This window comes from Phyllobates terribilis, unplaced genomic scaffold, assembly GCF_046119375.1.
Source record: "Phyllobates terribilis strain yellow unplaced genomic scaffold, ASM4611937v1 Scaffold_4__5_contigs__length_816908805, whole genome shotgun sequence".
NCBI classification, from domain to species: domain Eukaryota; kingdom Metazoa; phylum Chordata; class Amphibia; order Anura; family Dendrobatidae; genus Phyllobates; species Phyllobates terribilis.
The window spans coordinates 26,431,053-26,575,231 of NW_027362764.1; the positions used below are offsets into that span (position 1 = coordinate 26,431,053).

Sequence of the window (144,179 nt, forward strand, 5' to 3'; positions counted from 1 at the left end):
CACCTGGTTCATTTTCTCGCACAACCCGTTGGTCCGGGAATGATACGGCGTCGTCCTTATTTTCTTGCAGCCATAAAAGTTACAGAATTCTTGAAACACTTCTGCTTCAAAGGCTGGGCCTTGGTCGGTCAGCACTCGTTCAGGGTAACCGTGCGGGTGACAAAAGTGCTGTTGAAACCCTTTGGCTACCATCTGGTCTTTCACTGGCACTACTGCAAGGAATCGGGAGTAGTGGTCTACTATGGTGAGAGTGTAGACATAGCCTGACCGGCTTAGGGCTAGCTTCACGTGGTCCAAGGCTACCTGTTAGAACCCTCCTGTTAGTTTTTTTTCCTATTTTGTTGGTCACGTGACTATATAATCCAGCTCCGCCTTCCTGGCCTTGCTGGACTTCAGTGTTGTAATTACTCTTAAGCTAGCCAGGTGCCTTGTACCTAACTCTGCAGTTTGCTTGGTCCTTGGACCACTAAGTACTATTTGTTTGTTTGTCTTTCTCTGCTACAACTTCTGCTAGGAGGTGTCCAACTTTATCCCAGTCCTTAGTTCTTGTAGGGACTCCTCCCTTATATCTATAGGTCTGCATTCAGACTAGCCGAGAACTTAGGCGGGTCTGTTCACAAGGAACAGGTCCCCTGCTGCATCGTAGGGAATCTGCTTAGTCCTATTGTAGGGACAGTTATCCTATCTTTCCTTAGTGCTTGTAGCAGTTCACAACAGTAATTCCAGCCCAAAACAAAAAAACCCTCTAAGGAAAGAAATCCAGATTTCAGCATGGTGTCGGTTCAGGAGTTGGCTCACCGCCTGCAGGGACTCTCTTTGGAGGTGGCCGAGCTCCAGCAACTCGTGAGTAGCTGTCCAGGAGCGCATTTTGTGGAACCGAAGGTAGGACTGCCGGATTTTTTTTTTGGTAAACAGCAAGATTTTTTTTCCTTTAAAAACGCCTGTTTATTATATTTTTGTTTAAGACCCAGATCCTCTGGGAATGAATCACAGCGCATTGGGTTTATAACGTCACTTTTGCGCAAAGAACCACAGGGATGGGCTTTTTCTCTCCAACCTAATGATCCGTGCTTTAGATCAGTGGAAGATTTTTTTTCTGCTATGGGGTTGTTGTATGACGATCCTGATCGAGTCTCATCAGCTGAAACTGAATTGAGACATTTGAAGCAGGGATCAGGTGATGCGGAAAATTATTGTACATACCTCCGTAGGTGGTCTGCTGAAGTAGAATGGAATGATTCGGCATTGAAATGTCTATTTCTTGCTGGTCTAGGTGAAAGGGTTAAGGATCTGCTGATTGCCTTCCCAACACCTGGAACCTTGCAGGAGGCAATGCAATTAGCTATACGTGTGGACAGGAGACTGCGTGCTAGGGTTAATGAAGAGAAATCTACTGCTATTGCAGCTCCTAGTTTTCAGAGGGTCTGTTCGGACGGTGGAGAACCGATGGAGATTGGGGCGATGTCACGCCGCTCTCAGGAAAAAGACCGCAGGTTTTCTAAGGGATTGTGTTTTTATTGCGGTAAATCTGACCATTTTATTAAGAACTGTGTGTTTCGTTTGAACAAAGAAAAAAAAAAGGTCAGTTACGCCCGTATAGCTTGTTTAAACTCCAAAGGGGTATATCTTTCAGGGAGCACTTCATTCCAGGAGGAGTTGATTGAATTTCGGGTATTTGTGGATTGTGGTTCAACACTTAATGTGATTGATAAGGGATTTTTGGAAAAACTTAAATTAGAATCCAAACTTTTGTCATCTCCTATTTCTGTGGTTGCTGTTTATGGCTCTCCCTTGAAATGTATTACTCACAAGGTTTTTGAATTTCCCCTCACTATTAATGGTATTCACCAAGAGAATTTGGATTTGGCGGTATTAAATAATTTGCCTTCTCCACTGGTTTTGGGGTTACCTTGGTTAAAATTGCACAATCCTGTACTGGACTGGTCTACCAATGAAATTAAGTCTTGGAGTCCTAAGTGTTATGATAAATGTTGTAACGGTCGCATTTCTGCTGTGGAAAAAGGGGAATTACCTGTACCTATTCAGGATTTTTGGAAGGTTTTTTCTGAGGAGGAGTCGCAAATTTTGCCTCCTCATAGGGACTATGATTGCACCATTGAGTTTGTCCCTGGAGCTACTCTTCCCAAGAGTCGTTTATTTAATCTGACTATCCCTGAGAGAAAGGCTTTGGAGGAATACATACAGACAAGTTTGGCTGCCGGTCACATTAGACCTTCTAAGTCACCTGTGGCCGTTGGATTTTTTTTTGTAAAAAAAAAGGACGGCGGTTTACGTCCATGTCTGGACTTTCGCGAAATTAATAAAATTATCGTACGCAATTCCTACCCACTGCCGTTAATTCCTGACTTGTTTAACCAGTTAGTGGGGGCCAAGTGGTTCTCTAAAATTGATCTCCGGGGGGCATACAATTTGTTGCGAATGAAGGAAGGTGATGAATGGAAAACTGCTTTTAACACTCCGGTGGGTCATTTTGAGAATCTGGTTATGCCTTTTGGTCTTACCAATGCTCCAGCATTTTTTCAGAACCTTATTAATGACATCCTAAGGCCGTTGATCGGTAAGAATGTGGTTGTGTATTTGGATGACATTTTGATTTATTCGCCTGATCTGGAGTCTCATTGGCGGAGCGTACGTGAGGTGTTGCAGTTGTTAAGTGATAATTCACTTTTTGCTAAGCTAGAGAAATATGAGTTCGCTGTACAGAGAATTAGTTTTTTGGGCCACATTATCTCCAGCGAGGGCTTTGAGATGGACCCGGTGAAGGTTCAGGCAGTGCAGGAATGGCCTAGGCCTATTGGGTTGAAATCGATACAGAGATTTTTGGGTTTCGCCAATTATTACAGAAAATTCATTAAGAATTTTTCTATAATTGTTAAGCCGCTGACCGATCTCACCAGGAAAGGTGCGAATACGGTTCAGTGGACTTCTGAGGCCATTGAAGCTTTTGTGTATCTCAAGGAGAGGTTCACCTCTGCTCCCATCCTTATGCAGCCTGATGAGACCAAGCCTTTTTTGGTCGAGGTCGATGCTTCTTCGGTGGGGGTCGGTGCGGTTTTGTTTCAGGAGAACAAGGATGGAGTACATCCCTGTGCTTTTTTTCAAAAAAAATTTCTGAAACCGAAATTAATTACGATGTTGGTTAATCGAGAATTGCTGGCGATTAAACTCGCATTTGAACACTGGCGTCATCTCTTGGAAGGTGCTAAATTTCCCATTCAGGTTTTCACTGATCATACAAATCTGATCTATCTTGATGCTGCCAAGCGCTTGAATGCCCGTCAGGCTAGGTGGGCACTTTTTTTTTCGCGGTTTAATTTTTCCGTTACTTACATCCTGGGTACCAAGAATGTTAAAGCGGATGCTTTATCTCGCAGCTTTTCTCCCATGGTCAGTGCTGAGGAGGAGGAGAACATTTTACAAGAAGGTGTTGTGATTGCAGCATTGGACTCTGTTTTGGAAGATGAGATTCTTAAAGCTCAGGAGAATGCCCCATCTAACACTTCCCATGGGAGGTTGTTTGTGCCTGGGACCTTTAGGAGAGATTTGTTTGTTGAGTGTCATGAGTCTCGGTTGGCAGGTCATCCAGGAATTTCTGAGACTAAGAGACTTGTGGGTCGCAGTTTTTGGTGGCCTGGATGGCAGAAGGAAGTCATTAAGTGGGTGCGTCAATGTACTATATGTGCTAGATCTAAGTCCTCACATACTCCTGCTGCGGGGTTGCTTTGCCCTCTGGAGGTTCCTAGTGCACCTTGGACACATCTTGCTATGGATTTTATTACTGGCCTTCCCCCCTCTGAGGGTTTCAATGTCATCTGGGTGGTCGTGGACCGTTTTAGCAAGATGTGTCACTTGGTTCCTTTCATCAAACTGCCCTGCGCTAAGACACTCGCTAAGGTTTTTGTTAAGGAAATTGTCAGACTACATGGTGTTCCTACCGACATTGTTTCTGATAGGGGACCTCAGTTCGTGGCTCGTTTTTGGCGTGCCTTTTGTGACAGGTTGGGAGTTCATTTGTCATTTTCGTCTGGTTATCATCCTGAGTCTAATGGACAGACAGAAAGAAAGAACCAGGATGTTGAACAGTTTTTGCGTTGTTTTGTGGCAGACAATCAAGAGGGGTGGTCTGAGTTTCTGCCACTTGCTGAATCTGCTCTTAACAACCATACATCTTCTTCTGCTGGGTGTTCTCCTTTTTTTTGTTGTACTGGGAGACATCCGTCGTTTGGGTCATTCTCCAAATTGGTATCAGCTGTGCCAGAGGAGGAGAATTTTTCCGGTGATTTGGAGAGAGTTTGAACTGATGTACGTTGTAACCTTCAAGAGGCTAACAAAAAATCCAAGCGGTACTTTGACAGGAAACGTCAAGAGGTTTTGTTTACGATTGGTGACATGGTTTGGTTGTCCTCTAAGAATCTGCGGTTGAGGATTCCTTCTAAGAAATTGGGCCCGAAGTTTGTAGGGCCGTTTAAGGTGCTTCAGGTAGTTAACCAATCCGCTGTTAGGTTGGAGGTTCCCACCTCCTGGAAGATTAATCCGGTGTTTCATGTTTCCTTAATGAAAAAAGCTGATGTTCCGGATAGGGACGCCACTGTCTCTGTTCCTCCGGTGGTGGAAGACGATGAATATGAAATTTCTCGCATTCTTAATTCTAGACGGTATAGAGGGAGATTGCAGTATCTCGTCGCTTGGAAAGGTTTCGGTCCCGAGGATAACTCCTGGGTAAGGGCGGATGATGTTTCTGCTCCTAGACTTGTCGGAGCGTATCACAGGAGGTTTCCTGATAGACCTGGGCCTGGAGGATCCGGAGGATCCTCATAGAAGAGGGGGTACTGTTAGAACCCTCTTGTTAGTTTTTTTTCCCATTTTGTTGGTCACGTGACTTTCTGCCTATATAATCCAGCTCCGCCTTCCTGGCCTTGCTGGACTTCAGTGTTGTAATTACTCTTAAGCTAGCCAGGTGCCTTGTACCTAACTCTGCAGTTTGCTTGGTCCTTGGACCACTAAGTACGATTTGTTTGTTTGTCTTTCTCTGCTACAACTTCTGCTAGGAGGTGTCCAACTTTATCCCAGTCCTTAGTTCTTGTAGGGACTCCTCCCTTATATCTATAGGTCTGCGTTCAGACTAGCCGAGAACTTAGGAGGGTCTGTTCACAAGGAACAGGTCCCCTGCTGCATCGTAGGGAATCTGCTTAGTCCTATTGTAGGGACAGTTATCCTATCTTTCCTTAGTGCTTGTAGCAGTTCACAACACTACCAGTTCAAGCGGTTGTTTGGTGATTATGGGCTGCAGAGGAGCCCTCTGGCTATCACGGTCTTTCCGTCTCAGGTTGCATGGACCACATTCTCGACACCATCTCTCGATTGCTTTCCTCATGCCAACCCAGTAGAATCGCTCATGTAGCAGGACTTCCAACTTCTTCCACCCGAAGTGTCCTGCTCCATCGTGGTATGCTTCTAAGACCATTGGCACATCCCGCCTGGGGACTACCACCTGCCAGACCAGTTCGTGTGTCCGGGAGTTGATACTTCTTCGACACAGCTTTCCCTCGTAGATGAATAGTTTGCCCTTCTCCTTCCACAACTGTTGGGTCTCCTGTGGAGCATCTGGATCAGGGTGTGAGTCAGCTTGTGTCAGCAACTCCTTTACCAGGTGGACAGCCGGGTCGCTATCCTGCGTCTCTACCCATCCATGGTGGGGCAATGGGTTGAACGTGGCCTCTCTGTTGGCGGAGCACTTGTCCCTCACACAGTGGGAGCACTGGGTCACCCCGTGGTGATGGAAAGCGGGTAACTCTATCTCCTCCAGATCTTCCGGGTCTTCTCCCCCATCTGGCAAGTTGGGCATCCTGGACAGCGCATCAGCATTGGTGTTCTTATGCCCCACCCGATACTTGATGGTAAACTCATAGTTAGATAGTCGGGCCATCCATCGTTGCTCTAGGGCACCAAGCTTCGCAGTCTCCAGGTGCGTCAGCGGGTTGTTGTCCGTGAAGACTGTAAATCTGGAGGAGGCGAGATAGTGCTTGAAGCGCTCTGTTACAGCCCAGACTATGGCTAACAACTCCAACTTGAAGGAACTGTAGTTGTTGGGGTTCCTTTCTGTAGGACGGAGCTTCCTGCTGGTGTAGGCAATTACTCTCTCTCTGCCCTGCTGTACCTGGGACAGCACCGCTCCCAATCCCATGTTGCTGGCATCCGTATGGAGTACAAATGGTTGGCCATAGTCAGGGTAAGCCAGGACTTCGTCTCCAGTAAGAGCCATTTTCAGTCGCGTGAAAGATTCATCTTCCGGTTTACCCCATTTGAATGGAGGTTTCGGGTTCTTGGCCTTCTTGGACTGGCCCACTAAGAGGTCCTGCATGGGTGCCGCTATCTTGGTGAAACCCTTGATGAATCTCCTGTAGTAGTCCACCAGCCCGAGGAACTGCAGCACTTCCTTGATAGTGGAGGGTCTTGGCCAGTCCTTGATCATGGTGACTTTTTCAGGGTCTGGTTCTACACCTTCGGCGCTTACCACATGACCTAGGTACCGCACCTTGGGCTTCAACAGGTGGCACTTGGACGGCTTTACTTTCAGGCCATAACCAGATCGGGCTTTGAACACCTCGGCCAGGTGCTCCAGGTGGTCTTCATAAGTCTTTGAGTAGACGATTACGTCGTCTACGTACAGCAGGACTGTTTTCGAAGTTTTTGTGTCCTAGGCAACACTCCATTAACCGCTGGAAGGTTCCTGGGGCGTTGCAGAGCCCAAATGGCATGCAGTTGAAATCGCTGAGGCCCATTCGTGTTGTAAACGCGGTCTTTTCTTTGTCCGCCTCTGCCACAGGAACCTGCCAGTACCCACTGGTGAGATCCAAAGTGGAGAAATAGTTAGCTGATCTCAATGCTGCTAATGATTCCTCAATTTTGGGTAATGGGTAGGCGTCCTTATGTGTAATGCAGTTAATCTGCCTGTAATCAACACACATTCTCATTGTACCATCCTTCTTTTTAACGAGAACTAATGGAACTGCCCAGGGGCTACAACTATCTCTGATCACCCCAGCCTTCTTCATCTCCCGTAACATTCCTTTGGCACATTGATAGTGAGCTGGGGGTACAGGCCGGTACCTCTCTTTAATGGGCGGATGATCTCCTATGGGGATATGATGTTGGACCCCTTTTACCTGCCCAAAGTCTAGTGGGTGTTTGCTGAAGTCTCGCTCATATTCTTGGACCCCCAGTATACTTCATGCTTTTGGTGCAAAGGGGTGGAGTCAGTGACCACTTGTAGCTTCTGACACCAATCCTCCATCTGCCTCTTGGAGCCATTATCCTCCGCCGGTTTGGATGGAGGCAAGGGTTCCACTGTCTTTATTGCATTGTTACTGACAGTGAACAGCTTAGCAAGGGTGGCATACCGGGGTAAATGGACCTCTTTCTCCCCACAATTCAGGATGCGTATCGGTACTCTCCCCTTGCGGACATCGACTACCCCCCCGGCTGTCAAGATAGTGGGCCTACTATCAGAGTACACGGGTTCTGATAATCTTGACCCCTGAGACCGATTGCTGTCCGACACCATATTAACATTTCACTCCTAGGGGGCATTGCAATGGGGAACAGATCGCTCATCCTGACACTGCCGACTTCTCCACCAGACAGCTCTACCTGTTGTCTTTTCATCAGGGCTCTGATCGCCTTCTGCAGAACTCGCTGCTGACTGGAACTGGCAGTCTCTGCGACCTGCTGTAACAAAAGAATTATTTCCCCAAGACAATTTACTATCACATTAGTGCCTAAGGTTATCATAGGATGACTTTCTCTGCGATCAATATCAACAATAATCATTCCTTGTGATGGCAATCCTACTCGGCCAACTTTTATGGTCACCTCTTTATACCCCACCTGAGGCAAGGGCTGACCATTGCTGGCATAGATACTAAGATGTTCATCTGGACGGCGGGTAATGTCTGAATCAGTCCAGTATTGTTTATAAAGGATATATGGCATCGTGGTCACCTGGGAACCAGTGTCCAGCAGTGCGTTCATCGGGATGCCATCAAGCACAACAGGCAAGACGCTTGAATGGCCTGCACGGTTTTGGTTAACGCAGCCACACTTTTGGTCAGCTCCTGGACCTGAAGGCGCAGGTCTGCAGACGGGTCATTGTCCAGAGTCTGCGCATCAGCCTCCACAGGTTCTGGGGAAAAGGATGCCACCTCCTGGAGGTAGGTGATAGCTGGGCGCCGGTGGGATGCAACACCTCCTGGTGTTGATTCTCGCAGCACCCGGATGGCTCTGTCTTTAAATTGCGCAAAGTCCAGATCAGGGTTTTGCAGAGCCATAATGCGCAGCTGTGTCCTGTGAGCGCTGGACAGGAGCCCATCAACAAACTGCTCAGTTAGCAATCTGTCCTCATTCCGCACACTGTCGGGGTCTACCTGTTTGATGGCCCGCAGCGCCTCCTGCAGGTTTAGAGCATAGTCCCGTACACTGTCCTGCATCCTTTGTTTGCACCCATAAAATTTCATTTTAATTTCTACTGCGGTGCGGGTGTCAAAGGTATCCTTCAACTGGGCCAGTATCTCTTTTACAGTGCCTTTGTCTCTGCCCGGCCAGGACTTCACCTCTCTCTGGGCTGCACCGATTAGCTGGCCTATGAGGATACTGACTTTTTGCTCCTCAGACAGGGGGTACACTTTAAACAAACTGCGCAGTCTCTCCTCAAAGTCGTTCAGGGATTGCGACTCCCCTGAGTACTGGGGCAACCACGCCGCCCCCGGTATATATGGCATTGATAACGGCATTACAGTGGCAGCGGCCACACCTGCGGCTGAACCCTCCTCCATGTTGGGCATCTTCCTCCCCACCTAGTGAACCTCAGCCAGGTCCTGGGTGTCTGCTGACGTACCAGTATGCTGCTCTGCAGGCGGAGGGATCTCTTACCCGGCGGTTCCAGATCGGGGCTTCTTTCTTCCCCCTCGGCGGGCGGCAAACCACGTGATAACACAGTTCAATAAAGTCTATGGCACACAGGACCCGGTTATACCGGGCTTCGTGAATCCTGTTTGTGACGCCAAGTATGACGCGCCCCCCTGGGCCGTGGGTTACCCGGTGCCGGGCCGGTAGATGCTGGGGGATGTCACAGTGGCGGTGACCCAGTCTGTGACCCAGGGCGGTCAATAAAAAAGGGGTCATTGATAGGGGATTTATAGTGATTGTATAAAGTTCGTGACGCCACCTGTGGTATGCGGCTAAGGGAGCCGCTGCTGCGGAGCAGGTCCTCTGGAGCCAGTGTTAGTGCAGCAGGGATGGTGTGGCTCTCCACAGGTAGAGCTTAGCTCCAGGGCAGTGTAGATGTTATGGGTTATGCTGGGCGTTGTAGTGCAGGGGTTGATGGCGCAGCAATAATCAGTCCACAACTTAATGGCGGTTTCCTCTTATCTTTACTGGTGGTGATTAGACAAGCTGGGACTAGGGTACTGGCTAGAAGTGGAAGTCCGGGCAGCCTGGAAGCAAGTAAAGAATCCTGCTTGCCAGGTGAAGTTGGAGGCCTTCCCTTTCCACTAAACTCTTTGGACCTGCTGCTTGTAGCTATGCTGTGGCCATCGTCCCTGAGTGCAACGTTTCTGTGCTCACCAGTATGGCAGGCAGCTCAGGCCTTGCTGGTGCGTCGCTCCCACGTGGCGGTGCTGGACCCTGCTGTGCTGCTGAGCCTCCGGGCGTCTGATGGGGCCAGGAGACATGCAGTCTCCTGCCCTTCCGTTTCTACTGCTGGGCCTTCGGTGCCCCACAGCCTCGGACTCCCGTGTCCGATTCTTCTGTGCAGGTTCTGCTGGGGTGAGCTGCCGCGCAGCTCCAGTCCTCAGCTCCTCTCTCCTCGACGTCCTGACTTCAACTCCTCACACTAAGTCTCACTAACCCCGCCCCCAGATCCCAGTTGCTAAGGGGAGGTGACCCTTGCTGGTCTGGAGCCAGGAAAGTGTTGCATGTGTAGCGCCCCGAGGGTTCGGCCGCTACAGGGGTATTGCACCTCAGTCCAGAGGTGTGATATTCCACTCCCGGGTAAGGATGGAGTGTGGACCAGGGCTCAGTTAGCTGCATACAGCATACACACCCCATTTCCGAGGGACAGCTCAACGGTGCTCCCACTAGACAGAAGTGCAGGCACCACCGACTATGTCCCTGCCTGGAGTGGGGAGGGGGGTGGAACACCCAGTGCTGTAGGGGCAGATAGGGGTTGGTTCCTGAGCGTAGATAGGAGCCCATTGGTTGCTGGTCACCTGGGCTCATGGTCAGAGGGAGGTATAAAAGGTGGGCACCATCTTAGATCTAGGGTCTGTCCAGAGAGGAGAAGACAGGGAGTAGAGGCTCTGTAGGAGCTCTACTCCAGAAGGGCCTAGTGAGAGGCCAAGGAGGAGGTGAAGGGGAGCTGAGATTTTGGCTCATCTCAGCTCCAAGAGAAAGGAACAGAAAGGAACAGGAAGGAACGGAAAGGGAGAAGAAGAAACAGAGAAACAGAAGGGCTCAGGAACAAGAAGGTGGAAGGGACCTTAAGAACCCACGAGAATCCAGGGTGAAGGGTCAGGCAGATTAAGGGTACCGGATCCCAAATTGGTGGAGGAGAAACTACCCTCAGCCAAAGACCGGTCGTCGTGATCATCTATTGGTGCGACACCTCATCAAACCTGCTAGGAAGGCACCATATAGGACAGCGGAGGACGGGGCCCACGTTTAACCGCACAGGTCTGCGGCAGCTGGACAAAAGTGGGTCACTGGTGAGGCAGGCCAGAGAAAGGACAAAAGGGGGTCCTGAGCCATACTCCTGAACTGCCTGGGAGTTGACCGAGCCCCACACCTGGTGGACGCAGCACGGCTCGGGCAGTCATTCCCTGCAGAAGTGACTTGGATATTAACCGTGAGTAAAGACCCTGGACTGCAGTACGTTGTCTGTGTGCTTTTTCGCTCCTCCGGCACTACCGGTACTGGGACTCTCACCACCATCACTCCCACCATTCACTACACTGCCCTGGGGACGCACTCTTCCCGTGGGGAGTCACACCATCCCAGCTGCATGCATCATCGGCCCCAGCGGTCTGCCCTGCAGCGGCGGTTCCTAATAACCGCAATCCACGGGTGGCGTAGTCGGACATCTCTTAAAACATCTAAAAGACTGCCACTGGTCTGTCCACCCTGAGCCGTGGGACCGGGCTGCCACTACTACTCCCAGCGTCTCACTATTGCCCGGTTCCGTGTGCCCCACGGCCCAGGGGGCGAGTCAGCTTTGGCGTAGTCGGCAGGATTTCGTGCCCGCTAACCACGGGTACTGCGCGCCTGAAAAGAGACTGTTTCACTGTACTAAAGATGGCGCCCGCCCCAGAAGAACGAGCGCCATAATGTGCGCGCCAAAAGACCACAGGAGGCCGGGTCCCAGAATGGCGCCAAAGAGGAAGCCCGCCCCCAACAACCATGAGCACGGCTGTAGAAATGTCCGTCAACGTGGGGGGGCTGCCCCTGAGAGCGATTGTCAGCAGAATGCCCCATGGGGGCGGAAAGAGAAGAAAACTGTGGGGTAGGGGGTGGTCTGGATCAGTTTGGCCAGGCTGCACCCGGAGATGGAGAAAGGAACCAGCTCCAGCACTTTGGCAAGGGGCCTGCTGCAAGCTACACCACCATGCAGCCTCACCGAGCTGCTATCCCATCTCCCCAAGGAGGACCCCGAGTATACGCGGGCGGCGCTGGAGGAGCTGGACCGGACGATGGTCCGGGCGCAGCAGGACGTGATCGCCGGGTGGAAAGAGGAAGTGGCCCGGCGGGCTGTGACCCTGCAGCAGGAGGCGCCAGCGACATCCAGCGGCACACCAGCCACCGAGGGCAGTGAAGACAGAGCGGAGGCTGAAGACGACGCCGCGGAGGAGGCTGCGACAGCAGAGGCAGGTAACGGAGACGCCCCTACCCCGAACCCTGGGGCCGCCGACCTGCCCCTGCACCCCGTTGCGGAGCCCAACACACCTGGACCCGCCGTCGACACTGTGCCTCCACCGCCATCAACCGGCCCCCAGGCCGTCGACGCTGCCAGTGAGCCCCGCCCCACGTTTTGCCCTCTGACACCGGGCGTGCTCAGCCAACCGCCATCGCAGGCCCGGCCGCAAGGCCCAGCGCCCCCGAGCGCCGCTGCCCCGACGGAACCCCCTGCATCCGCTGTACCACCCCTGGGAGCAACAAGGAAACGACCAGCACGGGCCTGGTCGCAAGGCCACGTGCCCCCGGGCGCCGCCAACCCGCTTGCGCCCCCTGCTGCTGCAGTACTACCACTGGGCGCAGATCTCTTCGCCCAACACACCAGTCCGGATGGGCTGCCTTTCATCTGGCCCCCCGAGTTTGTCAACCCCCGCTTTCGGAGGAGCCCGCCCGCGGAGGTTGAAGTACCATCTGAGCCCCTCATACCTGCTCCGGCGCCTCAGGAAATCCCCCAGCTGCCATTGGAGGACGCCCAGTTTGAATGGGACCCCACCGGGGAGGACCTAATGGGGTTCACAAGGGAAACATGAGCGGGCGCAGCCGAACGGCGGGAGGCCTGCCGCCAACAGCTAGAAATGTTTGAGAGGGAGCTGTGAGAGCGGCGGGTGAAACAGGAGAAGCTGCAGGTCCAGAGCGCGGAGCAGAAAATGAAGGCCCGGCGAGATCCCCAAACTGCCCGCAGTCCCCGAGTCACCGGGACTGTTATGAAGTTCCAGATGGAGCGCGGCTGAGGTTTCATCCGAGACCCTGAGACCATCAGCGATGTGTTCGTGACGAGGAGAGATGTGGAGAGCCACCTGCCGGAGGGTCATCGTGGGCGGGATCTGTTTCCAGGGGATGTGGTGTCTTACACCCGACACCAAGGCGTGAAGGGATGGTACGCCCTCCACGTCCACAGAGTAGTAGAGGAGGAGGAACAGCACTACTTGGACGCTGAGTACCAAGAGGACCCGGATGGGCCTGAAGATGACGAGGAGGAGCAAGGCGCATATGGAGGACGACGATAGAGAGTAAGAAGAAGCGCCAATGTAAATAGTTACCCGTCAAGGTACAGAGAACTGTGTGGGACTGTTTCAAATTGAGTGTGGTCCCCGTTGGGACTGATATAGGACTGTTTGATTGTTGCCCTATCCCCTAAGTAATCTGGCTGAGGACTGAGAGCAGCCATCCCTCTTCCCTTTAACAGGCTGAGGACTGTGAGCAGCCATCCCCCCTTTTCAACCGGCCGAGGACTGGGAACGGCCAATCCCTTGTATATAGTTGCGCTTCTTAAAGCGCCCCCTACTGGTTTTATACAAAAACTGCAACGTCTACCTCAAGACAAGTTTACTGGCCTGTTGCACCTTTAAGAGGAAAGAACACCTGGTCGCAAGTTGCACCGCCGCCAGGATCCAAGAATGTCTTGTAAAAATGTTTTCCTGAAAATGTTTTACATGAGAAAGTTTTATATGCTCCTAGGTGATAATGCAAGAGTTTTATAAGATGTTTTATACAAAAGAGTTCCAGTAGTGTTAAAAATATTTATAGTGCCTAGTGAAAGAAAAGTATGTCCCATAAAGGGAACTGAACCGTATTGTCTGTTTCTAAATGTGAAAAGTTTTAAAAAGTTTTGCATGTCCTGTAATCAACTGTTTTTTCTCTTTTCCAGCCCGAGGACGTGCTGTGCTTTACCAGGGGGGAATGTAGCGCCCGAGGGTTCGGACGCTACAGGGGTATTGCACCTCAGACCAGAGGTGTGATATTTCACTCCCGGGTAAGGATGGAGTATGGACCAGGGCTCAGTTAGCTGCATACAGCACACACACCCCATTTCCGAGGGACAGCTTAACGGTGCTCCCACTAGACAGAAGTGCAGGCACGACCGACTATGTCCCTGCTGGAGTGGGGAGGGGGGTGGAACACCCAGTGCTGTAGGGGCAGATAGGGGTTGGTTCCTGAGCGTAGATAGGAGCCCATTGGTTGCTGGTCACCTGGGCTCATGGTCAGAGGGAGGTATAAAAGGTGGGCACCATCTTAGATCTAGGGTCTGTCCAGAGAGGAGAAGACAGGGAGTAGAGGCTCTGTAGGAGCTCTACTCCATAAGGGCCTAGTGAGAGGCCGAGGAGGAGGTGAAGGGGAGCTGAGATTTTGGCTCATCTCAGCTCCAAGAGAAAGGAACAGGAAGGAACGGAAAGGGAGAAGAAGAAACAGAGAAACAGAAGGGCTCAGGAACAAGAAGGTGGAAGGGACCCTAAGAACCCACGAGAATCCAGGGTGAAGGGTCAGGCAGATTAAGGGTACCGGATCCCAAGTTGGTGGAGGAGAAACTACCCTCAGCCAAAGACCGGTCGTCGTGATCATCTATTGGTGCGACACCTCATCAAACCTGCTAGGAAGGCACCATATAGGACAGCGGAGGACGGGGCCCACATTTAACCGCACAGGTCCGCGGCAGCTGGACAAAAGTGGGTCACTGGTGAGGCAGGCCAGAGAAAGGACAAAAGGGGGTCCTGAGCCATACTCCTGAACTGCCTGGGAGTTGACCGAGCCCCACACCTGGTGGACGCAGCACGGCTCGGGCAGTCATTCCCTGCAGAAGTGACTTGGATATTAACCGTGAGTAAAGACCCTGGACTGCAGTACGTTGTCTGTGTGCTTTTTCGCTCCTCCTGCACTACCGGTACTGGGACTCTCACCACCATCACTCCCACCATTCACTACACTGCCCTGGGGCCGCACTCTTCCCGTGGGGAGTCACACCATCCCAGCTGCATACATCATCGGCCCCAGCGGTCTGTCCTGCAGCGGCGGTTCCTAATAACCGCAATCCACGGGTGGCGTAGTCGGACATATCTTAAAACATCTAAAAGACTGCCACTGGTCTGACCACCCTGAGACGCGGGACCGGGCTGCCACTACTACTCCCAGCGTCTCACTATTGCCCGGTTCCGTGTGCCCCACGGCCCAGGGGGCGAGTCACATGCTTAGTAAAACCTGATTAGGGCACCCCTGGTTGCTTCCAGGCATGGCATCACCTCTTGTGAGGGAGGCAATGCCACTGTGGCAACCGGACCCCTGGGGTGCCACACATGCACCTCCTCCTCCATCTCCGAAATGACCACATCAGTCACAAGCTGACAGCACTGCAGCACTGCCTTGGCCAAGCGGCAACAGGCTGTGGGGAAGATAACATGCTTAATTGACAAACCGCCCAGCGCTGCAGAGTTGTTGAAAGCTGTAACACAGCAGCCTGAACTGTGGCTCTCACTGCTGAACATACAGCCAGGCATGGTCATGTGTGACAATGTCCAGAACCTGGTGACGGACAAATGACAGCCGGAGTAGATACGGTTTCCTTCTATGCCAGTCCTTTCACCGAGCTAAAGAATATGGCTGTGGTGAAATACAACTCCCACTGAGAAGCTGTTTCAGATTGAAAAAATTGTGCCCACCAGAGGATTTGATTCTGAGGGCTCACCTTTCTCCCCCGCTCAAGAGCCCTCAGAATCAAATCCTCTGGTGGGCACAATGTTTTTCATGATAGCAGCTGCAAAGTTAGCACTGTCATGAACTCTCCTCTGGTAGAAGCCAAGGCACACTAGAGGATTCACTGGTGGGCCCATCCAACCCTGCCGAGAAGCAGTCCTGGTTAAGTAAAGTGTGGGGGAAGGTTCCCGGACACTCTATGGCTGCTTTTTTAATGCGGATCAGACATGCTTATGCATGTTATTTCCCAAACCGCATTGGAGATCAGGCCATTGCCCAACTCTGTAGTCATGAAATTAAATGCGCAATGAAAGATGTTTGTGTGTCAAAGCAACACCGACAAGTGCGAGTTGATGTTGGATGGGCTCCCATTGCTCCTGCAACAAGCTGCATTAGAGGAATTCCTGGGAGAAATGACACCCAGAGTAAACACGGTTTCCCTCTATGCCAGTGCTTTCACCAAGCTAAATACAACTTTCAGCAAAAAATTCTGTGTGTAACATCCCTGGTGGCATGCTGGCATGGCTTACCATCTCCCACCATGCAAGACCGCCAACTTACCTATCAGTCCAGGCTGCACACTTTGCTCCAGTACTTGCTTTGTGCAAGTCTCTTGTTTGATTGTTTAGGGCGGTGGCGCAGTTAGTGCCTGATTCTTAAAGTTACAGTGTGTGCACTCCTAATGCATCCCCAGTCTATTGCTGTCTCTGGATACTTAAACCCCCTCCACCCAGTAGGAGGTGCCTGAGCAACATTTTCTTTCAGTGTGTTCTGTGCAACTGAGTTGCCAGGTCCTGTCCTTTATCTTGTCTGTTTCCCGTTACCTGTATCTGTGACTTCTAGTCTGTCTCCGCCACCGTGGGGGCTGAGTTCCCAGGCTCGTTCCTGTATCTTGTTCCTGGTTCAGTTCCTGTCTGAGCTGTATCCTAGCCCGTTACCTGTTTGTCTCTATGTCCGTACCTTCCCTTTTCCTGCAGTGTCTGAACCTGCACCTAACTCCAACTTGTTGTCTCTGTACTTCTGTTTGTGAGTTTTGTGTCCACTTGCTACTTCATTGCAAGTACCTTGTGTGTATCTGGTTCTGCTTGTCCCGTTTCCCTGCCTCCGTTTCTACCTCCTGTGTTCTAGCTATCTTCCTGTGTTTCCCAGTCTGTTCCATGTGAACAGAGCCCTGTCCTGTCTGCCTGCTCCTTCTGCTCTGCGGTTACGCTCTGCTTCACTCTGCTCTGCTTGTCCACCGCACCTGCGGTTTCGCTCTGCTCTGCTTGTCCACTGCACCTGCGGTTTCGCTCTGCTCTGCTTGTCCACCGCACCTGTGGTTTCGCTCTGCTCTGCTTGTCCACCGCACCTGCAGTTTCGCTCTGCTCTGCTTGTCCACCACACCTGTGGTTTCGCTCTGCTCTGCTTGTCCACCGCAACCTGCGGTTTCGCTCTGCTCTGCTTGTCCACTGCACCTGCGGTTTCGCTCTGCTCTGCTTGTCCACTGCACCTGCAATTTTGCTCTGCCCTGCTTGTCCACCGCAACTGCGGTTTAGCTCTGCTCTGCTTGTCCACCGCATCCGCGGTTTCGCTCTGCTCTGCTTGTCCACCGCACCTGTGGTTTCTCTCGGCTCTGCTTGTCCACCACACCTGCGGTTTCGCTCTGTTCTGCTTGTCCACCGCACCAGCAGTTTTGCTCTGCTCTGCTTGTCCACCGCACCTGCGGTTTCACTCTGCTCTGTATGTCCACCGCACCTGCGGTTTCGCTCTGCTCTGCTTGTCCACTGCACCTGTGGCTCTGTTCAAGGATCCCAGTCTGTACTGGTCCCTATCCAGCCTGCGTTCCTACCTGCCAGTACCCACCTGTCTGCATACCAGCCGTGCCTGCCAGTACCCCCCTGTCTGCATACCAGCCGTGCCTGCCAGTACCCACCTGTCTGCATACCAGCCATGCCTGCCCGTTCCTGCATTCCCCGGTGTGGGTCAACAGCTGAGACTGGGGTCTGACCTGGAGTAGCACCTGGGCCACCTCCCACGTCCCTCCTCAGACCACGGAGTCGATTAAGCTGCCGTGTGTTCGTGGTCCAGTGGGAACACTAACCACGCTCACGCCAGTCAGTCCAGGCGTGAGCGTAACAGTTTGCTCAGGCCATGCTCCCCGTTGAGCCCCACGGCCCTTCGTTCTCGGAGACATTTGAATCCTTGTCTGGCGAATACGTGCACCAAGGAAAAAATTTTTCTCAAGCTGAGGTCCAGGCGATTTCCGCACCAGCCAAAATGGAGCTATCAGCACTCGTTCCTGTGGATCCACCACGGTACTATGGGGATCCAAAACAAAGCCGTGCGTTTGTGGAGCAATGCATGCTGCATTTCAAATTCTATGCTCACTATTTTCCCACTGATCGGGTTAAAGTAGCATTTCTGATGTCCTACCTAGCGGGTGATGCCTTGAATTGGATCACCCCCCTATGGGAAGCATGGGATTCTATCATCTCTGACCTGCAGGCCTTCCTGGTGGCCTTTCTAATGGTCTTCGATGACCCTAACCCTGAAGCTTCTGCTAAAGCTTCCCTTCCCAATATCCTGAAGCAGTCCCGATGGGTGATGAGTGTAGGTAGCCCAACAGTTCCCCAGCCTGAAGAGGCTGCTGCACACACAGAATCCACACAGGATGACAATGCTCCGCAGAATACTTCTCTTCCCAACCTCAAGATGCAGTCCAGACGTGCAAGGCATAGAGGTAAACCGTCACGCCAGGTTCTGTCCTCCCAAAGACTTCCTGTTCCCCAGCCTGTAGAGACAGCTATCCGCTCAGACTCCATGAAGGTTGACCATGTTCGTCAGGCAAAGCAAAGGCCGGAACTCAGTCACAAAATCAGATTGCGGTCCCGCTGCAGTTGTTTGGGACACCTTGACAGTCTTTGTCCAGAGAAGGTTGGAGAATCCCAAGACATTAGGCCTGTAGGAGAGGCTGCCCTTGTCGTTAGTGTTTCCTCTCCACAGATGACCATGACTGTCTCTGTGGCAAGTGGATTAACCGGAAGTTTCGGGCACCTGCGGTTTCGCTCTGCTCTGCTTGTCCACAGCACCTGCGGTTTCGCTCTGCTCTGCTTGTCCACCGCACCTGCGGTTTCGCTCTGCTCTGCTTGTCCACCGCACCTGCGGCTCTGTTCCTGTATTCCAGTCTGTACTGGTCCCTATCCAGCCTGCGTTCCTACCTGCCAGTACCCGCCTGTCTGCATACTAGCCGTGCCTGCCAGCACCCGTCTGTCTGCATACCAGCCGTGCCTGCCAGTACCCGCCTGTCTGCATACCAGCCGTGCCTGTTAGTATCCACTTGTCTGCATGCCAGCCATGCCTGCCCGTTCCTGCATTCCCCGGTATGGGTCAACAGCTGTGACCAGGGTCTGACCTGGAGTAGCACCTGGGCCACCTCCCACGTACCTCCTCAGACCACCGCATTGCAGATCAGGCCATTGTCCAACTCTGTATTCATGAAATGAAATGCGCAAAGAAAGATGTTTGTGTGTCAAAGCACCACCGACAAGTGCGAGTTGATGTTGGACGGGCTGCCATTGCTTCTGCAACAAGCTGCATTAGAGGACTTCCTAGGAGAAATGACACCCAGGGTAGATACGGTTTCCCTCTATGCCAGTCCTTTCACCGAGCAAATACAACTCTCAGCAAAAAAAGCTGTGGACTGACTCCGCACCATCCCTGGCCACATTCACCTGTCCACGTGTTTGTGGTTAGGCGGTCCTTCCCAGTAAGTGCACTGGGGAGGGCACGGGTAATGTTGTGGGACCCGTGCTTGTGGAAGGCAGAGACGATACCGGGAGAAATAGTGGCGCCTGGGGACCGAGTATGGACACCCTTCCGCCGCCGGCATGAGGTTATGAAAAGCTTCCGCCTCCATGAGCCTAAAAGGACACATTTCAAGTGAAAGCAGCTTTAAAGGACTTCCTGGGAGAAATGACAGCGGGGTAGATATGGTTTCCCAAGTCCTTTCACCAACTAAAGAATATTGCTGGGGTGAAATACAACTCAGCAAAAAAAGCTGTGGACTGTCTCCGTACCGTCCCTGGCCACATTCACCTGACCAAGTGTTTGTGGTTAGGCAGTCCTTCCCAGTAAGTGCACTGGGGAGGGCTGCAAGTCTGCAATGACAGGTGCATGGCGGGAGGCATCTTTGCATACGCCAAGGATCACTTATGATGGGCCCACTTTTAAGCAGTGACCTGGAAGTCAGAAATGCTTCCAGAGGTCTTCCCCATGCTGTTCCCATGTCTTTTCAGCACTGTATGCATGTGTCTGATGATGTGTCACACAGCACATGGCCAGATAAGGTTGTAAAATGTTAAAATGACATTTCCCAGTGAATGCATTTGTCTTGGTTGAAAGCAATGCAAAAGTGCAAAAGCGCATCAAAAACGCTACGTGTGAACATAGCCCAAGGTGTGGAGAAGTATTTTTGGCTTTGGTTATTTATTTTGCCTTATATACAAGTCATTGCCCTGGAAAGGATGTTCCTTAATATATTTCCCAGGAAAATCCATTTTGGTTTTGTTTTTGTATGTTTTATTGTGAGTTCGTAAAAGTGGTGTAATACTCTGACAACGTTGTTGACAGCAGTGACCTGGGAGTCAGTGATGCTTCCAGGGGTCTTCCCCATGCTGTTCCCATGTTATTTGAGCACTGTTCCCATTGATTTGAGCAATTTTTAGGCCTCTGCAGACCGCTGGGGGGAGCCGCCTGAAAAATGCTCGGGTTTCCCATAGACTTACATTGGGCTCGTTGCTCGGATCAAGCACCCGAGTATTCCAATTTGCTCGACCCGAGCAACGAGTACCCGAGCATTTTAGTACTCGCTCATCACTAGCAATGAGCAGAAATGTCTTCCTCTGGCCAGCATGACCAGCTAGCTTGGACGAATGACCCCAAAGTAAAACCTTCTTCCGATCCTGAAGCTCTACAAAGGTCTTACCGGGTGGTAAATGTGACAAAGGGAGCAACAGTCATTATTTTGGAGGGATCAATGATATGTAGAGGCTCCTCCTCTTGGTCGATAGACAGGAATGAACAGGATAAAGCGTCGGCTTTAATGTTCTGTAGAGTAGAGTGAAGCAGAATCGGGCAAAGAATAGAGACCACCTGGCCTGACGTGGTTTTAGTCTTTGGGCGTTCTGCAAATAAGCGAGGTTTTTGTGTTCAGTGTAAATGAGCCCCCTCAAACAAATAGCGCCACTCCTCCAGAGCTAATTTGATGGCCAGCAGTTCTCGATATCCTATGGAATAGTTGCGTTCGGATGAGGAGAAGAGCTTGTAGAAGAAGCCGCAGGTCACCATTCGCCCGGACAAAGATTTCTGGGTGAGCACTGCTCCGGCTCCGGAGGAGGAGGCATCAACCTCCAGGAAGAACTGCTTGTTGCAATCCGAATGGTGTAGCACTGGAGCGAAGGAGCGAAGGAGAAGGCTTGTTTAAGGGAGACGAAGGCCTTCTCCGCCTCGGAAGTCCATTCCCTGGGATTTGCTCCTTTACAGGTGAGCACAGAGATGGGAGCAGTCCGGGAGGAGAAATGAGGAATGAAGAGGTGGTAATAGTTTGCGAAACCCAGGAACCGTTGAATCGCCTTTAGCCCCTCTGGTCGGGGCCACTTTAAGACGGCAGACACCTTCTCGGGATCCATCCGCAGTCCAGTCTCGGAAATGATATAGCCCAGATACAGCAAAGAGGTCTGCTCAAAGAGGAACCTGACAAACATCCCTCCGGTGTGAGGGCAGATCCGGGGAGAACACCAAGATGTCATCCAGGTACACCACCACGCAGGAATACAGGAGATCTCGGAAGATGTCGTTGACTAGATCCTGGAAGACGGCAGGAGCATTACAGAGACCAAAGGGCATCACGCGGTATTCGTAGTGACCGTCCCGGGTCTTGAATGCCGTCTTCCACTCGTCTCCCTGGCGAATCCGGACCAGATTGTATGCCCCCGAAGATCAAGCTTGGTGAAGATCTTTGCGCCTTTTAGGCAGAGATGAGAGGCAGGGGGTACTTATTTTTGATGGTAATCTGGTTTAGACCCCTGTAGTCGATACAAGGCCGCAGAGAGCCATCTTTCTTCTTGACGAAGAAGAATCCAGCTCCAGTCGGAGAGGTGGATTTCTGGATAAATCCCCTAGCAAGATTCTCTTCTATGTACTCAGACATAGCATGGGTTTCGGCCAGTGACAAGGGGTAGATTTGCCCATGGGGAGGTGAAGCACCAGGTACTAGGTCGATGGGGCAATCATATGGCCTATGAGGTGGTAGTGTCTCTGCTTCTTTCTTATCGAAGACATCCGCATAGGACCAGTAGGGTGCAGGCAAGCCCGGTAGATTAGCGGGAGTAGACTGGGGTCGAGCGGAACGAACTGGAGCCAGACAGGTCTTTTGGCAGCCCTGACCTAAACGGAGCACCTCCCCCAAGCTCCAATTCAGGACGGGCTCATGTCTCTGTAACCAAGGCAGGCCAAGCAAGAGTGGATGAGAGAGACCAGACAGTACGTAAAAGGAGATCTTCTCTGAGTTCAGCATTCCCACCTGAAGAGTTGCTGGCTCAGTAACCAACAAGATGGTTTTGGGAAGTAGCTGTCCATCCACAGAGGTAACCGCTAAAGGATCGGCCAGACGTATAGTAGGAATCTGATAACGCTCCACAACGGCCTGTTGGATGAGATTTCCAGCGGCTCCGAAATCCAGATGGGCAGTCTCGAAGAAGCGGATGACACCACTGGTAACGGAAACGGACAGAGTCAAGGGTGGAGAGGAAGAACTCTTGCCTAGGACGACCTCTCCGAGCGGTCCTAGACTCTGGAGTTTCCCGGTCTCACCGGGCAAGAGCGGATCTGATGCTCTATCTTGCCACAAGAGAAGCAACTCCCCTCGGCACGACTGGTCTCCTGGCGAGACTTGACCATCTGAACTTGATCAACTTGCATTGGCTCTGGAGAAGACACCCGGGGGAGTGCAGGTTGCGAGACTGGACTTTGGAAGATGGGAGCGAGGCTCAGATTTTTTTTTATCACGGGTCATTTTCTTAGCGCGTTCCAGAAAATGGATGTCAATCCAGGTAGTTAATGACACCAGGTCGTCCAGGGAGGGAGGTATGTCATGACCGGGTAGCTCATCCTTGATCCGTCCGGAAAGGCCCTCCCAAAAGGTGGACACCAGGACCTCATTGTTCCAGGCAAGTTCAAATGCGAGGGTTCGGAAACTCACGGTATACTGGCCCACAGAGAGACTCCCTTGGCGGAGTCGGAGTAGCAAGGAGGCAGTACAAGATTTTCGTCCAGGCTCGTCGAACACCTTTCGGAAAGCCGCGAGGAAAGCCTGGAAATCGGACACTAGGGGATCCCCTCTCTCCCACAGGGGGTTAAGCCACGCCAAAGCCTCTCCGGTGAGGTGGGACATGATGAATGCCACCTTGGACTGGTCAGAGATGAACAGGTGTGCCAGAAGTTCAAAGTGCAGCGTGCACTGATTTATAAAGCCCCGACATAGGACAGGATCACCATCGAAACGTGGAGGTACAGAAAGCCGGGGTCTAAAGCCGGGTGCTACAGCGCCACTGGGTTGAGGTGTAGCCAGAGCGGGTGTCGCTCGGTTAGAGACGGAGACAGTCGAGTTGGACAGCATGTCCAGGCAGGAGTTGACTGTCTGTAGATAGGACAGGATAGTCTCCTGTTGGGATCTCTGACGAGAGACCTCCTGCTACAGGTCAGAGAGCGAAGGAGCATGGGAGCCACCGGATTCCATGGCCTGTGCGGCTTAGTCGACTCCGTGAACCAAGGAGGGTCCGGGCATGTGGACCAGATGCCACTCTGGGACCGAACTTGTGTGAGAGCAGGCGACTCCCACGGGTCAGATGACGGAGGCTGATAGGTACAGCGGATGAGCATGGCAGGTTAGGCAGGCAGGTGGGTGATCCGGGTAGACAAGCAGGCGGGTATGGCAGATAGCCAGACAGGTGCTCCGGGTTGGCAAGCAGGCGGGTATGGCAGATGGCCAGACGGGGGCGCCGGGTTGGCAAGCAGGAGGGTATGGCAGATAGCCAGGTGGGTGCTCTGGGTTGGCAATCAGGCGGGTATGGCAGATGGCCAGACGGGTGCTCTGGGTAGGCATGTCGGCGGGCACGACTGACAGGCAGTCTGGCGGTCACGGCTGACAGGCAGGCTGGCGGTCACGGCTGACAGGCAGGCTGGCAGGCAAAGGGACCTGAGGGCTGAGGAGAGTGTTAGCACAGAAAATACAACCTTGCACCGGCACCTCCATATTGGAGGAGGTGCTTTAAATAGGGGAGGTCCTCCGGCCATTGGTCGGGGACTCTTTAGGACGGCATGCGCGGCCCCTTTAAGAAGGAGGGAGCGCGTGCGTGCCATAAGCACAGTGTCCAGGAAGCTGTGCGCGGTGCACGCCACAGCAGGAGGATGCCAGACCGGGACCGCGGCGGTGAGGGGAACGGCGTCTCTGCCCAGCAGGAGGCAGAGATGCCGATGCTACACACTGCAGGTTCTTCTGCTTCAGCAATGCAATTCTCCACTGCAAGTACTTCAGCAATTAGCTGCAATACTGGTTTTCCATACAGGTGCCGGCTGAATGTTAACGAGACTGATACTCTGATATGGATATAATTTGGCCTTGCTGCGGTGGACTCTAAAGAGATTGGCAAGATACTTAATCCTAGCAGCCCTTGTACCCTACGCCTCACCTCTAGACAGGCTGGACACTCTCTATCCCCCAACCGCCAACTCCCCCTGATCACCCTAGTGACCAGACTATAGAGCAGGGGTCTCAAACTCGGCTGGGTATATGGGCTGCACACGGAAAAAATTTTTAATTTGGGTGTCCGCATTCTTTGCAGGACAAAATGACATTTTTAGTGGTACCATTTTTTTTTTTCTATACACCTTTTGAACATTTTTGTTGTTTTATTTTATTTTTTATAGTTTGGGTCGTTACGGATGTGGCGATAATAAACCTGCACTTTTTTTGTTTACTTTAGTTTACACTGTGTTCCAAATTATTATGCAAATAATATTTTCTCAGATTTCCCCAAATTACCTATATGAATTGCAGTCATTGCAATTTTCAAGTCCAATAACTATTCGAGGACAATTGAAAGGTTTTTGTATAATCTGCTGATGATAACAGGATATTTTTAAAAAAATAAAAACTCAAACTGCACTCAAAATGCATGTTCCAAATTATTCTGCACAGCAGAGTTTTCAACCTTTTCATTTTAATAAAGAACAAAAAAATGGTCATTTTTGCAATTCTAAGCATTAGCAGGTTATTACACACTGAAATCAAACAGTTTTCAACTCAAAACTTTATTCTAGGTGATGTTACATTTGCACATAGGACCGCTTGTTGGAAAGGAGCTTCTGAACTCTCTCGTCCATTGAATTTGTCAGGTTTTGGATGGTTTCTGCTTCAATTGTTTTGCATGAGGCCAGAATACCCTCCCAGAGCTGTTGCTTAGATGTGAACTGCCTCCCGCCATCATAGACACTCCTTTTGATGATGCTCCAGAGGTTCTCAATGGGGTTGAGGTCAGGGGAGCATGGGGGCCACACCATAAGTTTCCCATATTGTATGTTATCATAGTGACCACAGGTGGTGTAACTATGATGGTCAGCTTGTAGCCAAAGGGTTTAAGAGCATAGAAATCTAAGCTCTCAAGACGACATGTACTTTTGTTAGAATGTGACTATAAAATGATTACTTCTCTGTATGAACTTTCTTATGCTTGTTAAGAGATGATTTACAAGTAAAACCTTTCCCACATTCTGAACATGAATATGGCTTCTCTCCTGTGTGAATTCTCTCGTGTGTAACAAGAACTGATTTATATGTAAAACATTTCCCACATTCTGAACATGAATATGGCTTCTCTCCTGTGTGACTTCTCTCATGTGTAACAAGATCTGATTTATGTCTAAAACATTTCCCACATTCTGAACATGAAAATGGCTTTTCACCAGTGTGGATTTTCTCATGAATACTAAGGTGTGATTTATCAGCAAAACATTTCCCACATTCTGAGCATGAAAATGGCTTTTCACCTGTGTGAATTTTCTCATGAATACTAAGGTGTGATTTATCAACAAAACCTTTCCCACATTCTGAACATGAATATGGCTTCTCTCCTGTGTGAATTCTCTCGTGTGTAACAAGATCTGATTTATATGTAAAACATTTCCCACATTCTGAACATGAAAATGGCTTTTCTCCTGTGTGACTTCTCTCATGTGTAACAAGATCTGATTTCTGAATAAAACATTTCCCACATTCTAAACATGAAAATGGCTTCTCTCCTGTGTGACTTCTCGCATGACTTATAAGATATGATTTCTGAATAAAACATTTCCCACATTCTGAACATGAATATGGCTTCTGTCCTGTGTGAATTCTCTCATGAATGCTAAGGTATGATTTCTGAGCAAAACATTTCCCACATTCTGAACATGAATATGGCTTCTCTCCTGAGTGAATTCTCTCGTGTGTAACAAGAACTGATTTATATGTAAAACATTTCCCACATTCTGAACATGAAAATGGCTTTTCTCCTGTGTGACTTCTCTCATGTGTAACAAGATCTGATTTCTGAATAAAACATTTCCCACATTCTAAACATGAAAATGGCTTCTCTCCTGTGTGAATTCTCGCATGACTTATAAGATATGATTTCTGAATAAAACATTTCCCACATTCTAAACATGAAAATGGCTTCTCTCCTGTGTGAATTCTCGCATGACTTATAAGATATGATTTCTGAATAAAACATTTCCCACATTCTGAACATGAATATGGCTTCTGTCCTGTGTGAATTTTCTCATGAATACTAAGGTATGATTTCTGAGCAAAACATTTCCCACATTCTGAACATGAAAATGGCTTTTCTCCTGTGTGAATTCTCTCATGACTTATAAGATATGATTTCTGAATAAAACATTTCCCACATTCTGAACATGAATATGGCTTCTCTCCTGTGTGAATTCTCTCATGTGAAACAAGATTTGACTTACATGTAAAACAGTTCCCACATTCTGAACATGAAAATGGCTTTTCTCCTGTGTGAATTCTCTCATGAATACTAAGTTGTGATTTCTGAATAAAACATTTCCCACATTCTGAACATGAATATGGCTTCTGTCCTGTGTGAATTCTCTCATGTGAAAAAAGATTTGATTTATATGTAAAACATTTCCCACATTTTGAACATGAATATGGCTTCTCTCCTGTGTGAATTCTCTCATGTGTAACAAGATCTGATTTCTGAATAAAACATTTCCCACATTCTGAACATGAAAATGGCTTCTCTCCTGTGTGAATTCTCTCATGATTACTAAGGTGTGATTTCTGTTTAAAACATTTCCCACATTCTGAACATGAATATGGCTTCTCCGTTGTGGTAGCTGTTTGATCTTCAGCATTTCTTCTGCGACTTTTATTTTGCTTAACAGTCTGTGATGAATTAGGAGGTAATAATACATTAAAATCATCAGATGATCGGTCTCTGCTGTTGACGGATGGGGGTATAGCTGACATGTCGGCATGCTGAGTACATGTATCTTGTGTGATACTATAATCTTCTGCATTCAATTCTAGAGATATCAGATGTCTCTCAGAGCTCCTGGTACAGTCATCTGTCAAGAATAAAACTGATATTATATATAAATCATAAAACCTTAAATATTACATTTATCTGAACAGCAAAAAAAAAAAATTCCCATACAAATTGTAAGGTATAAGAAACTAACCATCTCCCCTGTAGAAAGTAAATAAGTAACAGCAGCAGTGCATAGAAATAACACACTGAATAAACTCTGTTTTTGATTGTTTTTGATTTTAAAAAGTGTAAAATTCATCCAACCAGCGTCAAGGTGAACCCAAATCGGGATTGTCCGAAAATTTTGTATTAAAACCTTATCATCTGTCAAAGTGATGTCAATGTGAATAAGGGCCGAGCAATATGAGTACCCAGCAAAATGGGAAGCTATATAAACGTAATGTCCAGGTCACAGAAAGGGCGGCCGCACCCCTTACCGGCACTAAGTGCAGAAGCCTGAGACTTAACCCCAAAAAAAATGAACTGGAGGTAAAGTTCCGTTTTATGCATGCAAAATAGGAGCATGTTCACATGTTGTTGTTTCTTAATCAAAATCTGCATTTACTAAGTACCCAGGTTAGTATATGCACTATTGCTTTTACTTACAGCAGAAGGTATGTGCATTTTGTTTATGCCTTAGGTTTAATAGGTCTGTTTAACCCCTTTAAAGCTCATGACGTACTAATACGTATCTGCGCCCTGGGCTTTAAGTGCCTGATACATATTAATACATCATGGCGATCGCGCGAGCACACAAGCTATGCGGGTGATCGCCGCCGGGTGTCAACTGATTGTCACAGTTGACACCCGGTACTATGTACAGGGAGCGGTCCCGCGCGGCTCCCGGCACATTAACCCCCGCAATGCTGCAATCGAAGTCTATCGCAGCATTACGGGGCAAGGGGAGTTGATCGCAATACTCACCTCCTCTCCCGGCTTCCAGCTGCCGCGGCTTCCCGGATGTCGTCATGACAACCCGATGTCGTCATGACAACATCCGGGTCACCAGACAGCAGGAAGATATTTTGGTCATGTGCAGTGCATGACCAAAGTATTTTCTGTATCTGCAGCGCTTACAGCCTGCATAGCACAGGGATGGTGCTCCATCCCTGTGCTATACAGGCGATCAGAATAAAAAAAGTGAAAGTCCCATAGTGGGACAAAGTATAAAAGTAAAAAAAAGTATCAGAAAGTGAAAAAAAAAAGAAAAAAAGTAAAGATATTTAAAAAAAAACAATCCACCAAAAATAAAAATATAATGTACCCATCAATAAATATTATTATGAAAATAAATAAATAAAAGTACACATATTTGGTATCGCCGCGTCCGGAACGAACTGACCTATAATATTGTCTCACTAGTTAACCCCTTCAGTGAACACGGTAAAAAAAAGAAAAAAAAATTAAGCAAAAAACAATGCTTTATCACCATCCCGCCAAACAAAAAATGGAATAACACACGATAGCTCTCAAAATATGGCGATGCAAAAACTAGATTTTACAAAAAAATGAGTCTTTTAGTGTGTGACAGCTGTCAATCATAAAAACCTGATGTGATTCTGGTATCACTGTAATCGCACCGACCCGAAGAATAAAGTTGTCTAATCACTTATACCGCACGAGGAACGGCGTAAAAAATAAACTCTCGGGTTAGGATTGTGCTAGGGTTGGGGTTAGGGTTGTGCTAGGGTTCGGGTTAGGGTTGGGGTAGGGGTTAGGGTTGGGGTTGGGCTTGGAGTTGGGCTAGGGTTAGGGTTGGGATAGGGTTAGGGTTGGGGAGAGGGTTGGGCTAGGGTTAGGGTTGGGGTTGGGATAGGGTTGTGCTCGGGTTAGGGTTGGGGTTGGGTTAGGGTTGTGCTCGGGTTAGAGTTGGGGTTGGGATTTTTTTCAAAAGTAAAAAAAAAAAAAAAAAATGACGATATGGCGACTAGTGTTGAGCGCAAGTACTCGCTACTTGAGTTTGCATCGGGTGCTCGGGTATGCACTGAATATCGCGGGTGCTCAAGTGACATGCTCGAGTCTCCGCCCCATATGCTTCGCGGCCAAAAAAACCTTGCGGGGATTGCCATCCATGCACAAGCGATACCCGCATGTTTTTTTTTGGGTGTCTAATAACCGTGAAACATGCGGGAGGGGATTCGAACAGATCACTCGAGCACCCGTGATACTTGGTGCATACCTGAGTACCCGATGCAAACTCAAGTAGCGAGCACTTGCGCTCAAGACTAATGACGACAACTTGTTCAATATGATGACCTAATGTTATCAAATTCTGTGTCGTACTTCTGGGTTCAAAATGTTCACTATACCCCTTGATAAAATCCTTGAGGGGTGTAGTTTCCAAAATGAGGTCACTTGTGGGGGGTTTCCACTATTTAGGCACATCAGGGTCTCTCCAAACGCGACATGGCTTCCGCTCTTTATTCCAGCCAATTTTGCGTTCAAAAAGTCACACAGTTCTTCTTCCCTTCTGAACTCTGCCGTGCGCCCAAACACTGTATTTTCCCCACATATGGGGTATTGGCGTACTCAGGAGAAATTGCACAACAGTTTTTGGGGTCCATCCAAGAAATCCTCTTACCCTTGTGAAAATAAAAAAATTGGGGCTAAAACATCTTTTTTGTGGAAAAAGTTAGATTTTTTTTATTTTCATGGCTCCATGTTATAAACTTCTGTAAAGGACTTGGGGGTTCAGGGTGCTCACCATACATCTAGATAAGTTCCCTGAGGGGTCTAGTTTCCAAAATGGTGTCACTTGTGGGGGGTTTCCACTGTTTAGGCACATCAGGGGCTCTCCAAACGCAACATGGCATCCCCTAATTATTCAAGCAAATTTTACATTCAAAAAGTCAAATGGCGCTCCTTCCCTTCCGAACCCTGCCGTATTCTCATTTGCACAAGGAAAGACTAGAAGCAATGGGATGAAACTGAATGGGAGGAGACACAGATTAGATAAAAGAAAAAACTTTTTGACAGTTAGGAGATCAATGAGTGGAACAGGCGGCCACGAGAGGTGGTGAGTTCTCCTTCAATGGAAGTCTTCAAACAAAGGCTGGACAGACATCTGTCTGAGATGGTTTAGTGAATCCTGCTTTGAGCCGGGGGTTGGACCAGATGACCCAGGAGGTCCCCTCCAACTCTACCATTCTATGATTCTATTCTATCAGTCTAATGTGTACAGAGGTGTAAACTGTGATCTCACAGCAGGGACCAGGAGACCAGGTACAGCCCCATGCACATTAGTCAGAAGAATCAGATGTCCATGTGCATGTGGCCCTCCCAATGCTCCGCAGACAGTGACAATTGTAACACTGGACCCATTGGTTCTCTGGGATATTACGGCACTGCCAGAGGAGTCTGGGGATGGAGTTCTTGTTACGCTCCTGTCTCGTTTCAGGGCTCTGCTCACTACACCCCTATAAATTTTCTTGTGCTTCATGTTAGGCTTTGCAGGTAGCCTGGCGGGCTCCCAAGTGCTGACCTTCCTAGGCCTATGTAAGGCCTCCCAATACACACACTTGTATCTAGGTGTAAAGGCTTTCTAGTAACACTTTTATTTTGTCTGTGCACAGTTCCTATCCACAGTCTTCAGGACGTCTCCTATCTGTCTGCTGCTTCCATGATTTTCAGACTTTCTAGTTACTCCAGAGTTCTGTCTGCTACCTGTTTCCGGTCTTCTAGGACCTTTACTGTGTGTCCGCCGGCGGTTTCCAGAATATCTCATAGCCGTCACCGGCTTCTATGGAATTTACACTTTCTTGTTACTCCGGAGTTTAGTCTGCTACCTCTGTGTAGACTCCATGACACCTTCTGTCTGTCTGCAGCTTCCAGTCCTTGAGTCACCAGTCAGCCTGCGGTCTTCAGTAACTCTGCTATCTGTGTGTAGACTCCATGATGCCTCATGTCTGTACGCGGCTTCCAGTCTTTAAGTCACCAGTCAGCCTGCGGTCTTCAGTAACTCTGCTACCTGTCTGTGGTCTCCATGACACCTCATGTCTGCCTGCGGCTTCTAGTCATTAAGTCACCAGTCAGCCTGCGGTCTTCAGTAACTCTGCTACCTGTGTGTAGACTCCATGATGCCTCATGTCTGTCTGCGGCTTCTAGTCATTAAGTCACCAGTCTGCCTGCGTTCTTCAGTAACTCTGCTACCTGTCTGTGGTCTCCATGACGCCTCATGTCTGCCTGCGGCTCCCAGTCTTTAAGTCAACAGTCAGCCTGTGGTCTCCAGTAACTCTGCTACCTGTCTGAGGTCTCCATGACGCCTCATGTCTGTGTGGCACCGCAGGTCTGGTCGCCACAGTGGAGGCAATGTCATGTCTGAGAGCAGGAGGGAGGTTCCCTGGTTGGGGACAATTGGCATGCAGCACCTCCTGCCTCAGTCCAGGGAGGGGAGAAACCTGCCCTTTATAAACTGGATCTGGGGCGGGGTTAGGGAGACAAGTTCCAGACAAGGTTCCAGTGAAGTTGCAGATAGGGACAGGTCAGCAGCAGGCTGAGGAGTCCCTGCAGGCAGAGGAGGAACACGAGGTCAGGAGGGGAGCTAGCAGAGCTCATCCTGACTGGAGACTTACAAAGCCGGACACTGGAGTCCGAGGCTGTGAGGGTTATAAGCCCAGCAGCAGAAAACCACCACGCAGGGGACTTCAAGTTCTCTGGCCCAAGGAAGCCCAGAGGCTCAGCCACACGAGAGGGACCACTACTGCCCCGGAGGGGTGAAAAGTACGGAAGGCCCGAGTCGCCAGTCATACGGGTGAGAACAACACGGTACACTCAGAGACGTGGGCTACCACCACACTACAGCGGGATAGCCAAGAAAGAGTGAAGTCAGCACGGTAGGCCTACAAACTCCCCCTGACCAGCGGGATTTCCGAGTTGCTCTCAGACTGACCAGGCTTCCATTGTTAACCTGTATTCCGGACGGGTCCCTTAATACCACCAACAGTAAAGACCCTGAATTGCATGGCAGACTCTGTGTGGTTACTGCTGCTCCCGCGCACCATCACCACCAACATCCCTATTTACTGCCCTGAGGCTATACTCCTCCCGTGGGGAGTTATACTACCCTCTGCTGCACCCACAACACCAGCCTCAGCGGTCTGCCCTGCTGCGGCGGTTCACTCAGACCACAATCCACGGGTGGCGTAGTCGGACATTCAGCATATAGACTGCCATTTGGTTTGACCGCCCTGGGCACGGACCGGGTCGCCGCCACGGAGACTACAACCCCCAGCATCTACAAGGCCCGGCTCCGGGTTTCCCCCCACACACACAGCCCAGGGGGCGCGTCATCTGCCTGCGGCTTCCAGTCTTTAAGTCACCAGTCAGCCTGTGGCCTTCAGTAACTCTGCTACCTGTCTGTGGTCTCCATGACGACTCATGTCTGTGTGGCCCCCCTAGGAGTCCGGTTGCCACAGTGGCATTGACTCCTTCACAAGGGGTGATGCCATGCCTGGAAGCAAGCAGGGGTCTCCTAGTCAGGTATACTAACATGCAACACTTTCCTGGCTCCAGACCAGCAACGGGAGGCCCCTCCCCTTGGCAACTGGGATCTGGAGGCGGGGTTAGTTAGACTTAGTGTGAGGAGTTGAATACAGGACAGCGACGAGGAAGGACCTGGGGAGTGGAGCAGCACGGCAGTTCACCCCAGAGGAAAGAAGCGCAGAAGAACCGGACACCGGAGTCCGAGGCTGTGGGGCACCGAAGGCCCAGCAGCAGAAACCGGAGGGCAGGAGACTGCAGGTCTCCTGGCCCCATCAGACGCCCGGAGGCTCAGCAGCACAGAGGGCCCAGCACCGCCACGTGGGAGCGACGCATCAGCAAGGCCCGAGCTGCCTGCCATACGGGTGAGCACAGAAACGTTGTACTCAGGGATGAGGGCCACCGCACCGCTACATGGGAGCGACGCATCAGCAAGGCCTGAGCTGCCTGCCATACGGGTGAGCACAGAAACGTTGTACTCAGGGACGAGGGCCACCGCATAGCTACAAGCAGCAGGTCCAAAGAGGTCAGCGCAAAGGGAAGGCCTCCAACTCCACCTGGCGAGGGGGATTCCTTACTTGCTTCCAGGCTGCCCGGACTTCCACTTCAAGCCAGTACCCGTGTCTCAGTTTGCCTAATCACCGCAAGTAAACATAAGAGGAAACCGCCATTGAGTTGTGGACTGATTATTAACTGCGCCATTACCCCTGCACTACACTGCCCAGCATCATCTACTTCCTTACAACATCTACACTGCCCTGGAGCTAAGCTCTACCTGTGGAGTACCACAGGTGGTGTCACGAACTTCATACATAAAAACTATAAAATCCCCTTTTTACTGACCGCCCTGGGTCACGGACCGGGCCACCGGCACTGTGACAGCTCCCTTAGCAACGACGGGCAAGGCTACCGAGCACCCTACGGCCCAGGGGGTGCGTCAACTGCCTGCGGCTTCCAGTCTTTAAGTCACAAGTCAGCCTGCGGTCTTCAGTAACTCTGCTACCAATCTGTGGTCTCCATGATGCCTCATGTCTGTCTGCAGCTTCCAGTCTTTAAGCCACCAGTCAGCCTGCGGTCTTCAGTAACTCTGCTACTTGTCTGTGGTCTCCATGATGCCTCATGTCTGCCTGCGGCTTCCAGTCTTTAAGTCACCAGTCAGCCTGCGGTTTTCAGTAACTCTGCTACCTGTCTGTGGTCTCCATGATGCCTCATGTATGCCTGCGCCTTCCAGTCCTTGAGTCACCAGTCAGCCTGTGGTCTTCAGTAATTCTGCTACATGTCTGTGGTCTCCATGACGCCTCATGTCTGCCTGCGGCTTCTAGAAACTCTGCTACCTGTCTGTCTGCAGCTTTCAGTACCACTGCTAACTGTCTACAGTCTTCTGGACATCTCATGGATGTCTGAGGCTTCCAGTCCCTGATTTGCAGGTGGCGGCTTTTAGTACCTCTGCTAACAGTCTCCTGTCTGCTATCCATGTCCTGTGCACCTCCCCCGTTAGCTGCACCGACGCCTGTGGCCCGTGAGCCCACCTGGATCCACCGCATCTATTGAGCCCCTTTCCAACACATTTCTCCTCTCTCCCCACAGAGAACAGGTGACCGCTTGTCTATAGGGAAGTTGGGAGAGACAGCGTTCCACAGACTGGTGTATAATTGTGTCCTTACTACCATCACTGCTGCAGATGAGCCGATAGATTCTAGCCAACCTGAATTCTAATCAAATATTACAAAAATCAGCATTTGGCAAAATGTGGATTTTTTGGTAATTTACTTCTGCGCAGATTCAGCAGTATGACAGCTGCTGGTCGTCATTTTGCTGCTCTGTAACCGTCCATCAAAAGGTTAAAAATAAGATCACTATGTATAATCACTTTTCACCTCTCCGGCCCCTCCGCTCCTCACCCTCACCGTCTGGTCCTCTGCGAGTCTTATTATCGCCGTTGAGGACTGAAACCTCGGCTTCTTCACGCTAAGTCAGAAATTAGGCTTTGGTGAAAGCAGTTTCCAGGCATGACATTGTGACCGTATTCACACTTGACCAGAAACATCCCGACCTCATCAGAACCAGAAGTCCCGGCCCAAGGATCCAGAGCTCACCGGCGATAAGAAGATGCGCAGAGAACCGGACGGTGACGGTGAGGAGCGGAGGGGCCGGAGAGCTGAGCAGTGGGGTAAATATAAGTTTATTAAGCTGTAGGGTCCGGAGAGACCCCAGAACATAATAAGGGACTTTCAGTTTGCAGACAATAACTTCTCAGTGAATGGAATTTCCCAGGAAATCTGTGGAGTTTGGTAAATTCAGACGTGTCCGGTCCGGTGAATGAGAATGTGGCTCGGCTTTATTTCGTGGTGACTCCTCACCGGGGCGGTTACCTGTAGGATCGTCCTCTCTGCATCGCACATCACTTTCTTCATTCTTCATTATGGCTTTCGGCATTAAGATTCTTCAAATCTTTACCCGGATTTCAGAGCTGTAAAAGAAATAATGGAAAACTTACAGCTGGAAGAAAACATCAGAGAAAGGAAGAAAAGTCACAAAAGGAAAAGTCACAGAATGAAGGAAAAGTCAGATGGAAAGTTCTAGATGAGCAGAGAAGATCAGTAAAGAGGAGCCATCAGCTCTTCTGACACGACGGCTTTCCTACATTTCCCATAATATTATTCTGGAGCGTCTCTCCTTATATCTCTACATTGCTCCGCTCCTCCATTATTCTTACCGATAATGTATGTGTTCTTCATCATACTTCCTTACTAGTTACTTTCCAATATCTCATACATGAACTCTGAAGCCTTTATTCTGAAGGATTCGAAGGTGGAACTATTACCACAAAACCAGAGAAATCCCCCCTTAGTTGGTGGCCCTGATGGTGTGAAGGGTGGGCTCTCCTTCATACTATAGCCTGCTGGTGATCGCCGGATCTTTCTTATACAGGTCAGTTTATATTTTATTATCAATCCCCTTTAATGACTCTATCCAGACAAGGCGGGGGGTCTTATAAATTCCTGCAAATCCAACTGTGTCCATCCACTGATCAATATGTTATCAGTATAACATCCCCCGATGCGGATCTTCTCAATGACCCTGGACATCTGGCCAACAAAGACAATCTCCTCTTCCAGCAACGCACATAGATGTCAGTGATAGTTGGAGCGACGTTTGTTCCCATTGCAGCCCCTCGTACCTGCAGATAGAAGCAACTGCCACACAGGAAACGATCAAGTCTCAAGAAGAACTTCAGTAAATTCAGCACAAACTGTTTGCGGTAGGATTATATTCATTGTCACAAGATACCAAATTACTGGCAGTACCTCCTTCTCATGGTATCCGCCTAAGTACAAGGTGCCAAGTAATTCATGCTGCTCCAATGTGTCTCCAGTTCTTGAAGAACTTCGCTCTTCTGGTATATGACAGACACTCGTAGTCGAATCCTCTTTATTCCCGGTCCTGCCAGTGATTGGCTTTTCCCATTAGATTCCCTGCACCAGAGACAGTAGGCCTCTGGGGGATTTACAGGTGTTTGTGGAATTTAAGGGAACAAATAAAAAGTCGCCACCCCTGGATCTTTTACCGATGTCAGGGCTTGACTCCAGGGCTCGATCCAGTGACTTCTGGCTGTGGGTCGGTTTCCCTCTCTGGTGGATCACAGCCTTTGTTTTCTCTGTCCAATTGCTGATAACGCTCTTGTCTTTGCTGTGTTGCTTCTGTGCAGATGTTTTCACTTCCTTATTTGGTTTCTTCTATCACATCTTGGGAAGGGCTATTTATATTCTCCTGGTACATGCAGTCTTTATATTCCAAATTAGATAGATGTCTGCATGCAGTCCCAGCTCCCCAGTCAAGGATTATCTTGCTGAGGTTTTCCCTATTGCTTCTCCTGCGGTTTGTTTGCATGTTCCCCATCCCAGCACTCTTCCCATTTTGTTACATTTAGAGTTTGAGGGTCTGCACGTATATCAAAGGTCTTTTTTGGTTTCTCTCTTTTTCTTCAGTCTTTCATGTAGGACTGTGTGATCACGTCCTTTGTCCTATGTCTCACCCTCTGTGTGCACTACGTTAGGTTGTGGTTTACACTCTATGTATAGTTGAGAGTGTAGTTAAGGACACTCAGGGTCCCATTGAGTGGGGCCCCATTGTGTAATTTTAGGGTGCTAACCTCCGCAGTCAGGCAGGGACAAATCAGGGGCAAGTTAGGGATTTTCCTAGTCTGTATATGAACCTGTGGTGTGTAGGTTTAACTTCTTGGGGGGAGTCTCACTGGACACGGGGGGTTGGGGGGTTGTTGCCTGTCCTTAGCAGTGGTTTCCTAGCAGCTATTTTACCATGAAGGCCTGCTGCACAAAGTCTTCTCTTAACAGTTGTTGTAGAGATGTGTCTGCTGCTAGAACTCTGTGTGGCATTGACCTGGTCTCTAATCTGAGCTGCTGTTAACCTGCGATTTCTGAGGCTGGTGACTCGGATAAACTTATCCTCAGAAGCAGAGGTGACTCTTGGTCTTCCTTTCCTGGGGCGGTCCTCATGTGAGCCAGTTTCTTTGTAGCGCTTGATGGTTTTTGCAACTGCACTTGGGGACACTTTCAAAGTCTGCCCAATTTTTCGGACTGACTTACCTTCATTTCTTAAAGTAATGATGGCCACTCGTTTTTCTTTACTTAGCTGCTTTTTTCTTGCCATAATACAAATTCTAACAGTCTATTCAGTAGGACTATCAGCTGTGTATCCACCAGACTTCTGCACAACACAACTGATGGTCCCAACTCTATCTATAAGGCAAGAAATCCCACTTATTAAACCTGACAGGGCACACCTGTGAAGTGAAAACCATTTCCGGTGACTACCTGTTGAAGCTCATCAAGAGAATGGCAAGAGTGTGCAAAGCAGTCATCAAAGCAAAAGGTGGCTACTTTGAAGACCCTAGAATATAAGACATATTTTCAGCTGTTTCACACTTTTTTGTTAAGTATATAATTCCACATGTGGTAATTCATAGTTTTGATGCCTTCAGTGTGAATGTACAATTTTCATAGTCATGAAAATACAGAAAAATCTTTAAATGAGAAGGCATGTCCAAACTTTTGGTCTGTACTGTAGGTGATATGAGCGAATGATTAGATATCAGTAGTAAAGGAAAGTTCTGTGTCAAATAAAACCCCAAGACAGGGGGAAAGCTGTGGGGAGTAATGGTAGAATCACAGTAATGGCAATATCGGGGTTAGGTAGGTTGGCGGAGGGAAGAAACACAAAGTGTTCACAATTTGACAGATTCAGTGTCAGAGAGAGGACACGATGTTAGAGACAGCGGACAATCACTGGTATGTGTAGTAATGTGGGGGAGCAGAGGTGTATAATTGGTGTCATCAGCTTAGAGATGGTACTGGAAACCGAATCTGCTGACGGTTTGTCCAATAAGGGCGGTGTAGAGAGAAGAGGAGGGGACCTAACACTGAGCCCTGAGGAACCCCGATAGTAAGAAGAGTGAGGGAGAGGACAACCAGCTGACCAATGTCACGACGGACTGTGACATGGCCGGTGGTAGTTTCCCCATGATTAGCACTGCTCCTGAGGTAACAGCGGCGGCAGTTAAGGCTTTATCCCCAGCCTGAGAGGATGGTGGGAAGTAATATCCCCAGCCTGTCAGGGTGAGGATAGAGAGGTACCCACAGCCTGACAGGATGGTGGGAAGTAGTATCCCCAGCCTGCCAGGGTGAGGGTAGAGCGGTACCCACAGCCTGACAGGATGGTGGGAAGTAATATCCCCAGCCTGTCAGGGTGAGGGTAGAGCGGAACCCACAGCCTGTCAGGATGGTGGGAAGTAATATCCCCAGCCTGTCAGGGTGAGGGTAGAGCGATACCCACAGCCTGTCAGGATGGTGGGAAGTAATATCCCCAGCCTGTCAGGGTGAGGGTAGAGCGGAACCCACAGCCTGACAGGATGGTGGGAAGTAGTATCCCCAGCCTGCCAGGGTGAGGGTAGAGCGATACCCACAGCCTGTGAGGATGGTGGGAAGTAATATCCCCAGCCTGTCAGGGTGAGGGTAGAGCGGAACCCACAGCCTGACAGGATGGTGGGAAGTAATATGCCCAGCCTGTCAGGGTGAGGATAGAGAGGTACATATAGCCTGATAGGATGGTGGGAAGTAGTATCCTCAGCCTGCCAGGGTGAGAGTAGAGCGGTACCCACAGCCTGACAGGATGGTGGGAAGTAATATCCCCAGCCTGTCAGGGTGAGGGTAGAGTGGTACCCACAGCCTGACCGGATGGTGGGAAGTAATATCCCCAGCCTGTCAGGGTGAGGGTAGAGTGGTACCCACAGCCTGACAGGATGGTGGGAAGTAGTATCCCCAGCCTGTCAGGGTGAGGATAGAGAGGTACCCACAGCCTGACAGGATGGTGGGAAGTAATATCCCCAGCCTGTCAGGGTGAGGATAGAGAGGTACCCACAGCCTGACAGGATGGTGGGAAGTAGTATCCCCAGCCTGTCAGGGTGAGGGAAGAGTGGTACCCACAGCCTGACAGGATGGTGGGAAGTAATATCCCCAGCCTGTCAGGGTGAGGATAGAGAGGTACCCACAGCCTGACAGGATGGTGAGAAGTAGTATCCCCAGCCTGCCAGGGTGAGGGTAGAGTGGTACCCACAGCCTGTCAGGATGGTGGGAAGTAGTATCCCCAGCCTGCTAGGGTGAGGGTAGAGCGGTACCCACAGCCTGTCAGAATGGTGGGAAAGTGTTGTTATCCCCTGGGGAGACAGGCGCCACAGTTGCTGTCACCTGCTGTCAGAGTGCCCAGAACACAGGTTACTCGCTGCCTTCTGGACCCTTATCATCATCCAGTGGGATAACAGACCAGTTACTCAACCAGAGCAGATTAAAGATGGTTCCTGTGAGGTTGGGGCCTTAGAGTCGCTTCTGGCTACCGGCTACCTATAGTCAGGCGTTTCAGACTGCACTAGCCTTTGATGCCAGTCTTGAGGTGTTGAGTGACCTCCTTCAAGTCTTAGAAGGAAAGGGTACTGTGGGATCCAGGGTGGTTGTACTGTAAGGTGGACTTGGGAGATGATCAGTAAATCAGCCACCACTAAAAGTAGGAGGTGTCGTAGAGAAAAATTAACATCCATAAAGACATCTCCGGAGAGGGGACATATCACACGCACATTGAACATATGGGATTAATTGTAGCTGGGGCAGAGAGAAATTAATTATAACTGGGAAAGTGAGAGAGAGCTGATGCTTCCATTTCCATTCAAGTAGGGGCCTCCTGCAGTGAGCAGGTAATTAAAAGAGGAGATTTGTTCTGGGAAAAAGACAGTAAGACTGAGATTACACAGAGGAGGAGACGTACGCTTCCCAGGCATAAGCTTCCTCTGACCAAAGCCTCATGGAGCCAGTGGTCAGTGATGAATATTGGGGTTTGCATTGATCCGATATTTATGGGAGATATAGTTTCAGCGTCATAGCGAAGGGACGAACGGGTTATTCCATTTCAAGTGAACCAATGTAATTTTCCTTTATGTTTTTAATTCTTTTGCGATTTTGCTCTTTGATAAGTGTTAGAGAATGCAAAATGTGAAGAAAAGTAAATTTCTATATACTTTAGTTTTCTTAAAATTCATTTTCAAAGTTTTGACAAAATGCCAATGTCTCTGTTGTATGTCTTTATGTTTCTCCTCATAACTCAGGCCTGAACCGAGAAACCAGAAGAACACCATATTCCACTGAGAACAGTGCAGGCGTCCACCTCATAGGTCACAAGAAGATCTGTGGTAAGATTTTACCCATGAGGAATCAAACGCAACGAAAATCATTTCCAAAAAAACTATAGAATGTAAAGTTTTCAAAAACTTCTCACGAGCCTCCAATGTTCCTGGCCACATCTGTACCAAAATTCATGTTGGGCTCTCTAAGGGATCATACTTCAAAAAATAACTATATGAACAGAGTCAATCTGAAAATCTAGAATTCAGATCTGGTCAGTCTGTGGTCTAACAGTGCAAGAATTGTGTCCTGGCTGGTGGTAGTGGTGCGACCTGAGAATTGTGACCTGGCTGGTGGTAGTGGTGCAACCTAAGACTTGTGTCCTAGCTGGTGGTCGGGGTGCGACCCAAGAATTGTGTTGTTGCTGGTGGTAGTGGTGCGACCTGAGACTTGTGTTCTGGCTGGTGGTAGTGGTGCGACTTGAGACTTGTGTTCTGGCTGGTGGTAGTGGTGCAACCTAAGAGTTGTGTCCTAGCTGGTGGTCGGGGTGCGACCCAAGAATTGTGTTGTTGCTGGTGGTAGTGGTGCGACCTGAGACTTGTGTTCTGGCTGGTGGTAGTGGTGCGACTTGAGACTTGTGTTCTGGCTGGTGGTAGTGGTGCAACCTAAGAGTTGTGTCCTAGCTGGTGGTCGGGGTGCGACCCAAGAATTGTGTCTGGCTGGTGGTAGTGGTGCGACCTAAGAATTGTGTCCTGGCTGGTGGTAATGGTGCGACCTGAGAATTGTGACCTGGCTGGTGGTAGTGGTGCGACCTGAGAATTGTGACCTGGCTGGTGGTCGGGTGCGACCTAAGAATTGTGTCCTGTCTGGTGGTAGTGCTGCGACCTAAGAATTGTGTCCTGGATTTTGGTAGTGGTGCGACCTAAGAATTGTGTCCTGGCTGTTGGTAGTGGTGCGACCTAAGGATTGGGTCCTGGAGATGGTAGTGGTGCGACCTAAGAATTGTGTCCTGGCTAGTGGTAGTGGTGCGACCTAAGAATTGTGACCTGGCTGGTGGTAGTGCTGCGACCTAAGAATTGTGTCCTTGCTGTTGGTAGTGGTGCGGCCTAAGGATTGTGTCCTGGAGATGGTATTGGTGCAACCTAAGAATTGTGTTCTGGCTGGTGGTAGTGGTGCGACTTAAGAATTGTGTCCTGGCTGGTGGTAATGCTGCGACCTAAGAATTGTTTCCTGGCTGTTGGTAGTGGTGCGACCTAAGGATTGTGTCCTGGAGATGGTAGTGGTGCGACCTAAGAATTGTGTCCTGGCTGGTGGTAGTGGTGCGACCTAAGAATTGTGTCCGGGCTGGTGGTAGTGGTGCGACCTAAGAATTGTGTCCTGGCTGGTGGTAGTGGTGCGACCTAAGAATTGTGTCCTGGCTGGTGGTAGTGGTGTGACCTAAGGATTGTGTCCTGGAGATGGTAGTGGTACAACCTAAGAATTGTGTCCTGGCTGGTGGTAGTGGTGCGACCTGAGAATTGTGTCCTGGCTGGTGGTAGTGGTGCGACCTAAGAATTGTGTCCTTGCTGGTGGTAGTGGTGTGACCTAAGAATTGTGTCCTGGCTGGTGGTAGTGGTGTGACCTGAGAATTGTTTCCTTGCTGGTGGTCGTGGTGCGACCTAAGAATTGTGTCCTGGCTGGTGGTCATGGTGCGACCTAAGAATTGTGTCCTGGCTGGTGGTCGTGGTGCGACCTAAGAATTGTGTCCTGGCTGGTGGTCGTGGTGCGACCTAAGAATTGTGTCCTGGCTGGTGGTAGTGGTGCGACCTAAGAATTGTGTCCTGGCTGGTGGTAGTGGTGCGATCTAAGAATTGTGTCCCGGCTGGTGGTAGTGGTGCGACCTAAGAATTGTGTCCTGGCTGGTGATAGTGGAGCGACCTAAGAATTGTGTCCTGACTGGTGGTCGTGGTGCGACCTAAGAATTGTGTCCTGGCTGGTGGTAGTGGTGCGACCTAAGAATTGTGTCCTGGCTAGTGGTAGTGGTGCGACCTAAGAATTGTGTCCTGGCTGGTGATAGTGGTGAGACCTGAGAATTGTTTCCTAGCTGGTGGTAGTGGTGAGACCTGAGAATTGTGTCCTGGCTGGTGATAGTGGTGAGACGTGAGAATTGTTTCCTGGCTGGTGGTAGTGGTGAGACCTGAGAATTGTGTCCTGGCTGGTGATAGTGGTGAGACCTGAGAATTGTTTCCTGGCTGGTGGTAGTGGTGAGACCTGAGAATTGTGCCCTTGCTGGTGATAGTGGTGAGACCTGAGAATTGTGTCCTGGCTGGTGGTAGTGGTGAGACCTGAGAATTGTGCCCTTGCTGGTGATAGTGGTGAAACCTGAGAATTGTTTCCTGGCTGGTGGTAGTGGTGAGACCTGAGAATTGTTTCCTGGCTGGTGATAGTGGTGAGACCTGAGAATTGTTTCCTGGCTGGTGATAGTGGTGAGACCTGAGAATTGTGTCCTGGCTGGTGATAGTGGTGAGGCCTGAGAATTGTTTCCTGGCTGGTGGTAGTGGTGCGACCTAAGAATTGTGTCCTGCCTGGTGGTAGTGGTGTGACCTAAGAATTGTGTCCTGGCCGGTGGTTATGGTGCGACCTAAGAATTGTGTCCTGGCTGGTGGTCGTGGTGCGACCTAAGAATTGTGTCCTGGCTGGGGGTCGTGGTGCGACCTAAGAATTGTGTCCTGGCTGGTGGTCGTGGTGCACACTCAGTGTGCGTATGTACCACACACCAGAACACTAAGATTAGGATTGCAGAAGGTAAGCTGAAAGATATTCAGATTGGAGAGTCGAATCTTGGTGATTACAAAATATGTGTCTCACATAATGTGTCCAGAAAGGAGTTCACACTGTTACCTAAATATCTGCAAAACATGTCCTCCAGCAGTAACGGCTCTCCAAGAAAAACACTAAATTATTTAGAGGGGGCTATGGTAGATAGTATAACTTATAGACAGTGGATATCTGGTGACAGACTGTTTTGACACTGTTTCTAATAGTGCAGACGACTTTGTAGAACGCTCTTGTGACCAGCTGAGCGGAGTGTAGGGATGTCCCGGCCCCCCCAATGACACTTCGCTTCAGGGCAAAAAGGGGAGTGTCAGCAGTTTCTGAAAGCAGATGTCGATTTGTCTGAGGATCCCATAATGCATTGGGATTCTCAAAGGAATCGTCATAGGAAGGGGGTAATATACACATAACCCTAAGCTGCAGTACAGAGTGAATGATGGGAATTTTACAGTGACTTCACTTACAAAAGTTACTAGTTTCTAGAGATTTATTAATTGAAATTTACTTTTGGGTTTTGGACTCACCCTTTAAGAACCTCTGTGACAGGGTCACTGGTGATGTATGTGAGGGGAGATAGGTTTCACTCTGGCTTTTAGCTTCAGTGAACTGAACCTAGAAGTTTTCTTTGTTAGGCTGCGTGCCCACGATGCGTTTTTCAAGCGTTTTTGCTGCGGAATTTGCGCAGCGTAAACGCTTGTAAAACACTTGGTAATACGTACCCCATGGTCCACAATGACAGCATTTCCATTATTTGTGCATTTACGCAAGCGGAATCGGCTTCTCAATGCATTAAAAAACGCAAGGCAATTGCGCATGTCAAAAACACGCGAAAAACGCATGTCAATTCCGCACGCGTTTTTTCGGGCAAGGACATGCAGAAATGCATCGTGGGCACATAGCCTCAGGCGTTGAAGAGGTTTATCAGCCATTTTGGGTTTGGTTCTTTGAGAGTAGGTCTGAGATGGGCGGGACGCCTACTCACCATATCTCCACCTCAAGGGTGTGGAAACAGTAAATCTCCAGCGGTGAGTTTCTTTTCTCTGTTGTGTGTTTGGAGAAGGAAGTCTCCAGACTGTGTGGAAGTTCAGCTCAGGAGGAGCTGACGTGTGCTGCAACCTTAGCGGGTGAATCCCGCATGCTATGGACTGTGCTATCGTTTATCTTTAGTTTTGCCGTTATGCCAGCAAGGCCATGTTTATTTTGTTGAACCTGCAGTGCTTTATGCAGTTTTAAGTAAACCTGCAGATGAAAACGCTCCTGTGTCTACTTCTGGAAGCAGCCAAGTGATTCAATCTACCACAACTGGTGTGTCGAATGCAGGCAAGATTCCAGGAACACGTGTAGCTGTCACAGAAAACGTTGTATGTCCCGGGTAAAGACCGTTAGCCAGCAAGAGACGTCCAGCAGCATGGAGGAGCTCGTCAAGCACCTGGTCCAAAGCCAGCAGCAACAGCATCAACAGCACCTGCAGCAGTTACAGCATGACCGACAGCAGCAGCAGCTCCAACAGCAACGAGAGCAACAGCAGCAGGACCAGCAGCACCTGCAGCAGGACCAGCAGCACCTGCACCAGCAGCACTGAGAGCAACACTTCCCTGTACTGGAATACACAAAGGAGGACATGTTCACCACGGAGGGGGTCTAGAGCCACAAATTGGGAGCGTCCCATTCCCGCTGAGAGTCCGCCAAAGGCTGTTTTTAAGGACGTGATCTGTTGGCAATGTCACAACCGTGTACACGTAGCCGCCCGGTGTCACATGTCCCCTGAACCAATAGACTGCAGCCTAGGCCGACATTGTTCCTATGACGCCTATCCGGCCCGGCGAGGGGTTGCAGGCGTGTGCCAATTAATGGGGTAATGGTACTTGGACTGTTGGACTAGGGAAGCCTGGTGACCCTGATCAGGGCTACAATTTCACCACCAGTAAATCCCTGTCAAATCCGTGGGCGATCGCTGTATACACGTAGACGCCAAGGCCTACCCTGTGGCCAGAGTTACTTTGGGGAAAGACTGCGGTGCCCAGTCCCATGAGGTCGGGGTAGTCAAAGACTTGATACATCCGGTCATATTGGGGCGAGACTTTTCCTTCTTTTGGGATTTGTGGCAAAAGGGGCCCGTACCGAGTGTCTTGGACAAAAGCCAGATCCCTCGGGAAGAAACTCCATAGGAAATAAAGATGGAGGAGATTCCCCTGTGTGTCCTAGTCGGTGAGGAGGACAGGACTGTGACCGGGGAGACCAACCCCCCTGTGTTAGAGGTGTCCAGAGAGAACTTTGGGACGGCACAAATTTGTGAGATAGTGAAGCAGCTGTTAGTTCCAGGACCGTACCGGAGGAAGGTGTTAGACATGGCCCATTCGCATGTTCTGGGGGGACATCTGGGGGTCGAGAAAACTCAGGAGAGGATAATGCGGAGATTCTATTGGCCCGGATGTTACCGGGAGATTCTACATTATTGTAGGTCCGGCCCCACCTGCCTGATAACTGCTCCCTCTTCTCACTTTCGCAGTCCCCTAGTCTCGTTATCTGTGATAGAGGTCCCATTTGAGAGGATTGCCATGGACCTAGTGGGTCCCTTAGTTAAATCAGCACAAGGGCACCAATACATCCTGGTGGTGATGGACTATGGTACCCAGAAGCGGTGTCACTAAGGAACCCGTTGAGCAAGAGTACAGCCCAGGAACTTGTCCATATTTTTGCCAGAACCGGCTCCCAAAGAAAATATTGACAGACCAGGGACAGGGTCACTGGTGATGTATGTGAGGGGAGATATGTTTCACTCTGGCTGTTAGCTTCAGTGAAGTGAACCTAGAAGTTTTCTTCAGCATGTTAGGTGCTGAAGAGGTTAATCAGCCATTTTGGGTTAGATTATTTGTGAGTAGGTCTGAGATGGGCGGGACGCCTACTCACCATATCTCCACCTCAAGGGTGTGGAAAAGGTAAATCTCCAGCAGTGAGTTTCTTTTCTCTGTTGTGTGTTTGGAGAAGGAAGTCTTAAGACTGTGTGGAACTTCAGCTCAGGAAGAACTGACGTGTGCTGCAACCTTAGCGGGTGAATCCCGCGTGCTATCGTTTATCTTTTGTTTCGCCGTTATGCCTTGCCCTCGAGCCTCCAGAGGCCGTATTAACACCAGATCGTAACACCCGAGCAACTTACCAACTGGAGAGAGAGAAATATTCCTAACATCCAGTTCATGTACAAAGCAGGACTACGACCAGGAGGAGAGTTTGTTAAAACATCGGGTTCTGGAAGCAGAAGCCATCACAGGGACTCGGTGACACCGCACGGTCACTCCATGGAGCGAGCAGAAATAAGAACAAGGACAGTGAAGTCCATGAAGTGGTTGAAGGCGGCACAAGATCAGCGATGGATGACAGAACTGATGATGTGACCAGCGAGTGTGATCGGCACTGCCGGCTAATGGACTCTCCAGAGATTAGGACAATGAAGAACTAGTGACTTTTCTGCACCTTCTGGTCCATCACCGTCCTTTGTGTATACAAGAAAACCAGAAATTATAAAAGTAACCAAAAATCAGATATTAACCCCATCACAGCTGGAGATACTGACACAAGGACACGGCCATCGTTAGTAAGAGATTGTGGGTAAGATGAAATCTCGCCCAGTAGAAGGGACAGATGGATGATAAAAGCTCCGGGTAAAGACTATTAACCGCTTAAGACTAGTAAATGTTGGTTTATTTTATAGCTTGATGATTTTACTGTAGTATTCTCTAGTCTAGTGACGTAATAATAAAAAGCTGTTACATGTAAGCTTAAAAAGGGGTTAAATATCGATTCTTTTAATTTAGCATTAAACGTATATGATTAGGATGAGACTCGATTTAGAAAATGACACTTCGAGATTTGATCCTACGGAGATCCCAACTAGTGATGAGCGAGCAGTAAAATGCTCGGGTGCTCGATGCTCGGGTCCAGCACATTGGAATACTCGGGAGCTCGACCCGAGCAACGAGCCCAATGTAAGTCCATGGGAAACTCCAGCATTTTTCAGGCGGCTCCCCCCGGCGGTCTGCAGAGGGCCTAAAAATTGCCCAAGTCGATGGGAACAGTGCTCAAATGACATGGAAACAGCATGGGGAAGACCCCTGGAAGCATTTCTGACTCCCAGGTCACTGCTGTCAACAACGTGGTCAGAGTATTACGCCACTTTTACGGACTCACAATAAAACATACAAAAACAAATCCAAAATGGATTTTCCTTGGAAATATGTTAAGGAACATCCTTTCCAGGGTAATGACTTGTATATAAGGCAAAATAAATAACCAAAAATGCTCCTCCACACCTTGGGCTATGTTCACACGTAGCGTTTTTGATGCGTTATTGCACTTTTGCATTGCTTTCAACCAAGACAAATGCATTCACCGGGAAATGTCATTTTAACATTTTACAACCTTATCTGGCCATGTGGTGTGTGACACATCATCAGACACATCCTATTTCATTTATGATGGAGGGATTGTGAAAATCACAAAGCCTATTTTTATAGGGCCAGCAGGCGGCCCTTACTATTCTGAGAGAGCTATCAGCCGGCTATGCTTTGTTGCTCCCATTACTAAAGAGTGGGTCTCCTATACTGTTATTGCGTATGCAGTGAGTGGCAGGTCTGCCCAAAATATGGACGCACCTCAATATCCCTTTGAAAATTTGGACGCACTCCAATACCCCTTTGAAGAGACTTAGAGGAAGGACTCCTGAAAACAAAGTTCCCATTAGTAGGAAGTAGGTCTCCCATAGTGTTGGCCTATGCAGTGAATGCAAGGGCTGCCAAAAATTTGGGGGCACTCCAATACCCCTTGGAAGAGACGTAGGCGGTCAGAGGGCCTCCTGAAAACAATGTTCCCATTATTAGGAAGTGAGTCTGGGCTGACAAACATTTACCCCTGGGGGGTATACATGAACATACTGTATCATTTTTTTTTTACTGGCATCATAAACACCCTTTAAAAAAATTAGGTGGGTGTTGCATCACGGATCACGGTCACCCTGGTGATATGGTGGTGGAGGATGAGGAGAAGGAGGAAGACAAGAGCAAATAGCCAAAATCAGGAAGCGTATACCCATGTGTGGGTGTGAAGAGGTGCATGGGAATACACCTCCCAAGAAAAGACACTGGATTGGAGTTTATGTTATGCTGCTATCATTTGGTGGTGTTGAGAAGTCTGGCCCAATCCAGCCCTTGTTCATTTTTATAAGAGTCAGCCTGTCAGCATTTTCAGTTGACAGGCGGATGGATCAGTTATAATTCCACCAGCGGCACTAAAAACCCGCTCTGATAAAAAACTGGCGGCAGGGCAGGACCTCCAAGGTGTAGAGAGCCAGTTCATTCCACGTGTCCAGCTTGGATACCCAATAATTATAAGGCTATGTGCCCACGATGCAGAAATGCTCCGGATTTTTTCCTGAGCGTTTCTGCATCTCCCTGGCAGAAAAAAAAGCATGCGGATTGTACATGCGGATTGTACATGCGGATTGTACATGCGTTTTCCTGGACATGGGGATGTGAAGCGTTCTTCACTTTTTCCGCATGCGGGTTGACAAGCGATTTTAGCATCACTTGGAAAGTGCTTGACAACTTGGTCACACTATATAAATCCATGCAATCGGTAACCGGCATATATAGTGTGACCCAAGAGAATGTCAAAAAATAAATCTATACTTACCCTCTGATGGCCCGCGCTGTCTTGCTTCACCATCCCGGCTGTCGGCAGCGGTACACTGAAGGACCTGCCGACATCAGCGTCGCGTGACCCGTCACATGACTATGACGTCAGCGCAGGTCCTTCATTCCATCGCGAATTGCCGGGAGGCGAGGAGGAGTGCAGCGCGGGCCGTCAGAAGGTAAGTATATATTTATTTTTTATTTTATTCTTTTTTTTACAGTTTTCTATGGTACCCGGGTTCAGAGGAGAGTCTCCTGTCCTCTAGACCCGGGTACCATCCGCACATTAGAACGCATGGAATGCGCATCTACATATACAGTGATGAATAATCCATGCGGTCTAATGCAAGTAAATGGCGGCGAAAATGCAGCACTTCCGCAAAATAATTGGTAGTGCTGCGTTTTTTTCCGCAATGATAATCCGCAGCGGAAATTTCCGCAGCATTATTATTATTATTATTTATTGTTATAGCGCCATTTATTCCATGGCGCTTTACATGTGAAAAGGGGTATTCATAGCAAAAACAAGTACAATAATCTTGAACACAATGTGACAGCGACTGGTTCAGGAGGAGCGAGGACCCTGCCCGCGAGGGCACAATCTATTAGGGATGGGTGAGGATACATTAGGTGAGGGTAGAGCTGGTCATGCAGCGGTGGTTACTGCAGGTTGTAGGCTTGTCAGAAGAGGCGGGTCTTCAGGCTCCTTTTGAAGGTTTCCACGGTCGACGACAGTCTGATGTGTTGGGGTAGAGAGTTCCAGAGTAGGGGGGAAGCACGGGAGAAATCTTGTATGCGATTGTGGGAGGAGGAGATAAGAGGGGAGTAGAGAAGGAGATCTTGTGAGGATCGGAGGTTGCGTGCGGGTATGTAACGGGAGACTAGGTCAGAGATATATGGAGGAGACAGGTTGTGAATGGCTTTGTATGCCATGGTTAGGGTTTTAAACTGGAGTCTCTGAGCAATGGGGAGCCAGTGAAGAGATTGACAGAGAGGAGAGGCCGGGGAATAGCGGGGTGACAGGTGGATTAGTCGGGCAGCAGAGTTTAGGATAGATTGGAGGGGTACAAGAGTGGTAGAAGGGAGGCCACAGAGCAGGAGGTTGCAGTAGTCGAGGCGGGATATGATGAGGGCGTGCACTAGTGTTTTTGCAGATTCATGGTTGAGGAATGTGCGGATCCGGGAGATATTTTTGAGTTGGAGTCGGCAGGAAGTGGAAAGGGCTTGGATATGTGGTTTGAAGGAGAGTTCAGAGTCCAGGGTTACTCCAAGGCAGCGAGCTGGGGGGACTGGGGAGAGTGGAAAGCCATCGACATTGATAGATAAGTCAGTTGGGGGGGTGAATGGGATGGCGGAAAGATGATGAATTCTGTTTTGTCCATGTTAAGTTTTAGAAATCTATCAGAGAAGAAGGATAAAATGGCGGACAGACATTGTGGGATTTTGGTTAATAGGGAGGAGATATCGGGTCCAGAGAGGAAGATCTGTGTGTCATCAGCATAGAGGTGATAATGAAAGCCATGGGACTCTATGAGCTGCCCCAGGCCTAAGGTGTAGATGGAGAAGAGCAGAGGTCCTAGGACTGAACCTTGGGGGACACCGACAGATAGGGGGCGAGATGAGGAGGTGGTGTGTGAGTGGGAGACACTGAATGTCCTGTTAGGTATGAGGAGATCCAGGATAGGGCCAAGTCTGTGATGCCGAGAGATGAGAGAGTTTGTAGTAAGAGGGAATGGTCCACTGTGTCGAAGGCAGATGACAGGTCTAGGAGGAGGAGGACAGAGTAGTGTCGCTTGGATTTGGCGGTTAGTAGGTCGTTGGTGACTTTAGTCAGGGCAGTTTCAGTAGAATGGTGCGGTCGGAAACCAGATTGTAGGTGGTCGAAGAGGGAGCAGGAGGAGAGGTGGGAGGACAACTCAGAATGGACATGTTGTTCCAGTAGTTTTGAGGCATAGGGGAGAAGTGATATGGGGCGATAGCTAGTCGGAGAGGATGGGTCAAGCGAGGGCTTTTTGAGGATGGGTGTGATTGAGGCATGTTTGAAGCATGAGGGGAAGACATCAGTTGTTTGTGACAGGTTGAAGAGGTGGGCTAGGGCTGGGATGAAGATAGTGGTAAGGTTTGGGATGAGGTGGGACAGGATTGGGTCAAGTTTACGGGTCGTGAGGTGTGATTTGGAGAGTAAAGAGGAAAGTTGATCTTCAGAAATGGTGGAGAAAGTGGTTTTGGAGGAAGAGGGTTGAGTAGGTGTGGGGAGGGGCTGTGGGGGCTTTAGGCAAAAGCTTTGTCTGATGGTGTCAATCTTCTGCTTGAAGAATGAAGCAAAGTCTTTGGCTGAAATAAGAGGAGAGGGAGGAGGCACTGCGGGACAGAGGAGAGAATTGAAGGTGTTGAATAGTTGTTTGGGGTTGTGAGACAGGGAGGATATGAGGGATGCGAAGTATGTTTGTTTGTTTTGCTGCAGTGAGTGTGGACTTGAAGGTAGTGAGGGATTGTTTGAATGCAATGAAGTGCTCATTGGAGTGGGACTTTTTCCATCTATGCTCGGCAACCCTGGAGGCCCGTCGCAGTTCTTTAGTTAGGCTGGTGTGCCAGGGTTGTCTGTTGATTGTGCGAGCTTTGGTATGTGTGAGGGGGGCGACCGAATCGAGAGCTGCAGCTGTTGTGGTGTTGTATAAAGTGGCAGCAACATCTGAATCATGTAAGGAACTAATGTCTGTAAGAGGGAGAAGGGATTCAGAGAGTGAGTGTAGGTCAAGGTGTCTGAGATTTCTACGAGGGTGTACAAGTTTGTGGAGTGGGGATTGTTGACCTGGAGAGGAGAGGGTAGAGAATGTAAGTAGGTTGTGGTCAGAGAGAGGGAGAGGTGAGTTAGAGAGGTTACATAGGGAACAGAGGTGGGTGAAGATGAGGTCCAGCGTGTGGCCATCTTTGTGGGTGGGTGTGGAAGACCACTGGGTTAGATCGAAGGAGGAAGTGAGGGATAGAAGCTTAGAGGCAACTGAGAGGGAAGTGTCAATGGGGATGTTAAAGTCGCCCATGAGGATAGTGGGGATGTCAACGGAGAGGAAATTAAGTAGCCAAGTGGTGAAGTGGTCAAAGAAAGTGGTGGTTGATCCTGGCGGGCGGTAAATGACAGCCGGTTGGAGGGGGAGGAGATGCGCACACAGTGCACTTCAAAAGAGGGGAGAGTAATTGAGGGTGGCAGTGGGATATGGGTGAAGGAGCAGTTATCTGAGAGGAGGAAACCTATTCCTCCACCGTGCTTGCAGCATGCTGATTATCATTGGGGAACATGGCAGGCCTTCTACCATGCGTTTTTTAAGCATTTCTGCAGCGTTTTTACCGCTGCGAAAACGCTTAAAAAACGCATTGTGGGCACACAGCCTAAGGCACAGAGGAATCACAGAGTACGTTGGTACGGTCGGCAAGGTACTCCCTCAGCATATTCCCAAACATTGCTCTCCTTGTGAGAGTACCCCGCGCCTCAGGACATGTGCGATGGGAGGGTCTGAGAAAACTCTCCCAGAACTTTGACAGTGTTCCCCTGCCTCTGCTGGATTAGAGTTGTGTCTCTCTCGCCTGTACTCCTTGGTTGTCCAACGAAGTGTGCCCTCTGCCGCCAGCGTTTTCAGATGGGAATTTTTTAATAGTTCCGCAACAAGGGCCTTCTGGTACATGCCCCATTTTTGTAGACCTGTCCGCCTCATGAATAAGAGATATAAAGTTCTCCTTGTAGTGTGGGTCTAGAAGTGTCATCAACTAGTAATGACTGTCACCCAAAATTTTGAGAACGCGAGGGTCATGGGAAAGGCAGCGTAACATAAACTCAGCCATGCGTGCCAGACTGCTAACAGACAAGACTTCCGTGTCCTCACCAAGAGGATGACTGACCATGCTCTCCTCCTCCTCTCTGTCCTCTGGCCATCCATGCTGAACAGATGGCATGACAGTTGTGCAGGTAGTACCGTTTATAGCTCATGAAACTAGCTCCTGTCCTTTCTCCTCCTCCTCCTCATTGTCACCCAATCCACTTTGGGATGAGATGAGGCTGGGCTGTGTGTAATCACCCTGTATGGTTCCTTGCTCCATCTCATCGTGCTCCACCTGCAATGCATCCTCTTTGATTGTGAGCCGAGAGCATTTCAGAAGACAGAGAAGCGGGATGGTGATGCTAATTATGGGTCATCGCCGCTCACCATCTTGGTGGAGTCCTCAAAGTTTTGGAGGATGGTACATATGTCTGACATCCATGTCCACTCCTGAGGTCTTATGTGAAGAGTCTGAACTGAATACCGACGGCCTTGTTGATGCTGGTACTCAACAACTGCCATCTTCTGCTCACAAATCCTTCCCAACATCTGCAGTGTAGAGTTCCAACGCGTGAGCTGGAAGCTGCAAATGCTGCTGAAACACTGCAAGGGTGGCGGAAGCTGTAGCTGACTTTCTAAAATGGGCACACAGGCGGCGTACTTTGACAGGTAGATCCCGCAGCTCCGGGAAGGTTTTGAGAAACCGCTGAACCACGAGGTTAAGCACATGGGCCAGGCATGGTACATGTGTGAGCTTGCCTCGCCTCAGAGCCGCCACCAGGTTCCGGCCATTGTCACACACGACCATGCCTGGCTGTAGGTTCAGCGGTACCAGCCACAGATCTGCCTGCACTTTCAGAGCTGTCCACAACTCTTCAGCATTGTGCAGTTTGTCACTTAAGCATATTAGCTTCAGCACAGCCTGTTGCCGCTTGGCCGAGGCAGTGCTGCAGTGCTTCCAGCTTGTGACTGATGTGGTCATTTCGGAAATGGAGGCTGAAGAGGAGGAGGAGGCTGAGATGCAGGAGCTGTAGACTGTGGGGGCAACCCTCATTGACCTAGGGCCCGCAATCATCGGTGTTGGGAGGATGTGTTCCATCCCCAGGTCCGACTGGGTCCCGGCTTCCACTATGTTAACCCAGTGTGCCGTCAGCGAGATGTACCGTCCCTGCCCACAAGCACTTGTCCACGTGTCCGTGGTTAGGTGGACTTTCCCGGTAACTGCGTTGTTGAGGGCACGGCTAATGTTGTGGGACACGTGCTTGTGTAATGCAGGGACGGCACAATGGGAGAAATAGTGGTGGCTGGGGACCGAGTACCAAGGGACGGCCGCCGCCATCAGGTTGCGGAAAGCTCCACAAGCCTAAAAAGCAACATTTCGAGCGCAAGCAGTCGCGAAATGTGAGAGTTTAGCAGTGTGGCCTGTGGGGCGTTGGCTGCATATTTGCACTTGCGTTCCAAGGACTGGGGAATGGACAACTGAACGCCACGCTGGGACAAGGACATGGACGTGCTTGGAGAGTGTGCAATGACAGGTGCAGGGCAGGAGGCATCTTCACATGCACAGGGGATTGGCCTGCAAGCACAATAGTGGAAAAAGCAGTGGTGTCACCCGCAGACACTGTTTCAGGACCCTGGGGTTGGCCCACAAAGTCAGGTGCTTTGCTGCCATGTGCCTGATTATGCTGGTGGTGGTCAGGCTTCTAGTTTTGCCACCCCCGCTGATGCTGGCCTGGCAGGTGGTGCAAACGGCCTCTTTGGGGTTATCGGCAGAGTCTTATAAAAAAAAAAAAACAGACTCGGGAAGACCTAACAGTTGTACTGGCAACTTCCTTCGTGTTGGTGTTACGGGGAACGGTTGCCTGCCTTCTGTCTGCGGCCACCACACTGCTTCTTCCTGTCTGTTGGGGTGCTCTGCCTCCCTCCCCCTGTGTGCTGCTCTACTCGCTCTGCATGTCCTCCTGCCAGGTTGGGTCAGTCACTATATCATCCACCACCTCGTCTTCCACTTCCGCACCCAGGTCCTCCTCCTGACTTTCTGGCAATTGTGTCTCATCGTCGTCCAGCTCTTATGACACTTTCCCACCGTCGCCTTCGTGTGACTGTCGCTGCTCAAATATTTGGGCATCACTACACGCGATCTCCTCTTTCCCTGCTTCAAGTGGACCGGGTGAGAGGCCTGAATCTATAAATGGAAAAGTGAACAGCTCTTCAGAGTGTCCAAGTGTGGGATCATTTGTCTCTGGGTACTCGGCATGGTGGGAGGAAGGAGGATCAGGGTGAGGAATATGCAGTCTAGACTCACGGCTACTAAGACTTGACCGTGTGGAAGACAAGGTGGTGGTGGTGGCTAAGTGACTGGAAGCATTATCCGCTATCCAACCAACAACCTTTTCACACTGGTTTGTGTTCAATAGTGGTGTGATACGGTCCCCTATTAATTGGGACAGGAAGGTCAGGCGAGATGATGTGGGTGTTTGTTCTGGCACAATTTCAGCTTGCCCACGGCCTCGGCCTCTGCATGCACCATTACCATCACGTCCAGTTCCCAGTAGCGTTGAGCCACCCCCGTAGTGTTCGAGTTCGGTTCGTCGAACACCCTTGTGTTCGCCGAACTGTTCGTCGAACACCCTTGTGTTCGCCGAACTGTTCGTCGAACACCTTCGAACACCGTTAAAACCAATGGCAGGCAAACAAAAACACATAGAAACACATAGAAAACACCTTCAAAGGTGTCCAAAAGCTGACAAACTGCTCGGAAGACATAACTAACACATGGAAAAGTGACAAGGACATATAGTCATGCGAAAAGAAAAGAGGTGGAGGAGTAAAAGGAGGGGGAGACACAGATATAGGCATGTCATGCCCTTCTAAAATCCAAAAAGTGAGAAGCCGACACGGCCTGTCCGTTCCTGCCCGTGCCACCTCTGTGTCGCCGGGTTTGTGCCAGAGCCGCGGTGGACCCTGACGGCCAGCCCCCCTCTCCCAATACTGGTGCCTGTCCGCTGGTGGGTCGAGCCAACCTGCAGAAGAAAGACCATCTTCCAGCCAAACTAACATGTCGACTTCTTTTCGTGGACAATGTGATACGATCCCTTTCTTACGGACACGCCCATCGCTACAAATTCCAGATGAGGCACAAAAACAGCAGGTGCTTCAGCGGATATCAAGTGCTCCTTCAAGTGGGCTCTCCTCCACCTCAATTTCAACATCACAAATACTCCAGTCCTCAGAGGTGTCACCCCAATCGCACTTGCTTCCTCACAGCTCCCAAGTCTCCAGCTGCCCGTCTGAGTATGGGGTAACACAGATGGTTGAGTCTGCAGAGCTGTTTACTCATACTATAGCCTGGGAAACGGAGGTCTGCTCCAGAGCTTCTGTTAATCCAGACGAGGAAATGATCTGCACTGATCCAGGACCAGATGAAGAAGGTTCTGAGCATAATGTAGACCCTCGTTCCCAAATTGTAACTCCTGTTGGTGGAGACAATGATGAAGACGATGATGAGACTCAAATACCTGATTGGAGCGACAACTTGACTTTTCGGTCAGGGCAGGAAGAGGTTGGCTTTGAGGACGACGGGTGTGATAACACACAGGGTGATGATGACGAGGTTGGAGATCCCACTTACTGTCAACCCACAGTCAGCCAGTTGATGAGGTCACCCAGGCCTTTGCCTGGCCTTGGGGATGTCGCGGTGGTCGGCTCCCTGGGGTCACTCTTTAAAAGGGTGGATAATTGTTAATTTTATAAGAGTTCGTGACGCCACCTGTGGTATCTGGTGAGAAGCGCCAGCGCTGCAGCAGTCCACTGAGACCCGTGATAAGGCAGCTCGATGGTATAGCTCCCCACAGGTGGAGCTAGGTCTCAGGGCAGCGTATGCAGGGGGAATGCAGGACAGGCGAGACCCAGCTGGGTCAGAGCAAGAACGGGAACGGACACGGTAGTCACTTCAGTACCTTTTACTGGAGGAAATTCAGGCACATCCCGGAGCACTGTAGGGTGAAGGGTGCATATCAGGATCCTCCCCAATGAGCGGGTGTAGGGCCTCCTGTTTCTTGCCTCTGCGTAGTAAGTTTCTGACCTGCCTGGAGCTAGGCCTAACTTTGTCTCTGTCCTGCGCTGGCTGACCTTGTGGTAGGGCCTTCTCTTGGAGTTGACATTCCCAGTATGCGGGGCCTAAGCGTCTCCTGGCTCTGTTATGTATCAGCACCTTAGCGATCCTGGGACTTGTAGTTCTCCAGGGATTCCGGTTATGCCTTACTGGGTCATAAAGATCCCGGCAAGCTCGGATCCGGTGTCCGGTAAATGCTTCGGGGTGAGCTGGTTAAGCTCCTCTGCCCCTTATGTACTAACTCGCCACTCGCCTTCGGCCTACTCGGGCCCTCACTAGGCTATACACACTAACGGCAGCTTGCCGCGCTTCACCGATCTTAGGGCGCCGGCACACCTTAAGCTCTATCTGGGCTCCCTGAATCTAGCTAGCAGGAGCCTCGTGCTCCACTGCTGAACTATTAACTGAGTTCTCTAGACTAGACTGAGCTCCACTGCAGACTGACCTCTCTTAGGCTTCTCTACTGCAGGAACTCTTCAGAGGAACTGAACTGCCTAGCTCCACCTTCCCTATTTATATCCCTAACGGGCTCCCTCTGCTGGTCTAAAGTGGAAGGTGGAGATGTGTGAATGTTTATGGGGGCCTCTTGTGGAGGATTCCATCAATACACTCTTCTAGGATCTGTGATACCAAGCGCAGCGGGGCGTCACAGATGCTATTGACGACGAGGTTAGGTTGCGCCTTCCTGAACAGAGACGGAGTACTGGAAGCACGTCAACAACTGCATCCTCAACCACAACTCTGCCTCTGACCACAAGTCGTAGTGGCTCTTCAGGTCGCATGGGCTCTAAGCCTTGCATAGCCTGGGCATTTATTCAGATCGATAAGGATGACCCAACTCGTGTTATCTGTAATATTTGTCACCAAAAGCTAAGTAGAGGCCAAAAAATCCATAGTTTGAGTACTTCATGCATGTACCGTCACATGGATATGAAGCATAAGTTGCAGTGGGAAGCTCACTGTGCTACAATGCGGCCTAGCAGGCTGGGCCAACCACCGTCTGCCCCATCTTGTGCATCTGCGGCCACTTCATCCTCTGTGACTGGGGGGACAGCAGACTTGCCACCTCTTTACCTGCAACAGCCAGTGTGATTGGCAGGTCGTCAGTTCATTGGGAAGTGGAAACACCTGCTGGTGTTGAGCGCTCTCTGACATCGAGAGCACCACCTTTGGATCAAGGCAACCTAACATGTCCGCCTGCATCTTCCTCACAGACCGGCAGTTTGCCGGGGACACCCTACTCAACCCCGTCAAAGCACAACAGCCAGCCCTCGGTCCCTCAGATGTGGAAAAGTAAAAGACCATTTCCTCCTAGCCATGAGAAAGCTAAGAGGTTGAATTTCACCATCTGCAAGCTCTTGGTTACAGAAATGCTGCCTTTCCGCCTGGAGGACACAGTGGATTTCCGAGACCTTAAGTCCGTCGCAGTGCCCCAGTACCAGATGCCCAGTTGGCACTACTTCTCAAAGAAAGGTGTGCCTGCGCTCCACCAGCATGTCGCACACAACATCACCGCTTCTTTGAGAAACTCTGTGTGTGACAGGGTGCATTTCACCACAGACACTTGGACAAGTAGGCATGGACAGGGGCGTTACATGTCGCTGACTGGGCACTGGGTAACTATGGTGACAGCAGGACAAGGGGCTGCTGTCCAAGTCTTACCGTCCCCACGAGTTGTGCGTCAATCCTCTTTATCTTGAAGTTCCTCCACTGCTTCTGCCTCCTCAACCTCCTCTCGGTCCTCCACCTGCACCCAAAGCCTGTCTGGTAATGCCACCTGCTTTCTAACTGCGCAGAAGGAATCCTGCACACCTCCTTACTATGCTGGCAGCAGGGCTCAATGGCATCAGAGTTTACTTTGAAATGTCTGGGAAATGTGAGTCACACAGCTGAGGACTTGTGGTCAGCTCTGGAGACCCAGTTTCATGAATGGTTGTCTCCACTGGACCTGCAACCAGGGAAGGCTGTGTGCGACAATGCTGCAAACCTGGGTGCGGCCCTTCGCCGGGGCAATGTCACACACGTGCCTTGTATGGCTCACATGTTGAAGCTGGTTGTCCATAAATTTTTAGCCCACTATCCCGGACTAGATGGCTTTCTGCAGAGGGCACGGTCGCTGTGTGCTCACTTCCGCCGTTCGCATCCCACAGCTCAACGACTTACATCTCTACAGAAGTCGTTGGGCCTGCCAGTTCACCGGCTGAAATGCGATGTGCCGACACGGTGGAATTCAACTCTGCACATGTTGCAGGGACTGTGGCAGCACCGACAAGCCCTGGTGCAATACGTTCTGACGTATAGCCTGGGCCAACGAGATCCAGAGGTGGGGCAAATCACGCTGCAGGAATGGTCTCAGATCAGGGACTTATGAAGTTGACGCGCCCCCTGGGCCGTGGGGTACCCTGAGCCGGGCCGGTAGACGCTTGGGGTTGTAGTCACTGTGGCGGTTGTAGCGTCGGCGTCCCTGCCTCCTGCTAGGCAGGGACGTCGTTCCCCTCACCTCTCCGCTCCGTGCCCGGCGGCTTCCTCCCGCTCTGCTGGCAGCGCGCGCTGCTTCCCGGCCTCTGTGCTTAGGGCGCGCGCACTCCCCCTCTCTTAAAGGGGCCGCGCGCGCCGTCCTAAGGAGTGTCCGGCCAATGGCCGGAGGACTTCACCATATATAAGGCACCTCCTCCAAAATGGAGGTGCCCGAGCAATGTTGTTGCAAAGCCTTTCAACTTTGCTTCAGCCCTCAGGTCCCGTTACCAGTTACCTGCCAGATTCCTGCTTGATACCTGCCTGATACTTGTCTATCTGCTTGCATTCCTGCGGTCCGACAGTCTGCCTACCAGCCCTGCCAGTCTGTCTATGGATCAGTCTGCCCGCTCACCTGGGAGCGCTCACCTGCTACCTGCCTGTTAGCCTACCTGGAGGCTCTGCCATCACGTGCCGTGACCACCTGCCTGTCCAGAGACTCTTGCCCGCTCACCTGGGAGCGCTCACCTGCTACCTGCATGCTAGCCTACCTGGAGGCTCTGCCGTCACGTGCCGTGACCACCTGCCTGTCCAGAGACACTTGTCCGCTCACCTGGGAGCGCTCACCTGCTACCTGCCTGCTAGCCTACCTGGAGGCTCTGCCGTCACGTGCCGTGACCACCTGCCTGTCCAGAGACTCTTGCCCGCTCACCTTGGAGCGCTTATCTGCTACCTGCCTGCTAGCCTACCTGGAGGTTTAGCCGTCACTTGCTGTGACCACCTGCCTGTCCAATGACTCTTGCCCGCTCACCTGGGAGCATCCACCTGCTACCTGCTAGCCTACCTGGAGGCTCTGCCATCACTTGCCGTGACCACCCGCCTGTCAAGAGACTGTCCCCGTCACTTGCCGTGACCTCCTGCCCTTCTACCCAGAGACTGTCCCCGTCACTTGGCGTGACCTCCTGCCCTTCTACCCAGAGACTGTCCCCGTCACTTGCCGTGACCTCCTGCCCTTCTACCCAGAGACTGTCCCCGTCACTTGCCGTGACCTCCTGCCCTTCTACCCAGAGACTGTCCCCGTCACTAGCCGTGACTACCTGCCCGCCTTCCCTGGGAGCCACCCGCTTCCTTACAAGGACTGCCCCTTTGTATAGTTGCTCAGAGGTTCCACCTCCCAGACCCGTTACAGTTTGCTCGGGCCATGGAACCCGGTGGCACCCAAGCTCCCTCGCTCTCGGACCTATGTCATGAACTTTCCCGTCAGAGGTCCCAACAGGAGTCCATCCTGAGTCACCTGCGTAGTGTTAACTCCCGCCTGGACACATTGACTACCTCTTCGGGAGCTGCCTCCACTCGCACACTTACTACTTCGGCACTGCCGCTGCCCATCAATACCATGGCATCTCTTCCCGGTCCCCGCCTCTCCGCCCCGCCTCGTTTTGGCGGAGATCCCAGCCAGGCACGGGGCTTCATTAACCAGTGCACTCTGCACTTCGAACTGTTGGCACACCAGTTTTCCACCGACCGAGCCAAAGTAGCCTTCATCATGTCCCATCTCATGGGAGAGGCGCTGGCTTGGCTAAATCCTCTATGGGAGAGAGGAGACCCCTGGTGTCCAACCTGCCAGTCTTTCTCACGGCTTTCCGGAAAGTCTTCGACGAACCGGGACGGAAGACCTCATCCGCCTCATCTCTGCTTCGCCTCCGTCAAGGAAGCCTCACCGTGGGCCAATATGCCATACGGTTCCGTACCCTTGCTTCGGAGCTTGCCTGGGATAATGACGCCCTGGTGTCCGTCTTCTGGGAGGGTCTGTCCGGCCGTATTAAAGATGAACTCGCCGGTCGGGACATTCCTACCACTCTCGACGACTTAATTACCCTTGCCACCCGGATTGACATCCGGTTCCAGGAGCACACCAAAGAGGCTACCCGTGAGAGGAGGTTTCCACGCCTTGCCCCTACCTTCCAGAGACCCGTCACTTCCTCCGTTACTCCCCCGGCGCACTCACCCGAGCCTATGCAGGTCGACCAGACCAAGATGGTCAAAACCCGTCAAGAATTACGCCGTGCCGAGGGGAGCTGCTTCTACTGTGGCAGTAAGGAGCACCGGATCCGTTCCTGTCCGGAGAGGTCGGGAAATGCCTGTGTCTAGGATCGCTCAGAGAGGTCGCCCTAGACAGAAATAAACCCTCCCCATCTCTTATGCTGTCGGTCTCTATCATCTGCGGGGAAAACCGTTATTTTGAACTGGCTCAACTGGACTCCGGAGCTGCCGGAAATCTCATTTCTCAGTCCCTGGTAGAGAAATACCGCATTCCCACCAAACCTCTGGCTGTACCCTTATCTGTCGCCGCCGTGGATGGGGGCCTCTTACCTCATCCCATCCAACTCATCACCGAATCCATAACTCTGCAGGTGGGAATGTTGCACTCAGAGCATCTACTTCCATGTTCTGCCTGGACTCTCTCACACCCTCTTGCTAGGCCTACCTTGGCTCCAGAGACACGCACCCGTGCTTGATTGGCAGACCGGAGAAGTTCTTCGCTGGGGACAGGACTGCCATAAGACTTGTTTAGTTCCCGTTCATCCTGCTCGTCCTTCTCCTACCCCAACTAATCTACCCGGCCTACTGGTTCCCTATTGGTCTTTTGCGGACGTCTTTAATAAAAGAGAAGCGGAGACATTACCCCCTCATAGACCATACGACTGCCCAATTGACCTGATGCCGGCGCTACTCCTCCCCGTGGGGGTATTTACCCTTTGTCCGCTGCTGAGACCCGGTCCATGTCTGACTATATCGAGGAGAATCTGGCCTGGGGATTTATCCGGAAATCTACCTCCCCGGCGGGAGCAGGCTTCTTCTTCGTCAAAAAGAAGGACGGCTCACTCCGTCCCTGTATAGACTATAGAGGCCTTAACCAGATCACAGTGAAGAATAAATACCCCCTTCCGCTCATTCCTGAATTATTTGACCGTTTGAGGGGGGCTAGAATCTTCACCAAGCTGGACCTCCGTGGGGCGTATAATCTGGTCCGTATCCGTCAGGGGGATGAATGGAAGACGGCATTCAACACCCGGGACGGCCACTATGAATACCTTGTAATGCCCTTCGGTCTCTGTAACGCTCCCGCCGTCTTTCAAGAGTTGGTCAATGACATCTTCCGGGACCTTCTCTACTTCTGCGTGGTGGTGTACCTGGACGACATCTTGGTCTTCTCTCCGGATCTTCTCACTTACCGGAGGGACGTTCGTCAGGTCCTGCTCAGGCTCAGGCAGAATCACCTCTACGCTAAATATGAGAAGTGCCTCTTTGAGCAGACCTCGCTTCCATTTCTGGGCTACATAATCTCTCAGACCGGCCTACAAATGGACCCTGAGAAACTGTCTGCCATCCAGAAGTGGCCTCGACCTGAGGGGTTGAAGGCTATTCAGCGGTTCCTGGGCTTCGCCAACTACTACCGCCTCTTCATTCCGCACTTCTCTTCCCGGACTGCCCCTATCTCGGCGCTCACCCGTAAGGGCGCTAATCCCAGAGAATGGTCGCCCGAAGCAGAGGAGGCCTTCCTTTCCTTAAAACAGGCTTTTTCCTCCGCCCCTGTGCTGCATCGTCCGGACGGCAACAAACAATTCTTCCTAGAAGTCGACGCTTCCTCCTCCGGAGCCGGAGCGGTACTTACCCCAAAGTCGTCTTCCGGAAGAATGGTAACCTGCGGCTTCTTCTCCAAACTCTTCTCCTCTTCTGAGCGCAATTATTCTATAGGAGACCGAGAATTGTTGGCCATTAAGCTGGCATTGGAGGAGTGGCATTACCTGCTCGAAGGGGCTCTTCATCCGGTAATAATTTATACGGACCACAAGAACTTGGCTTACCTCCAGAGTGCCCAGAGACTTAACCCGAGCCAAGCCTGGTGGTCCTTGTTCTTCGCCCGCTTTAATTTCATTCTTCATTTTCGCCCGGCTGACAAAAACATCAAAGCTGATGCCTTATCCCGATCCTTTTTGGTCTCTGATCTTGAGGAGGAGCCTAAACACATTATCGACCCCGCCAAAGTGATGCAGGTGGCCCCCGTGAATCTGGATCGTCTTCCACCCGGTAAGACGTTCGTAACAGTACCTGATCGTGAGAGGGTTCTACACTGGGGACACTCGTCCAAGCTAGCTGGCCACGCTGGTCAGAAAAAGACCCTCCAGCTTATTACCCGGCATTACTGGTGGCCTACCCTGCACAAGGACGTAATAGACTTTGTTTCAGCCTGTGTGTCCTGCGCCTGTAACAAGGTTCCGATGTTATGTTCTGCTACCAAAGCTAAGGAAAGAGAGGAGATCTGTCCCTACTATAGGACTCAGCTGAATCCCTACGATGTAACAGGGAACCTGATCCTGCGATCAGACCTGCTAAAGTCCTAATCTAGTCTGTACGGAGACCTATAGATGTGGGGAGGGAATCCCTACAAGTACTAAGGACTGGGAGGAATATGGGACACCTCCTAACAGAAATAGTAGCAGACAGACGAACAAACAAAATAGATAGAACATAGAGGTCCGTAGACCAAGCAAACTAACAGAGTTAGATACAGAGCACAGGCTAGCTAGAAAGTAGATATACAATGAAGTCCAGCAAAGCCAGAAGGGCGGAGCAGGACTAAATAGGCCAACAAGGTCATGTGACCAGCAAAGGAAAAAAAACCTAACAGCAAGGTTCTAACAGTACCCCCCCTTCTAAGAGGATCCTCCGGATCCCCTAGGACCAGGCTTATCAGGAAATCTCCTGTGAAACGCTCTGATAAGTCTGGACGCGGAAACATCATCTGACCTCACCCAAGAGTTATCCTCGGGTCCGAAACCTTTCCAGGCCACAAGATACTGCAAACTACCTCTATACCGTCTAGAGTCAAGGATGCGAGAAATTTCATATTCCCCGTCCTCCACCACCGGAGGAACAGAGGCAGAGGTGTCACCATCCGACACAACAGCTTTTTTTAACAGAGAGACATGAAAGACCGGATTAATTCTCCAGGAGGTAGGAACCTCCAACCTAACAGCAGATTGGTTGACAACCTGAAGCACCTTAAAGGGCCCTACAAACTTGGGACCCAATTTCTTAGAAGGAATCCTCAACCGCAGATTCCTAGAGGACAACCAAACCATGTCACCAACAGCGAACAAAACCTCCTGTCGTTTCCTATCAAAGTAGTCTTTAGATTTTCTGTTGGCCTCCTGAAGATTACCACGCACATCCGTCCAAACTCTTTCCAAATCACCGGAAAAATTCTCCTCCTCAGGCACGGCAGATCCCAACTTGGAGAACGACCCAAACGACGGATGTCTCCCAGAACAACAAAAAAAAGGCGAACAACCAGCAGAAGAAGATGTATGATTGTTCAGAGCAAATTCGGCAAGTGGCAGAAACTCAGACCACCCCTCTTGATTGTCTGCCACAAAACAACGCAAGAACTGCTCAACATCCTGGTTTTTCCTTTCTGTCTGGCCATTAGATTCAGGATGATATCCGGACGAAAACGACAAATGAATTCCCAACCTGTCACAAAAGGCACGCCAAAAACGAGCCACGAACTGAGGACCCCTATCAGAAACAATGTCAGTAGGAACGCCATGAAGTCTGACAATTTCCTTGACAAAGGCCTTAGCGAGAGTTTTAGCGCAGGGCAGTTTGACGAAGGGAACCAAGTGACACATCTTGCTAAAACGGTCCACGACCACCCAGATGACAGTAAAACCCTCAGAGGGGGGAAGGTCAGTTATAAAGTCCATAGCCAAATGTGTCCAAGGAGCACTGGGGACCTCCAAAGGACAAAGCAACCCCGCAGCAGGAGTATGTGAGGACTTAGATCTAGCACATATAGTACATTGGCGCACCCACTTAATGACTTCCTTCTGCCATCCAGGCCACCAAAAACTGCGACCCACCAGTCTCTTGGTCTCAGAGATTCCGGGATGACCTGCCAACCGAGATTCGTGACACTCAACAAACAAATCTCTACTAAAGGTCCCAGGCACAAACAACCTCCCATGAGGAGTGTTAGATGGGGCATTCTCCTGAGCTTTAAGAATCTCATCTTCCAAAACGGAGTCTAAAGCAGCTATCACAACACCTTCTTGTAAAATGTTTTCCTCTTTCTCAGCACCGACTATGGGAGAAAAACTGCGAGACAAGGCATCCGCCTTAACATTCTTAGTACCAGGGATGTAAGTAACGGAGAAATTAAACCGCGAGAAAAACAGTGCCCACCTAGCCTGACGGGCATTCAGGCGCTTGGCAGCATCAAGATATATCAGATTTTTATGATCCGTAAGAACCTGAACGGGAAATTCCGCACCTTCCAAGAAGTGGCGCCAGTGTTCAAATGCGAGTTTAATAGCCAATAATTCCCGATTACCAATATCGTAATTCAATTCAGTCTCCGAAAATTTTTTTGAAAAAAAGGCACAGGGATGTAATCCATCCCCGTTATCCTGAGACAATACTGCGCCAACCCCCACAGAGGAAGCATCAACCTCAACCAAAAACGGCCTAGTAACATCAGGCTGCATAAGGATGGGAGCAGAGGTGAACCTCTCCTTGAGATACACAAAAGCTTCAATGGCCTCAGAAGACCACTGAACCGCATCAGCACCTTTCCTGGTGAGATCAGTCAGAGGTTTGACAATACTAGAAAATTTTTTTATGAATTTTCTATAGTAATTGGCGAAACCCAAAAACCTCTGTATCGATTTCAAACCAATAGGCCTAGGCCATTCCTGCACAGCCTGAACCTTAACCGGATCCATCTCAAAACCTTTGCTGGAGATAATGTAGCCCAAAAAACTAATTCTCTGTACAGCGAACTCACATTTCTCCAGCTTAGCAAAAAGCGAATTGTCCATTAATAACTGTAATACCTCACGCACGCTCCGCCAATGAGACTCCAGATCTGGCGAATAAATCAAAATGTCATCCAAATACACAACCACATTTTTACCGATCAAAGGTCTAAGGATGTCATTAATCAGATTCTGAAAAAATACAGGAGCATTAGTAAGACCAAAAGGCATAACCAGATTCTCAAAATGACCCACAGGAGTGTTAAAAGCAGTCTTCCATTCATCACCCTCCTTCATGCGCAACAGATTGTATGCCCCCTTAAGGTCAATTTTAGAGAACCACTTGGCCCCCAATAACTGGTTAAACAGATCAGGAATCAATGGCAGTGGGTAAGGATTGCGTACCGTAATTTTGTTAATCTCACGAAAATCCAGACAAGGACGTAAACCGCCGTCCTTTTTTTTTACAAAAAAAAATCCAACCGCCACAGGAGACTTAGAGGGCCTAATGTGACCGGCGGCCAAGCTTGTCTGTATGTATTCCTCCAAAGTCTTCCTCTCAGGAATAGTAAGATTAAATAAACGACTCTTAGGAAGAGTCGCTCCAGGGACAAATTCAATAGAACAATCATAGTCTCTATGGGGAGGCAAAACCTGCGATTCTTTCTCAGAAAAAACTCTCCAAAAATCCTGAATAGGAACAGGCAATTCTCCCCTATCCAAAGCTGCAATACGCCCGTTACAACACTTGTCATAACATTTATGGCTCCAGGATTTAATTTCACTGGTAGACCAATCCAGTACAGGATTGTGAAATTTTAACCAGGGCAAACCCAATATTACTGGAGAAGGCAAGTTATTCAACACTACCAAATCCAATTTCTCATGGTGAACACCATTAATAGTGAGAGGAAATTCACTGACCTTGAGAGTAATATTCTTCAAAGGGGAGCCATCCACAGAAACCACAGCAATGGGGGATGATAAAGGTTCAGGTTTTAAATTGAGTTTTTCCATGAATCCCCCATCAATTACATTCAGAGTAGACCCGCAATCAACAAACACCCGAAATTCCATCAATTTTTCCTGAGCAATCGTGGAAGCAGCTAAAAATATACCCTTGGAATTTAAACAGGCAATACGGGCGTGACTGACCATTTTTTTTTCTTTCTTCATACGAAGCTCACAGCCTTTAATCAAATGACCAGATTTTCCGCAATAGAAACACAAGCCTTCCGAAAAACGACGGTCTTTTTCTTGAGAGCGAGGTGCCACCGATCCAATCTCCATCGGTTCACCACTGTTAGTACACACATTATCATAACCAGAAACTGACATAGCAGAGGATTTGCTCTCATTAACCCTAGCACGCAGTCTTCTATCCACCCGTATAGCTAATTGCATAGCCTGTTGCAAATCCTCAGGTGTAGGATAAGCAATTAGCAGGTCTTTAACCCTTTCACTGAGCCCAGCAAGAAATAGACTTTTCAGAGCAGAATCGTTCCACCCTGTCTGAGTGGACCAACGACGAAAATGTGTACAATATTTTTCCACATTACCCGATCCTTGTTTTAAACGTCTCAACTCAGTCTCAGCTGATGCGACACGGTCAGGATCATCATATAATAGTCCCAAAGCAGAAAAAAAACTATCCACTGATCTGAAGCATGAATCACTAGGTTGCAAAGAAAAGGCCCACTCCTGAGGCTCTTTGCGCAAAAGTGACATTATGAACCCTACGCGCTGGGATTCATCCCCAGAGGACTTAGGTCTCAAACGAAAATACAATAAGCAAGCATTTTTAAATGAAAAAAATTCTCGGTGTTCACCAAAAAATAAATCCGGCAAACATACCTTAGGCTCCAAGAAATGTGCTCCAGGACAGTTACTCACGTGCTGACGGAGCTCGGCCACCTCCAGAGAGAGTCCCTGCAGGCGATGAGCCAAATCCTGAACCGACACCATGATGGAACAGAAAAATCTTTCCTTAGAGAATTTGCTGGCTGGACTTACTGTTATGTTCTGCTACCAAAGCTAAGGAAAGAGAGGAGATCTGTCCCTACTATAGGACTCAGCTGAATCCCTACGATGTAACAGGGAACCTGATCCTGCGATCAGACCTGCTAAAGTCCTAATCTAGTCTGTACGGAGACCTATAGATGTGGGGATGGAATCCCTACAAGTACTAAGGACTGGGAGGAATATGGGACACCTCCTAACAGAAATAGTAGCAGACAGACGAACAAACAAAATAGATAGAACATAGAGGTCCGTAGACCAAGCAAACTAACAGAGTTAGATACAGAGCACAGGCTAGCTAGAAAGTAGATATACAATGAAGTCCAGCAAAGCCAGAAGGGCGGAGCAGGACTAAATAGGCCAACAAGGTCATGTGACCAGCAAAGGAAAAAAAAACTAACAGCAAGGTTCTAACATCCGAGACACCTGCCAGCCGGTCGCGTCCTTCCTCTTCCTGTACCTGCTGCCCCGTGGCAGCATATAGCTATGGACTTTATAACGGACCTCCCTGTCTCTGCCGGTTGTACGGTCATATGGGTGGTCGCTGACCGCTTTTCCAAAATGGCTCACTTTATTCCCCTGCCAGGTCTCCCGTCTGCATCAGAGTTAGCCAAAGACTTTATCCATCATGTCTTCCGTCTTCATGGTCTTCCTCTCCACATCGTATCCGACCGAGGAGTTCAGTTCACCTCTCGTTTTCGACGAGCTATGTGTAAATTGCTGGGGGTCACCTTGGACTTTTCTTCTTCTTATCACCCACAGTCCAATGGCCAAGTAGAACGGATCAACCAAATTTTAACCAGTTACCTCCGGCACTTTGTTAATGCTCACCATTCCGACTGGGTGGATCTTTTACCGTGGGCCGAATTTTCTTACAATAATCACGAGAGCGAATCTTCCTCCAAATCCCCGTTTTTTGTAGTCTTTGGTCAGCAGCCTCGGATCCCGTTTCCCGTCTCCACCTCGGTGGACAACTCGGCTGCGGAATCTCTCGTTAACGAATTTTCCTCCATTTGGGAAAGTACCAGATCCGCACTTCTTCAGTCATCCGAGCGGATGAAAAAACAGGCTGACAAAAGACGTCTGGATCCACCACAATTCCATCCTGGAGATAAGGTCTGGCTCTCGTCCAAATATGTCCGGCTCAAGATTCCTTCCTACAAGTTAGGGCCTCGGTTCATCGGCCCACTGGAAGTTATCAAACAAATCAACCCAGTGGCCTATAAATTGAAACTCCTGGCCAATTTGCGGATTCCTAACTCCTTCCATGTATCTCTACTCAAACCCGTGGTACTTAACTCTTTCTCCAAGTCTACAGGTAAGCCTCCTGCTCCGGTTTCCGCTGAAAACGAGTTTGAGGTAGAGAACATTCTGGCCACCAAAAGGGTAAGAGGAAAGACCTTTTTTCTAGTGGATTGGAAGGGGTTTGGTCCTGAGGAGAGAACATGGGAGCCCCGGGAGAACATCCATGCCCCTCTCATCCTTGATAAATTTCTCTCTGGCCTAAAAAAGGGGGGGCCTAAAGGGGGGGGGTACTGTAGCGTCGGCGTCCCTGCCTCCTGCTAGGCACCTCTCCGCTCCGTGCCCGGCGGCTTCCTCCCGCTCTGCTGGCAGCACGCGCTGCTTCCCAGCCTCTGTGCTTAGGGCGCGCGCTCCCCCTCTCTTAAAGGGGCCGCGCGCGCCGTCCTAAGGAGTCCCTGGCCAATGGCCGGAGGACTTCACCATATATAAGGCACCTCCTCCAAAATGGAGGTGCCCGAGCAATGTTGTTGCAAAGCCTTTCAACTCTGCTTCAGCCCTCAGGTCCCGTTACCAGTTACTTGCCAGTTACCTGCCAGATTCCTGCTTGATACCTGCCTGATACTTGTCTATCTGCTTGCATTCCTGCGGTCCGACAGTCTGCCTACCAGCCCTGCCAGTCTGTCTATGGATCAGTCTGCCCGCTCACCTGGGAGCGCTCACCTGCTACCTGCCTGTTAGCCTACCTGGAGGCTCTGCCGTCACGTGCCGTGACCACCTGCCTGTCCAGAGACTCTTGCCCGCTCACCTGGGAGCGCTCACCTGCTACCTGCCTGCTAGTCTACCTGGAGGCTCTGCCGTCACGTGCCGTGACCACCTGCCTGTCGAGAGACTCTTGCCCGCTCACCTGGGAGCGCTCATCTGCTACCTGCCTGCTAGCCTACCTGGAGGCTTAGCCGTCACTTGCTGTGACCACCTGCCTGTCCAGAGACTCTTGCCCGCTCACCTGGGAGCGTCAACCTGCTACCTGCCTGCTAGCCTACCTGGAGGCTCTGCAGTCACTTGCCGTGACCACCAGCCTGTCACGAGACTGTCCCCGTCACTTGCCGTGACCTCCTGCCCTTCTACCCAGAGACTGTTCCCGTCACTTGCCGTGACCTCCTGCCCTTCTACCCAGAGACTGTCCCCGTCACTAGCCGTGACTACCTGCCTGCCTTCCCAGGGAGCCACCCGCTTCCTTACAAGGACTGCCCCTTTGTATAGTTGCTCAGAGGTTCCACCTCCCAGACCCGTTACAGCGGTGACCCGGTCCGTGACCCAGGGCGGTCAATCCAACGGTAATTTGTATATATGGATTTTATAATGTCCGACTACGCCACCTGTGGAGTGCGGCCAAAGGGGCCGCCGCTGCGGAACAGTCCTCTGAAGCTGGTGGTTTTGCAGCAATGGTATTATTACTCACCACAGGAAGAGTGTAGCTTCAGGGCAGTGTGGGTGGATGATGGTGGTTGTAGTGCAGGGAGTCCGTAATGAACACAGAGTCCGTGTGATGCAGTCCCAAGATCTTTACTCACAGTTGTTGCAGTCCAGATTACAGGTACCAGAGCAATCTCCCCCGTCGTGCTGTGCGTACTCAGTGAGGGGCTCAGTCCACCCCCAGATAGCTCCGGAGTACTTAGCAGGACCCCCTTCTGTGTGTCCTTTCTCTGGCCTTCTCCCTGCACCTCACACCCAGTGACACTTCTATCCGGTATCCTCGGGCCTTGGCGGGCGACTTGTGTTCCGTCCCCTGGGTCCTATGTGGCTACCTTCTTAGTGAGACTGGTGTGGACTTTTGCCTGCAGTATCTGAAATGCTGCAGCCTCCGGTTTCTAGTTGAGCCTTGCTGTTTCTCCTCTAGTTGAGGGACCGGTTCCCCTTATCTGGCCTGACCTCTCTACCTCCTGGTAGCAGCGGGAGTACGGGTGGCCTTCTGCACGGCCCGTAGCCCTAGGGTCCCTTCGGTTCCTGGAGCCTTCCTGCTCCCACTCCTCTCTTCTCTCCTTCAGTCCTGGGCCTCCCAGGCTAGGCCCGCCTCCGGAGCAGAGCTCATGCTGAGCCTCTGCTTCTGTCACTTTTCCTCCTCTGACTGGCTTGCTCTTTCTAAGATGGCTTCCTATTTATACTCTCCCTGTCATGTGCTCCCCTAAGCTGCTCCCCTAAGCACCCACTACATAGGACCCTCCCAAAAGCTAGGGACCTGGGACTGTGCTCTCCCTTAGGAGCAATCTCGCCCTACCCCCACTGCGGGTATGTGTTGGATGCAGGTGTTAGGGTCCCGAGCCATAAGCCTTCCTTACCTGAGGGTGAGATACCACACCTCTGGGTGAGATGCAGTAACTCTGTGGCGACTGAACCCTCAGGGGCGCCACACACCCTTCTGCACAGTTTTGAAATGGCGACGAAGATGTTTAGTGCTGACGACGAAGCCATTATCAGCATGACTATTCCGGTGATTTACATGCTGGAGCACACATTAAACAGAATTCAGAGTCAGGTGGTGGGACAAGAGGAGGTGAAGGAAGTAGAGGAGGAGTCGTATGCGGAAGGGATAACATCTCCAAGGTCCAGACGGTTGGCAGCACCAAGGCGGCAGGCATGGGAGGGTGGAGGAGAGGGATTAACCAGGGCGCATGGTAGCAGCCAAACTGTTGAGGAAGGTGCAGGAGCCGAGGAAGAAGTGGAGGATGAACGGGCGATGGGCATGGAAGACTCATCAGATGAGGGAGACCTTGATCACATTTCTGTTGTGCGAGGTTGGGGGGAGAGGGCAGAGGAAGGAAGCATGATTCTTACCTCGCTACCAACACAACAAGGACTTGGTCCTCCTGGATGCGCAAGACACATGAGTGCCTTCTTGCTGCACTACCTGCAACATGACCCTCAGATTGTCAAAATTCGAAGTAATCCACGACTACTGGGTTGCCACACTCTTAGATCCCCGGTACAAAAGTAAATTTGCCGAAATAATTCCTGCCGTAAAAAGGGATTGACGCATGCAGGAGTATCAGCAGATGCTGTTGCAGAATCTTACATGTGCTTTTCCACAAAACACCAGTGGTGCACGTAGTGAATCTCACAGTTCTAACTTGCCAACCTGTCGAGTCTTCATCACTCAAACCGTAACAGTAACACAGTATCTGCTGGTAACAGCAATTTTGTGGAATCGTTTCACCACTTTTTTAGACCATTCTTTGCAAGGCCACAGGAGACAAGAAGTCTGACATATAGTCAACGCCTAGAGAGGATGGTGCAGGAGTATCTCCAAGTGAACATCGAAGCCATGACTGTGTCACTGGACCCTTGCTCATTTTGGTATTCCAATCTGGAAAAATGTCCGGAGCTCGCCACTCACGCCTTGGAGATCTTGTCATGCCCTGCAGCCAGCGTTCTCTCTGAACGTGTGTTCAGCGCTGCTGATGGTGTGCTGACAGATAAGCGCACGCGGCTCTCCACTGAGAATGTAGACAGACTCACGTTCATAAAGATGAACAAATCATGGATTCGCAAGGACATTTCTACCCCTGTGTCATCCTTGGGAGACTAAAAGCTTGAGGATTTGGTAAAATCACCAAACCAACCGTTTTAAGCAACAGTGGGGCAATTGATGCCACTTAACCCTAGAACGCATGACCATAAAAATCTACACTTTCACATACCTGGGGCCTTTTAGGCCCGTGTGCAAATAACATGGAATAACTCAAACTCAAATGACAAACAACTATATACATGAAGAATACCTAGAGTTTCAAAATTCTAACTAAAGTAATCTTCCAGAAAATAGAAAACAATTAACAGGGCGGGCCTGCGAGGCCACAGGTATGCGCTCTAGGGTTAAGTGGTGTCTGTGCCACAATTTTGGGAAAAAAATGGAGACTCTTTTTGGAGTCCCCTTGCTGTGTCTTACGTGACGTTGGCATCGTCAATTCCAGGTGGGTTGGGTCGCCCCCCCCTCTTTTAACTGTAAGAAACTACATACACTATGGCTTGGGGTAACACAGATGGTTGAGTCTGAAGAGCTGTTTACTCAGAGATCTGCTCCAAATCTTCAGTGTCTGCTAGTCAGCGTAGAATTTTTAACTGCATCTAGCCTAGGCAATACTTTGGGCGTAGTAGCCCAGCTGCGAAGCAAGCTGCACCGCCTGTGTATCTAATAAGAATATTTAAATGCATCTAGCCTAGGCAGACTGTGGGGACCCCCAACCAAACCCAGACGCTCAGCCCCCCCTACCGCCCCCCTTTCCTTGACAATACAATAATGTAACTCTTACAACTGGATGGGTGAGGATCGGTCACAGCTTTATTAACTCTTTATACTCATTCCATTAGAAAGGCATTTTATTTCTAAAATAATTCAGCTTGTTGCGGCATGCCCTGGGTCTCCACTCCGGCAACTTGGCCAACAAGTGTAACTCTCCAACATGTCCTTTCTATTTCCAGGCCACGGAGGATCCTGCGTACTCGTATGCAGGACTCTGACCCCCACCCATCACTCTTAATGCTTGTTCCACTCCGTCCTGGAGTCCTGACAGGAATATGTCCAGTACAATATCCATTAAGTGAACACCGCCGGGCCGTATGAGGCCTGCTTTATCTCCTTACAGTTGTCGGTGTCGTATCACTACACCGCCTCTGTCTCTTCTAAATTTTGCCATCCGAATATTTATTACCCGCCTTGTCCGTTCGATGGCCATGATGTCTCGCGCACCTTGCCATACCGCTATCGACACAATCTCTGACCATACTATAGCTAGTGAAAACTTCTCTGAAGCGCTCAGTGTCTAGTTTCATTAATGCCATTAGTTATGCGCTCTTGTGATGACCTAGGTTGTTTCCCCAGGCCTGTATAACTAAGATGACCGGACATCTTGCCTCTCTCCCTACCTTGATTACCTCCATTAATACCTGTGGCCATAGCAGGCCTCTAATACCTCTCCAGTTGAAATATGTGTTATGAAACTCTAATTTCCTCCCGCCTGGGCGGACTTTCGCCCTTTTTTCTGCCCAATATATATACGAGTGGCCTATCACCCACACTGTTGGCTTAGCGTCACCTGTAAAAGAAACAAACCACGTTAGGATAACAAGTCCGGTCTTATGTATCTTGCCAAACACGTGGATCGCCGTCTCCCTATCCTCTGAACTTCCGTTTCTGACAGTCCTGCTCTTGCTGCTTCCGTGGCCGCGCCTATGCGGAATGAGTGTGTCCCATAATCTTTGGGGTGGTTCCCTGCCGATGTTATGCATTTATTAAATATAGCTTGGAACTGGTATCTTGATAATGGCATTCCATCAATGTGTGATAGGAAGAAATTACTTTGTGATCTGATGGTTAGATATGTTTTTACTATTGTTACCCGACTCAGTGTACCGTTTGTGGGTTGTAGAAGTACCCAAGTGCCCCTGCCCGCTGGAACCGTTTTCGATTTGTGTATGCGTAGACGTATTGCATTATTGGCTATGACTACGTCCTGGTGTAATAAGCCTCCACTGGTGGTAATTTTGGATTGATGGACTAATTCGCTTATGCATAGCGCCCCGAAGAAGGTGATCACAAATGCAGTAGACAGTAGTGTTGCTTCAAATTGTGAGTGTCATGTTAATGGTGTTAGGGATATGATGTGAGAAATCAGTTTTAGTGACACGGGACGGGACGTCTACACTCCTGACTTGGCTGACCCCTTTTCCACCCTTTTATGGATTGTCTGATGATGAATCTTTGTCACATCTCCCCAATTCAGTAGTTGGAAGTGAAATGCTACTCCGGTCAGACACCGCTGCGCTGACGCCCCTGATATGCCCCTCATCATTAGCTGGTGGAGAAATTCTATGGTGACTTGTGATCTGGCTTGTTCACATTGGTCAACCCGTCTGCCTGCTACTAGTCGTGTCCACTCTTTCCATGCCTTACCGTATGCTTGCCACGTTGACGGGGCAACTGACGCTCTGATTAATGGCATCAACTATTCGCCACTAGATCCCATAGGGAAGGTGGGCAACTGTTGCCCGATGGGTGGGCGTTGTGGAAGAGCTCTGTGAAAATCTGCCAATTGAATTGTTATAAAGCGTTAGCAGCAGCTTTATACCCCTCAGCATAGTGGCTAGCGCGGACCCATATATTGTGTTTTAGGCACAGGAATGCGAGCCTGCGTAGTAGGCCTAGCACTGGGAGAGACGATGATGTCATCTTATTAATGCAGTGCGCTAGGCTGGTGTTTTTTGTTATGAAGCGTATATTTTTGTTAGCCAGGCGCGCGCCCCATATTTCTATTGCTACCACTATTGGGAAAAATTATTTTCAGGGCTAGATGCAGCTAAACATTATTATTAATTTAAAAGCTGGTGGAGCTTGGTATAGATGGCCTAATACAATGAGTCCCACACACTGCTAGAAGGCCAAATATTTTTTCAGAGCTAGATGCAGAAAAAAATTATATTCAATTTGCAACCTGATGGAGGTCAGTATAGATGGACTAATAGACCAAGTCCCACACACCGCTAGAAGCCCAAATATTTTTTCAGAGCTAGATGCAGAAAAAAATTATATTCAATTTGCAACCTGATGGAGGTCAGTATAGATGGACTAATAGAATGATGCTATGCCCAAAAGATTTTACTTCACTAGGTGCAGTAAAAAAATTGGTATTCTATACACAGGTGGTATATCTTGCAACACAGATAGGCTACTCCACTGACTAACACACTCTGCAATAGGCCAAAAAGGATTAGCTTTGCTAGATTCAGCCAAATGCTGTGAAAAAAACTTGCACAGCACTGGCACAGACCTGCCTGGCAAAAACTGATAGGAACTGATGAAACCTAGTCCTGAAAAGGACTCCAATTACAATTAGTCTTCACTCCCACAATCTATCTATTTAAGAGCACAGACCTGCCTGATAAAAGTCGTAGGAAATGCTGTAACCTAGTCCTTAAAAGGACTGCAATCACAACTATTCCCTACTCCCAAGCTATCTGTAGATTTGTGCGAAAATTGGCTTGAAATTAACAAGGTATAGCGCACACAGCAACAGCGGTGCCGTCTAACACGCAGCTGCAGCAGTGAGAAAATGGTGGCGACGGGGAAAATGGCTGGGTCTTATAGGGCAAGGACATGTGACATACACTGCCAATGACACATGCCCTTGCTTGTGTGAAAAAAGCACTTCGCTCCGTGTGTGCGAGGCTGATAGGCTGACAGATTTACAGTGGGGAGGTGCAATGTGGGAAAGAGAAAAAAAATGGAGATCTTCATTATTCCTGCAGAGATCCATCCCCTGCCCCTCCCCCCGCCCCGCTGTACACTCAAACTGCGGATTAACATTAATTTTCAGCATTACTGCGAAAAAATCCAGTTATGATTTTGGGGCACGAACAGTTATCGAACATAACCTCGAACAGCCGAATTTTTTTCAAATTGTTCGTGTTCACCGAACGGCTCGAACACCGCCCAAAACAGCTCGAATTTGAGATTGGCGAACAGTTCGAGTCGAACAACGCTCATCTCTAGTTCCCAGTCCCTTGCCACGTGCCTTGCCCATTTTAAATGGAGGACAATATCTTCCACGCTCACTACAAATGGCTGAATTTGGAGCGAACTTATATGTGATCCGTGTGATGGAGAAACCACAGTTTTAAATAACTGGCCTGTAGGTAACTATTTTTTAACAGCGCCGACCTCGTGTCAATAGGTTCGCTGACACACTGCAACAAAATATCAATGGAGGCCAGAAATGGCAATATTTTCAGTGCAATTATATGTGATCCGTGTGACGGACAAACCACAGTTTTAAATAGCTGGATTTTTAGCGCTGTAATATGGAAAGGACCTGGCTGTATTCTGCAGTGCCATCAAGCAAATGGCGCAGAAAAACAGTGTTCTGCTTTTTAAGCAAATGATCAGGATTAAGATAAAAAAAAATATATTATTCCTGGCCCCTGAGACCTGGGGCTATTTCTACAAATATCTGTAAAAGCAGCAGCAGCAGCCAGAACTGGAATGGAGCCTCTTGCTATTGCCCTGCAGTCTGCTATATACCCATCAACATTTAGAATGATTCCTCGGGGGTGGGGAGGACACAGCTCTTCCTAGGATTCCCTGATCCACCGTACTATCAGATAATACAACCTTTATTTTTGCCCTGAAGTCTTTTCACCATATGTGGATCAGGAGCGTTCATTTCCTAGGAATAGTTATTCACAGGACAGTAGTGAGTGGGGTCTGTATTTTCTCGCGCTTGCAGATAATTGTGATTGCACCCACACCAGCCCCCCTGTGCTAGCTCATATCAGTGGACTGGCCCTTTAATTCTAGGGACCTCCTTTACAGATCATTACCACTGTTCTTCTCTATTCCACTGAGCTAGAATGAATTAGGCTTCCTTCTTTAGAGGTTTTTTTTGTCTTCTTTATACTTTATATTTAGAATTGTAAGTAATAAAAGTTGTATAACTTTCATATATTGGAGTCTCCTCTTATCTGGCGGTTGTACGCCGCAGCAGATCACGCTGTGTCCGTTGGTATAATATCAGCCAGGGAGGATCCAGCGGTAATAATATATATTACACATCAGACAAGTAATAGATCCATCACACGTCTCTCCCATCACTTCCACGTCCGTTATTACTGACCAGAAATAAATGGCACCAGACAAGAGCCGACGTTACACATTAACACAACGCGTTTCTGCTGGATGAGCCACAAGTGACGACCAGGAGCCGATCCGGCCTGAAACGCGGAAACCTCACCGACACCTCCGCGAACTGCGTGAGCAGCAGGTTATACAGAAGACCTCACCGGACTCTCACCAATGGCGGAGGCCGGATTACTACCCCAAAACTACAGGAACGGGGGCAAATCTGGGGCAGAGTGGCGCTGTCAGTGGGAGCCTCGTTTCCAGTCGGAGGCAGTGACCCCAGTGCAGATCCTCCTGTTTACAGCTGAGGTTTTGTTACATTAGTATCCTGTGTAGAGAAGCTCAGTGAGCTCACCCTCCTGCACTGCAGACTGACACACTGTAACAAACCAGCAGAGGTGGCTGCACTGTAGATGGGTTACTGGCTCTGGATGGAAACTTCACTATTCTCCTACAGCAAGCAGAGGCACTGAGGGGGGACGCCGCGGAGGGGCCGTGGAGCGGAGGAGGGGGTCACTTCCAGTTCTGTGTTCCTGTAAACAAGAAGTGAGATCAGGAACAAGGACCCCCCGACCGATACTGGAGCTGCTCAGGGAAGGAGGTGATCCCCCGGAGTCAGTGTCAGACGTACACAGGGGCGGCGTCAAACAACAGGACCCATAATAACTATCTGCAGTGACCCCAGAGCTGCTGTGATCTGGGGGGCAGCAAGGACTTCTTGGTGTTCACCGGGTCCCAGTGCCACAGACACCAGGCAGCACGAGGAGATGTAGCAGAGTCGAGTACGTATAGAAGTAGTGAATGATGGAGATCACAGGACTGAGACGTCACTGATCGGAGACAACATCATCACAACCTCTGGATTCTCCAGTCCGGAGTCTGAGCCTCGTGCAGAAATCCCGGCACCTCCGGCCTCCGCTGCTGTCACTGAGGTCATTAATGGTCGTCTGAGGAAGGTTCTATCGCTCATTGTACAAATCATTAGGATCCGCTACTGGCAGCTCCTGAGTAATCACCGACCAATGACGACCCGATGTGCTCGATGTAGACAAGTCCGGAGACGCTGCAGCTCCTGAGTAATCACCGACCAATGACGTCCCGATGTGCTCGATGGAGACAAGTCCGGAGACGCTGCAGCTCCTGAGTAATCACCGACCAATGATATCCCCAATGTGCTCGATGGAGACAAGTCCGGAGACGCTGCAGCTCCTCTGTGATCACCGACCAATGACGTCCCGATGTGCTCGATGGAGACAAGTCCGGAGACGCTGCAGCTCCTGAGTAATCACCGACCAATGACGTCCCGATGTGCTCGATGGAGACAAGTCCGGAGACGCTGCTGCTCCTCTGTGATCACCGACCAATGACGTCCCGATGTGCTCGATGGAGACAAGTCCGGAGACGCTGCAGCTCCTGAGTAATCACCGACCAATGACGTCCCTGATGTGCTCGATGGAGACAAGTCCGGAGACGCTGCTGCTCCTCTGTGATCACCGACCAATGACGTCCCGATGTGCTCGATGGAGACAAGTCCGGAGACGCTGCAGCTCCTGAGTAATCACCGACCAATGATGTCCCCAATGTGCTCGATGGAGACAAGTCCGGAGACGCTGCAGCTCCTGTGTGATCACCGACCAATGACGTCCCCGATGTGCTCGATGGAGACAAGTCCGGAGACGCTGCAGCTCCTGTGTGATCACCGACCAATGACGCACCGATGTGCTCGATGGAGACAAGTCCGGAGACGCTGCAGCTCCTGAGTAATCACCGACCAATGACGTCCCCGATGTGCTCGATGGAGACAAGTCCGGAGACGCTGCAGCTCCTGAGTAATCACCGACCAATGATGTCCCCAATGTGCTCGATGGAGACAAGTCCGGAGACGCTGCAGCTCCTGTGTGATCACCGACCAATGACGTCCCCGATGTGCTCGATGGAGACAAGTCCGGAGACGCTGCAGCTCCTGTGTGATCACCGACCAATGACGTCCCCGATGTGCTCGATGGAGACAAGTCCGGAGACGCTGCAGCTCCTGTGTGATCACCGACCAATGACGTCCCCGATGTGCTCGATGGAGACAAGTCCGGAGACGCTGCAGCTCCTGAGTAATCACCGACCAATGACGTCCCTGATGTGCTCGATGGAGACAAGTCCGGAGACGCTGCTGCTCCTCTGTGATCACCGACCAATGACGTCCCGATGTGCTCGATGGAGACAAGTCCGGAGACGCTGCAGCTCCTGAGTAATCACCGACCAATGATGTCCCCAATGTGCTCGATGGAGACAAGTCCGGAGACGCTGCAGCTCCTGTGTGATCACCGACCAATGACGTCCCCGATGTGCTCGATGGAGACAAGTCCGGAGACGCTGCAGCTCCTGTGTGATCACCGACCAATGACGCACCGATGTGCTCAATGGAGACAAGTCCGGAGACGCTGCAGCTCCTGAGTAATCACCGACCAATGACGTCCCCGATGTGCTCGATGGAGACAAGTCCGGAGACGCTGCAGCTCCTGTGTGATCACCGACCAATGACGCACCGATGTGCTCGATGGAGACAAGTCCGGAGACGCTGCAGCTCCTGTGTGATCACCGACCAATGACGTCCCCGATGTGCTCGATGGAGACAAGTCCGGAGACGCTGCAGCTCCTGTGTGATCACCGACCAATGACATCCCGATGTGCTCGATGGAGACAAGTCCGGAGACGCTGCAGCTCCTGTGTGATCACCGACCAATGATGTCCCCAATGTGCTCGATGGAGACAAGTCCGGAGACGCTGCAGCTCCTGAGTAATCACCGACCAATGACGTCCCGATGTGCTCGATGGAGACAAGTCCGGAGACGCTGCAGCTCCTGTGTGATCACCGACCAATGACGTCCCGATGTGCTCGATGGAGACAAGTCCGGAGACGCTGCAGCGCCTGTGTAATCACCGACCAATGATGTCCCCAATGTGCTCGATGGAGACAAGTCCGGAGACGCTGCAGCTCCTGTGTGATCACCGACCAATGATGTCCCCGATGTGCTCGATGGAGACAAGTCCGGAGACGCTGCAGCTCCTGTGTAATCACCGACCAATGATGTCCCCAATGTGCTCGATGGAGACAAGTCCGGAGACGCTGCAGCTCCTCTGTGATCACCGACCAATGACGTCCCGATGTGCTCGATGGAGACAAGTCCGGAGACGCTGCAGCTCCTGTGTGATCACCGACCAATGATGTCCCCAATGTGCTCGATGGAGACAAGTCCGGAGACGCTGCAGCTCCTGAGTAATCACCGACCAATGACGTCCCGATGTGCTCGATGGAGACAAGTCCGGAGACGCTGCAGCTCCTGTGTGATCACCGACCAATGACGTCCCGATGTGCTCGATGGAGACAAGTCCGGAGACGCTGCAGCTCCTGAGTAATCACCGACCAATGACGTCCCGATGTGCTCGATGGAGACAAGTCCGGAGACGCTGCAGCTCCTGAGTAATCACCGACCAATGACGTCCCGATGTGCTCGATGTAGACAAGTCCGGAGATGCTGCAGCTCCTGAGTAATCACCGACCAATGACGTCCCGATGTGCTCGATGGAGACAAGTCCGGAGACGCTGCAGCTCCTGAGTAATCACCGACCAATGACGTCCCAATGTGCTCGATGGAGACAAGTCCGGAGACGCTGCCGGCAGCTCCTGTGTGATCACCGACCAATGACGTCCCGATGTGCTCGATGGAGACAAGTCCGGAGACGCTGCAGCGCCTGTGTAATCACCGACCAATGATGTCCCCAATGTGCTCGATGGAGACAAGTCCGGAGACGCTGCAGCTCCTGTGTGATCACCGACCAATGATGTCCCCGATGTGCTCGATGGAGACAAGTCCGGAGACGCTGCAGCTCCTGTGTAATCACCGACCAATGATGTCCCCAATGTGCTCGATGGAGACAAGTCCGGAGACGCTGCAGCTCCTCTGTGATCACCGACCAATGACGTCCCGATGTGCTCGATGGAGACAAGTCCGGAGACGCTGCAGCTCCTCTGTGATCACCGACCAATGACGTCCCGATGTGCTCGATGGAAACAAGTCCGGAGACGCTGCAGCCATAGGAGCAGGTTTAGGCCATGAAAGTGCTCACAGTAGTGCGAGGAACATGCAGCCTGGGGCTGTGGTGAACAATGGTTCCTGGGACACTGGAGAAACGGCCGCACCTGAGACATTGGGGACATCATTGGTCGGTGATCACACAGGAGCAGCCGGCAGCGGATCCTGATGATTTGTATAGTTAGCAGCAGAACTTTCCTCAGACCATTAATGACCTCAGTGACAGCAGCTGAGGCTGGAGGTGCCGGGGTTACTGCAGAGGCTCAGACTCCGGACCGGAGAAATTAAGAGGTTGTAAAGTTGTAAATGGTGTCTCCAGTTTTAGATCAGTGACATCTCTGTCCCTGTGCGGCCCCCATTCCTGCAACGTCTCCATCTCTGTGCAGTCCCCATCTCCGTTCCTGTGCGGTCTCCCTCCCTGTCCCTTCTCCGGGTGTTTTTTTTCTCCCCGTCTTCCTCCCCATCCCGTCTCCGGGCGGTCTCCCTCCTCGTTCCGTCTCCCTCTCCAGGCGGTCTCCCTCCTCGTCCCATCTCCCTCTAGGGGAGGTCTCCCTCTCCGGGAGGTCTCCCTCCTCGTCCCGTCTCCCTCTCCGGGAGGTCTCCCTCCTCGTCCCGTCTCCCTCTCCGGGAGGTCTCCCTCCTCGTTCCGTCTCCCTCTCCGGGAGGTCTCCCTCCTCGTCCCGTCTCCCTCTCCGGGAGGTCTCTCTCCTCGTCCCGTCTCCCTCTCCGGGAGGTCTCCCTCCTCGTCCTGTCTCCCTCTCCGGGAGGTCTCCCTCCTCGTCCCGTCTCCCACTCCGGGAGGTCTCCCTCTCAGTCCCGTCTTCGGGCGGCCTCCCCCTCAGTCCCGTCTTCGGGCGGCCTCCCTCTCAGTCCCGTCTTCGGGCGGCCTCCCTCTCAGTCCCGTCTTCGGGCGGCCTCCCTCTCAGTCCCGTCTTCGGGCGGCCTCCCTCTCAGTCCCGTCTTCGGGCGGCCTCCCTCCTAGCCCCGTCTTCGGGCGGCCTCCCTCCCAGCCCCGTCTTCGGGCGGCCTCCCTCTCAGTCCCGTCTCCCTCTCAGTCCCGTCTTCGGGCGGCCTCCCTCCTAGTCCCGTCTTCGGGCGGCCTCCCTCCCAGTCCCGTCTTCGGGCGGCCTCCCTCCTAGTCCCGTCTTCGGGCGGCCTCCCTCCCAGTCCCGTCTTCGGGCGGCCTCCCTCCCAGTCCCGTCTTCGGGCGGCCTCCCTCTCAGTCCCGTCTTCAGGCGGCCTCCCTCCTAGCCCCGTCTTCGGGCGGCCTCCCTCCCAGCCCCGTCTTCGGGCGGCCTCCCTCTTAGTTCCGTCTCCCTCTCAGTCCCGTCTTCGGGCGGCCTCCCTCCTAGTCCCGTCTTCGGGCGGCCTCCCTCCCAGTCCCGTCTTCGGGCGGCCTCCCTCCCAGTCCCGTCTTCGGGCGGCTTCCCTCCCAGTCCCGTCTTCGGGCGGCCTCCCTCCCAGTCCCGTCTTCGGGCGGCCTCCCTCCCAGTCCCGTCTCCCTCTCAGTCCCGTCTTTGGGCGGCCTCCCTCCCAGTCAAGTCTTCGGGCGGCCTCCCTCCCAGTCAAGTCTTCGGGCGGCCTCCCTCCCAGTCCCGTCTCCCTCTCAGTCCCGTCTTTGGGCGGCCTCCCTCCCAGTCAAGTCTTCAGGCGGCCTCCCTCCCAGTCAAGTCTTCGGGCGGCCTCCCTCCCAGTCAAGTCTTCGGGCGGCCTCCCTCCCAGTCCCGTCTTCGGGCGGCCTCCCTCCCAGTCCCGTCTTCGGGCAGCCTCCCTCCCAGTCCCGTCTCCGGGCGGCCTCCCTCCCTGTGGAATCTCCCTATGTTGTCCACATCTCTAGGTCCTGAGCGCCGGCTCCACCACACATCCGCTGAGCAGCTCCTTATGTACAGGTGGGGCAGACCATACGACGTGGAGGGTTGACCTCCTTATATACAAGTGGGGCAGACCATACGACGTGGAGGGTTGACCTCCTTATATACAGGGGGCAGACCATACGACGTGGAGGGTTGAACTCCTTATATACAGGTGGGGCAGACCATACGACGTGGAGGGTTGACCTCCTTATATACAGGTGGGGCAGACCATACGACGTGGAGGGTTGATCTCCTTATATACAGGTGGGGCAGACCATACGACGTGGAGGGTTGACCTCCTTATATACAGGTGGGGCAGACCATACGACGTGGAGGGTTGACCTCCTTATATACAGGTGGGGCAGACCATACGACGTGGAGGGTTGACCTAATATACAGGTGGGGCAGACCATACGACGTGGAGGGTTGACCTCCTTATATACAAGTGGGGCAGACCATACGACGTGGAGGGTTGACCTCCTTATATACAGGTGGGGCAGACCATACGACGTGGAGGGTTGACCTCCTTATATACAGGTGGGGCAGACCATACGACGTGGAGGGTTGATCTCCTTATATACAGGTGGGGCAGACCATACGACGTGGAGGGTTGACCTCCTTATATACAGGTGGGGCAGACCATACGACGTGGAGGGTTGACCTCCTTATATACAAGTGGGGCAGACCATACGACGTGGAGGGTTGACCTCTTTATATACAGGGGGGCAGTCCATACGACGTGGAGGGTTGACCTCCTTATATACAGGTGGGGCAGACCATACGACGTGGAGGGTTGACCTCCTTATATACAGGTGGGGCAGACCATACGACGTGGAGGGTTGACCTCCTTATATACAGGTGGGGCAGACCATACGACGTGGAGGGTTGACCTCCTTATATACAGGTGGGGCAGACCATACGACGTGGAGGGTTGACCTAATATACAGGTGGGGCAGACCATACGACGTGGAGGGTTGACCTCCTTATATACAAGTGGGGCAGACCATACGACGTGGAGGGTTGACCTCCTTATATACAGGTGGGGCAGACCATAAGACGTGGAGGGTTGACCTCCTTATATACAGGTGGGGCAGACCATACGACGTGGAGGGTTGACCTCCTTATATACAGGTGGGGCAGACCATACGACGTGGAGGGTTGACCTCCTTATATACAGGTGGGGCAGACCATACGACGTGGAGGGTTGACCTCCTTATATACAGGTGGGGCAGACCATACGACGTGGAGGGTTGACCTAATATACAGGTGGGGCAGACCATACGACGTGGAGGGTTGACCTCCTTATATACAAGTGGGGCAGACCATACGACGTGGAGGGGTGACCTCCTTATATACAGGTGGGGCAGACCATAGGACGTGGAGGGTTGATCTCCTTATATACAGGTGGGGCAGACCATACGACGTGGAGGGTTGACCTCCTTATATACAGGTGGGGCAGACCATACGACGTGGAGGGTTGACCTCCTTATATACAGGTGGGGCAGACCATACGACGTGGAGGGTTGACCTCCTTATATACAGGTGGGGCAGACCATACGACGTGGAGGGTTGACCTAATATACAGGTGGGGCAGACCATACGACGTGGAGGGTTGACCTCCTTATATACAAGTGGGGCAGACCATACGACGTGGAGGGTTGACCTCCTTATATACAGGTGGGGCAGACCATAAGACGTGGAGGGTTGACCTCCTTATATACAGGTGGGGCAGACCATACGACGTGGAGGGTTGACCTCCTTATATACAGGTGGGGCAGACCATACGACGTGGAGGGTTGACCTCCTTATATACAGGTGGGGCAGACCATACGACGTGGAGGGTTGACCTCCTTATATACAGGTGGGGCAGACCATACGACGTGGAGGGTTGACCTAATATACAGGTGGGGCAGACCATACGACGTGGAGGGTTGACCTCCTTATATACAAGTGGGGCAGACCATACGACGTGGAGGGGTGACCTCCTTATATACAGGTGGGGCAGACCATAGGACGTGGAGGGTTGATCTCCTTATATACAGGTGGGGCAGACCATACGACGTGGAGGGTTGACCTCCTTATATACAGGGGGGCAGACCATACGACGTGGAGGGTTGACCTCCTTATATACAGGTGGGGCAGACCATACGACGTGGAGGGTTGACCTCCTTATATACAGGTGGGGCAGACCATACGACGTGGAGGGTTGATCTCCTTATATACAGGTGGGGCAGACCATACGACGTGGAGGGTTGACCTCCTTATATACAGGTGGGGCAGACCATACGACGTGGAGGGTTGACCTCCTTATATACAAGTGGGGCAGACCATACGACGTGGAGGGTTGACCTCTTTATATACAGGTGGGGCAGACCATACGACGTGGAGGGTTGACCTCCTTATATACAGGTGGGGCAGACCATACGACGTGGAGGGTTGACCTCCTTATATACAGGTGGGGCAGACCATACGACGTGGAGGGTTGACCTCCTTATATACAGGTGGGGCAGACCATACGACGTGGAGGGTTGACCTCCTTATATACAGGTGGGGCAGACCATACGACGTGGAGGGTTGACCTCCTTATATACAGGTGGGGCAGACCATACGACGTGGAGGGTTGACCTCCTTATATACAGGTGGGGCAGACCATACGACGTGGAGGGTTGACCTCCTTATATACAGGTGGGGCAGACCATACGACGTGGAGGGGTGACCTCCTTATATACAGGTGGGGCAGACCATACGACGTGGAGGGTTGACCTCCTTATATACAGGTGGGGCAGACCATACGACGTGGAGGGTTGACCTCCTTATATACAGGTGGGGCAGACCATACGACGTGGAGGGGTGACCTCCTTATATACAGGTGGGGCAGACCATACGACGTGGAGGGTTGACCTCCTTATATACAGGTGGGGCAGACCATACGACGTGGAGGGTTGACCTCCTTATATACAGGTGGGGCAGACCATACGACGTGGAGGGGTGACCTCCTTATATACAGGTGGGGCAGACCATACGACGTGGAGGGTTGACCTCCTTATATACAGGTGGGGCAGACCATACGACGTGGAGGGTTGACCTCCTTATATACAGGTGGGGCAGACCATACGACGTGGAGGGTTGACCTCGTTATATACAGGTGGGGCAGTCCATTCTCCCGGGGGTGGGGACCTCCTTACACACCGGGACACCCCATTTCCCGGCTCGGGGGTTCTCACCTGCAGACACCACGGCTCTCAGCAGCCTCCCGCGGTGCATGGACACATCAGTCTGGACACAGGGGCGGGACCACGTGTGCAGGGCTTTACGGCAAGGGGCGTGTCCTCGCTCACAGCCCAGCCCAATGGGCGTGTCCTATCACCACAGTAACGACCGGTAGACTTAGTTTCGCTTTGAACAAAATCAATGACGTCACTTTCTGTCAGCTGTGATGTGACACCTTCTGACCTCCGGTCTTCGATAACATGGCGGCGTCAGTGCGTCCTCTTGGTCGCGCTATGATGACGTCTGTGCGTTCTCTTGGTCGCGCCGTGATGACGTCAGAGGGACGCTGTGCCTTTGCTTGCTGTTAGTTCTGTCTCGTGTCTCTCCTGTTACTGGAGGACCAGAGGTCTCAGCGCGTCCTGTGTCCTCTACACTCCGCCTGCTGGGACCTGTAGTTCTCATCGTCTCCATGGAACGTCGGTGCCGGATTATTGGGTGTTCTGCACCGTCAGGCTGTGTGCACACTGTCAGTACTGCTGCGTCCAGAGCGCCGCCCGCAGGTGACTCCTATGTGTGCACTGAGCCATTCACCGCCTCCTGTACATTACACTGATATCAATTCTCTTTTGGAGAAGCGGAGGCGCTGCGGTGTGTGACGCCGCATGTCAGTGTCCGCAGGAGGCGCAGAGTGGGCACAGGGGTCTGCACCCAACCCGCAGCGTATCCTGACCGTGTGCACGCAGACGCCGTCCTCCATCGCCGCATTGTCTGCTAATCCAGAAGACCCCAGATTATCAGATGTGTAATGTCTTATCTCTGCCGTCATGTCACAGGGAGACGACCTCTGCCCACCACACCGTACAGCGCCCCCCGATGGCCGCACTACTGAGGACGAGCACCGCGGTCACCACCGTCCTCCGGTAACGACTAACGTCAGCGAAAATATTATACCTCTCACATCTGTGCAAAGCTGGAGAAACGTCCTGTATAATACTCCAGAGCTGCACTCACTATTCTGCTGGTGCAGTCACTGTCTACATACATTACATTACTGATCCTGAGTTACCTCCTGTATTATACTCCAGAGCTGCACTCACTATTCTGCTGGTGCAGTCACTGTGTACATACATTACATTACTGATCCTGAGTTACATCCTGTATTATACTCCAGAGCTGCACTCACTATTCTGCTGGTACAGTCACTGTGTACATACATTACATTACTGATTCTGAGTTACCTCCTGTATTATACTCCAGAGCTGCACTCACTATTCTGCTGGTGCAGTCACTGTGTACATACATTACATTACTGATCCTGAGTTACCTCCTGTATTATACTCCAGAGCTGCACTCACTATTCTGCTGGTGCAGTCACTGTGTACATACATTACATTACTGATCCTGAGTTACCTCCTGTATTATACAACAGAGCTGCACTCACTATTCTGCTGGTGCAGTCTCTGTGTACATACATTACATTACTGATCCTGAGTTACCTCCTGTATTATACTCCAGAGCTGCACTCACTATTCTGCTGGTGCAGTCACTGTGTACATACATTACATTACTGATCCTGAGTTACCTCCTGTATTATACTCCAGAGCTGCACTCACTATTCTGCTGGTGGAGTCGCTATGTAAATACATTACATAACTGATCCTGAGTTCCATCCTGTATTATACTCCAGAGCTGCACTCACTATTCTGCTGGTGCAGTCACTGTGTACATACATTACATTACTGATCCTGAGTTACATCCTGTATTATACTCCAGAGCTGCACTCACTATTCTGCTGGTGCAGTCACTGTGTACATACATTACATTACTGATCCTGAGTTACATCCTGTATTATACTCCAGAGCTGCACTCCATATTCTGCCGGTGCAGTCACTGTGTACATACATTACATTACTGATCCTGAGTTACATCCTGTATTATACTCCAGAGCTGCACTCACTATTCTGCTGGTGCAGTCACTGTGTACATACATTACATTACTGATCCTGAGTTACATCTTGTATTATACTCCAGAGCTGTACTCACTATTCTGCTGGTGAAGTCACTGTGTACATACATTACATTACTGATCCTGAGTTACCTCCTGTATTATCCTCCAGAGCTGCACTCACTATTCTGCTGGTGCAGTCACTGTGTACATACATTACATTACTGATCCTGAGTTACCTCCTGTATTATACTCCAGAGCTGCACTCACTATTCTGCTGGTGCAGTCACTGTGTACATACATTACACTACTGATCCTGAGTTACCTCCTCTATTATACTCCAGAGCTGCACTCAATATTCTGCTGGTGCAGTCACTGTGTACATACATTACATTACTGATCCTGAGTTACATCCTGTATTATACTCCAGAGCTGCACTCACTATTCTGCTGGTGCAGTCACTGTGTACATACATTAAATTACTGATCCTGAGTTACATCCTGTATTATACTCCAGAGCTGCACTCACTATTCTGCTGGTGCAGTCACTGTGTACATACATTACATTACTGATCCTGAGTTACATCCTGTATTATACTCCAGAGCTGCACTCACTATTCTGCTGGTGCAGTCACTGTGTACATACATTACATTACTGATCCTGAGTTACATCCTGTATTATACTCCAGAGCTGCACTCACTATTCTGCTGGTGCAGTCACTGTGTACATACATTACATTACTGATCCTGAGTTACCTCCTGTATTATACTCCAGAGCTGCACTCACTATTCTGCTGGTGCAGTCACTGTGTACATACATTACATTACTGATCCTGAGTTACATCCTGTATTATACTCCAGAGCTGCGCTCACTATTCTGCTGGTGCAGTCACTGTGTACATACATTACATTACTGATCCTGAGTTACATCCTGTATTATACTCCAGAGCTGCACTCACTATTCTGCTGGTGCAGTCACTATGTACATACATTACATTACTGATCCTGAGTTACCTCCTGTATTATACTCCAGAGCTGCACTCACTATTCTGCTGGTGCAGTCACTGTGTACATACATTACATTACTGATCCTGAGTTACATCCTGTATTATACTCCAGAGCTGCACTCACTATTCTGCTGGTGCAGTCACTGTGTACATACATTAAATTACTGATCCTGAGTTACATCCTGTATTATACTCCAGAGCTGCACTCACTATTCTGCTGGTGCAGTCACTGTGTACATACATTACATTACTGATCCTGAGTTACCTCCTGTATTATACTCCAGAGCTGCACTCACTATTCTGCTGGTGCAGTCACTGTGTACATACATTACATTACTGATCCTGAGTTACATCCTGTATTATACTCCAGAGCTGCACTCACTATTCTGCCGGTGCAGTCACTGTGTACATACATTACATTACTGATCCTGAGTTAACTCCTGTATTATACTCCAGAGCTGCACTCACTATTCTGCTGGTGCTGTCACTGTGTACATACATTACATTACTGATCCTGAGTTACCTCCTGTATTATACTCCAGAGCTGCACTCACTATTCTGCTGGTGCAGTCACTGTGTACATACATTACATTACTAATCCTGAGTTACCTCCTGTATTATACTCCAGAGCTGCACTCACTATTCTGCTGGTGCAGTCACTGTGTACATACATTACATTACTGATCCTGAGTTGCATCCTGTATTATACTCCAGAGCTGCACTCACTATTCTGCTGGTGCAGTCACTGTGTACATACATTACATTACTGATCCTGAGTTACATCCTGTATTATACTCCAGAGCAGCACTCACTATTCTGCTGGTGCAGTCACTGTGTACATACATTACTGATCCTGAGTTACATCCTGTATTATACTCCAGAGCTGCACTCACTATTCTGCTGATCCAGCCGCTCCCCCTCCCCCTACACCATGACATCTGGTCCGGTTACCAAACAAATAATAACAATATAATAAACAATAACCGACAAATTATATACAAACTAATATATACATTCTTTTTTTTTTTTTTTAAATAAATAAAATAAATGCTAACTATACAAATATATACAAGACAAAACAAAACCCCCCACACTCGAGCCCACCAGTCCCTCCCCGGCACTGACCTGAGAGCTGGTCCTGCGTCTCATGCCTCAGTCCAACGTCCATAGGCCAGATCAGGCAGTGCCAGTTTTTCACCCAAATAACCAGTGTCCCACAAGATGAACCCACCTCCACCCAAACCCATATATACAATATATACAGAAAAAAAACAATACAATAACCACAATTGACAAAGCCCAAGTTCGGCGCCTGCAGCCCTACATCACTGTCTACTGATCAATAAAACAAAAATCTATGGTGTCAGCAGCAGCCCACCACCAGGAGAGGAGATGACCAGACTAGGGCACACTAAAAGAAAAGCCCCTCCAGAGGAGAGCGGCCCTCCGTGTACCCAGTCTCTCATACTCCAGAGAACGCACCTTCACCAGGTCACCGAGTATGGTCCTAAACACATCGTCCACTGGGAGGATTTTCCGCTGCATCGATACTAAGCACCGTGCGTTCCACGTGTGATACCTAACCACTGCGCTAACTAGAAATAAGGTGCAGCGGTCCCGACCACCCAGGTCCCCGAATGCTCCATAGGCCCATTCCGCGTAAGAGAGACCGGCCAGCCAGTGGAGGCGCCCACCCTCTTGTACACCTCTGTGTTAAAGGGACAACGAAGCAGGAAGTGGTCCATGCTTTCAAGCATGGTACCACAATGCTCCCGAGGACAGTTCCTGTCCTCAGAGCTCCTACACTTCAGATTGTCCCTCACACACAGTTTCCCATGGAAGCAGCGCCAAGCCAAGTCCCAAACCTTCGAGGGGATCCTGATAGAATTCAAAAGATGCAGACCCACCCCAAGATCCCGACTTGGGCAATCCCTGAGCGCCAGAGGCCTCTGAAAATGGGTCAACAGAACCCTTTTGTCAAGGAGCTTCCTTGGCAGAGTCCTGACCTCCCACATTCCCAGACCCCACCGGCGAATTACCTTCAGAACCACGGTAGCGTAAGCCGGGAGATGTCCATGCGGTGTGCGGAGATCCTTCACTTGCCCTCCTGTCTCCCATTCCTGGAAGAAAGGCTGAAACCATCCCTTACAGGAGAATACCCACGGAGGAGCCCTCTCTTTCCAGAGGTTTGCAATATTGATCTTAATGAAGGTATTCACAAGGAATACTACAGGGTTGACCATACCCAACCCTCCTAGTCTCCTCGTACGGTAAGTAACCTCCCTCTTGACCAGGTTCAGTCTATTCCCCCATAACAGTTGAAAGAACAAACTGTAGACCCGAGTCCAGAGAGGCTCTGGCAAGATGCACACACTGCCCAGATAGATCAGCAAAGGGAGCAGGTAAGTTTTGATCAGGTTTACCCTTTCCCTTAGGGTCAAAGACCAACCCTTCCATTGGTTCACCTTCTGAGTGGCGATCTCTAGCCTGCTGTCCCAATTTTGTTTGGGGTAATCCCCCTGGCCAAATTCGATGCCAAGAACTTTTGCAGAGACTTTGGGTTCTGGAAGGGTGTCCGGGAGATCAAAACCAGGATCTCCTCCTCCCAGCCAGAGACTCTCACACTTATCCCGGTTGATCTTAGACCCGGATGCCTCCGAGTAGCGATTTACCTCTGACATCAGCCATTCTGCCTCCCCATCAGAGGAAACAAAAACGGTGACGTCATCGGCATACGCCACCACTCTCAGAGTGGCTTCCGGTGCTGCCCGGTCCATCCCGATCCCAGCTAACGGTCCATTCTCCACCCTCCTAAGAAGTGGGTCAATCGAAAACGCGTACAGTAGCGGGCTCAAGGGACAACCCTGGCGAACACCACACCCAACCTCAAAAGAGCTGCCAATCCAACCGTTCACAAGCGGGAAACTCTCTGCCCCAGCGTACAAGGTCTTAAGCCAATCAACGAACCCCCCCGGCAGGCCATACCTCAGAAGGACAGACCAGAGGTACTCATGATTAACCCGATCAAACGCTTTTGCCTGGTCCAATGACAGCATGTACCCCTTCCAGTGGCCAGCCCTACCCTGCTCCACCGCCTCTCGGACACAGAGTACAGCACTAATTGTACTGCGGCCCGGAACAGAGCAATGCTGGGCCCCCGAAAGGAGCTGGGGTGCAAATTTCACCAGCCGATTAAACAGCACCTTTGCCAAAACCTTCCTGTCTGCATTGAGAAGCGCTATGGGACGCCAATTCTCAATGCAAGATGGGTCCTTACCCTTTGACAAGATGATCAGGGCAGACCTCCTCATTGACTTTGGCAGAGTGCCCGAGGAAAGACACTCATTGAATACCTCAGTCAAGAGGGGAACCAAGGCGTCCTTAAAGGTCTTATAGAATTCAGATGTTAAGCCATCCGGACCGGGAGATTTCTTCAGGGCAAGCCCTTCAATCGCCAACTTAACTTCCTCTTCCCTGATCATCTCTGTCAAAACGCCAAGAGAGGCGTCTACCCCTGGTTCGGGGACGGCTTCAGCCAGAAAAGCCGACATCTCATCCCAATCCAGATCCCTCTTCCCCAAGAGGTGCGAGTAGAAGGATCTGACGACCTCCAGGATCCCCGATCTGGATCTTTTCAGGGACCCCGCAGTGTCAACCAGTCCTGTAACAACTTTACTATTCACTGACATCTTGCAGTTTCTGTAAGGGTCGGGCGAGCGGTACTTCCCGTAATCCCTCTCAAAAACCAAAGATGCGTGTCTATCATACTGACACCTCATTAGCAAAGATTTCACTCTGGAGATCTCCTCGCGGCTACCTCCAGTTGAGACAAGATGCTCGAGTTTCCTCCTCAGGCCCTGATACAGGCGATACCTGTCCAGGCTCCTGAGGCTCGAGAGCTGGCGGAAGAATCTCGCCACCCTTTTCTTGAACATCTCCCACCACTCTGACTTACTACTACAAAGATCCAGTAAGGGTACCTGGCTCTGAAGAAAATCCTCAAAGGACTGTCTTATCTCCGCTTCTTCCAAGAGAGACTAATTGAGCCTCCAAAAGCCTCTTCCCATCCGGGGGGTCTCTGTAACATTCAGGGAAAACAAAATCATACAGTGATCGGAGAACTCCACCTCAACAACAGATACTGCTGAAGAGACGGCTTCCTCCTTTAAATAAAACCTGTCTATCCTGGACCTACAGTTACCTCTATGATAGGTGAACCCCTCGTGGCCTGGGGTATGCCGGATGTGGACATCCACCAGGCGAGCCTCACTAGCTATACTATTAAGGGCGACGCTATCATAAGTCAGCTTGTCTCTGGAACCTCCTCTATCCCGGGGCCTCGTGACAGTGTTGAAGTCCCCTCCAAAGACGACCTGCCGACTCGTAAAAAGGTAGGGCTTGATCCTCGTAAAGAGACACTTCCGGTCCCACTTAGATTGGGGACCATAGATGTTAATGAGCCGAAGCTCCTGTCCCTTCATGAGGACATCTAATATCAGGCACCTCCCCATTTCTAACTCAATAACCCGTCGGCATTCTACCGGTGCTGTAAAAAGGACCGCCACTCCGCTATACGGCTCGGCCGCAAGAGACCAATAGGAGGGCCCGAGTCTCCACTCCCTCCTAGCTATAAACACCTCTGCCATATTTGGCAGCCTGGTCTCTTGCAAAAAGAAAATGTCAGCTTCAACCCGGCTGAGAAAATCAAAGGCCGCAAATCTAGCCATATTTGACTTAATGCTGGCGACATTAATGGAAGCCAGCGTCAACGGAGTGGGTACCGCCATCATTGGTGATTGAGTTAGATGGCTTTCTTCTTCCCACTCCCCTTACCCTCTGCCTCAGAGGAGGAATCCTTCCCCCTCTTTAATGACACAGAGGTGTCCATTCCCACATTTTTCCTTCTTTTCTCGTCCTCGTCTCCGGACTCTGGGCCAGTCCCTCCCCCCAAGGACCCTGCATCCCCAGGAGAAGGAGACTCGGCGCCCCCTGTAAGCTCCGCTGAAGCCGGAACCTCACCCTCTGCCTCCTCCTCAGAGGAAGAGATGTTATCAAGGGCTTGGAACCGGTTAGAAAGACCAACCAGAGGGGAGTCAGTTTTACCTTCCTTAGGTACGTTGGTCAGAGCGGGAGAAGATGTTTTATCTCCCTTCTTTTTCTTCTTTTTGGTGCCGAGCTTACGCTTGTTCTCTAGCCATCGCTTATTATCCTCATCCATACTTTCATAATGGGAGGATTCTGAGGCAGAGGCGGTTTCCTCCCTGTGGATCCTCCTGACCTCCTCATCCAACTCATCATCCCTCGGGGCCTCAGCAGCAAGACTGGCATCCAGGACAGGGGCTGCCCCGGTAGTCTGGGGCTCGCCCCGCTCCCTCTCCTGTCTGCGCTTGTCTAGACGCCTCAGCTGGGCAGGCGTCTTTTTATTGCTTTTCTTCCCTGGCCCCTCGGCTCCCCCACCCCTGCTAGTCCCCTCCCCAGCAGAATCGGCCTCACGGCTTACTCCCACCGGGGTCTCGACTGCATTAGCGAAGGAGCGAGGACAGCGGCTGAATGGGTGACCTAACTCACCACACAGGTGGCACCTAATCTCCACACAAGAGGCGGCAAGATGGCCGACACCCCCACACAACGCACATTTCTGCACGGTGCAGTTTGCACTGAAGTGTGTGGGGTCGCCGCACCTGTGACAGAGCTTCGGTTGCCCCTGGTAGAAGACCAGGATACGATCCCTACCCTGGAAGGCAGACGATGGAATGTGGGCAACCGTACCACCTGAACGCTTAAGTTTTACCATAAACGTCCAGGCCCCTGACCAGATACCAAACTCGTCGCGGTTTTTCTTTGGCATCTCCACCACCTCTCCATACCGACCAAGCCACGTCATGATGTCATAGCAAGAAAGCGACTCGTTACGAGTCATCACGGTCACTTTCTTGATCTGGTTTTGGCGAGACACTGCCTGAACGGCAAAGTCTCGCCAGCCGGGCTCATTTTTTGCCAGCTCATAATTCGCCCAGAAGAGCTCAAGCCCCTCCGGCCGAACAAAGCTGATATCAAACTCAGGCGTGGAATAGGGATGTATCAAGGCGTAGATGTCAATCGCCTTGAAGCTCATCCTCAGCAGGAGCTCCACAACTTTAGACCTTGGAGGACATGCATCACTGCCCCTCCACCGAAGACGGACCACATTCCTACGCACACTGCCTGGCCCGGCTGTTGGGAGGGACCACACTGTATCCCCCCCTTTTTGCTCTCGGAAGGCACCGAGGCCATGCCTCTCTATCCAGAAGGATAGATCAACCTCTCGACCCTCTACCATTAGTGATCTCTCCCCCTTTTTAGAGCCTCCAGAAGGCGCCGTTGAAACATGCCGTCCCCAAAGCCCGGAGACAAGGAGGATGCCCTATTTGCCCCGGAGGTGACACTGGCATAACTCTGGACAGGTGTTGCACCCCCGGGGGGGCAACGGGACCAGTGACCACATCAGCCCGAACAGCAACACCATTACCCACCTCCATCTCACCCTCCACCAAACCAGCAACCACACCACTAGACAATGAATTAGCCTCATTCACCCCCACCACCACATTCATTCCTGCTGGACCAGTAACAATGGCGGATGACATTTTGACCTCTGCATCAGGCACAAGGGGCTCAGTCACCTCCATAGAACTGGAGACGACCTCACCCCCGGTCTTATGTGTGCCCTCCACATCATTGGTCGGTAATTTCCGCTGTTTGGCATTCGGAATAATGTGCCGCTGATCTTTAGATGCTGTTAGGCGCCGCTGATCTTTAGCATCAGGATCTTCCGGACCAGCGACGCCAACACAAAATAGCACTTTCGTGGGAGGACCGGAACGCTCAGCCCCGACAGCCCCCTCACACTGCCGTCGCTTCTCAACTAAGTGATCAGCGGCAACAGCATTCAGAGGTGCCGAGGCTACCGGAGCTGCCCCCGACACCGGGCTGCTCCCCCCTCCCACTGAGGAGCGCACCACAGCATCGTGGCCTGATGGAACGCCCGCCGCCGGGCCGCCCTCACTGTCCAGCCTCTCGGCTGATGCACCTCCTGCTGCGTCCCCGCTACTACAAGCAGAGACGGAGCTCTGCGCCTCACTACCGCGCTCTGTAATCTCCCCGCGCCTTTGCACCGGATCCACAGCAGAACCCGGGCTGGGCTGGGCAACGGGGCTTATACAGCGAGCTGAGCCTGCCGCCGACTCAGGGGGTACAGGGAGGGGGGCATATACGTATCTTACCGCCTCCTGCAGCTTTGGCTTGGTCTTCTTTGCCTTTTTGTGGCCCCCAGGTGCCTCTTCTGGTAGATCGTCACCAAGATGGAAGTTTTGGAGGCACACTGGGGACTCCAGGAGCTTAATCTCCGCCATTAGCGCCCCTCCCTGGCCGCTGCTGTCACTGTCCTCCCCAGAGCCGGCAGAACTGTGACCGGATGTCACTGTCGCCTGTCCTGCAGGGAGCTCGCTGCACGTGGCCTGCGGGTGACTTTGCAGGCTGCCAGGTGGGGCTTCCTGCTGGTCATCATCACTCTCATCATCCACCTGGCTCTCAGGCTGCAGCCCCATCTGCCTTTGCTCTCTGGTATCATCCATTTCTCTAAAGCGGTCTTCATTTATTAGTTTTTCTTTGAAATGACCACTCTGCTCCCTGATGTCAGCTTTCCTCAGTTCCAGCAGGTGAATCTCGCTGGTCAGTCGCTTTACCTCGGCCTGGAGTTTAGCCTTGTTCTGTTTGGAGGCCCCCGCAGCTTTGGCGCTTGTGCAGCGCAGCTCCTCCCGGAGCCTCCTGATGAGCTTACTGGCATCTTCATACTCACGGAGGCGGATCATGACCCGGGAGGCATAGGTGTACACAGACTCCCGGGGTCCCTGCAGCACCCAACCCCCCTCAGGGAGGTCGGCCTCACCTCCGTGAGCACTCCGCTTTCCTCCGGAAGGAGCACCATCATGCACGCCGCTGTCAGGCTTTACCTCCATGCTGGAAGCCTTGCGGCTTCTATGGGTCTCCACAATCCCGGGAGGAGTAGGAGCCACATTGCTGCGACTCCTGGTGCAGCGTCTCACTCCCGAGTCCTCTGATGTGCAGGCCGGTTGCTGGTTTCTTCTGCCCCCCGCCGGCCTGGTTCGGGAAGCAGAAGCCTGGGACTTGGCTCCTTCACTCATCCCAGAAACCAGCTCTCCCTCCGGGAAAGAGAGAGAGCAGGTCCCCAGGTGGAGAGGTGTTGGTTCTCAGAGATCAGGAGCTCACAGCAGGATCTGCAGCCACCACACCCGTAATCAGCACACTGACTAGCAGCTGATCAGAGCTGCACTCACTATTCTGCTGGTGCAGTCACTGTGTACAGACATTACATTACTGATCCTGAGTTACCTCCTGTATTATACTCCAGAGCTGCACTCACTATTCTGCTGGTGCAGTCACTGTGTACATACATTACATTACTGATCCTGAGTTACATCCTGTATTATACTCCAGAGCTGCACTCACTATTCTGCTGGTGCAGTCACTGTGTACATACATTACTGATCCTGAGTTACCTCCTGTATTATACCCCAGAGCTGCACTCACTATTCTGCTGGTGCAGTCACTGTGTACATATATTACATTACTGATCCTGAGTTACATCCTGTATTATACTCCAGAGCTGCACTCACTATTCTGCTGGTGCAGTCACTGTGTACATACATTACATTACTGATCCTGAGTTACCTCCTGTATTATACTCCAGAACTGCACTCACTATTCTGCTGGTGCAGTCACTGTGTACATACATTACATTACTGATCCTGAGTTACATCCTGTATTATACTCCAGAGCTGCACTCACTATTCTGCTGGTGCAGTCACTGTGTACATACATTACATTACTGATCCTGAGTTATCTCCTGTATTATACTCCAGAGCTGCACTCACTATTCTGCTGGTGCAGTCACTGTGTACATACATTACATTACTGATCCTGAGTTACATCCTGTATTATACTCCAGAGCTGCACTCACTATTCTGCTGGTGCAGTCACTGTGTACATACATTACATTACTGATCCTGAGTTACATCCTGTATTATACTCCAGAGCTGCACTCACTATTCTGCTGGTGCAGTCACTGTGTACATACATTACATTACTGATCCTGAGTTACATCCTGTATTATACTCTAGAGCTGCACTCACTATTCTGCTGGTGCAGTCACTGTGCACATATATTACATTACTGATCCTGAGTTACATCCTGTATTATACTCCAGAGCTACACTCACTATTCTGCTGGTGCAGTCACTGTGTACATACATTACATTACTGATCCTGAGTTACATCCTGTATTATCCTCCAGAGCTGCACTCACTATTCTGCTGGTGCAGTCCCTGTGTACATACATTACATTACTGATCCTGAGTTACATCCTGTATTATACTCCAGAGCTGCACTCACTATTCTGCTGGTGCAGTCACTGTGTACATACATTACATTACTGATCCTGAGTTACCTCCTGTATTATACTCCAGAGCTGCACTCAGTATTTTGCTGGTGCAGTCACTGTGTACATACATTACATTACTGATCCGGAGTTACCTCCTGTATTATACTCCAGAGCTGCACTCACTATTCTGCTGGTGCAGTCACTGCGCACGCATCATACAGCGGGCATGTGCCTGTATGGTGACCATTCAGCTGTGCACACACAGCATACAGCGGGCATGTGCCTGTATGGTGACCATTCAGCTGTGCACACACAGCATACAGCGGGCATGTGCCTGTATGGTGACCATTCAGCTGTGCGCACACAGCATACAGCGGGCATGTGCCTGTATGGTGACCATTCAGCTGTGCACACACAGCATACAGCGGGCATGTGCCTGTATGGTGACCATTCAGCTGTGCGCACACAGCATACAGCGGGCATGTGCCTGTATGGTGACCATTCAGCTGTGCACACGCAGCATACAGCGGGCATGTGCCTGTATGGTGACCATTCAGCTGTGCACACACAACATACAGCGGGCATGTGTCTGTATGGTGACCATTCAGCTGTGCACACACAACATACAGCGGGCATGTGCCTGTATGGTGACCATTCAGCTGTGCACACACAGCATACAGCGGGCATGTGCCTGTATGGTGACCATTCAGCTGTGCACACACAACATACAGCGGGCATGTGCCTGTATGGTGACCATTCAGCTGTGCGCACCCATCTTGATAGCATTAGGCTGGATTCATATGGGATCATTATTTCCACTATATTCTGCAATACTGTTACTGTTATATTAAAACATACAAAACCAGCAGGGGCGTAATGATCGCGGTCATAGAGGGTAGAACCGGGACCAGACCCATGCTTGTGCGCGGCCCGACGACACCACTTTCACCTGGATGTGCATTCTCTCACACACATTCTGCTGAAATGTATTGTGACGCAGAGACCCGCCGGCTCCCTGCACTTCAAGACATGCAGCCAGCCAATCAGAGGCTAGCAACAGGTGCTGGCGGCCCGCAGAAGTCAGCTACGGGCTGGGGGAACATTATACCAGGATGGCGGACCTTATACCTGGATGGCGGACCTTATACCTGGATGGCGGACCTTACACCTGGATGGCGGACCTTACACCGGGATGGCGGACCTTACACCGGGATGGCGGACCTTACACCGGGATGGCGGACCTTACACCGGGATGGCGGACCTTACACCGGGATGGCGGACCTCACACCGGGATGGCGGACCTCACACCGGGATGGCGGACCTCACACCGGGATGGCGGACCTCACACCGGGATGGCGGACCTTACACCGGGGTGACGGACCTCACACCGGGATGGCGGACCTTACACCGGGGTGACGGACCTTACACCGGGGTGACGGACATTATATCAGGCTGGGAACATTATATTAAGATGGGGACAATATACCAGGATGAGTGACCTTACACCAGAATGGCGGACATTATACCAGAAGGGGGACATGGTTATAGCTTGGAGCCCAGGATGGGGGACATTATATCAGTCAGGGGTGGTACAGGGTGGGCATCAGTCAGGGTTGATACAGGGGCACTCAGGGGTAATACAGGGTAGGCTCAGACAGTCAGGGGTGAAACAAAAAATTGAGGGAAATCCTCCGTTAGTGACTGAGCCCTCTCCCCCTCTATCACCAGTGAGTAAAGCCCCTCACTGTTGGTGTTGATGGGGGTCACTTAGTTATGTGATAATCCTGCTCAGCTACATATATCTGACCTTTGGTGAGTGATGTAGCAGGCAGCCATCCATCTCCCTGTGCTGCTCACTGTCAGCCTGTGACACAGTTAGGGAGGAGCGCTGTTACTCAGCACATCATGGCTCATTACCTCAGCTCTGCTGTCAGCACGGGGAAGAGGCCACAAACTAACACTGATGGGCTGTGATGCTGCCAATCACTATTAGACTTACCAGCAGCAGCACCGCTCTCCCTGGTTGCTCCAGGTGCGGTATCGCAGAGGCAGAGATTCAGCATTATTGATCAGCGATCAGTCAGTCCCTGAAGTGAGCTGCTGTCTGCACTGCGGCAGAACAGATCCAGTGACTCCCGTACTCTGCCGGGATGTCTAATGCTGGGAGGAGCGGTGAATAGTAATCAGTGACACGTGTGAGCTGCCGTGCTTGCAGCATGTCATGTGCTAGTGCGCTGAGTGCTGCTGACTGCTCCTCCCAGCATTAGACATCCCGGGAGAGCAGTGCACGGGTCACTGAATCTCTCCAGCTGCAGACAGCGGATCACTCCTCATACTGACCAGAACACTGATCCCTCCTGCTGGATCCTGAACACTGTGATATCGCACCTGGAGCTGAATCACTGGAATCAGTAAGTCATAAAAATGCCTGAAAACCTTCTCTCCTCTCATTATTCCGGCATTGGGCAAATATTAAAAATGATGGTAAAATCCTGATTGACCTAAAACGGGAAAGGTTTATTCTGATTTCACGTCAGATATTGAGAAAAACCTGCAGATGCGTCTTTTTCTATAGTGGATGGAAACTTCTGGTGTCAGCTGTGTGTGTACACGTCCCTATAGTTATAGTTTTGGATGATTACTATTGTCCCTTCATTGTCTGCGCCGTTACATCCAAATAACCTGTTCACAAAATCAAAATATGTCATTGGGTTGGAAGGGGTTAAACAGGCAGTTCTGATGACATCACAAAGCACATAAACATCATAGACATCCTGTGACATCACAATTGGTATAGAATGTACGGAGTGTAACTCCGGAGCCATCTTGTGTCATTGCAGGCTGACTGCTGGAAGGTGACAAGTCCAGGTCGGGAACTCTTCACCTATGACCTCACTCATACATTGTATAGATGGGGGGCTAGTAGTGGGATTCAGAGCTGCATCATTAACCTGACAATCCCAGCAGATGGCGCTGGATCACGTGTCCCGTGCTGGGATTGTTAGAATGAGTCTATGATTTACTAAAAAATGTTATTGAGCAGATTCCATGGAAAATCATTTGGGGGCTTTAGTAAAGCAGTGTGAGCCCGGCCTAACAGGGGCTACCAATCCGGACAAACCCTTCCCTAAATGAGGACTTGCTGGCCATCAACTGATCATGTGTCACTGGTCTGGAAGACCCTCAGCAATCGGCTGGCTTTGCCCTCTATGACACCCATGTGCTGTAATAAAAGGGGAGCGCCAGCTGACACCACCCCATTTGGCTCCATTTTTGGGGAGCTTTGCCATTAATGTTGTCAGAACATCCATTTAATAGCAGACGGGTCCAGTTCTCCATTGTCCGCTCTCCTGGTCCTGCTGGATCAGGAGTGACCGGGAGCTGACGGTTTATGGTAATCAGGAGTTGCAGGATGGCGCCGGGGTTTCCCTTTAGGTCATAGGTGACGCGGATTAGAATAAAAGATGGAAATGTTTCGGTTATTATCTGCGTCATGACTCCATTATAAATGAGGCCGGTGGTTATTTGCAGCCGGTGATTTCGTTTTATTAATTCAACTCTTCCTTGATGTCGGAAACTCGATACATAACACAGCAGTGGCCGTTATTATGACATCACAGGGCACATGACATCATAGATATCACATGACATCACAGTTGGTACAGAATGTGTAAAGTTCTAATCCTGAACCATCTTGGGTCCCAGAGGCGGCATCTTGAGGAAGACAAGTCTATGTAGGTAGCTCTTCACTGAACACTAAGGCCCTGTTCACACATTGTGTAGCTGTGGGGAGTTTGTGGTGAAGTTTAGAACTTCATCATTTACCCCTAAAAAAATCTCAGCAAACATCTCTGAGCGACGTGTTCTCTCTTGTGCGTCAGGATGATTCCTTAAATAGGACCTATCATGTAATCCTCTTTTTTGTAATGATAGGTGTTATGTCTCATCTAGTCCAGATGAGCAGCAGTAATGAAGCACGGACAGATGACGGCGGCGCAGCAGGACGGCCGAGCAGAAACAACGGAGAACGCCGTGGCTTGATGGCAGCAGGAAGAGCAGAACTGGAACCACAGGAAATCAGGAGCAGAACTGAAGCCGCGGCACCTGGTATAATAGAGGGACAGACTCTGATCAGACTTTCATCAGACTGGTATCAGGTTTTCTCGGACATGGAGAGGAGAAAGAAAAGGTTTCTCACCTTCTCCCGTCTGCAAGTCGCTGAAAACCGCACCACACTCCGATGTCAAAGCGCGGTCCAACTTTTACACAAGCGCATAGACTTGCATTACCATTGCCATATTTTGCAGACTATAAGACGCACCCCAACCACCCCTCGGTAAGCTACATTCGGATATTGTATATTAGATTGTAAGCTCCTAGGACAGGGTGTGCATTATTCTGCATGCCCTCAGGAGCAGTCTGTATACTGTATATTAGATTGTAAGCTCCTAGGACAGGGTGTACATTATTCTGCATGCCCTCAGGAGCAGTCTGTATACTGTATATTAGATTGTAAGCTCCTAGGACAGGGTGTACATTATTCTGCATGCCCTCAGGAGCAGTCTGTATATTGTATATTAGATTGTAAGCTCCTAGGACAGGGTATACATTATTCTGCATGCCCTCAGGAGCAGTCTGTATATTGTATATTAGATTGTAAGCTCCTAGGACAGGGTGTACATTATTCTGCATGCCCTCAGGAGCAGCCTGTATATTGTATATTAGATTGTAAGCTCTTAGGACAGGGTGTACATTATTCTGCATGCCCTCAGGAGCAGTCTGTATACTGTATATTAGATTGTAAGCTCCTAGGACAGGGTGTACATTATTCTGCATGCCCTCAGGAGCAGTCTGTATATTGTATATTAGATTGTAAGCTCCTAGGACAGGGTATACATTATTCTGCATGCCCTCAGGAGCAGTCTGTATACTGTATATTAGATTGTAAGCTCCTAGGACAGGGTGTACATTATTCTGCATGCCCTCAGGAGCAGTCTGTATATTGTATATTAGATTGTAAGCTCCTAGGACAGGGTGTACATTATTCTGCATGCCCTCAGCATCAGTCTGTATATTGTATATTAGATTGTAAGCTCCTAGGACAGGGTGTGCATTATTCTGCATGCCCTCAGGAGCAGTCTGTATATTGTATATTAGATTGTAAGCTCCTAGGACAGGGTGTGCATTATTCTGCATGCCCTCAGGAGCAGTCTGTATATTGTATATTAGATTGTAAGCTCCTAGGACAGGGTGTGCATTATTCTGCATGCCCTCAGGAGCAGTCTTTATACCGTATATTAGATTGTAAGCTCCTAGGACAGGGTGTGCATTATTCTGCATGCCCTCAGGAGCAGTCTGTATATTGTATATTAGATTGTAAGCTCCTAGGACAGGGTGTGCATTATTCTGCATGCCCTCAGGAGCAGTCTGTATACTGTATATTAGATTGTAAGCTCCTAGGACAGGGTGTGCATTATTCTGCATGCCCTCAGGAGCAGTCTGTATACCGTATATTAGATTGTAAGCTCCTAGGACAGGGTGTGCATTATTCTGCATGCCCTCAGGAGCAGTCTGTATATTGTATATTAGATTGTAAGCTCCTAGGACAGGGTGTACATTATTCTGCATGCCCTCAGGAGCAGTCTGTATATTGTATATTAGATTGTAAGCTCCTAGGACAGGGTGTACATTATTCTGCATGCCCTCAGGAGCAGTCTGTATACTGTATATTAGATTGTAAGCTCCTAGGACAGGGTGTGCATTATTCTGCATGCCCTCAGGAGCATTCTGTATACTGTATATTAGATTGTAAGCTCCTAGGACAGGGTGTACATTATTCTGCATGCCCTCAGGAGCAGTCTGTATATTGTATATTAGATTGTAAGCTCCTAGGACAGGGTGTACATTATTCTGCATGCCCTCAGGAGCAGTCTGTATATTGTATATTAGATTGTAAGCTCCTAGGACAGGGTGTGCATTATTCTGCATGCCCTCAGGAGCAGTCTGTATATTGTATATTAGATTGTAAGCTCCTAGGACAGGGTGTACATTATTCTGCATGCCCTCAGGAGCAGTCTGTATACTGTATATTAGATTGTAAGCTCCTAGGACAGGGTGTACATTATTCTGCATGCCCTCAGGAGCAGTCTGTATATTGTATATTAGATTGTAAGCTCCTAGGACAGGGTGTACATTATTCTGCATGCCCTCAGGAGCAGTCTGTATACTGTATATTAGATTGTAAGCTCCTAGGACAGGGTGTACATTATTCTGCATGCCCTCAGGAGCATTCTGTATACTGTATATTAGATTGTAAGCTCCTAGGACAGGGTGTGCATTATTCTGCATGTCCTCAGGAGCAGTCTGTATATTGTATATTAGATTGTAAGCTCCTAGGACAGGGTGTACATTATTCTGCATGCCCTCAGGAGCAGTCTGTATACTGTATATTAGATTGTAAGCTCCTAGGACAGGGTGTGCATTATTCTGCATGTCCTCAGGAGCAGTCTGTATACTGTATATTAGATTGAAAGCTCCTAGGACAGGGTGTACATTATTCTGCATGCCCTCAGGAGCAGTCTGTATACTGTATATTAGATTGAAAGCTCCTAGGACAGGGTGTACATTATTCTGCATGCCCTCAGGAGCAGTCTGTATACTGTATATTAGATTGTAAGCTCCTAGGACAGGGTGTACATTATTCTGCATGCCCTCAGGAGCAGTCTGTATACTGTATATTAGATTGTAAGCTCCTAGGACAGGGTGTGCATTATTCTGCATGTCCTCAGGAGCAGTCTGTATACTGTATATTAGATTGTAAGCTCCTAGGACAGGGTGTGCATTATTCTGCATGCCCTCAGGAGCAGTCTGTATATTGTATATTAGATTGTAAGCTCCTAGGACAGGGTGTGCATTATTCTGCATGCCCTCAGGAGCAGTCTGTATATTGTATATTAGATTGTAAGCTCTTAGGACAGGGTGTGCATTATTCTGCATGCCCTCAGGAGCAGTCTGTATACTGTATATTAGATTGTAAGCTCCTAGGACAGGGTGTACATTATTCTTCTTGCCCTCAGGAGCAGTCTGTATATTGTATATTAGATTGTAAGCTCCTAGGACAGGGTGTACATTATTCTGCATGCCCTCAGGAGCAGTCTGTATACTGTATATTAGATTGTAAGCTCCTAGGACAGGGTGTACATTATTCTGCATGCCCTCAGGAGCAGTCTGTATACTGTATATTAGATTGTAAGCTCCTAGGACAGGGTGTGCATTATTCTGCATGTCCTCAGGAGCAGTCTGTATACTGTATATTAGATTGTAAGCTCCTAGGACAGGGTGTGCATTATTCTGCATGCCCTCAGGAGCAGTCTGTATATTGTATATTAGATTGTAAGCTCCTAGGACAGGGTGTGCATTATTCTGCATGCCCTCAGGAGCAGTCTGTATATTGTATATTAGATTGTAAGCTCCTAGGACAGGGTGTGCATTATTCTGCATGCCCTCAGGAGCATTCTGTATACTGTATATTAGATTGCAAGCTCCTAGGACAGGGTGTGCATTATTCTGCATGCACTCAGGAGCAGTCTGTATACTGTATATTAGATTGTAAGCTCCTAGGACAGGGTGTGCATTATTCTGCATGCCCTCAGGAGCAGTCTGTATATTGTATATTAGATTGTAAGCTCCTAGGACAGGGTGTGCATTATTCTGCATGTCCTCAGGAGCAGTCTGTATATTGTATATTAGATTGTAAGCTCTTAGGACAGGGTGTGCATTATTCTGCATGCCCTCAGGAGCAGTCTGTATATTGTATATTAGATTGTAAGCTCTTAGGACAGGGTGTGCATTATTCTGCATGCCCTCAGGAGCAGTCTGTATACTGTATATTAGATTGTAAGCTCCTAGGACAGGGTGTACATTATTCTGCATGCCCTCAGGAGCATTCTGTATACTGTATATTAGATTGTAAGCTCCTAGGACAGGGTGTGCATTATTCTGCATGCCCTCAGGAGCAGTCTGTATACTGTATATTAGATTGTAAGCTCCTAGGACAGGGTGTGCATTATTCTGCATGCCCTCAGGAGCAGTCTGTATATTGTATATTAGATTGTAAGCTCCTAGGACAGGGTGTGCATTATTCTGCATGCCCTCAGGAGCAGTCTGTATATTGTATATTAGATTGTAAGCTCCTGGGACAGGGTGTGCATTATTCTGCATGTCCTCAGGAGCAGTCTGTATACTGTATATTAGATTGTAAGCTCCTAGGACAGGGTGTGCATTATTCTGCATGCCCTCAGGAGCAGTCTGTATATTGTATATTAGATTGTAAGCTCCTAGGACAGGGTGTGCATTATTCTGCATGCCCTCAGGAGCATTCTGTATACTGTATATTAGATTGTAAGCTCCTAGTACAGGGTGTGCGTTATTCTGCATGCCCTCAGGAGCATTCTGTATACTGTATATTAGATTGTAAGCTCCTAGGACAGGGTGTGCATTATTCTGCATGCCCTCAGGAGCATTCTGTATACTGTATATTAGATTGTAAGCTCCTAGGACAGGGTATACATTATTCTGCATGCCCTCAGGAGCATTCTGTATACTGTATATTAGATTGTAAGCTCCTAGGACAGGGTGTACATTATTCTGCATGCCCTCAGGAGCAGCCTGTATACTGTATATTAGATTGTAAGTTCCTAGGACAGGGTATACATTATTCTGCATGCCCTCAGGAGCATTCTGTATACTGTATATTAGATTGTAAGCTCCTAGGACAGGGTATACATTATTCTGCATGCCCTCAGGAGCATTCTGTATACTGTATATTAGATTGTAAGCTCCTAGGACAGGGTGTTCATTATTCTGCATGCCCTCAGGAGCAGTCTGTATATTGTATATTAGATTGTAAGCTCCTAGGACAGGGTGTACATTATTCTGCATGCCCTCAGGAGCAGTCTGTATATTGTATATTAGATTGTAAGCTCCTAGGACAGGGTGTACATTATTCTGCATGCCCTCAGGAGCAGTCTGTATACTGTATATTAGATTGTAAGCTCCTAGGACAGGGTGTGCATTATTCTGCATGCCCTCAGGAGCAGTCTGTATATTGTATATTAGATGGTAAGCTCCTAGGACAGGGTGTACTTTATTCTGCATGCCCTCAGGAGCAGTCTGTATATTGTATATTAGATTGTAAGCTCCTAGGACAGGGTGTGCATTATTCTGCATGCCCTCAGGAGCAGTCTGTATATTGTATATTAGATTGTAAGCTCCTAGGACAGGGTGTACATTATTCTGCATGCCCTCAGGAGCAGTCTGTATACTGTATATTAGATTGTAAGCTCCTAGGACAGGGTGTACATTATTCTGCATGCCCTCAGGAGCAGTCTGTATACTGTATATTAGATTGTAAGCTCCTAGGACAGGGTGTACATTATTCTGCATGCCCTCAGGAGTAGTCTGTATATTGTATATTAGATTGTAAGCTCCTAGGACAGGGTGTTCATTATTCTGCATGCCCTCAGGAGCAGTCTGTATATTGTATATTAGATTGTAAGCTCCTAGGACAGGGTGTACATTATTCTGCATGCCCTCAGGAGCAGTCTGTATACTGTATATTAGATTGTAAGCTCCTAGGACAGGGTGTACATTATTCTGCATGCCCTCAGGAGCAGTCTGTATACTGTATATTAGATTGTAAGCTCCTAGGACAGGGTGTGCATTATTCTGCATGCCCTCAGGAGCAGTCTGTATATTGTATATTAGATTGTAAGCTCCTAGGACAGGGTGTGCATTATTCTGCATGCCCTCAGGAGCAGTCTGTATATTGTATATTAGATTGTAAGCTCCTAGGACAGGGTGTGCATTATTCTGCATGCCCTCAGGAGCAGTCTGTATACTGTATATTAGATTGTAAGCTCCTAGGACAGGGTGTACATTATTCTGCATGCCCTCAGGAGCAGTCTGTATATTGTATATTAGATTGTAAGCTCCTAGGACAGGGTGTGCATTATTCTGCATGCCCTCAGGAGCAGTCTGTATACTGTATATTAGATTGTAAGCTCCTAGGACAGGGTGTGCATTATTCTGCATGCCCTCAGGAGCAGTCTGTATACCGTATATTAGATTGTAAGCTCCTAGGACAGGGTGTGCATTATTCTGCATGCCCTCAGGAGCAGTCTGTATATTGTATATTAGATTGTAAGCTCCTAGGACAGGGTGTGCATTATTCTGCATGCCCTCAGGAGCATTCTGTATACTGTATATTAGATTGTAAGCTCCTAGGACAGGGTGTGCATTATTCTGCATGCCCTCAGGAGCAGTCTGTATATTGTATATTAGATTGTAAGCTCCTAGGACAGGGTGTACATTATTCTGCATGCCCTCAGGAGCAGTCTGTATACTGTATATTAGATTGTAAGCTCCTAGGACAGGGTGTACATTATTCTGCATGCCCTCAGGAGCAGTCTGTATATTGTATATTAGATTGTAAGCTCCTAGGACAGGGTGTACATTATTCTGCATGCCCTCAGGAGCAGTCTGTATACTGTATATTAGATTGTAAGCTCCTAGGACAGGGTGTGCATTATTCTGCATGCCCTCAGGAGCATTCTGTATACTGTATATTAGATTGTAAGCTCCTAGGACAGGGTGTGCATTATTCTGCATGCCCTCAGGAGCAGTCTGTATATTGTATATTAGATTGTAAGCTCCTAGGACAGGGTGTACATTATTCTGCATGCCCTCAGGAGCAGTCTGTATACTGTATATTAGATTGTAAGCTCCTAGGACAGGGTGTGCATTATTCTGCATGTCCTCAGGAGCAGTCTGTATACTGTATATTAGATTGAAAGCTCCTAGGACAGGGTGTACATTATTCTGCATGCCCTCAGGAGCAGTCTGTATACTGTATATTAGATTGAAAGCTCCTAGAACAGGGTGTACATTATTCTTCTTGCCCTCAGGAGCAGTCTGTATATTGTATATTAGATTGTAAGCTCCTAGGACAGGGTGTACATTATTCTGCATGCCCTCAGGAGCAGTCTGTATACTGTATATTAGATTGTAAGCTCCTAGGACAGGGTGTACATTATTCTGCATGCCCTCAGGAGCAGTCTGTATACTGTATATTAGATTGTAAGCTCCTAGGACAGGGTGTGCATTATTCTGCATGTCCTCAGGAGCAGTCTGTATACTGTATATTAGATTGTAAGCTCCTAGGACAGGGTGTGCATTATTCTGCATGCCCTCAGGAGCAGTCTGTATATTGTATATTAGATTGTAAGCTCCTAGGACAGGGTGTGCATTATTCTGCATGCCCTCAGGAGCAGTCTGTATATTGTATATTAGATTGTAAGCTCCTAGGACAGGGTGTGCATTATTCTGCATGCCCTCAGGAGCATTCTGTATACTGTATATTAGATTGCAAGCTCCTAGGACAGGGTGTGCATTATTCTGCATGCACTCAGGAGCAGTCTGTATACTGTATATTAGATTGTAAGCTCCTAGGACAGGGTGTGCATTATTCTGCATGCCCTCAGGAGCAGTCTGTATATTGTATATTAGATTGTAAGCTCCTAGGACAGGGTGTGCATTATTCTGCATGTCCTCAGGAGCAGTCTGTATATTGTATATTAGATTGTAAGCTCCTAGGACAGGGTGTACATTATTCTGCATGCCCTCAGGAGCAGTCTGTATACTGTATATTAGATTGTAAGCTCTTAGGACAGGGTGTGCATTATTCTGCATGCCCTCAGGAGCAGTCTGTATATTGTATATTAGATTGTAAGCTCTTAGGACAGGGTGTGCATTATTCTGCATGCCCTCAGGAGCAGTCTGTATATTGTATATTAGATTGTAAGCTCTTAGGACAGGGTGTGCATTATTCTGCATGCCCTCAGGAGCAGTCTGTATATTGTATATTAGATTGTAAGCTCTTAGGACAGGGTGTGCATTATTCTGCATGCCCTCAGGAGCAGTCTGTATACTGTATATTAGATTGTAAGCTCCTAGGACAGGGTGTACATTATTCTGCATGCCCTCAGGAGCATTCTGTATACTGTATATTAGATTGTAAGCTCCTAGGACAGGGTGTGCATTATTCTGCATGCCCTCAGGAGCAGTCTGTATACTGTATATTAGATTGTAAGCTCCTAGGACAGGGTGTGCATTATTCTGCATGCCCTCAGGAGCAGTCTGTATATTGTATATTAGATTGTAAGCTCCTAGGACAGGGTGTGCATTATTCTGCATGCCCTCAGGAGCAGTCTGTATATTGTATATTAGATTGTAAGCTCCTGGGACAGGGTGTGCATTATTCTGCATGTCCTCAGGAGCAGTCTGTATACTGTATATTAGATTGTAAGCTCCTAGGACAGGGTGTGCATTATTCTGCATGCCCTCAGGAGCAGTCTGTATATTGTATATTAGATTGTAAGCTCCTAGGACAGGGTGTGCATTATTCTGCATGCCCTCAGGAGCATTCTGTATACTGTATATTAGATTGTAAGCTCCTAGTACAGGGTGTGCATTATTCTGCATGCCCTCAGGAGCATTCTGTATACTGTATATTAGATTGTAAGCTCCTAGGACAGGGTGTGCATTATTCTGCATGCCCTCAGGAGCATTCTGTATACTGTATATTAGATTGTAAGCTCCTAGGACAGGGTATACATTATTCTGCATGCCCTCAGGAGCATTCTGTATACTGTATATTAGATTGTAAGCTCCTAGGACAGGGTGTACATTATTCTGCATGCCCTCAGGAGCAGCCTGTATACTGTATATTAGATTGTAAGTTCCTAGGACAGGGTGTTCATTATTCTGCATGCCCTCAGGAGCAGTCTGTATATTGTATATTAGATTGTAAGCTCCTAGGACAGGGTGTACATTATTCTGCATGCCCTCAGGAGCAGTCTGTATACTGTATATTAGATTGTAAGCTCCTAGGACAGGGTGTGCATTATTCTGCATGCCCTCAGGAGCAGTCTGTATATTGTATATTAGATGGTAAGCTCCTAGGACAGGGTGTACTTTATTCTGCATGCCCTCAGGAGCAGTCTGTATATTGTATATTAGATTGTAAGCTCCTAGGACAGGGTGTGCATTATTCTGCATGCCCTCAGGAGCAGTCTGTATATTGTATATTAGATTGTAAGCTCCTAGGACAGGGTGCACATTATTCTGCATGCCCTCAGGAGCAGTCTGTATACTGTATATTAGATTGTAAGCTCCTAGGACAGGGTGTACATTATTCTGCATGCCCTCAGGAGCAGTCTGTATACTGTATATTAGATTGTAAGCTCCTAGGACAGGGTGTACATTATTCTGCATGCCCTCAGGAGTAGTCTGTATATTGTATATTAGATTGTAAGCTCCTAGGACAGGGTGTTCATTATTCTGCATGCCCTCAGGAGCAGTCTGTATATTGTATATTAGATTGTAAGCTCCTAGGACAGGGTGTACATTATTCTGCATGCCCTCAGGAGCAGTCTGTATACTGTATATTAGATTGTAAGCTCCTAGGACAGGGTGTGCATTATTCTGCATGCCCTCAGGAGCAGTCTGTATATTGTATATTAGATTGTAAGCTCCTAGGACAGGGTGTGCATTATTCTGCATGCCCTCAGTAGCAGTCTGTATATTGTATATTAGATTGTAAGCTCCTAGGACAGGGTGTGCATTATTCTGCATGCCCTCAGGAGCAGTCTGTATACTGTATATTAGATTGTAAGCTCCTAGGACAGGGTGTACATTATTCTGCATGCCCTCAGGAGCAGTCTGTATATTGTATATTAGATTGTAAGCTCCTAGGACAGGGTGTACATTATTCTGCATGCCCTCAGGAGCAGTCTGTATACTGTATATTAGATTGTAAGCTCCTAGGACAGGGTGTGCATTATTCTGCATGTCCTCAGGAGCAGTCTGTATACTGTATATTAGATTGTAAGCTCCTAGGACAGGGTGTGCATTATTCTGCATGCACTCAGGAGCAGTCTGTATACTGTATATTAGATTGTAAGCTCCTAGGACAGGGTGTGCATTATTCTGCATGCCCTCAGGAGCAGTCTGTATATTGTATATTAGATTGTAAGCTCCTAGGACAGGGTGTGCATTATTCTGCATGTCCTCAGGAGCAGTCTGTATATTGTATATTAGATTGTAAGCTCCTAGGACAGGGTGTGCATTATTCTGCATGTCCTCAGGAGCAGTCTGTATATTGTATATTAGATTGTAAGCTCTTAGGACAGGGTGTGCATTATTCTGCATGCCCTCAGGAGCAGTCTGTATATTGTATATTAGATTGTAAGCTCTTAGGACAGGGTGTGCATTATTCTGCATGCCCTCAGGAGCAGTCTGTATATTGTATATTAGATTGTAAGCTCCTAGGACAGGGTGTGCATTATTCTGCATGTCCTCAGGAGCAGTCTGTATATTGTATATTAGATTGTAAGCTCCTAGGACAGGGTGTGCATTATTCTGCATGTCCTCAGGAGCAGTCTGTATATTGTATATTAGATTGTAAGCTCTTAGGACAGGGTGTGCATTATTCTGCATGCCCTCAGGAGCAGTCTGTATATTGTATATTAGATTGTAAGCTCCTAGGACAGGGTGTGCATTATTCTGCATGCCCTCAGGAGCAGTCTGTATACTGTATATTAGATTGTAAGCTCCTAGGACAGGGTGTGCATTATTCTGCATGCCCTCAGGAGCAGTCTGTATATTGTATATTAGATTGTAAGCTCCTGGGACAGGGTGTGCATTATTCTGCATGTCCTCAGGAGCAGTCTGTATACTGTATATTAGATTGTAAGCTCCTAGGACAGGGTGTGCATTATTCTGCATGCCCTCAGGAGCAGCCTGTATATTAGATTGTAAGCTCCTAGGACAGGGTGTGCATTATTCTGCATGCCCTCAGGAGCAGTCTGTATATTGTATATTAGATTGTAAGCTCCTAGGACAGGGTGTGCATTATTCTGCATGCCCTCAGGAGCATTCTGTATACTGTATATTAGATTGTAAGCTCATAGTACAGGGTGTGCATTATTCTGCATGCCCTCAGGAGCATTCTGTATACTGTATATTAGATTGTAAGCTCCTAGGACAGGGTGTGCATTATTCTGCATGCCCTCAGGAGCATTCTGTATACTGTATATTAGATTGTAAGCTCCTAGGACAGGGTGTACATTATTCTGCATGCCCTCAGGAGCAGTCTGTATACTGTATATTAGATTGTAAGCTCCTAGGACAGGGTGTTCATTATTCTGCATGCCCTCAGGAGCAGTCTGTATATTGTATATTAGATTGTAAGTTCCTAGGACAGGGTGTGCATTATTCTGCATGCCCTCAGGAGTAGTCTGTATATTGTATATTAGATTGTAAGCTCCTAGGACAGGGTGTGCATTATTCTGCATGCCCTCAGGAGTAGTCTGTATATTGTATATTAGATTGTAAGTTCCTAGGACAGGGTGTACATTGCTCCTGAGGGCATGCAGAATAATGCACACCCTGTCCTAGGAGCTTACAATCTAATATACAATATACAGACTACTCCTGAGGGCATGCAGAATAGTCTGTATACTGTATATTAGATTGTAAGTTCCTAGGACAGGGTGTACATTATTCTGCATGCCCTCAGGAGCAGTCTGTATATTGTATATTAGATTGTAAGCTCCTAGGACAGGGTGTGCATTATTCTGCATGCCCTCAGGAGTAGTCTGTATATTGTATATTAGATTGTAAGTTCCTAGGACAGGGTGTGCATTATTCTGCATGCCCTCAGGAGCAGTCTGTATATTGTATATTAGATTGTAAGCTCCTTGGACAGGGTGTACATTATTCTGCATGCCCTCAGGAGCAGTCTGTATACTGTATATTAGATTGTAAGCTCCTAGGACAGGGTGTGCATTATTCTGCATGCCCTCAGGAGCATTCTGTATACTGTATATTAGATTGTAAGCTCCTAGTACAGGGTGTGTATTATTCTGCATGCCCTCAGGAGCAGTCTGTATATTGTATATTAGATTGTAAGCTCCTAGGACAGGATGTACATTATTCTGCATGCCCTCAGGAGCAGTCTGTATATTGTATATTAGATTGTAAGCTCCTAGGACAGGGTGTACATTATTCTGCATGCCCTCAGGAGCAGTCTGTATATTGTATATTAGATTGTAAGCTCCTAGGACAGGGTGTACATTATTCTGCATGCCCTCAGGAGCAGCCTGTATATTGTATATTAGATTGTAAGCTCCTAGGACAGGGTGTGCATTATTCTGCATGCCCTCAGGAGCAGTCTGTATATTGTATATTAGATTCTAAGCCCTTAGGACAGGGTGTTCATTATTCTGCATGCCCTCAGGAGCAGTCTGTATATTGTATATTAGATTGTAAGCTCCTAGGACAGGGTGTACATTATTCTGCATGCCCTCAGGAGCAGTCTGTATATTGTATATTAGATTCTAAGCCCTTAGGACAGGGTGTTCATTATTCTGCATGACCTCAGGAGCAGTCTGTATATTGTATATTAGATTGTAAGCTCCTAGGACAGGGTGTACATTATTCTGCATGCCCTCAGGAGCAGTCTGTATATTGTATATTAGATTGTAAGCTCCTAGGACAGGGTGTTCATTATTCTGCATGACCTCAGGAGCAGTCTGTATATTGTATATTAGATTGTAAGCTCCTAGGACAGGGTGTGCATTATTCTGCATGCCCTCAGGAGCAGTCTGTATATTGTATATTAGATTGTAAGCTCCTAGGACAGGGTGTACATTATTCTGCATGCCCTCAGGAGCAGTCTGTATATTGTATATTAGATTGTAAGCTCCTAGGACAGGGTGTGCATTATTCTGCATGCCCTCAGGAGCATTCTGTATACTGTATATTAGATTGTAAGCTCCTAGGACAGGGTGTGCATTATTCTGCATGCCCTCAGGAGCAGTCTGTATATTGTATATTAGATTGTAAGCTCCTAGGACAGGGTGTACATTATTCTGCATGCCCTCAGGAGCAGTCTGTATACTGTATATTAGATTGTAAGCTCCTAGGACAAGGTATGCATTATTCTGCATGCCCTCAGGAGCAGTCTGTATACTGTATATTAGATTGTAAGCTCCTAGGACAGGGTGTACATTATTCTGCTTGCCCTCAGGAGCAGCTTGTATACTGTATATTAGATTGTAAGCTCCTAGGACAGGGTGTACATTATTCTGCATGCCCTCAGGAGCAGTCTGTATAATATAATAATAATCTTTATTTATATAGCGCCAACATATTCCGCAGCGCTTAACAATACACTGGTTCATATACAACAGTCATAAGTAACATAGCTAAAGATAATACAATAATTACAGCAAAAATAATGGCGACCCTGCTCCTAAGAGCTTACTATCTACAATGAGGTGGGGGTGACACAAAGTATAATGTCTTATTTACAAGCATGGTCCAGCCATCTTGAGGGGATGAGGGATAGATAAAGGCTGCATGTGCTCATCACCAGCCAGTATCTGTGGTGCTTTTTGGTTCGGTGGAGAGTTGTGTAGAGAAATAAGGGATGGGCTATAAGAAGATAAAAGGACTTCGATTAGGGAAGGTGATAGGCTGCCCTAAACAGCTGTTTTTTTAGGGAGCGCCTAAAACTGTGTAAATTGTGGTTCATCCTAATTTCTTGGGGTAGAGCATTCCAAAGAATAGGTGCTGCTCGGGAGAAGTCTTGAAGCCGGGAGTGGGAGGTGCGGATTAGTGCGGATGTTAATTGAAAGTCTCTTGCGGAGCGTAGAGAACGGGTAGGCCGATAAACAGAAAAGAGGGAAGAGATGTAGGGTGGTGCCGCACTGTGGAGGGCTTTGTGGGTGAGAACAAACAATTTGAATTGGATCCTATAATTCATGGGCAGCCAGTGCAATGACTGGCACAGAGCGGAAGCGTCTGAGTAACGGTTAGCCAAATAGATGACCCTGGCAGCAGCATTAAAGATGGACTTGAGGGGGGAAAGTCGAGTGAGGGGGAGGCCAATAGAGAGTTACAGTAGTCGAGGCAGGAGTGGATCAGGGCAACAGTAAGGGATTTTGTTGTTTCCAAGGTGAGAAGTGGCTGATTCTAGAGATGTTCTTCAGGTGCAAGCGACAAGAGTGGGCAAGAGATTGTATGTGGAAGGTGAAGGAGAGATTGGTGTCAAACACAACGCCCAGACAGCGCAGCTACTGGCTCGGCATTATTGTGGTACCACACACGGAGAGAGAGATGTCAGATTTCGAGAGGTGAGTAGACGGCGGGAGCCGAAGAAGTTCAGTTTTGGAAAGGTTGAGTTTCAGGTAGAGCGGACATGATGTTAGAAACTGCGGCCAGACAGTCACTGGTGTTCTGTAGTACAGCGGGGGTAAGGTCAGGGGATGAGGTGTATAGTTGTGTGTCATCAGCATAAAGATGGTACTGAAAACCAAATTTGCTGATGGTCTGTCCAATTGGGGCTATGTAGAGAGAGAATAGAAGAGGGCCAAGGACTGAACCCTGAGCAACCCCAATAGTGAGAGGAAGAGGGGAAGAAGTGGAGACAGCGAACGATACACTGAAAGAGCGGTCAGATAGGTAGGAGGAGAACCAGGAGAGAGCAGTGTCCTTAATGCCGATTGAGTGGAGCATAGAGAGTAGGAGATGGTGGTCAACGGTGTCAAAGGCTGCAGAGAGGTCAAGAAGAATGAGCAGAGAGTGGTGACCATTACGTTTTGCTGTCACAAGGACATTGGTTACTTTGATGAGTGCAGTTTCTGTAGAATTTAGGGGACCTAAGCCGGACTGTGATGGGTCTAGAAGACAGTGAGTGGAGAGGTAACTGGTAAGGCGGGAGTGGACCAGGCGCTCCAAGAGTTTAGAGATGAAGGGAAGATTGGAGACTGGTCTGTAGTTGTTTGTTCAGGAAAGGTCAAGAGAGGCCTTTTTTTAATAATGGAGTAATGATGGAGTGATTGAAGGAGGAGTGGAAGATACCAGAAGAGAGGGAGAGGTTGAAGATTTTAGTTAGGCGAGTAGTGACGACTGAAGAAAGAGACTGGAGTAGATGTGAGGGGATGGGGTCAGTGGTGAATGTAGTGGGATGGGAAGAAGAGAGGAGCCTGGAGACTTTGTCTTCTGTGACTGGGTCATATATGGAGAGTGATCCAGAGGGGATGTGGGGAGGGATGGGAGTCACGGCTCTTGGTGGCTGGGGGCTGATTTCCTGATGGATGGTGTCTATTTTCTCTGTGAAGTAGGAGACCAAGTCCTCGGCACAAATGTCCGTGATGGGGGCCTGCGCTTTAGGACTGAGGAGGGAGTGAAAGGTATTGAAGAGTTTTTTGGGGTTGTTGAATAGTGAGAAGATCAGGGTGGTGAAGTAGGTCTGTTTGGCGAGGTGAAGGGCAGAGTTATAGGTTTTTAACATAAATTTTTAGTGGATAAAGTCTCCTAGTGTGCGAGTTTTCCTCCATAGGCGTTCGGCACTTCTAGAGCAACGCTGGAGAAATCGGGTTTGCGGTATGAGCCAGGGCTGTTTTGCTCTGTGTTTAGAGGTTCTGAGGGTGACGGGTGCTACTTGGTCCAGCGTGCTTCTGAGAGTGTCATTGTAGTGGTTTACAGCCAGATCAGGATAGGAAAAAGAGGAGATTGGGGACAGTGATGAGTGAAGGGAGTCTGTAAGTGTATGAGGGTTAATGGCTAGTAGATTTCTGAATGTGTGATAGGTAGGAGTGTGCTGGGGCAGGCGAGGATTTGTGAGCGTGAAGGAGAGAATGTTATGATCAGAGAGGGGAAGAGGGGAGTTATTTAGGTGGGGGATTGAACTAAGCCGGACAAAGACCAGATCAAGGGTGTTTCCATCTTTGTGTATCTCAGAGGTTGAAAGCTGTGAGAGGCCAAGAGAAGTGGTTAAAGATAAAAGCTGGGATGCGGATGAGGAGGTAGGGCTGTTTATGGGGATGTTGAAGTCTCCCAGGATAAGGGTTGGTAAATCTGAGGACATGAAGTGCGGCAGCCAGGCAGAAAAATGGTCAAGGAACTGGGTGGGTGAGCCTGGGGAACGGTATACGACCGATACTCTGAGGGAGAGGGGATGGAAGAGCCTGATGGTGTGGACCTCAAAAGAAGGGAATGAGAGTGATGGTACTGGGGGGATGACCTGGAAGGTGCACTGTGGCGACAGTAGTATGCCGACCCCACCACTAAGTCTGTTCACAGGTCTCGGGGAATGGGAAAAATGCAGGCCGCCATGAGAAATAACAGCAGAGGAGACAGTGTCAGAATCCTGGATCCAGGTTTCAGTGACGGCCAGCAGATTGAGAGCGTTGGTCAGAAAGTAATTGTGCAGGAAAGGAAGCTTGTTGCATATAGACCATGGATTCCTCAGTGCGCAATTGAAGGAGGGGGATGAAGGAGTACAGCTGATGTTAATAAGGTTAGCAGGGTTTTGATGTGAGGTAAGGGAGAGGTTGAGGTTGGTGGAGGGTGGTCCGGGGTTAGGAGAGATATCCCCTGAAATGAGTAGTAGCAGTTAAAAGAGAAAGAGCAGATATTTTTTGGATTTGTGACATGGTTTCCTGTGCAGTACCTTTGGATAAGATAGAATGAGATTTTTCAGGAAGTTCAAAAGAGCATGGGAGCTGTACATGGGAGAGGGGCAGATATGGATGAGTGGTGATGGAGGGGGGATACGGCGGTGATTGTGGATGAAAAAAAGCACAAAGGAATATGGATGCAGGAGTAAAGTGCATCGTTAGAAGAGAGTATAAAGTGTGGGCTACCTGACTCCTGCCCTGAATGACTGCCATTGAAATGACTGTCAGACACTTGTTGAACAGGACACTTGGCTGAAGAGGACACATGCGTGCATCCCACACTGTGTGCACCCCTTATGATGCATCTAGATTTAGAGAAAGGACTATAGCATCAGGTGAGAGGGATTGTGGGAGCTGCTTGTGACTAAATTGGAAGCTGCTCAGCTCACCAGGGAGTGGATAGCTAATGAAAGACACAGACCTAACACACTATGCCTGACACAGTATAACACCTTTCACCATCAGATAAAGTCTACAATGATGGAAGGACAGACAGTGACTACTGAATACAATGCATCAAATAAGAGAGCACAGATACAGCAAGCAGAGATGTTATACCATAGAAATGGCTTCAAGATGAGAGATCAGCAGGTGACATAGATCCAGCAAGCAGAGATGTTATACCATAGAAATGGTTTCAAGATGAGAGTTCTGCAGATGACATAGATCCAGCAAGCAGAAATGTTAAACCATAGAAATGGTTTCAAGATGAGAGTTCAGCAGCTGACATAGATCCAGCAAGCAGAGATGTTATACCATAGAAATGGTTTCAAGATGAGAGTTCAGCAGATGACATAGATCCAGCAAGCAGAGATGTTATTCCATAGAAATGGTTTCAGGATGAGCGTTCAGCAGATGACATAGATCCAGCAACAGAGATGTTACACCATAGAAATGGTTTCAAGATGAGAGTTCTGCAGATGACATAGATCCAGCAAGCAGAGATGTTATACCATAGAAATGGTTTCATGATGAGAGTTGAGCAGATGTCATAGATCCAGCAAGCAGAGATGTTATACCATAGAAATGGTTTCAAGATGAGAGCTCAGCAGATGACATAGATCCAACAAGCAAAGATATTATACCATAGAAATGGTTTCAAGATGAGAGTTCAGCAGATGACATAGATCCAGCAAGCAGAGATGTTATACCATAGAAATGGTTTCATGATGAGAGTTCAGCAGATGACATAGATCCAGCAAGCAGAGATGTTATACCATAGAAATGGTTTCAAGATGAGAGTTCAGCAGATGACATAGATCCAGCAAGCAGAGATGTTATACCATAGAAATGGTTTCAAGATGAGAGTTCAGCAGATGACATAGATCCAGCAAGCAGAGATGTTATACCATAGAAATGGCTTCAAGATGAGAGTTCAGCAGATGACATAGATCCAGCAAGCAGAGATGTTATACCATAGAAATGGTTTCATGATGAGAGTTCAGCAGATGACATAGATCCAGCAAGCAGAGATGTTATACCATAGAAATGGTTTCAAGATGAGAGTTCAGCAGATGACATAGATCCAGCAAGCAGAGATGTTATACCATAGAAATGGTTTCAAGATGAGAGTTCAGCAGATGACATAGATCCAGCAAGCAGAGATGTTATACCATAGAAATGGCTTCAAGATGAGAGTTCAGCAGATGATATAGATCCAGCAAGCAGAGATGTTATACCATAGAAATGGTTTCATGATGAGAGTTCAGCAGATGACATAGATCCAGTAAGCAGAGATGTTATACCATAGAAATGTTTTCGTGATGAGAGTTCAGCAGATGACATCGATCCAGCAAGCAGAGATGTTATACCATAGAAATGGTTTCAAGATGAGAGCTCAGCAGATGACATAGATCCAACAAGCAGAGATGTTATACCATAGAAATGGTTTCAGGATGAGAGTTCAGCAGATGACATAGATCCAGCAAGCAGAGATGTTATACCATAGAAATTGTTTCAGGATGAGAGATCAGCAGATGACATAGATCCAGCAAGCAGAGATGTTATACCATAGAAATGGTTTCAGGATGAGAGATCAGCAGATGACATAGATCCAGCAAGCAGAGATGTTATACCATAGAAATGGTTTCATGATGAGAGTGCAGCAGATGACATAGATCCAGCAAGCAGAGATGTTATACCATAGAAATGGTTTCATGATGAGAGTGCAGCAGATGACATAGATTCATCAAGCAGAGATGTTATACCATAGAAATGGTTTCAGGATGAGAGATCAGCAGATGACATAGATCCAGCAAGCAGAGATGTTATACCATAGAAATGGTTTCATGATGAGAGTGCAGCAGATGACATAGATCCAGCAAGCAGAGATGTTATACCATAGAAATGGTTTCATGATGAGAGTGCAGCAGATGACATAGATTCATCAAGCAGAGATGTTATAACATAGAAATGGTTTCAAGATGAGAGTGCAGCAGATGACATAGATCCAGCAAGCAGAGATGTTATACCATAGAAATGGTTTCAAGATGAGAGTTCAGCAGATGACATAGATTCACCAAGCAGAGATGTTATAACATAGAAATGGTTTCAAGATGAGAGTGCAGCAGATGACATAGATCCAGCAAGCAGAGATGTTATACCATAGAAATGGTATCAAGATGACAGTTCAGCAGATGACATAGATCCAGCAAGCAGAGATGTTATACCATAGAAATGGTTTCAAGATGAGAGTTCAGCAGATGACATAGATCCAGCAAGCAAAGATGTTATACCATAAAAATGGTTTCATGATGAGAGCTTAGCAGATGACATAGATCCAGCAAGAAGAGATGTTATACCATAGAAATGGTTTCAGGATGAGAGTTCAGCAGATGACATAGATCCAGCAAGCAGAGATGTTATACCATAGAAATGGTTTCAAGATGAGAGTTCAGCAGATGACATAGATCCAGCAAGCAGAGATGTTATACCATAGAAATGTTTTCATGATGAGAGTTCAGCAGATGACATAGATCCAGCAAGCAGAGATGTTATACCATAGAAATGTTTTCATGATGAGAGCTCAGCAGATGACATGGATCCAGCAAGCAGAGATGTTATACCTAGAAATGGATTCATGATGAGAGCTCAGCAGATGACATAGATCCAGCAAGCAGAGATGTTATACCATAGAAATGGTTTCAAGATCAGAGTTCTACAGATGACATAGATCCAGCAAGCAGAGATGTTATACCATAGAAATGATTTCAAGATGAGCTTTCAGCAGATGACATAGATCCAGCAAGCAGAGATGTTATACTATAGAAATGGTTTCAATATGAGAGTTCAGCAGATGACATAGATCCAGCAAGCAGAGATGTTATACCATAGAAATGGTTTCATGATGAGACTACAGCAGATGACATAGATCCAGCAAGCAGAGATGTTATACCATTGAAATGGTTTCATGATGAGAGTTCAGCAGATGACATAGATCCAGCAAGCAGGAATTTTATACCATAGAAATGGTTTCAAGATGAGAGTTCAGCAGATGACATAAATCCAGCAAGCAGAGATGTTATACCATAGAAATGGTTTCAAGATGAGTGTTCAGCAGATGACATAGATCCAGCAAGCAGAGATGTTATACCATAGAAATGTTTTCATGATGAGAGTTCAGCAGATGACATCAATCCAGCAAGCAGAGATGTTATACCATAGAAATGGTTTCAAGATGAGTGTTCAGCAGATGACATAGATCCAGCAAGCAGAGATGTTATACCATAGAAATGTTTTCATGATGAGAGTTCAGCAGATGACATAGATCCAGCAAGCAGAGATGTTATACCATAGAAATGGTTTCAAGATGAAAGTTCAGCAGATGACATAGATTCATCAAGCAGAGATGTTATAACATAGAAATGGTTTCAAGATGAGAGTGCAGCAGATGACATAGATCCAGCAAGCAGAGATGTTATACCATAGAAATTGTATCAAGATGACAGTTCAGCAGATGACATAGATCCAGCAAGCAGAGATGTTATACCATAGAAATGGTTTCAAGATGAGAGATTAGCAGATGACATAGATCCAGCAAGCAGAGATGTTATTACCATAGAAATGGTTTCAAGATGAGAAACCAGCAGATGACATAGATCCAGCAAGCTGACAGGTTATGCCAAAGAAATGGTTTCAAGATGAGAGTTCAGCAGATGACATAGATCCAGCAAGCAGAGATGTTATACCATAGAAATGGTTTCAAGATGAGAGTTCAGCAGATGACATAGATCCAGCAAGCAGAGATGTTATACCATAGAAATGGTTTCATGATGAGAGTTCAGCAGATGACATAGATCCAGCAAGCAGAGATGTTATACCATAGAAATGAATTTAATATGAGAGTTCAGCAGATGACATAGATCCAACAAGCAGAGATGTTATACCATAGAAATGGTTTCAAGATGAGAGCTCAGCAGATGACATAGATCCAGCAAGCAGAGATGTTATACCATAGAAATGGTTTCATGATGAGAGCTCAGCAGATGACATAGATCCAACAAGCAGAGATGTTATACCATAGAAATGGTATCAAGATGAGAGTTCAGCAGATGACATAGATTCATCAAGCAGAGATGTTATAACATAGAAATGGTTTCAAGATGAGAGTGCAACAGATGACATAGATCCAGCAAGCAGAGATGTTATACCTAGAAATGGTTTCATGATGAGAGATCAGCAGATGACAAATCCATCAAGCAGAGATGTTATACCATAGAAATGGTTTCATGATGAGAGCTTAGCAGATGACTTAGATCCAGCAAGAAGAGATGTTATACCATAGAAATGGTTTCAAGATGAGAGTTCAGCTGATGACATAGATCCAGCAAGCAGAGATGTTATAACATAGAAATGGTTTCAAGATGAGAGTGCAGCAGATGACATAGATCCAGCAAGCAGAGATGTTATACCATAGAAATGGCTTCAAGATGGGAGTTCAGCAGATGACATAGATCCAGCAACAGAGATGTTATACCATAGAAATGGTTTCATGATGAGAGTTCAGCAGATGACATAGATCCAGCAAGCAGATATGTTATACCATAGAAATGGTTTCAATATGAGAGATCAGCAGATGACATAGATCCAGCAAACAGATGTTATACCATAGAAATGGTTTCATGATGAGAGTTCAGCAGATGACATAGATCCAGCAAGCAGAGATGTTATACCATAGAAATGGTTTCAAGATGAGAGTTCTGCAGATGACATAGATCCAGCAAGCAGAGATGTTATACCATAGAAATGGTTTCAAGATGAGAGTTCAGCAGATGACATAGATCCAGCAAGCAGAGATGTTATACCATAGAAATGGTTTCATGATGAGAGTACAGCAGATGACATAAATCCAGCAAGCAGAGATGTTATACCATAGAAATGGATTTAATATGAGAGTTCAGCAGATGACATAGATCCAACAAGCAGAGATGTTATACCATAGAAATGGTTTCAAGATGAGAGCTCAGCAGATGACATAGATCCAGCAAGCAGAGATGTTATACCTAGAAATGGTTTCATGATGAGAGCTCAGCAGATGACATAGATCCAGAAAGCAGAGATGTTATACCATAGAAATGGTATCAAGATGAGAGTTCAGCAGATGACATAGATTCATCAAGCAGAGATGTTATAACATAGAAATGGTTTCAAGATGAGAGTGCAACAGATGACATAGATCCAGCAAGCAGAGATGTTATACCTAGAAATGGTTTCATGATGAGAGATCAGCAGATGACATAGATCCATCAAGCAGAGATGTTATACCATAGAAATGGTTTCATGATGAGAGCTTAGCAGATGACTTAGATCCAGCAAGAAGAGATGTTATACCATAGAAATGGTTTCAAGATGAGAGTTCAGCAGATGACATAGATTCATCAAGCAGAGATGTTATAACATAGAAATGGTTTCAAGATGAGAGTGCAGCAGATGACATAGATCCAGCAAGCAGAGATGTTATACCTAGAAATGGTTTCATGATGAGAGCTTAGCAGATGACATAGATCCATCAAGCAGAGATGTTATACCTAGAAATGGTTTCAGGATGAGCGTTCAGCAGATGACATAGATCCAGCAAGCAGAGATGTTATACCATAGAAATGGTTTCAAGATGAGAGTTCAGCAGATGACATAGATCCAGCAAGCAGAGATGTTATACCATAGAAATGGTTTCATGATGAGAGTTCAGCAGATGACATCGATCCAGCAAGCAGATATGTTATACCATAGAAATGGTTTCAATATGAGAGATCAGCAGATGACATAGATCCAGCAAACAGAGATGTTATACCATAGAAATGGTTTCATGATGAGAGTTCAGCAGATGACATAGATCCAGCAAGCAGAGATGTTATACCATAGAAATGTTTTCATGATGAGAGTTCAGCAGATGACATCGATCCAGCAAGAAGAGATGTTATACCATAGAAATGGTTTCAAGATGAGAGCTCAGCAGATGACATAGATCCAGCAAGCCGAGATGTTATACCTAGAAATGGTTTCATGATGAGAGCTCAGCAGATGACTTAGATCCAGCAAGCAGAGATGTTATACCATAGAAATGGTATCAAGATGACAGTTCAGCAGATGACATAGATCCAGCAAGCAGAGATGTTATACCATAGAAATGGTTTCAAGATGAGAGTTCTACAGATGACATAGATCCAGCAAGCAGAGATGTTATACCATAGAAATGGTTTCAAGATGAGAGTTCTGCAGATGACATAGATCCAGCAAGCAGAGATGTTATACCATAGAAATGGTTTCAAGATGAGAAACCAGCAGATGACATAGATACAGCAAGCTGACATGTTATGCCATAGAAATGGTTTCAAGATGAGAGATCAGCAGATGACATAGATCCAGCAAACAGATGTTATACCATAGAAATGGTTTCATGATGAGAGTTCAGCAGATGACATAGATCCAGCAAGCAGAGATGTTATACCATAGAAATGGTTTCAAGATGAGAGTTCTGCAGATGACATAGATCCAGCAAGCAGAGATGTTATACCATAGAAATGGTTTCAAGATGAGAGTTCAGCAGATGACATAGATCCAGCAAGCAGAGATGTTATACCATAGAAATGGTTTCATGATGAGAGTACAGCAGATGACATAAATCCAGCAAGCAGAGATGTTATACCATAGAAATGGATTTAATATGAGAGTTCAGCAGATGACATAGATCCAACAAGCAGAGATGTTATACCATAGAAATGGTTTCAAGATGAGAGCTCAGCAGATGACATAGATCCAGCAAGCAGAGATGTTATACCTAGAAATGGTTTCATGATGAGAGCTCAGCAGATGACATAGATCCAGAAAGCAGAGATGTTATACCATAGAAATGGTATCAAGATGAGAGTTCAGCAGATGACATAGATTCATCAAGCAGAGATGTTATAACATAGAAATGGTTTCAAGATGAGAGTGCAACAGATGACATAGATCCAGCAAGCAGAGATGTTATACCTAGAAATGGTTTCATGATGAGAGATCAGCAGATGACATAGATCCATCAAGCAGAGATGTTATACCATAGAAATGGTTTCATGATGAGAGCTTAGCAGATGACTTAGATCCAGCAAGAAGAGATGTTATACCATAGAAATGGTTTCAAGATGAGAGTTCAGCAGATGACATAGATTCATCAAGCAGAGATGTTATAACATAGAAATGGTTTCAAGATGAGAGTGCAGCAGATGACATAGATCCAGCAAGCAGAGATGTTATACCTAGAAATGGTTTCATGATGAGAGCTTAGCAGATGACATAGATCCATCAAGCAGAGATGTTATACCTAGAAATGGTTTCAGGATGAGCGTTCAGCAGATGACATAGATCCAGCAAGCAGAGATGTTATACCATAGAAATGGTTTCAAGATGAGAGTTCAGCAGATGACATAGATCCAGCAAGCAGAGATGTTATACCATAGAAATGGTTTCATGATGAGAGTTCAGCAGATGACATCGATCCAGCAAGCAGATATGTTATACCATAGAAATGGTTTCAATATGAGAGATCAGCAGATGACATAGATCCAGCAAACAGAGATGTTATACCATAGAAATGGTTTCATGATGAGAGTTCAGCAGATGACATAGATCCAGCAAGCAGAGATGTTATACCATAGAAATGTTTTCATGATGAGAGTTCAGCAGATGACATCGATCCAGCAAGAAGAGATGTTATACCATAGAAATGGTTTCAAGATGAGAGCTCAGCAGATGACATAGATCCAGCAAGCCGAGATGTTATACCTAGAAATGGTTTCATGATGAGAGCTCAGCAGATGACTTAGATCCAGCAAGCAGAGATGTTATACCATAGAAATGGTATCAAGATGACAGTTCAGCAGATGACATAGATCCAGCAAGCAGAGATGTTATACCATAGAAATGGTTTCAAGATGAGAGTTCTACAGATGACATAGATCCAGCAAGCAGAGATGTTATACCATAGAAATGGTTTCAAGATGAGAGTTCTGCAGATGACATAGATCCAGCAAGCAGAGATGTTATACCATAGAAATGGTTTCAAGATGAGAAACCAGCAGATGACATAGATACAGCAAGCTGACATGTTATGCCATAGAAATGGTTTCAAGATGAGAGATCAGCAGATGACATAGATCCAACAAGCAGAGATGTTACACCATAGAAATGGTTTCAAGATGAGAGTTCTGCAGATGACATAGATCCAGCAAGCAGAGATGTTATACCTAGAAATGGTTTCAAGATGAGAGTTCTGCAGATGACATAGATCCAGCAAGCAGAGATGTTAAACCATAGAAATGGTTTCAAGATGAGAAACCAGCAGATGACATAGATACAGCAAGCTGACATGTTATGCCATAGAAATGGTTTCAAGATGAGAGATCAGCAGATGACATAGATCCAACAAGCAGAGATGTTATACCATAGAAATGGTTTCAAGATGAGAGTTCTACAGATGACATAGATCCAGCAAGCAGAGATGTTATACCATAGAAATGGTTTCAAGATGAGAGTTCTGCAGATGACATAGATCCAGCAAGCAGAGATGTTATACCATAGAAATGGTTTCAAGATGAGAAACCAGCAGATGACATAGATACAGCAAGCTGACATGTTATGCCATAGAAATGGTTTCAAGATGAGAGATCAGCAGATGACATAGATCCAACAAGCAGAAATGTTACACCATAGAAATGGTTTCAAGATGAGAGTTCTACAGATGACATAGATCCAACAAGCAGAGATGTTACACCATAGAAATGGTTTCAAGATGAGAGTTCAGCAGATGACATAGATCCAGCAAGCAGAGATGTTATACCATAGAAATGGTTTCATGATGAGAGCTCAGCAGATGACATAGATCCAGCAAGCAGAGATGTTATACCATAGAAATGGTTTCAAGATGAGAGATCAGCAGATGATATAGATCCAGCAAGCAGAGATGTTATACCATAGAAATGGTTTCAAGATGAGAGTGCAGCAGATTACATAGATCCAACAAGCAGAGATGTTACACCATAGAAATGGTTTCATGATGAGAGTTCAGCAGATGACATAGATCCAGCAAGCAGAGATGTTATACCATAGAAATGGTTTCATGATGAGAGTTCAGCAGATAACAGATCCAGCAAGCAGAGATGTTATACCATAGGAATGGTTTCAAGATGAGAGTTCAGCAGGTGACATAGATACAGCAAGCAGAGATGTTATACCATAGAAATGGTTTCATGATGAGAGTACAGCAGATGACATAAATCCAGCAAGCAGAGATGTTATACCATAGAAATGGATTTAATATGAGAGTTCAGCAGATGACATAGATCCAACAAGCAGAGATGTTATACCATAGAAATGGTTTCAAGATGAGAGCTCAGCAGATGACATAGATCCAGCAAGCAGAGATGTTATACCTAGAAATGGTTTCATGATGAGAGCTCAGCAGATGACATAGATCCAGAAAGCAGAGATGTTATACCATAGAAATGGTATCAAGATGAGAGTTCAGCAGATGACATAGATTCATCAAGCAGAGATGTTATAACATAGAAATGGTTTCAAGATGAGAGTGCAACAGATGACATAGATCCAGCAAGCAGAGATGTTATACCTAGAAATGGTTTCATGATGAGAGATCAGCAGATGACATAGATCCATCAAGCAGAGATGTTATACGATAGAAATGGTTTCATGATGAGAGCTTAGCAGATGACTTAGATCCAGCAAGAAGAGATGTTATACCATAGAAATGGTTTCAAGATGAGAGTTCAGCAGATGACATAGATTCATCAAGCAGAGATGTTATAACATAGAAATGGTTTCAAGATGAGAGTGCAGCAGATGACATAGATCCAGCAAGCAGAGATGTTATACCTAGAAATGGTTTCATGATGAGAGCTTAGCAGATGACATAGATCCATCAAGCAGAGATGTTATACCTAGAAATGGTTTCAGGATGAGCGTTCAGCAGATGACATAGATCCAGCAAGCAGAGATGTTATACCATAGAAATGGTTTCAAGATGAGAGTTCAGCAGATGACATAGATCCAGCAAGCAGAGATGTTATACCATAGAAATGGTTTCATGATGAGAGTTCAGAAGATGACATCGATCCAGCAAGCAGATATGTTATACCATAGAAATGGTTTCAATATGAGAGATCAGCAGATGACATAGATCCAGCAAACAGAGATGTTATACCATAGAAATGGTTTCATGATGAGAGTTCAGCAGATGACATAGATCCAGCAAGCAGAGATGTTATACCATAGAAATGTTTTAATGATGAGAGTTCAGCAGATGACATCGATCCAGCAAGAAGAGATGTTATACCATAGAAATGGTTTCAAGATGAGAGCTCAGCAGATGACATAGATCCAGCAAGCCGAGATGTTATACCTAGAAATGGTTTCATGATGAGAGCTCAGCAGATGACTTAGATCCAGCAAGCAGAGATGTTATACCATAGAAATGGTATCAAGATGACAGTTCAGCAGATGACATAGATCCAGCATGTAGAGATGTTATACCATAGAAATGGTTTCATGATGAGAGTTCAGCAGATGACATAGATCCAGCAAGCAGAGATGTTATACCTAGAAATGGTTTCATGATGAGAGCTCAGCAGATGACATAGATCCAGCAAGCAGAGATGTTATACCATAGAAATGGTTTCAAGATGAGAGTTCTACAGATGACATAGATCCAGCAAGCAGAGATGTTATACCATAGAAATGGTTTCAAGATGAGAGTTCTGCAGATGACATAGATCCAGCAAGCAGAGATGTTATACCATAGAAATGGTTTCAAGATGAGAAACCAGCAGATGACATAGATACAGCAAGCTGACATGTTATGCCATAGAAATGGATTCAAGATGAGAGATCAGCAGATGACATAGATCCAACAAGCAGAGATGTTACACCATAGAAATGGTTTCAAGATGAGAGTTCTGCAGATGACATAGATCCAGCAAGCAGAGATGTTATACCTAGAAATGGTTTCAAGATGAGAGTTCTGCAGATGACATAGATCCAGCAAGCAGAGATGTTAAACCATAGAAATGGTTTCAAGATGAGAAACCAGCAGATGACATAGATACAGCAAGCTGACATGTTATGCCATAGAAATGGTTTCAAGATGAGAGATCAGCAGATGACATAGATCCAACAAGCAGAGATGTTATACCATAGAAATGGTTTCAAGATGAGAGTTCTACAGATGACATAGATCCAGCAAGCAGAGATGTTATACCATAGAAATGGTTTCAAGATGAGAGTTCTGCAGATGACATAGATCCAGCAAGCAGAGATGTTATACCATAGAAATGGTTTCAAGATGAGAAACCAGCAGATGACATAGATACAGCAAGCTGACATGTTATGCCATAGAAATGGTTTGAAGATGAGAGATCAGCAGATGACATAGATCCAACAAGCAGAGATGTTACACCATAGAAATGGTTTCAAGATGAGAGTTCTACAGATGACCTAGATCCAACAAGCAGAGATGTTACACCATAGAAATGGTTTCAAGATGAGAGTTCAGCAGATGACATAGATCCAGCAAGCAGAGATGTTATACCATAGAAATGGTTTCATGATGAGAGTTCAGCAGATAACATAGATCCAGCAAGCAGAGATGTTATACCATAGAAATGGTTTCAAGATGAGAGATCAGCAGATGATATAGATCCAGCAAGCAGAGATGTTATACCATAGAAATGGTTTCAAGATGAGAGTGCAGCAGATTACATAGATCCAACAAGCAGAGATGTTACACCATAGAAATGGTTTCATGATGAGAGTTCAGCAGATGACATAGATCCAGCAAGCAGAGATGTTATACCATAGAAATGGTTTCATGATGAGAGTTCAGCAGATAACATAGATCCAGCAAGCAGAGATGTTATACCATAGGAATGGTTTCAAGATGAGAGTTCAGCAGGTGACATAGATACAGCAAGCAGAGATGTTATACCTAGAAATGGTTTCATGATGAGAGCTCAGCAGATAACATAGATCCAGCAAGCAGAGATGTTATACCATAGAAATGGTTTCAAGATGAGAGTTCAGCTGATGACATAGATTCAGCAAGCAGAGATGTTATACCATAGAAATGGTTTCAAGATGATAGTTCAGCAGATGACATAGATCCAGCAAGAAGAGATGTTATACCATAGAAAAGGTTTCGTGATGAGAGCTCAGCAGATGACATAGAACCAGCAAGCAGAGATGTTATACCATAGAAAAGGTTTCGTGATGAGAGCTCAGCAGATGACATAGGTCCAGCAAGCAGAGATGTTATACCATAGAAATGGTTTCAAGATGAGATATCAGCAGATGACATAGATCCAGCAAACAGAGATGTTATACCATAAAAATGGTTTCAAGATGAGAGTTCAGCAGAAGACACAGATCCAGCAAGCAGAGATGTTATACCATAGAAATGGTTTCATGATGAGAGCTCAGCAGATGACATAGATCCAGCAAGCAGAGATGTTATACCATAGAAATGGTTTCAAGATGGGAGTTCAGCAGATGACATTGATCCAGCAAGCAGAGATGTTATACCATAGAAATGGTTTCAATATGAGAGTTCAGGAGATGACATAGATCCAACAACCATAGATATTATACCTAGAAATGGTTTCATGATGAGAGCTCAGCAGATGACATAGATCCAGCAAGCAGAGATGTTATACCATAGAAATGGTTTCAAGATGAGAGTTCAGGAGATGACATAGATCCAGCAAGCAGAGATATTATACCTAGAAATGGTTTCATGATGAGAGCTCAGCAGATGACTTAGATCCAGCAAGCAGAGATGTAATACCATAGAAATGGTTTCAAGATGAGAGATCAGCAGATGACATAGATCCAGCAAGCAGAGATGTTATACCATAGAAATGGTTTCAAGATGAGAGATCAGCAGATGACATAGATCCAGCAAGCAGAGATGTTATACCATAGAAATGGTTTCAAGATGAGAGCTCAGCAGATGACATAGATCCAGCAAGCAGAGATGTTATACCATAGAAATGGTTTCAAGATGAGAGATCAGCAGATGACATAGATCCAGCAAGAAGAGATGTTATACCATAGAAATGGTTTCATGATGAGAGTTCAGCAGATAACATAGATCCAGCAAGCAGAGGTGTTATACCATAGAAATCGTTTCAAGATGAGAGTTCAGGAGATGACATAGATCCAGCAAGCAGAGATGTTATACCATTGAAATGGTTTCAAGATGAGAGTTCAGCAGATGATATAGATCCAGCAAGCAGAGACGTTATACCATAGAAATGGTTTCATGATGAGAGTACAGCAGATGACATAGATCCAGCAAGCAGGAATGTTATACCATAGAAATGATTTCAAGATGAGCTTTCAGCAGATGACATAGATCCAGCAAGCAGAGATGTTATACTATAGAAATGGTTTCAATATGAGAGTTCAGCAGATGACATAGATCCAGCAAGCAGAGATGTTATACCATAGAAATGGTTTCATGATGAGAGTACAGCAGATGACATAGATCCAGCAAACAGAGATGTTATACCATAGAAATGTTTTCATGATGAGAGTTCAGCAGATGACATCGATCCAGCAAGCAGAGATGTTATACCATAGAAATGGTTTCAAGATGAGTGTTCAGCAGGTGACATAGATCCAGCAAGCAGAGATGTTATACCATAGAAATGTTTTCATGATGAGAGTTCAGCAGATGACATAGATCCAGCAAGCAGAGATGTTATACCATAGAAATGGTTTCAAGATGAGAGTTCAGCAGATGACATAGATTCATCAAGCAGAGATGTTATAACATAGAAATGGTTTCAAGATGAGAGTGCAGCAGATGACATAGATCCAGCAAGCAGAGATGTTATACCATAGAAATGGTATCAAGATGACAGTTCAGCAGATGACATAGATCCAGCAAGCAGAGATGTTATACCATAGAAATGGTTTCAAGATGAGAGATTAGCAGATGACATAGATCCAGCAAGCAGAGATGTTATACCATAGAAATGGTTTCAAGATGAGAGTTCAGCAGATGATATAGATCCAGCAAGCAGAGATGTTATTACGATAGAAATGGTTTCAAGATGAGAAACCAGCAGATGACATAGATCCAGCAAGCTGACAGGTTATGCCAAAGAAATGGTTTCAAGATGAGAGTTCAGCAGATGACATAGATCCAGCAAGCAGAGATGTTATACCATAGAAATGGTTTCAAGATGAGAGTTCAGCAGATGACATAGATCCAGCAAGCAGAGATGTTATACCATAGAAATGGTTTCATGATGAGAGTTCAGCAGATGACATAGATCCAGCAAGCAGAGATGTTATTACGATAGAAATGGTTTCAAGATGAGAAACCAGCAGATGACATAGATCCAGCAAGCTGACAGGTTATGCCAAAGAAATGGTTTCAAGATGAGAGTTCAGCAGATGACATAGATCCAGCAAGCAGAGATGTTATACCATAGAAATGGTTTCAAGATGAGAGTTCAGCAGATGACATAGATCCAGCAAGCAGAGATGTTATACCATAGAAATGGTTTCAAGATGAGAAACCAGCAGATGACATAGATACAGCAAGCTGACATGTTATGCCATAGAAATGGTTTCAAGATGAGAGATCAGCAGATGACATAGATCCAACAAGCAGAGATGTTACACCATAGAAATGGTTTCAAGATGAGAGTTCTGCAGATGACATAGATCCAGCAAGCAGAGATGTTATACCTAGAAATGGTTTCAAGATGAGAGTTCTGCAGATGACATAGATCCAGCAAGCAGAGATGTTAAACCATAGAAATGGTTTCAAGATGAGAAACCAGCAGATGACATAGATACAGCAAGCTGACATGTTATGCCATAGAAATGGTTTCAAGATGAGAGATCAGCAGATGACATAGATCCAACAAGCAGAGATGTTATACCATAGAAATGGTTTCAAGATGAGAGTTCTACAGATGACATAGATCCAGCAAGCAGAGATGTTATACCATAGAAATGGTTTCAAGATGAGAGTTCTGCAGATGACATAGATCCAGCAAGCAGAGATGTTATACCATAGAAATGGTTTCAAGATGAGAAACCAGCAGATGACATAGATACAGCAAGCTGACATGTTATGCCATAGAAATGGTTTCAAGATGAGAGATCAGCAGATGACATAGATCCAACAAGCAGAAATGTTACACCATAGAAATGGTTTCAAGATGAGAGTTCTACAGATGACATAGATCCAACAAGCAGAGATGTTACACCATAGAAATGGTTTCAAGATGAGAGTTCAGCAGATGACATAGATCCAGCAAGCAGAGATGTTATACCATAGAAATGGTTTCATGATGAGAGCTCAGCAGATGACATAGATCCAGCAAGCAGAGATGTTATACCATAGAAATGGTTTCAAGATGAGAGATCAGCAGATGATATAGATCCAGCAAGCAGAGATGTTATACCATAGAAATGGTTTCAAGATGAGAGTGCAGCAGATTACATAGATCCAACAAGCAGAGATGTTACACCATAGAAATGGTTTCATGATGAGAGTTCAGCAGATGACATAGATCCAGCAAGCAGAGATGTTATACCATAGAAATGGTTTCATGATGAGAGTTCAGCAGATAACAGATCCAGCAAGCAGAGATGTTATACCATAGGAATGGTTTCAAGATGAGAGTTCAGCAGGTGACATAGATACAGCAAGCAGAGATGTTATACCATAGAAATGGTTTCATAATGAGAGTACAGCAGATGACATAAATCCAGCAAGCAGAGATGTTATACCATAGAAATGGATTTAATATGAGAGTTCAGCAGATGACATAGATCCAACAAGCAGAGATGTTATACCATAGAAATGGTTTCAAGATGAGAGCTCAGCAGATGACATAGATCCAGCAAGCAGAGATGTTATACCTAGAAATGGTTTCATGATGAGAGCTCAGCAGATGACATAGATCCAGAAAGCAGAGATGTTATACCATAGAAATGGTATCAAGATGAGAGTTCAGCAGATGACATAGATTCATCAAGCAGAGATGTTATAACATAGAAATGGTTTCAAGATGAGAGTGCAACAGATGACATAGATCCAGCAAGCAGAGATGTTATACCTAGAAATGGTTTCATGATGAGAGATCAGCAGATGACATAGATCCATCAAGCAGAGATGTTATACGATAGAAATGGTTTCATGATGAGAGCTTAGCAGATGACTTAGATCCAGCAAGAAGAGATGTTATACCATAGAAATGGTTTCAAGATGAGAGTTCAGCAGATGACATAGATTCATCAAGCAGAGATGTTATAACATAGAAATGGTTTCAAGATGAGAGTGCAGCAGATGACATAGATCCAGCAAGCAGAGATGTTATACCTAGAAATGGTTTCATGATGAGAGCTTAGCAGATGACATAGATCCATCAAGCAGAGATGTTATACCTAGAAATGGTTTCAGGATGAGCGTTCAGCAGATGACATAGATCCAGCAAGCAGAGATGTTATACCATAGAAATGGTTTCAAGATGAGAGTTCAGCAGATGACATAGATCCAGCAAGCAGAGATGTTATACCATAGAAATGGTTTCATGATGAGAGTTCAGAAGATGACATCGATCCAGCAAGCAGATATGTTATACCATAGAAATGGTTTCAATATGAGAGATCAGCAGATGACATAGATCCAGCAAACAGAGATGTTATACCATAGAAATGGTTTCATGATGAGAGTTCAGCAGATGACATAGATCCAGCAAGCAGAGATGTTATACCATAGAAATGTTTTAATGATGAGAGTTCAGCAGATGACATCGATCCAGCAAGAAGAGATGTTATACCATAGAAATGGTTTCAAGATGAGAGCTCAGCAGATGACATAGATCCAGCAAGCCGAGATGTTATACCTAGAAATGGTTTCATGATGAGAGCTCAGCAGATGACTTAGATCCAGCAAGCAGAGATGTTATACCATAGAAATGGTATCAAGATGACAGTTCAGCAGATGACATAGATCCAGCATGTAGAGATGTTATACCATAGAAATGGTTTCATGATGAGAGTTCAGCAGATGACATAGATCCAGCAAGCAGAGATGTTATACCTAGAAATGGTTTCATGATGAGAGCTCAGCAGATGACATAGATCCAGCAAGCAGAGATGTTATACCATAGAAATGGTTTCAAGATGAGAGTTCTACAGATGACATAGATCCAGCAAGCAGAGATGTTATACCATAGAAATGGTTTCAAGATGAGAGTTCTGCAGATGACATAGATCCAGCAAGCAGAGATGTTATACCATAGAAATGGTTTCAAGATGAGAAACCAGCAGATGACATAGATACAGCAAGCTGACATGTTATGCCATAGAAATGGATTCAAGATGAGAGATCAGCAGATGACATAGATCCAACAAGCAGAGATGTTACACCATAGAAATGGTTTCAAGATGAGAGTTCTGCAGATGACATAGATCCAGCAAGCAGAGATGTTATACCTAGAAATGGTTTCAAGATGAGAGTTCTGCAGATGACATAGATCCAGCAAGCAGAGATGTTAAACCATAGAAATGGTTTCAAGATGAGAAACCAGCAGATGACATAGATACAGCAAGCTGACATGTTATGCCATAGAAATGGTTTCAAGATGAGAGATCAGCAGATGACATAGATCCAACAAGCAGAGATGTTATACCATAGAAATGGTTTCAAGATGAGAGTTCTACAGATGACATAGATCCAGCAAGCAGAGATGTTATACCATAGAAATGGTTTCAAGATGAGAGTTCTGCAGATGACATAGATCCAGCAAGCAGAGATGTTATACCATAGAAATGGTTTCAAGATGAGAAACCAGCAGATGACATAGATACAGCAAGCTGACATGTTATGCCATAGAAATGGTTTGAAGATGAGAGATCAGCAGATGACATAGATCCAACAAGCAGAGATGTTACACCATAGAAATGGTTTCAAGATGAGAGTTCTACAGATGACCTAGATCCAACAAGCAGAGATGTTACACCATAGAAATGGTTTCAAGATGAGAGTTCAGCAGATGACATAGATCCAGCAAGCAGAGATGTTATACCATAGAAATGGTTTCATGATGAGAGTTCAGCAGATAACATAGATCCAGCAAGCAGAGATGTTATACCATAGAAATGGTTTCAAGATGAGAGATCAGCAGATGATATAGATCCAGCAAGCAGAGATGTTATACCATAGAAATGGTTTCAAGATGAGAGTGCAGCAGATTACATAGATCCAACAAGCAGAGATGTTACACCATAGAAATGGTTTCATGATGAGAGTTCAGCAGATGACATAGATCCAGCAAGCAGAGATGTTATACCATAGAAATGGTTTCATGATGAGAGTTCAGCAGATAACATAGATCCAGCAAGCAGAGATGTTATACCATAGGAATGGTTTCAAGATGAGAGTTCAGCAGGTGACATAGATACAGCAAGCAGAGATGTTATACCTAGAAATGGTTTCATGATGAGAGCTCAGCAGATAACATAGATCCAGCAAGCAGAGATGTTATACCATAGAAATGGTTTCAAGATGAGAGTTCAGCTGATGACATAGATTCAGCAAGCAGAGATGTTATACCATAGAAATGGTTTCAAGATGATAGTTCAGCAGATGACATAGATCCAGCAAGAAGAGATGTTATACCATAGAAAAGGTTTCGTGATGAGAGCTCAGCAGATGACATAGAACCAGCAAGCAGAGATGTTATACCATAGAAAAGGTTTCGTGATGAGAGCTCAGCAGATGACATAGGTCCAGCAAGCAGAGATATTATACCATAGAAATGGTTTCAAGATGAGATATCAGCAGATGACATAGATCCAGCAAACAGAGATGTTATACCATAAAAATGGTTTCAAGATGAGAGTTCAGCAGAAGACACAGATCCAGCAAGCAGAGATGTTATACCATAGAAATGGTTTCATGATGAGAGCTCAGCAGATGACATAGATCCAGCAAGCAGAGATGTTATACCATAGAAATGGTTTCAAGATGGGAGTTCAGCAGATGACATTGATCCAGCAAGCAGAGATGTTATACCATAGAAATGGTTTCAATATGAGAGTTCAGGAGATGACATAGATCCAACAACCATAGATATTATACCTAGAAATGGTTTCATGATGAGAGCTCAGCAGATGACATAGATCCAGCAAGCAGAGATGTTATACCATAGAAATGGTTTCAAGATGAGAGTTCAGGAGATGACATAGATCCAGCAAGCAGAGATATTATACCTAGAAATGGTTTCATGATGAGAGCTCAGCAGATGACTTAGATCCAGCAAGCAGAGATGTAATACCATAGAAATGGTTTCAAGATGAGAGATCAGCAGATGACATAGATCCAGCAAGCAGAGATGTTATACCATAGAAATGGTTTCAAGATGAGAGATCAGCAGATGACATAGATCCAGCAAGCAGAGATGTTATACCATAGAAATGGTTTCAAGATGAGAGCTCAGCAGATGACATAGATCCAGCAAGCAGAGATGTTATACCATAGAAATGGTTTCAAGATGAGAGATCAGCAGATGACATAGATCCAGCAAGAAGAGATGTTATACCATAGAAATGGTTTCATGATGAGAGTTCAGCAGATAACATAGATCCAGCAAGCAGAGGTGTTATACCATAGAAATCGTTTCAAGATGAGAGTTCAGGAGATGACATAGATCCAGCAAGCAGAGATGTTATACCATTGAAATGGTTTCAAGATGAGAGTTCAGCAGATGATATAGATCCAGCAAGCAGAGACGTTATACCATAGAAATGGTTTCATGATGAGAGTACAGCAGATGACATAGATCCAGCAAGCAGGAATGTTATACCATAGAAATGATTTCAAGATGAGCTTTCAGCAGATGACATAGATCCAGCAAGCAGAGATGTTATACTATAGAAATGGTTTCAATATGAGAGTTCAGCAGATGACATAGATCCAGCAAGCAGAGATGTTATACCATAGAAATGGTTTCATGATGAGAGTACAGCAGATGACATAGATCCAGCAAGCAGAGATGTTATACCATAGAAATGTTTTCATGATGAGAGTTCAGCAGATGACATCGATCCAGCAAGCAGAGATGTTATACCATAGAAATGGTTTCAAGATGAGTGTTCAGCAGGTGACATAGATCCAGCAAGCAGAGATGTTATACCATAGAAATGTTTTCATGATGAGAGTTCAGCAGATGACATAGATCCAGCAAGCAGAGATGTTATACCATAGAAATGGTTTCAAGATGAGAGTTCAGCAGATGACATAGATTCATCAAGCAGAGATGTTATAACATAGAAATGGTTTCAAGATGAGAGTGCAGCAGATGACATAGATCCAGCAAGCAGAGATGTTATACCATAGAAATGGTATCAAGATGACAGTTCAGCAGATGACATAGATCCAGCAAGCAGAGATGTTATACCATAGAAATGGTTTCAAGATGAGAGATTAGCAGATGACATAGATCCAGCAAGCAGAGATGTTATACCATAGAAATGGTTTCAAGATGAGAGTTCAGCAGATGATATAGATCCAGCAAGCAGAGATGTTATTACGATAGAAATGGTTTCAAGATGAGAAACCAGCAGATGACATAGATCCAGCAAGCTGACAGGTTATGCCAAAGAAATGGTTTCAAGATGAGAGTTCAGCAGATGACATAGATCCAGCAAGCAGAGATGTTATACCATAGAAATGGTTTCAAGATGAGAGTTCAGCAGATGACATAGATCCAGCAAGCAGAGATGTTATACCATAGAAATGGTTTCATGATGAGAGTTCAGCAGATGACATAGATCCAGCAAGCAGAGATGTTATACCATAGAAATGGATTTAATATGAGAGTTCAGCAGATGACATAGATCCAACAAGCAGAGATGTTATACCATAGAAATGGTTTCAAGATGAGAGCTCAGCAGATGACATAGATCCATCAAGCAGAGATGTTATACCATAGAAATGGTTTCATGATGAGAGCTTAGCAGATGACTTAGATCCAGCAAGAAGAGATGTTATACCATAGAAATGGTTTCAAGATGAGAGTTCAGCAGATGACATAGATTCATCAAGCAGAGATATTATAACATAGAAATGGTTTCAAGATGAGAGTGCAGCAGATGACATAGATCCAGCAAGCAGAGATGTTATACCTAGAAATGGTTTCATGATGAGAGCTTAGCAGATGACATAGATCCATCAAGCAGAGATGTTATACCTAGAAATGGTTTCAGGATGAGCGTTCAGCAGATGACATAGATCCAGCAAGCAGAGATGTTATACCATAGAAATGGTTTCAAGATGAGAGTTCAGCAGATGATATAGATCCAGCAAGCAGAGATGTTATTACGATAGAAATGGTTTCAAGATGAGAAACCAGCAGATGACATAGATCCAGCAAGCTGACAGGTTATGCCAAAGAAATGGTTTCAAGATGAGAGTTCAGCAGATGACATAGATCCAGCAAGCAGAGATGTTATACCATAGAAATGGTTTCAAGATGAGAATTCAGCAGATGACATAGATCCAGCAAGCAGAGATGTTATACCATAGAAATGGTTTCATGATGAGAGTTCAGCAGATGACATAGATCCAGCAAGCAGAGATGTTATACCATAGAAATGGATTTAATATGAGAGTTCAGCAGATGACATAGATCCAACAAGCAGAGATGTTATACCATAGAAATGGTTTCAAGATGAGAGCTCAGCAGATGACATAGATCCATCAAGCAGAGATGTTATACCATAGAAATGGTTTCATGATGAGAGCTTAGCAGATGACTTAGATCCAGCAAGAAGAGATGTTATACCATAGAAATGGTTTCAAGATGAGAGTTCAGCAGATGACATAGATTCATCAAGCAGAGATATTATAACATAGAAATGGTTTCAAGATGAGAGTGCAGCAGATGACATAGATCCAGCAAGCAGAGATGTTATACCTAGAAATGGTTTCATGATGAGAGCTTAGCAGATGACATAGATCCATCAAGCAGAGATGTTATACCTAGAAATGGTTTCAGGATGAGCGTTCAGCAGATGACATAGATCCAGCAAGCAGAGATGTTATACCATAGAAATGGTTTCATGATGAGAGTTCAGCAGATGACATCGATCCAGCAAGCAGATATGTTATACCATAGAAATGGTTTCAATATGAGAGATCAGCAGATGACATAGATCCATCAAGCAGATATGTTATACCATAGAAATGGTTTCAAGATGAGAGCTCAGCAGATGACATAGATCCAGCAAGCCGAGATGTTATACCTAGAAATGGTTTCATGATGAGAGCTCAGCAGATGACTTAGATCCAGCAAGCAGAGATGTTATACTATAGAAATGGTATCAAGATGAGAGTTCAGCAGATGACATAGATCCAGCAAGCAGAGATGTTATACCTAGAAATGGTTTCATGATGAGAGCTCAGCAGATGACATAGATCCAGCAAGCAGAGATGTTATACCATAGAAATGGTATCAAGATGAGAGATCAGCAGATGACATAGATCCAGCAAGCAGAGATGTTATACCATAGAAATGGTTTCAGGATGAGCGTTCAGCAGATGACATAGATCCAGCAAGCAGAGATGTTATACCATAGAAATGGATTCAAGATGAGAGTTCTGCAGATGACATAGATCCAGCAAGCAGAGATGTTATACCATAGAAATGGTTTCATAATGAGAGTTCTGCAGATGACATAGATCCAACAAGCAGAGATGTTATACCATAGAAATGGTTTCAAGATGAGAGTTCAGCAGATGACATAGATCCAGCAAGCAGAGATGTTATACCATAGAAATGGTTTCATGATGAGAGTACAGCAGATGACATAAATCCAGCAAGCAGAGATGTTATACCATAGAAATGGATTCAAGATGAGAGTTCTGCAGATGACATAGATCCAGCAAGCAGAGATGTTATACCATAGAAATGGATTTAATATGAGAGTTCAGCAGATGACATAGATCCAACAAGCAGAGATGTTATACCATAGAAATGGTTTCAAGATGAGAGTTCAGCAGATGACATAGATTCATCAAGCAGAGATGTTATAACATAGAAATGGTTTCAAGATGAGAGTGCAACAGATGACATAGATCCAGCAAGCAGAGATGTTATACCTAGAAATGGTTTCATGATGAGAAATCAGCAGATGACATAGATCCATCAAGCAGAGATGTTATACCATAGAAATGGTTTCATGATGAGAGCTTAGCAGATGACTTAGATCCAGCAAGAAGAGATGTTATACCATAGAAATGGTTTCAAGATGAGAGTTCAGCAGATGACATAGATTCATCAAGCAGAGATGTTATAACATAGAAATGGTTTCAAGATGAGAGTGCAGCAGATGACATAGATCCAGCAAGCAGAGATGTTATACCTAGAAATGGTTTCATGATGAGAGCTTAGCAGATGACATAGATCCATCAAGCAGAGATGTTATACCTAGAAATGGTTTCAGGATGAGCGTTCAGCAGATGACATAGATCCAGCAAGCAGAGATGTTATACCATAGAAATGGTTTCAAGATGAGAGTTCAGCAGATGACATAGATCCAGCAAGCAGAGATGTTATACCATAG

The 144,179-nt window shown here is 48.0% G+C and overlaps 1 protein-coding gene and 1 long non-coding RNA gene across 2 annotated transcripts; one reads left to right on the forward strand and one right to left on the reverse strand.

Moving 5' to 3' along the window:
- Positions 1-24,799: 24,799 nt before the first annotated feature.
- On the reverse strand, positions 24,800-87,269 carry LOC141264833 (uncharacterized). The gene is made up of 3 exons (XM_073677188.1): positions 87,079-87,269; positions 34,970-35,067; positions 24,800-27,156 (listed from the first exon to the last, which is right to left on the reverse strand). Exons 2-3 carry the CDS (start codon positions 35,031-35,033, stop codon positions 25,229-25,231), a joined length of 1,992 nt encoding a protein of 663 aa, XP_073533289.1. The 5' UTR covers positions 35,034-35,067; positions 87,079-87,269; the 3' UTR covers positions 24,800-25,228.
- A 167-nt stretch (positions 87,270-87,436) lies between these two features.
- Positions 87,437-103,773, forward strand: LOC141264836 (uncharacterized). Its single transcript, XR_012320014.1, has 3 exons — positions 87,437-87,624; positions 87,898-87,984; positions 103,387-103,773. It is a non-coding gene; the product is annotated as an uncharacterized lncRNA (long non-coding RNA).
- The last annotated feature ends 40,406 nt before the right edge of the window (positions 103,774-144,179 follow it).

Bases quoted from the DNA above. Each gene is read 5' to 3' on its own strand.
- LOC141264833 (XM_073677188.1), bottom strand. From the start codon at position 35,033: ATGCCGAAAGCCATAATGAAGAATGAAGAAAGTGATGTGCGATGCAGA. The intron at 27,157-34,969 runs GTAACCGCCCCG...TATTCTTGACAG, and splicing joins CAGAGAGGACGATCCTACAG to ATGACTGTACCAGGAGCTCT.